Raw genomic sequence first — 109,902 nt, forward strand, 5'->3', positions numbered from 1 at the left:
CTCACTTTATTGCCCTTGGTAGAGTGTCGTGGCTTCACACAGCTCACAGCAATCTCCAACTCCTGGGTTTAGGTGATTCTCTTGCCTCAGGCTGCCTTGGATTCTTTAACTTTACTTCCAAGGTCCCTCATGGTCTATCTCCTGTTAACTCCTTTGGTTTTTGTCCCCACATTCCAGGCCAGGGGACATATGCAAACTTTCATGAGCCTGGCATGCAGTTTTAGGGGCTCTCCATAATTCCCCAAACCCAACTCCTTTTTTTTCCGAGATCAGGTCTTGCTCTGTTGCTCAGGCTGACGTAAAGTGGCATGTTTACAGCTCACTGCACCCTCAAACTGCGCTGAAACAGTTCTCCGGCCTCAGCCTACTGAGAAGCTGGGACTACAGGTGTCCAGCTAGTTTTTTAATTTTTATTTATTTTTTAGAGACAGTCTCACTTTGTCGCCCTCAGTAGAGTGCTGTAGTGTCACAGCTCACAGCAACCTCCAGCTCTCTTGGGCTTGGGCCATTCTCTTGCCTCAGTCTCCTAAGTAGCTGGGACTCCAGGTGCCCACCACAACGTCCGGCTATTTTTTTGCTGCAGTTAGGCTGGGTCCAGGTTCGAACTCGCCACCCTAGGTATATGGGGGCTGGCACCCTACTCACTGAGCCACAAGTGCCACCCCACTACACTGATTTTCTTTATTTTTTTGAGACGGAGCCTCAAACTGTCGCCCTGGGTAGAGTGCCATGGCATCACAGCTCACACAGCAACCTCCAAATCCTGGGCTCAAGCGAATCTCCTGCCTCTGCCTCCCAAGTAGCTGGGACTACAGGCACCCGCCACAATGCCCGGCTATTTTTTGGTTGTAGCCATTGTTTGGCGTGCCCAGGCTGGATTCGAACCTGCCAGCTCCGGTGTATGTGGCTGGCGCTTTAGCCGCTTGAGCCACAGGCACCGAGCCTACACTGATTTTCTAAAGTCATTCATGCCTTGCTCACCGAAACTAAAGAATGCAGTGCCTTGGGCGGTGCCTGTGGCTCAGTGAGTACGGCGCCGGCCTGAGGGTGGCGGGTTCAAACCCAGCCCCGGCCAAAGTGCAACAAAAAAATAGCCGGGCGTTGTGGCGGGTGCCTGTAGTCCCAGCTACTCGGGAGGCTGAGGCAAGAGAATCGCATAAGCCCAAGAGTTAGAGGTTACTGTGAGCCGTGTAACGCCACGGCACTCTACCGAAGGCGGTACAGTGAGACTCTGTCTCTACCAAAAAAAAAAAAAAAAAGAATGCAGCGCCTGTGTGACCATGACCTGGCTATATTTGGGGTTCTTATGGTTAAGTGCCAAGTGTGGGATGACCTCCGGGACCTTCCAACAGTACCTGGAATCCTTTAGTCTCAGCCTCACTTAGATCCAGGACAATTAATCTGGAGAAACTCACCTTTCTTCCTCTCCACCCACCTCAATCACATGCCTGGGTGAGGTGAAGATATAATACTTTATTCACTAATACAGCCCGAGGGAATGTAGGCGTGGTGTCCAGGGACCCTGGCAGGGGATTCTCCCAGTCTCCCAGTTCCAGAACAGCCAGGCCTGAAGTCCCACCATTTCCCAAGCTTGGGTGCCGGGGCGCAGTTGTCCAGCTTCGGCCAGGTCTTAAGTTCCAGCGCTTTTCTCCCCCAACAGGACACTCGCAGCACCGCGGCAACAGGAGCAGCAACTCAGCTGCCCTCACACTCCGGGCAACGCTCTGTGGCAGTGGCAGCCGTGGCACCTGCAGGTAGCTTGAAGTCACGACCACAGCCAACACAGATAAAGAGGCGACGCCGCATGTGCGCGCGACGGTGGCGAATGAAATGCGAACTAAGACGGAATCGGCGGCCACACTCCGCGCAAGGGTAGGGCCGCTCGCCTGTATGCGTGCGCGCATGCTCCGCCAGGTTGGAACGGTGGCCGAAGCGGCGGCCGCATATGGCGCAGCGGTGCGGCTTCTCGCCTGTGTGCACGCGCCGGTGTTTGGCCAACGCCGAGCTCTGCGCGAAGCGCGTGCCGCAGTCGGCGCATGCGTACGGCCGCTCACCCGTGTGCGTGCGTCGGTGGCGCGCCAGGCACGAACTGCCGCCAAAGGCGCGTCCGCAGTCCGGGCACGCGTACGGCTTCTCGCCCGTGTGCACGCGCAGGTGTTGCGCGTAGTTGGAGCTCTGAGCAAAGCGGCGGCCGCAGTGCGCGCATGCGTACGGCTTCTCGCCAGTGTGTCGCCGCCGATGCTGCCGCAGGTTTGAAGCAGCAGAGAAGCGCTTGTCGCACTCGGGGCATTCGTATGGCCTCTCGCCTGTGTGCGTGCGGCCGTGTTTGGTCAGCGCCGACTTCTGTGAGAAGCGCCGGCCACACACTGTGCACGCGAAGGGCCGTTCGCCTGTGTGCGTGCGTGCGTGCTTGGCCAACGTGGAGCGGCGCGCAAAGGCGCGGCCGCAGTCCGGGCACGCGTGAGGGCGTGCCGGGTCAGGGGGCGGCGCTGGCGCCTCGCTCGGGACCTGCGGGGAGAGAGGAGGAGAAGTCAGACCAGCCCCGGAGCCAGACCTTGGTCTCCATAAGCTGCCACTTCTCTGTGCTTCATTTCTCTATCTCCCCATCTGTGAAATAGAAAAAGCAATCCTGCCTCATAGGATGATTGTGTACATTAAATGAGATATTTATAACTCACAAAGCACAATGTTGGGGGGCATTCTAGCTATTTTTATTCAACAAATATTTTTTGAGAGTGTGCAAAGTGCTAGACTCGTTGTAGGCACTGGGGATTCAGCATTAAAAAGAAAGTACTGAGGCGGCACCTGTGGCTCAAGGAGTAGGGCGCTGGCCCCATATACTGGAGGTGGTGGGTTCAAACCCAGCCCCAGCCAAAAACTGAAAAAAAAAAAGTACTAAAATATTCCTAATTTCAGAAAGGATAAGTTATTCTGATTTGGGGGATCTCCAAAATTTAAATAGGGGTGTCAAGACACTTCATTGTAACATAAACACGTAAAAGAGGTGAGAATAGGCTAGTGGATATCTCTCAAAGGACCATTACAGAGGGAACAGCAAGCAACTCCACAAGCAGGAGTCTGCCTGCTGAGTTCCAAGAATGGCAAGAAAAACTGGCTAAAGCACAATGTATTCCGGTGAGAGTAATGGATAGGGTGGTGGTGGTGGAGGGGACGTCTTAGCTAGAACCTTGTAGGTCACAGGACTTTGGCTTTCAGTACAAATGAGACAGGATGTCAGAGGGTTGTAGGCAGGAAAATGACCAGATAAAACTTTTTTTTTTTTTCAGAGTCTCATTATGTCGCCCCCGGTACAGTTGCTGTGCTCACAGCAACTCTTGGGCTGAAGCGATTCTCTTGTCTCAGCTTCCCAGTAGCTGGGACTACAGGCGCCCGCCACAGCGCCTGGCTATTTTTTTGTTGTAGTTGTCGTTGTTTGGCAGGCCTCGGCCAGGTTGGAACCCGCCAGCCCGGTGTATATGGCCGGCTCCCTAGCCGCTGAGCTATGGGCACTGAGCCAGATCAAACATTTTCAAAGACTCCTTCAGGCTGCTGGGGTTGAAAACCAAATGAAAGAGAGAAGACAGATGCAGGGGCTCAGTGAAGTAGGCTATTGCAGTCATCCAGCAAGAGAAGACAGTGTCTCAGACCCAAGTGACACAAGTGGAAACTGGAGGTAGTGGGAATTGGTTGACATCTGGATCTATTTTGCAGTATGAGTCAACAGATTTAATAACATTAAATGTAGGATGCATAGAAAGAGAGGAGTCTAAATGACTCCAGTGCGTCTGAGCCTAGCAATTGCAAAGGAAGAGTTCCCATTTACAGAGATGAGGATGGTGGAGAACAAGATGAGAAGTGAGATCTGTTTCAGACTGTATTGTTAACATCTTGACATCTGGAGATCAGGTGATAGGCCTAGGTTGGAGATGTTAATCGAGAAGCTGTGGCTTGGTGCCCATAGCTCAGTGAGTCGGGTGCCAACCACATACACCGAAACCGAGGCTGGTGGGTTCGAGCCCGGCCTGGTCCTGCTAAAAACAATGACAACTGCAACCAAAAAATAGCCAGGCTAAAAAAAAAAAACAAAAGAAGCTGTCACCGGGCCAGGCATGCATATGCCTATAATCCGAGCACTCTGGGAGGCTGAGGCAGGTAGATTGCCTGAGCTCACAGGTTCAAAACCAGCCTGAGCAAAAGCAAGACCCCATCTCTAAAAATAGCTGGGCATTGTGGTGGGCACCTGTAGTCCCAGCTATTCTGGAGACTGAGGCAAGAGAATCACTTGAGCCCAAGAGTTTGAGGTTGCTGTGAGCTGTAATGCCACTGTGCTCTACTGAGGGCAACATTGTAAGACTGTCTCAAAAAAAGAAGCTGTCGGGCGGTGCCTGTGGCTCAAGGAGTAGGGCGCTGGTCACATATGCCGGAGGTGGTGGGTTCAAACCGGGCCCCAGCCAAAAAAGAAAAAAAAGAAGCTGTCTACCTACAGATGGTTTTTAAAGCCTTGAGATTTGATGAGATCACTCAGGGAATGGTTGAAATTTGGTGGCAAGATGAGTAGCCAGGATGTGAGGAAAGCCAAGAGAGTGGTGTCTTGGAAGCCAGACAAGGACTAAGTCCAAACTCTTCAATCAACTTTGAAGAGCAAGCACCTATCATTTTTTAAGCTATGAAGAAAAATGCAAGGGTAAAAGCTAAATGCTATTCTGAGGCCTGATACGAGAAAAAAAAAAATTGAAAATGAGCCAGTTTTATGAGGTCTGGGCTTCTAGAAATAAAATCAGAAAAAGGAAAGAACGGCTTTGTAACAAGCAGGTGAAGGGAAAGAATTTTGTACTAACAGAAAAGTAAAAAGAAATATTGAGGGCACATTGCTCCCTTCTTAGAAAAGAGAACACTCATCCCAGCAAACTGATGTCAAGTTTCTACTGTGAATTAATTAAGAAAATTAATTCATGACCAAATGAAATACTTGGCACATATTAAGGACATGACACTGTTTGCATCTTCCATACTTGATCTCTGCAAGGTAGTTACCACCTTCCCTATTTTACAGATGAGGAAACAGATTAAGAGAGGGTAAGTCACAACCAGTGAACAGTAGGGCCTTCTCTTTCTTAAGGGGCAGGCAGGCAACTTCAAGGCCTTCAAGACCCTTTGTCAAAAGGCATCAGCTTTTGGTAACCAACTCAGAAGTTGAAAAACAGGGCAAGTGGGAAATCAGCAACCAGCCAAGGGAACTCTGGTCTAAACAATATATGTAACAGTAACAATGACAACAGCAATAATCAATATCATGCCAGGCAAGATGGCTCACACCTGTAATCCTAGTACTCTAGGAGACCCATGTGGCTGGATTGCTTGAGTTCACGAGTTTGAGACCAGCCCCAGCAAAAGTGAGACCCTGTCTCTACTAAAAATAGAAACTCTGAGGCAAGAGAATTGCTTGAGCCCGAGTTGGAGGTTGCTGTGAACTATGACGCCATGGCACTCTACCCAGGGCAACATTGTGAGATTCTGTCTCAAAAAAAAAAAAAAATGGCAGCACCGTAGCTCAGTAGGGAGGGTGCCAGGCACATACACCAAGGCCGGTGGGTTCGAACCTGGCTGGGCCAGCTAAAACAATGACAACTGCAAGAAAAAAATAGCCAGACATTGTAGTGGGCTCCTGTATTCCCAGCTATTTAGGAGGCTGAGGCAAAAGAATCGCTTAAGCCCAAGAGTTTGAGGTTGCTGTGAGCTGTGACACCATGGCATTCTACCCAGGGTGACAACTTGAGACTCTTGTCTCAAAAAAAAAAAAAATTAGTATCAGTGTTAAGCTTTGATAACACTACTATACGTACATTATTAAGTCCTCCTGTTACCCCCTTGTGTCAGGTGTTATCTCTCTTGATAGCCAGTGGGAGTCAGCGTGCACTAAGAGCACCCGCCTTCCACCAACAGACTACATTCTTCCCTGAATTCACACAGCCAAGATGTGACAGAGACTGGACTCCAAGTCCCTGGCTCCCTCCAAGAAGGATTCAAGGTTAAAATACAACTTGATACTTCAAATCATGAAACTTCCCACAGCAGGTTTGGCAGTCTGAATTCAAGGTCACCCTTTCTGGTCTTACTCTGGTTTTGACATCTGTTGGTTATTTCAACAGATTAGCCATTGTGTTTTTTTTTATTATATTTACATTTTTCTGGTCTATTTTCCCTTATCACCCTTCCTTAACTTTGGACACCCTGAGGACTTCCTCATAATAGGTTCAATGACTTATGAAAAAGAAATTCTCTGCACAAACATCCTTGGTTTTCTAGCTTAGGGGTTTTGGGTGCCCAAAGAAAAAATCTTGGTAAGAAGGGCTGAGTCAAGCTCATTAAGACCTGGGCAAAGCACCACCACCACCCCCCTCCTTGCTTCAGTATCCTGAGAAAGGTCTGGTAGGCTAGGTGAGATTAAAATTTCCCAACTTGAGGTATGGGGGGTTATGTGGGCAAACTTTTATCTCATTATAATTGTGACATATTTTCATAAATATTAGAAAAACACTAGATCACATGAAACCTACAATTTCATCAATATTATTGTTTAGATGAAGGTAAATTTATTTAACAAAACAATGTAAATCTATTTAAAGAAAAGCATGAATAATGTAAGTACAACACAAGAGTAACATATGTGACTGAAACTTGGCAAATACCAGAGTAGGTGATCATTAATAGCTCTGACATATCTTAAATTCTACAACTATTAGATTTAAAAATTAGAATAAATGGTATTTGCACCGTAACAAGAGGGGACTGTGGAGATCTAGTGTATTGTAATAATATAATAATCCAGGTATTTGAAGTTAGTGATTTTGTTTTCCCACTTAAATTTTTTTTTAATGCAAGGCAAACACCTCAGTTTCCTACTCAGCCAGGATTTTTCTAATTAATAATAACAACAACTACCATTTATTGAGTACTCAGTCTGTGCCAACAACTGTGCTAAGTACTTTTTACACATGTTCTCATTTAAAATTCTCACAATCCTTTGGGCTAGATACCTTAGCTCTGTTTTATAAATAAGGAAATAAGACTCAGAAGTTAATTTCCCTTTAACAAATGAGGGAACTGAAGGCATAAAAAGGTTAAAAAATGAGCTCAGGGTCACACAGCTCATAAACACCAAACAGCTAATAAATGGCAGAATTAGAGGTTTGAACTAGAAGTTGGTGATTTTCCAAAATATCTATTCTCTGACCATGATGCAATTCGAATCTCATTGACTAGAGTCTGAGGTCACCTACATGGCTTGTCTCCCTTCCCTGGATCCTTTTGATGTTCAGAATCTTCTTCCTTTTGGGTACAAATTTTAAGACATGACCCCTGTCCTCTAGTTCCTTGCTATAAGAAATGTAGTCCACAGATCAACAATATCAGCATCGCTGGGAACTTTTTAGAAATGCAGAATCTTACACAATTATGAGAGGGACTTTACCTAACAAATGCATGCAGTGTAACCTGGTTTCTTGTACCCTCAATAAATCCCCAACAATAAAAAAAAAAAAAAATGCAGAATCTTGGCCAGTTATAATCCTAACACTCTGGGAGGCCTAGGCCGGTGGATCCCTTGAACTTAGGAGTTGGAGACCAGCCTGAGCAAGAGTCAGACCTCGTCTCTACTAAAAATAGAAAAACTACCCCAGCATTGCAGTGTAATTCCAGCTACTTGGGAGGCTGAGGTAAGAGGATCACTTAGGCTCAAGAGTTTGAGGTTGATGTGAGCTAAGATGAGGTTGATGTCAGGGCACTCTACCCAGGACCAGAGTGAGACTTTGTCACAGAAAAAAAAAGAAAAAAATACAGAATCTCAAGATTCACCCCAAATTTACTGAATCAAAATCATTTTTTTTTTTTGTAGAGACAGAGTCTCACTTTATGGCCCTTGGTAGAGTGCCGTGGCATCACACAGCTCACAGCAACCTCCAACTCCTGGGCTTAAGCGATTCTCCTGCCTCAGCCTCCCGAGTAGCTGGGACTACAGGCGCCCGCCACAACGCCCAGCTATTTTTTTTTTTTGGTTGCAGTTCAGCTGGGGCCAGGTTTGAACCCGCCACCCTCAGTATATGGGGCTGGCACCCTACCAACTGAGCCACAGGCGCCGCCCCTGAATCAAACTCATTTTAACGAGATTCCCAGGTGCTATGTATGCTTGTTAAAAAATTATGAAATCTGGCTTGGCACCTGGGGCCCGGGCCAGCTTAAACAACAATGACAACTGCAACAAAAAAAAAATAGCTGGGCGTTGTGGTGGGTGCCTGTTGTCCCCGTTACTTGGGAAGCTGAGGCAAGAGAATCTCTTAAGCCCAAGAGTTGACGCTACACCACTCTACAGAGAGCAACATAGTGAGACTCTGTATCAAAAAAAAAAAAAAAAAAAAAAATTAAGAAACCTGGACTATAAGGAAGAAGAACTACTTCTGGAACAAGCAAGTAGAAAAGGTGAAGAGGACTTTACAGGCTGAGAGCGCATGGGCAAGAGTCAGATTGTCTGCAGCTGGGGCATGAGGATAGGTCTTGCGTGGATGAAGCCAAAATGAACTGAGATTAGACAGTGAAAGATTTGAATACCAGACTTAGAAGCTGAGACTTCATCCTGAAGCAAACAGAAAATCACTCAAGGATTCAAGCCAAGGAAAGAAAGGTTTGGATGTGCATGGAGCCCTCTGAGAAAGTCTATTCTTAAACATAGGCTGGATTTTGATAGAAAATACTTAGCTTCAGAGTGCAGCTTAATTAAGGCCTATTCTGGACAATGAATGACTGGCTATAGAACTGAATGACAAGTAAAAGTCAATGAATGTCAGCATTTGAAGGGACTTTTTTTTTTTTTTTTTTGTAGAGACAGAGTCTCACCTTACTGCCCTCAATAGAGTGCCATGACGTCACATGGCTCACAGCAACCTCAAACTCTTGTGCTTAAGCGATTCTCTTGCCTCAGCCTCCCAAGCAGCTGGGACTACAGGCGCCCGCCACAACGCCCGGCTATGAAGGGACTTTTAAGATCACCATTTTATAGACAGAAATGAGGCTCAGAGAGGCCCATAGAAAATTAATGACCAGGGCAGCGCCTGTGGCTCAAAGGAGTCGGGCACTGGCCCCATATGCCAGAGGTGGCGAGTTCAAACCCAGCCCTGGCCAAAAACTGCAACAAAAAAAAAAAAAAAAAAAAAGAAAATTAATGAGCTATCCTGTGGGCATAATACTCAACAATGACAACTACAACAAAAAATAGCCAGGCACCTGTAGTCCCAGCTACTTGGGAGGCTAGGCAAGAGAATCAATTAAGCCCAAGAGTTTGAGATTGCTATGAGCTATGACACCACAACACTCTACCAAGGATGATATAGTGAGACTCTGTCTCAAAAAAAGAAAGAAAGAAAGCCAAAGCAAAGTTGGTAAATAGGGGAGTTAGGATGTGACTGCTATGTGATATAATTTATAGTCTGGGCCTACATACCTTTCATGGCTAACCCTACCTCACCTCAGCTCCAGCCAGTCCAATCTGATCCGTTCTGGGTTTCTAAGTATCTCCCTTCCCTCTATCACTGCTGCTACTACCTTAGAGCAGACTACTAGGCTACCTGGCCTGGTCTTATAGCAGCCAATGATTCTTCTAAATAGAAAATCTAGTTATGTCCCACCCAGACTTAAGGCTTGTAATGGTATCACATAACCTAACACAGTATGTCCTACCCTAGCTTTATTTTTTTTTCTTTTTCTTTTTCTTTTTTTTTTTCTTTTTTGAGATAGAGCCTCGAGCTGTCGTCTTGGGTAGAGTGCCATGGCATCACAGCTCACAACAATCTCCAACTCCTGGGCTTAAGCAATTCTCTTGCCTCAGCCTCCCAAGTAGCTGGGACTACAGGCGTCTGCCACAACACCTGGCTATTTTGGGGTGGTAGTTGTCATTGTTGTTTGGCAGGCCCGGGCTGAATTCGAACCTGCCAGCTCTGGTATATATGGCTGCGCCGTAAGCCACTTGAGCTACAGGTGCCGAACCACCTACCCTAGCTTTAAAGGCATTTTACTCTCTGGTTCCTCCTATCTTGCTAGCAGTCCCCTACCAATGGGAGGAACAGGTGAAAACAAAGGGTCTCTGACCCCAGCCCCATTGGTATGTGACGACTAGTCTCATCTCCCCTCAGCCTTTGCTTTTGCTGTTTCCTCCTCCTTCATTCACCAAACCTCCACTAAGCCCTCAAGGCCCAAGTCAAAAATCATCTCCATGAAGCCTTCTCCACTGCCTTGAGTTGTTTGTCCTCAGTCCTCCATGCCTCTGTGTAGGTTTCCCTATTCAATCCCAGTCCTCAAGGTTTAGTCCTCCCTCCCTGCAGGGTGTTGATAAAAATGACTTGAGGTCGGGAGTGGTGGCTCATGCCTGTAGTCCCAGCCCTGTGGGAGGCTGAGGCGGGTGGATTGCCTGAGCTCAGAGGTTTGAGAACTGTATGTAACAGCAGTGAGCCAGAGTATGACCCCATCTCTACTAACATCAAGAACATCGCCAGAGGAAGACAAAAAAGAGTACTTCAAATGAAGAAGAATGAACAAGGAAGTTGAAATTAAAAATTAAAAAAAAATAAAAAAAAAAAAATGACTTGAAAAATTCTCCAGAAGGATGACCTAGCTCAGAGTCCTATACTTTAGAAAGAATAAATAAAAACAGCAACTATTCACATAATGTTTATTATGTGCCAGACATTCTTTACACATACTAATTCATTCAATCCTCAACCTCAAGAAGTAGATGCTGGGCGGTGCCTGTGGCTCAGTGGGTAGGGCGCTGGCCCCATATACTGAGGGTGGCAGGTTCAAACCCGGCCCTGGCCAAACTGCAATAAAAAATAGCCAGGCGTTGTGGCAGGTGCCTGTAGTCCCAGCTACTTGGGAGGCTGAAGCAAGAGAATCACCTAAGCGCAGGAGTTGGAGGTTGCTGTGAACTGTGATGCCACAGCATTCTACTAAGGGCAATAAAGTGAGACTCTGTCTCTAAAAAAAAAAAAGAAGAAGATGCTGTTATAATTTCCTTTTAATGGGCGGCGCCTGTGGCTCAATGAGTAAGGTGCCAGCCCCACATACTGGAGGTGGTGGGTTCAAGCCTGGCCCTAGCCAAAAACTGAAAGAAAAAAAAAAGATTGTTAAAAAAATAATAATTTCCTTTTAACAAATAAGGAAACTGAAGGCATAAAAAGGTTAAAAAATGTGCTCAATGGCTCGGTGCCCATAGCTCAGTGGTTAGGGCACTGGCCACATACACCGGGGCTGGCAGGTTCGAACCTGGCCTGGGCCTGTTAAACAACAATGACAACTGCAACAAAAAATAGCCAGGCATTGTGGTGGGCACCTGTAGTCCCAGCTACTTGGGAGGCTGAGGCAAGAGAATCACTTAAGCCCAAGAATTTGAGGTTGCTGTGAGCTTTGACGCCACAGCACTCTACCAGCACTCTATGCCACAGCGTCATAGTGAGATTCTGTCTCAAAAATAAAAAAAATGTGCTCAAGGTCACCCAGCTAGAAAGTGATGCAGCTGGTAGACCACCTTAAGCTCTGGAGTCTTTGTTCTTAACTTATAGACCAAATGTGAAAACCAAGGGATCCACCAGGCCAGAAAAGGAAGGCTGAGCTAGTAGGATGGGCCAAAAAGGTCTGAGAAGAACAGAACCAGGTAATTATTTAGACTGGAAAAGGAGGCCTAAGGAGCTAGTCTCCTCTCCCTGGGCCCCACAACTACAAGGCAGCAGAACTTTTTCCCTCTGGAACTGGCCCCTGTGCAGAAAGAAATCAGCAGGAGCTGGCACCTTGAAAGCTGGCCCAGTAGGAACCAGCCCTATAGCAGGACCCAGGGCTCCTCAGGCTGGGGGCAGCCAGAGTCCTGGGGGGTTCTGGGAAATGGAAACATACCTGGTGGCAGTTAAGGTCTCCAATAGGAAAATCAAACTCATATTCTGATCTCAAAACCTTCAGGTACACTCAGGATAAAACCAGACTTCTTAGGTGGCCTGCCAATTGACCCAGCCTCAGCCACCAGCCTCATCCACATTACAGCAGACTGAGTACCTGCTGTCACTGCTGTAGTGCCTCAGTTACTCCTCTGAGCCTCCAGAAGGGCCATTTCCTCTGCCTAGAGCAGTCACCCCACTTCCGCCCTCACACTCCTACTGATCTCAGATAAGTCATCCCTTTACTAACTTTGAGACTCTAAGTCAGTTACCAAATTGTCCTGGGTCTCAGTTCCCTCATCCATAAAATAGAATGAATACTGCTTACATCATAGAAGTGAGGTGCTAAGAAGAGTCTGGCACACAACAAATGCTATAGGAGAGTTAGCTATTGTTACTGTTGCCTACCTGATCTCTCCCCTCCCATCTCTAATACCAGCTCAGGGCTTCACCACACCCCTGGGCCTGTACCCATCACACAGGATTGTTAACTGCTGGGTTACTCATCAGTCTGCCCCTGCTAGACATCAAGCTCCATGGGGATCCAAGGACAGAGGTTACTCTCCAGCACCCAGCAATAGGCGTGACTTTGGTATGATGAAAGACTGGGCAGTGGAGCAGAAGCTTGGCTAGGTCTGAGATTCGGGAGACAGTCGGGGTATGATTCCTGACTTCTGGGAAAGGCTCGGAATGGACCAGTTCTGCAAGCAATGGGCCCCGGGGTGCATGTGTGACACCTACCTCCTTGTTGTCCACGGGAATCTTGAGTTTCACCACCTCATACTTCTCCTCACCGTCATCCTCCTCACCCTTCACCAGCAGCACCATCTCCTCCTGCATCTCTTCCTCTTCCTCCTCTTCTGCCTGTTGTTCACCAGGCATCTTGGTGTCCTGAAGCGGGAGCTGGGTCAGAAGCTCAAGATCCGCACCCCCACCGTGGCCCTGGCCTTGGCCCAGGCAAGGCGGTGCAGCCATGGCTTCTCCCCTCACCGCCCCGGTGTCCGAGTCTGTCACTTTCCCGTCCACCCCTGCCCAGCTCCACGCTCCAGCACTGCCCTGGGACCAGCTCCTAAGACTCGCGTTCATCCCTCTCATCCCGGCATTCAAGGCCCTGAACAGTTCGAATCTCCAGTCCCCGCGAGTCACCACCCTCCCCGCGCTGAGTCACTCCCCAGCTTCTGGGCCGACGACCCGGAGCTCTAGGGCACGGACTAGAGGCGGGATCCGGACAGAAACCCTGGGGGGGAGGGGCAGGTGCGCACTCACCAGTGGTAGGATCCGCGCTCGAGCTGCCCCAGGCCTGGGTACCGGGCGGTTAGGCACTCTGGGAGGCCGCCGCTCCGGGGCCAGGGCAGGGGCGGGGCCCCAGGGACGGCCGGTCATTGGTCCAACCACCTGGTCCCGCCCATAGGGAGGAGCCTGAAGGACCCAGGAGTCCGGCACAAACTGCTAGAGGTGGGCGGTGAGCCTAGACCCTGCGCCCTTCGTGGTCCCCCGACTCCCAGGACCTGGGAGCCGCCCCAGTCCGGTGTTCAAGCCAGATTATAACTTACCTCACCACTCGTCTCCTGAGGCCAGCTCGGAAGTCTCCGCTGCGGCCAACGCGTCTGCTCCGCTCGAAATAGGCCACGTGCGCTCCCGCCCTGGCTAGGGCCTCTCGCTGGCGCCCCGCCTGGAGGGCGGACCCTGTTGCCTCCTCACTTCTTCCCTTACCTCTTTTTGCTTCCCCAGCTGTTTTTTCCTCCTTTCTTGGTGTCGCCTTACCTGTCTCTTGGCTTCTGAGATATCTTACTATTTGAATATATACTAACCAAACCAACAGTCACCCAAGCTACTCCCGCTGTTTAAAGTATGCTGTGCTTACTCTACACGAGAGTTTGGCTCAGTGTTTTACACACCTGGTCTCATTTGATCTGCTCAACGATGGGTCATGTGCCCATTTTCCAAATGAGCTAGTAGAAATTCAGTGAGGTGAACCGATTTGCCTAAATTATACCGTAAGGGTATCAGAGCATCCGGGACAACCAGAAGCCTAAGCTCGGCACCCGTAGCACAGCGGTTACGGCACCAGCCACATAACACCAAGGCTGCGGTTCGAACCCAGCCCGGGCCTAATAAACAACAACTACAACAACAACAAAAACAAAAATAGCCGGGCGTTGTGGTGGGCGCCTGTAGTCCCAGCTACTTGGGAGGCTGAGGCAAGAGAATCACTTAAGCCTAAGAATTTGAGATTCTGTGAGCTCTGACACCCCTGCACTCTACCCACTCTACCGAGGGCAACATTGTGAGACTCTGTCTGGAAGAAAAAAAAATTAGTAGCCCAGGGAAATCCAGTCCCCAGTTGTACTTTGTTTGGCCCTGGGGTATTTTTACTTAAACAAATTAGTTTCAAAACAAAAGAAGTCAGGGTTCGGTAGCTCAAGCCTGTAATCCTAGCACTCTAGGCGGCGGCGAAGGGTGAATTGCCTGAGCTCACAAGTTCCAGACCAGCCTGAGCCAGAGTGAGACTTCATCTCTAAAACATAGCCAGGCATCCTGGCAGGCACCTATAGTCCCAGCTACTTGGGAGGCTGGGGCAAGAGAATCACTTGAGCCCAAGAGTATAAGGTTGCTGTGAGCTGTGACATCAGAAACTCTACCGGCCGACAAAGTGAGACACTGTTTCAAAAAAATAATAAAAATAGGGCGGCTCCTGTGGCTCAAAGGGGTAGGACGCTGGCCCCGTATGCCAGAGGTGGTGGGTTCAAACCCAGTCCCGGCCAGAAACTGCAAAAAAAAAAAATAATAATTAATAAATAATAATAATAGCTGGGAATTAATAAATAATAATAATAATAGCTGGGCGTTGTGGCGGGTGCCTGTAGTCCCAGCTACATAGGAGGCTGAGGCAAGAGAATCACTTAAGCCCAGGAGTTTGAGGTTGCTATGAGCTGTGACGCTACAACACTCTACTGAGGGCAACATAGACTCTGTTTATAAAATAAAATAATAATAAATAAAATAAATCTGGCTTGGCACCCATAGCTCAGGGCGCCAGCCACATACACTGGGGCTAGGGGGTTCGAACCTGGCCCCGGCCTGCTAAACATGACAACTGCAACAACAAAAAAAAACAGCTGGGTGTTGTGGTGAGCACTTTGTAGTCCCAGCTACTTGGGAAGCTGAGGCAAGAGAATCGCTTAAGCCCAAGAGTTTGAGGTTGCTGTGAGCTGTGACAGGACAGCACTCTACCCAGGGTGACAATAGTGAGACTCTCTCTCAAAAACAAAATTTAAAAAAATCTTTTTGGGGCGGCGCCTGTGGCTCAGTCGGTAAGGCGCCGGCCCCATATACTGAGGGTGGCGGGTTCAAACCCGGCCCGGGCAAACTGCAAAAAAACCAAAAAAAATAGCCGGGCGTTGTGGCGGGCGCCTGTAGTCCCAGCTACTCGGGGGGGGCGCTGAGGCAAGAGAATAGCTTAAGCCCATGAGTTGGAGGTTGCTGTGAGCTGTGTGAGGCCACGGCACTCTACCGAGGGCCATAAAGTGAGACTCTGTCTCTACAAAAAAAAAAAAAAAAAAATCTTTTGGCTTGGCTCCTGTAGCTCAGGCACCTAAGGCATCAGCCACATACACCAGAGTTGGCAGGTTCGAATCCAGCCTGGGCCCGCCGAAGGACAATAACAACTGTAACCAAAAAATAGCCGAGGTGTGGCAGGCGCCTGTAGTGCCAGCTACTTGGGAGGCTGAGGCAAGAGAATGGCTTAAGCCCAGGAGTTGGAGGTTGCTGTGAGCTGTGATGCAACAGTACTCTACCCAGGGGGACAGCTTGAGGCTCTGTTTCAAAAAATATATATATATATATACATATATAAATATATAAAGAGATCTTTTAACGGGGTTAATTTCCATTCAAAAATTGGTATTTTTTTTAAGTTGTAATATACTATTTATTTATTTAGTTTTTGAGACAGAGCCTCAAGCTGTTGCCCTGGGTAGAGTGCTGTGGCATCACAGCTCACAGCAACTTCCACCTCCTGGGCTCAAGCAAGTCTCCTGCCTCCGCCTCCCAAGTAGCTGGGACTATAGGCGCCTGCCACAATGCCTGGCTATTTTTTGGTTGCAGCTGTCATTTTTGTTTGGTGGGCCCAGGCTGGATTTGAACCAGCCAGCTCAGGTGTACGTGGCTGGCGCCACAGGCGCTGAGCCATATTTATTTATTTATTAAAAATGATAGATGCCACGAAGTAAGTGGCAATGCCTTACCTGTATGCATGTTGTCAGGCCCGAGGGCCTCTTCCATCCTTGTCCAGGGGAGTGCTAACCTTCTCTCCTTTCATACAACACTAAAAATTGGTATATTTTGGGCTGTGCCTGTGGCTCAGTGAGTAGGGTGCCAGCCCCACATACCAAGGGTGGTGGGTTCAAACCTGGCCTCAGACAAACTGCAACCAAAAAAAAGCCAGGCCTTATGGCGGGCACCTATAGTTCCAGCTACTTGGGAGGCTGAGGCAAGAGAATTGCCTAAGCCCAGGAGCTGGAGGTTGCTGTAAGCTGTGTGACGCCATGGCACTCTGCTGAGGGTGGTAAAGTGAGACTCTGTCTCTATAAAAAAAAAAAAAATTGGGGGCCGTGTGTGTGGCTCAAGGAGTAGGGCACCTGCCCCATATACTGGAGGTGGCGGGTTCAAACCCGACCCCGGCCAAAAAAACTGCAAATAAATAAAATAAAAATGTAAAAAAAAAAAATTGGTGAATTTCATATACAAACCTGTATTTCCTACTTATTTTGAATAAGGAGATATCTAATTCTTTCATTTTATGAATGGGGCAACTAAGATTCAGAAATGATGAAGCAAAGTAGAAATAACATTCAGTAAGGGCTTACAATTCCTATATTATCTCCATTTGACAAATGAGGAAACTAAAGCCTAGAGAAATTAAATAATTTGCTCCGTCATGTAGCTGCCATGCAGCAGAGTTCAAGCTTGTGCTCATCACCAAATTATTTCTCAGGAATGAAGTTACATGAGGAAATTGGTAGCAGAGCCAGGACTCAAACCCAGACCTCAGTTGGGGAGAGCTCAGGGCATAATTTGGATGGTGAGATTACACTTACTCAAACCTTGACTCTTCCCCAGAGCCTGAGCTCACTGGTTTGAGACCAGTTTGAGCCAGAGGGAGACCCTGTTTCTGGCCAGGCTTGGGTCAGCTCACAGTGGTTACAGCGCCAGCCTCATGCACCGAGGCTGGCAGGTTCGAACCCAGCCCAGGCCAGCTAAGCAATAATGACAACTGCAACAAAAAATAGCCAGGCATTGTGGCAGGCGCCTGTATTCCCAGCTACTTGGGAGGTTGAGGCAAGAGAATTGCTTAAGCCCAAGAGTTTGAGGTTGTTGTGAGCTGTGACACCACAGCCCTCTACCGAGGGCAACATAGTGAGACTCTTATCTCAAAAAACATAAAGATAAAAAAATAAATAAAAATAGCTAGGCTTTGTGGTGGGCACCTGTAGTCCCAGCTACTTGGGAGGCTGAGGCAAGAGAATCACTTGAGCCCAAGTGTTTGAGGCTGCTGTGAGCTATGATGCCAGGGCCCTCTACCCAGGGTGACAAAGTGAAACTCTATCTCAAAAAAAGAAAAAAAAAGTGGGGCAGCGTCTGTGGCTCAGTGAGTAGGGCACCGGCCCCATATACGGACGGTGGCAGGTTCAAACCCGGCTCTGGCCAAACTACAACAAAAAATAGCCGGACATTGTGGCTGGTGCCTATGATCCCAGCTACTCAGGAGACTGAGGCAAGAGAATCGCCTAAGCCCAAGAGCTGGAGGTTGCTATGAGCTGTGATGCCACAGCACTCTACCAAGGGCGACAAAGTGAGACTCTGTCTCTTAAAAAAAAAAAGAGAGAGAGAAAAGGTGGCACCTGTGGCTCAAAGGAGTAGGGCGCCGACCCCATATGCTGGAGGTGGCAGGTTCAAACCCAACCTGGGCCAAAAACCACACACACACACACAAAATTCTTTGGTGGCACCTGTGGCTCAAAGGGGTAGGGAGCCGGTCCCATATGCCAAAGGTGGCAGGTTCAAACCCAGCCCTGGCCAGAAACTGCAAATAAATTAATAAAATTGTTTTTAAAAAGAGAAAAAAAGTAAACAAATAAGTAAATAAACAAGGTAATTTCAGGTTAATGATAGGTGCAATGACGAAAACAGGAAAGGATGATCCAATAGGGAGTAGCTGTATTTGGGAGGCTTCTTTAATGTCGACAGGGAAGGCAATTCTGAGGAAATAACGTTTGTGATGAACCTTGAATGACGAGGAGCTAGCCATTTGAAAATCTGGAAGACTGGGCGGTGCCTGTGGCTCAGTGGGTAGGGCGCCAGCCCCTTATACCAAAGGTAGCAGGTTCGAACCTGACCCCAGCCAAACTGCAACAAAAAAATAGCCAGGCATTGTGGTAGGCGCTGTAGTCCCAGCTACTTGGGAGGCTGAAGCATCTCGCCTGAGCCCAAGAGTTGGAGGTTGCTGTGAGCTATGACACCACCGCACTCTACCAAGGGCAAAAAGTGGGACTCTGTCTCTAAAAAAGAAAAAAAAAAGAAATGAAACACATGCAGCCAGTTAGCAACTGCTGTTTTACACACTCCAAAAAAAAAATAAATGGATCCATACAGTAGCAAAATATTTGTACAAAACCAATGGCTAAAATGTTCAGCACCTAGATAGCCTTTTAGGGAGGCCTTTTGGCTTTTTCACTCTGGGCCTGTAGGGTCTCACTCACCTGCTTCTGGAGGAGTTCCATTTTCTTCCTTCAAGAAGCACCTCCTCAATCTCTCTTTCCTTTCTGTTTTTTGTTTTTTGTTTTTTTGAGACAGCCTCAAGCTGTCACCCTGGGTAGAGTGCTCACAGCTCACAGCAACCTCAAACTCTAGGGCTTAAGCGATTCTCTTGCCTCAGCCTCTCAAGTAGCTGGGCTGCAGGCACCCGCCACAATTCCAGGTTATTTTTTTGTTGTTATTGCAGTTGTCCTTGTTGTTCATCTGGCCCAGGCTGGGCTGGAACCCACCAGCCTCCGTGTATGCCAAATGCCCTACTCACTGAACTACAGGCTCTGCCTGCCTCCTCAAACTCTTGCTGCAATTGCACAGGCACGTGACTGATGAACTTTTCTGCTGCCTGTCATCCCCGCCTTTCTCCTGGCTGCTTTCCTCATCCTATTCCTCCTAGGTGACAGCATAGATGTTCCTCCTCCTCTTCTTCTTCTTCCAGCCAGGCCTCTCTGCTTCCCACTTTTCTACTCACTTGGCTCTAAGTTTCTTTTCATTTTCCTGTCCCAAAGGCACAGTAACACCATCATGTTTATCTAGGTAATAGTACTCAAAATCAATTGCCTTCATGAGCATGTATTTTTCTGGGAGGATGAAAAGGTTCTTTTTTAAATAACTCTCTAACACCAGGAAAATCTTTTGCTGCTTTTTGGGACTTCTTTCCCTTCATTATCCAGCATTTTAGGGCCAATATTTTTTTTTAAAGAAATAGCTTTTTTTTTTTTTGAGACAGAGTCTCACTTTGTCACCCTCAGTAGAGTACTGTGGTACTGTGGTGTCACAGCTCACAGCAACCTCCAGCTCTTGGGCTAGGGCGATTCTCTTGCCTCAGCCTTCTGAGTACCTGGGACTACAGGCGCCCGCCATAATGCCCAGCTATTTTTGTTGCAGTTCCCACTGCTGTTTTAGCTGGCCAGGGTAGGGTTCGAACCTGTCACCCTCGTTATACCGGGGCGAGAGCCCTACCCACTGAGCCACAGGCACCACCCACAACGTTTCCATAATCAGGACCACCCAGCTCCTTTCTCCAGACTTCCCAGTATCCTTTCTCCCTTAGCAGCTTGTTAATTTAATCATTCAGGTCAGGAATTTGGAATTCACCTAAACCAGCATTCTGAATCTGAGGCACTTTTTTTTTTTTTTTTTTGAGACAGAGTCTCAAACTGTTGTCTTGCGTAGAGCACTATGGTGTCACAGCTCACAGCAACCTCAGACTCTTGGGCTTAAGCAATTCTCTTGTCTCAGCCTCCCAAGTAGCTAGGAGTACAGGCGCCGGCCACTACGCCCAGCTATTTTGTTGTTGTAGTTGTCATTGTTGTTTTAGCAGGCCTGGGCTAGATTTGAACCTGCCTGCCTCATTATATGCGGCCGGCGCCCTACCCACTGAGCTACAGGCGCCACCCTGAAGCACTTTTTTTTAGATATCTCTCCAATAATCTGTTGTCTCCACTTCTCAGCTGTAGGCAGCTCCTTATATTCTGAGGCAAGGAAGGATCTCTGTTCCTTCACTGTTCCCTCTTTCAGGTAAGCTTGGCAAAGTCTTGGTAAGGCCATCACGGCCTTTTTTGCATTTCGAGCCATGGCGTAGGTGAAGGCGCCGCGTTGCAGCCCCGTGTCCCCAGTCCAGAGTGTCGACCCTCATAAGAACTAAGGACTTCAATTGCTGCCTGTATTTTATTTCACCTTTTACTGTGATTTGGGAGGAGGAATAATAATAGAATCAGATTACTGACCCGCCCAGGTAGGACTGGAAGAAGCCAGTTGAGGGGGCGGCGCCTGTGGCTCAGTGGGTAGGGCGCCCGCCCCATATACTGAGGGTGGTGGGTTCAAACTCGGCCTCGGCCAAACTGCAACAGGCAAAAAAAAAAAAAAATAGCCGCACGTTGTGGCAGGCGCCTGCAGTTCCAGCTACCCGGGAGGCTGAAGCAAGAGAATCGCATAAGCCCAAGAGGTTCCTGTGAGCTGTGACTCCACCGTACTCTCCCAAGGACAACAAAGTGAGACTCTTGTCTCAAAAAAAAATTTTAAAAATTAAAAAAAAAATCCAGGGCGGCACTTGTGGCTCAAAGAAGTAGGGTGCCAGCCCCATATGCCAGAGGTGGCGGGTTCAAACCCAGCCCCAGCCAAAAAAAAAAAAAAACTGCAAAAAAAAAAAAAAATCCAGTGTATGTCCCTCCGAGGAAGCGGTGGAGGGATCAATCCCTGCCGCTCTAACCATTTAAATCCCCAACCGACATGACCCACGCGTGGAATTCCTTTCCTGAGTTCACCCACCTGCGCCAGGTGGAATTGTCCACATACACCGGGACTCCATTTTCTTTTTGTCTCGTGGGAAGACAGCTTCATTCAACTGGGTCCGATGGGATATACTTTGGCCCCTCAAAGGGGCTTCTCTCTGTCTGAGTCACGGCACCATATGACAAGTTATGGACCTAAAGATGAAAGATTATTCTGGGGCAGGAGAGGAAAGGAAAACGGAGTCCAGTTGTGTGTGGTCAAATGTGGCTTTTATTCTACCTGGATGCACGCGGGGTGAAATCAGGTAGGAATTCCACACGTGGGTTATGGCGGATGGGGATTTAAAGAACCAGGGAGGGGCGGCGCCTGTGGCTCAGTGAGTAGGACGCCGGCCCCATATGCCGAGGGTAGCGGGTTCAAACCCAGCCCCCGCCAAACTGCAACAAAAAATAGCCGGGCGTTGTGGCGGGCGCCTGTAGTCCCAGCTGCTTGGGAGGTTGAGGCAAGAGAATCGCGTAAGCCCAAGAGTTAGAGGTTGCTGTGAGCTGTGTGACGTCATGGCACTCTACCCGAGGGCAGTACAGTGAGACTCTGTCTCTACAAAAAAATAAAAATAAAAAAAATAAAGAACCAAGGAGACAAGGATTGAGGGAGACCGGGATTGGTCTGTTCAATAGTTCCTGGGAGGGACATATTTCCTGGTCTGGTTACTAATTACTGATTTCTGGGCGAATCAGTAATCTGATTCTATCACTGTGCTATTTGGAATCATTGCATTTCAGCCTTGGCAAAAGAGCAAGACCTTGTCTCTAAAAAAAAAAAAAATCAATTAAATCAAATAAATAAATTTTTTAATTTGGGGGTGGAGGGGTACAGAGCCTCAAGCTATCACCCTGGGTAGAGTACCATGGAGTCACAGCTCACAGCAACCTCAAACTCCTGGGCTTAACAGATTCTCTTGGCTCGGCACCTGTGGCTTAAGCCGCTAAGGCGCCAGCCACATACACCTGAGTTGGCGGGTTCAAATCCAGGCCGGGCCCAGCAAACAACAATGGCGGCTGCAACAACAATAATAACAACAACAAAAATAGCCTGGCGTTGTGGTGGGTGCCTGTAATCCCAACTACTTGGGAGGCGGAGGCAGGAGAATCTCTTGAGCCCAGGAGTTGGAAGTTGCTGTGAGCTGTGATGCTCGAGCACTCTACCCAGGGCGACAGCTTGAGGCTCTGTCTCAAAAAAAAAAAAAGAGAGAGAGAGAGATTCTCTAGCCTCAGCCTCTCCAGTAGCTCGGATTACAGGTGCCCACCACAACCCCCGGCTATTTTTTGGTTGTAGTTGTCATTGTTTGGCAGGCTCAGCCAGATTCAAACCTGCCAGTTCTGGTGTATGTGGCTGGTGCCTTAGCCGCTTGAGCTAGGGCGCCACCACAATTTTGTTTTTGTTTTTGTTTTTTTTTTGAGACAGAATCTCACTATGTCGCCCTGGGTAGAGTGCCATGGCTTCACAGCTTGCAACAACCTCAAACTTTTGAGCTTAGGGATTCTATTGCCTCAGCCTCCCTAGTAGATGGAACTACAGGGGCCTGCCACAACGCTCGGTTATTTTTTGGTCCTACTTGTCATTGTTGTTTGGCAGGCCCAGGCTGGGTTGGAAACCGACAGCTCCAGTGTATGTGGCTGGCGCTCTAGCCACTGAACTACAGGCGCAGAGCCCAAATAAATTTTTTAAAACTAAGCACACGACTTTGTCTTATCTCTCTATCCTCAGGGCCCTTGCAGTAAGTAGTTAATGCTGTTGAGTGAGGGACCAAGAAGCTCCATATGCTCCAGGTAAGGGTTGGTTGGAGAAGAGAATTCTAATACAGGCTGGAGAGTCAGGGAAGGGTTCTGGGAGAAAGTTACTGCTTGAAATGTTTTGACAAGAGAGGTTAACAAGGGGTGTGGTGGGGGTGGAGGAGCATTCCAGGGAAAGGAAACAATATTTAAGAAGCACAGATTGGCTCGGCGTCTATGGCTCAAGTGGCTATGGCGCCAGCCACATACACCTGACCTGGCAGGTTAGAATCCAGCCTGGGCCTGCCAAACAACAATAACAGCTGCAACCAAAAAATAGCCGGGCGTTGTGGCGGGCGCCTGTGGTCCCAGCTACTTGGGAGGCGGAGACAGGAGAATCGCTTGAGCCCAAAACTTGGAGGTTGCTGTGAGCTGTGATATTACAGCACTCTACCCAGGGTGAGAGCTTGAGGCTCTGTCTCAAAAAAAGAAAAAAAAAAGCACAGGACTGAAACTACACATAAGTTCTTTGTTTTGTTTTGTTTTGAGACAGAATCTCACTATGTAGAAGGCGTTGAATGCCAATGAAAGAATTATGTTTTACAGAGAGCATGTACAGAGATACGGCAGGGTTTTTAATAAGGGAGTGACATGACCAAATGTAATTTTACCAGCTTCACTGCGACTCAGCTTGGAGGTCAAACTGGTAGGGAAGAGAGGGAAACCGCGGGAGCATCTCCTAAACACCAAAGGGCGCTATCCAGGACGATAGGTTCCTGTGCAATAACGGAGGAAGGTGTCAAGGGACCCAATCCTGATCATAAAGTTCTACGAACTTGGAACTTGGAAAAGGTGGAGGATCAGGAGAAACTTCACAGTAGGAGACCTCAAGGGTTTCTGGGTAACAGGCCAATGATTAAGATCTCGCGAGAAAATTCTGTCCAGGGACTAAGTCCCTTACGGAAAACTGAGATGTCACAACTGGCGAATTTGCAAATCCATTGTGTGCTTCATTGCTTAGATCGGTGAATCGCCCTCGCTTTTTTGTCTTTGGCCAATCAGGCCAGTTCTTTCTCTCCTTCCTCCCCACTGGTGCTCTCAGAAAACGCTATGAATTGGATCCTGTTCCCAAAGACCCAAGAGTCGCAGAGAAATGTGATTGGCACGTTCTTTGCTCTTTCTTTGGGCTGTGCAGCCAAATGACAGGTTTCTCGATACATAAAAAAGGGTCTTAGGGAGCCGGTCTTCTCAGGATCGCTCAACTGTAGAAAGTGCATGAAGCATCGGGACTTTCTGTGCTCATCCCAGACTAGTCCGCTACATTTCGCAGGGTAGCCGTCGCCATAGCAACAGCGATCACTGAACAAGCTATCTCTCTTCCATGTCGCTTACGCTCCCTCCACCGCACATCACATTTTCCTTTTAAGGGTCGTGCTTGACGCTGTGGTGTGGGTGGTGCCTGTGGTCAGCCAGACCTTACGCCTGAGGAAATCAGTTAATGGAGCTGGCGGCTATCTTGGAACCAGATGTAGGCACCACAAAGCCAGCTATGTTAAAGACAACCTTTGTTTAATGGGCTCAGTGGACAAGGGACCCACACAAACTTACACGTGGCTTGAGGGCTTTGCCTATAGCAATCTGCTTTTCTCAACCCTTGCCATGCCTGCATACACACGTGTAACATGTATACTTACACACACACACCAGTGAAAGCCTCAGACACAAAGCAGTTTATTGGCAAGGAGATACGTTTTAATGTGGCGGTTGAGCCTTGGAGTTTCCCTTGCCTTTCAGCCCCCTTCTCACTCCATGCTTGTCCTTCTCCCAGCCAGCTGGTCTGTCTGTTGATGTCCACTAGGATCTGGGCTTGGCATCCAGTTTAGATACCATGAATGCTCCTTCTGTCTCTACCAGCGTTCAGGTGTCAGGGTGGGTTGGAATCTTTGAGGGAACATAAGTCTGGGATCTGTCCAAGAATGCCCTTCCTGGCTAAGGCCAGGTGTAGTGGCCTGAGGTTAGGGGTGAGTACTGCCTACCACACAGCAATACTTGCTTCAACAGAATTATCAAGATGCCCCTGCCTCATTCCATCACCTTAACCTTCAGAAGTTCCATTGCTGTAGCTCTTAAGGTCAAACCCTGCTTCAGGGTGTGGGTCTTCCAGGGCAAGGGTGGGAGAAATCTATTCTTAATAAATTAAAGAGGCAGCAAGAATTCAGTGTTAAGTCTTCAGACTAAGGCCAGTTTATTTATTCAATAAGTATTTACTGAGTACCTACTGTGTGCTAGGCAGTGATCTAGAAGCTGGGAGTACAGCCCATACTGGCAAGGTCCTGACTGAGCCCAGCCAGGACAATTTCCTGAGCTTCAAGGTTATTGTCTCCAATCCCTATTTCTATCTATTCACTCCTTTCTCCCATCTCTCCCCCTTCTCCCTCCCACCACCTGTCCCAGGCCCTTTCTTCTCTGCTTAAGCAGATGCCTTCCCTTTGGTCACCTGGGCCCCACCCTCCCCGACCCCATCATTCCAGTTCTGTTGGTTGTTCCTCCTTGAGGGGCCTTCCCCTACTATCCCCTATCCCAAAGGGCCTTAGGACTAGGTGCCCACGCTGGTGCTTTATACGAGCAGAACTGTCACCAAAACCCTTACCACACTCTGCACACTTGTATGGCTTCTCCCCAGTGTGTGTGCGCCTATGTTTGACCAGATCAGAGCTCCGGGGAAACTCTTTCCCACAGAAGCCACACACATGGGGCTGGCTAGGTCCAGAAGGCTGGGCCCGAACTCGAGGTCGAGGGGCCATGGGTGCTGGGCCAGGTGGGTTATGTGGCCGCAGGAGAGTGGACGGTGGTAGGGGCCGGGCCCGTTCACCACGGTGAGTGCGCAGGTGCTTGACTCGGGCCGAGCTGTCGGCAAACCCCTTGCCGCATTCAGGACAGAGGTAAGGTTTCTCCCCTGTGTGCACACGATGATGTTTCACCAGGTCAGAGCTTCGGCGGAAGCCCTTCCCACACTCAGGACACTTGTGGGGTTTGTCACCTGCCAATGGTGGTGGTGGCTCCCCAGCCTGGGGGCCCCCAGGCTCCGGCTCCAAACCAGGAAGGCCAAAGGGCCCATCACCTGAGTGTGAAGGGCTTCGAGGAGTCAGCGGGGGGCTTGTGCCAAGAGGAGGTGGGGGAGGGTTGGGGATTAGAGGAGCTAGGGAGTAGCCTGGGAAGCTGAAGTCCTGGGGCTCTATGTGCGTGAGGCGGTGGCGAAGAAGGGTGGAGCTGACACTGAAGGTGCGGTCACATTCTGGGCAAGCGTGAGGCCTCTCACCACTGTGGGTGCGGAGGTGCTTGACTCGGGCAGAACTGTCAGCAAAGCCCTTGCCACACTCAGGGCAGAGGTAGGGCTTCTCTCCTGTGTGCACCCGTAGGTGCTTCACCAGGTCTGAGCCCCGGGCAAACTCCTTTCCACACACATCACAGCCAAAGGGCTTGGGCCCCAGGTGACTGCGTTGGTGGCTCAGGAGGCTGCAGCTAAGCACAAACCTTTTGCCACAATCAGTGCAGATATATGGCTTGTCCTGGGCCTTGGGTCCCTGCACAGCTGCTGTGGCTGCCTGAGAGGGCTGCCGTCGGGGCACCACTGGCTGAGGGGGCTGTTCCCCTCGGTGTGTCCTCTGGTGCTTTATTCGGGCAGAACTATCACCAAAGCCCTTGCCACAGATGCCACACTTGTAGGGCTTCTCACCTGTGTGTGTCCGCTGGTGTTTTACCAGGTCCGAACTCTGTCGAAAGCTCTTGCCACATTCACCACAGATAGTGGGGCGCTCACCAGCAGGGATCCGGGGCCGAGGAATCTTTGGGGGGCCCTGGGCTGGTGGCCGGGTTCTGTAGGGCTTCTCACCACTATGAGTTCGCTGGTGTTTGATACGGGCAGAGCTATCCCCAAAGCCCTTGCCACAGACCCCGCACTTGTAGGGTTTCTCCCCTGTGTGGGTCCGCTGGTGTTTTACCAGATCTGACATCTGCCGGAAGCTCTTGCCACACTCACCACACACAGCAGCCCGATCACTACTAGCCTGGCCCCACCGTGGTTCTCCCAGGAGGCGGGGACCTTTATCCCGAGGCTGAGGCTTTCCTAGCCCCTCTCTCTGGACCCATAAGTCATCCCATGTGTGGATGCCATCGGGTTTGAGGGAAGCATTTCCCACTTCATGACCTGAGGCCAAATCTTCTTCTTTGAACCCCAAGTCATCCTCTTGTGATGTATGTTCATACTTATCCATTTGAGAAAGCTCCACATTCTTACTCCCTAGACCTGGGGAAAAAAGGGGGAGTTGTAGACCCTGCCCTTTGGCTTAGCCCTTGTCTTTGATAATATATACCCCAGGAAGACTTCTTTGACAATCTGTGGTCATGAGAATCTATCTTTCTCACTCTCTCTCCTCTAAAGTTCTAGAGCACTTATCTGTGTCTCTCAATAACAATTTCCTTTTACTATACCCTTAATACGTGTCAATCATTGAACTAAGCATTATTAGTCTTAGAGGCCTATGAAATTATACTATTACCATCCTTATTTTATTTTGAGACAGCGTCTCATTATATAACCCTAGGTAGAGTGCCATGGCATCACAGCTCATAGCAACCTCCAATTCTTGGGCTTAAGCGATTCTCTTGCCTCAGCCTCCCAAGTGGCTGGGACTACACAATGCCTGGCTGTTTTTTGATGCAGTTGTCATTGTTGCTTTAGCTGGCCTGGGCCAGGTTTGAACCCGCCATCGCTGGCGCCCTACCCACTGAGCTATGTGTACCGCCACCATCCTCATTTTACTTTTCTTCTTCTTTTTTTTTTTTTTGAGACACAGCCTCAAGCTGTCACTCTGGGTAGAGTGCCATGGCATCACAACTCACAGCAACCTCCAACTCCTGGACTCAAGCGATTCTCCTGCCTCCGCCTCCCAAGTAGCGGAGACTACAGGTGCCCGCCACAACGCCCGGCTGTTTTTTGGTTGCAGCCGTCATTGTTGTTTGGCAGGCCTGGGCTGGAGTCAAACCCACCAGCTCAGGTGTATGTGGTTAGCACCTTATCCGCATGAGCCACAGGCACTGAGCCTTCTTCTTTTTTTTTTTTAAGGCAGAGTCTCATTCTGTCACCCTGTATAGAGTGCCATGGCGTCACTAAAGCTCATGGCAACCTCAGACTCTTGGGCTCAATGATCCACCTGCCTCAGCCTCCCAAGTAGTTGGGACTTCAGGCACCTACCATGATGCTCAGCAAGGTTTTCTATTTTTAGTAGAGACAGGGTTTTCTTGCTCAAGCTTGTCTTGAACTCCTGAGCTCAAGCAATCCACCTGCCTCAGCCTCCCACAGTGATAGGAATGTAGGGGTAAGCAACTGTGCCTGGCCTCTTATTTTATTTTTATAGGCATAGAGACTCTGAGGATTTAAGTTACTTGCTGGAGATTATAAAGGTTAGAAAGTAACAAAGCCTAGTTTCTAACTCACTTTTGTCTGACACCTGTGTTAATCACTACATTGTTGTGTCTATATTTGGAAAATATAGGGTTTACTTTCTGTTGCACCTTGTTATATTAGTGCTCTAGGTAATTTATTACTTTAGTCACCTGTGTGTACCCTAAGAGGACCTAGACACTTATCCAAGATGCTTTAAATTGGCAGGAGAAATAAGGTAAAGTATCAATAATTATAATTGTGGGTTCAGAATAATCATATTATCACAAGAGAGATAAGAGATAAGGAGATGGGAACCAGCACCCAACAGCAGAGCAAAGAGAAATCAGGAAGAGGAATGGAAGGCAGGGCTGAGCATGTAAGGTTTGGACCTAACACTAGGACACTAGACAGAGAGGAGCTACAAAAAGCTTTTGAGAAGAGAGACAGGATGAGATCTGGACTTAGATCAATCTGGCTGCACGGTACATTATTGGAGTGAAAAGGACAGAAGGGAGGCTCTTGCAATTGCCAGGAGACAGAAAGAGTCCTGAAGTAGGACAGAGGCAGGGAGCATGGTGAAGACTGTGGGGGAGGGAGAGAGTCCCTGAGAAGATGCCCCTAAAGTCTAGCGCACAGTAGGTGCTCAGAAAAGCAGGCTCCTTCCCTCGGGTTTTGCTCCCCTCCTCCCCCAGCGGCATAGCTCCAGTCCGAATTTTCTTGGTCTCAGCGCTGCAAAACCCAGCACCGGAGACCCCACCCCACCATTACCTGTCCATCGTGGCGCGCGGCCGCGGCCCTCACCTGTGCGGACACCTCTCAGCTGCTGCCTCTCATCCGGGCCACGGAGATCCGGGTCCCAGGGCTCCGCCGCGCGCTCCATCGCCCGCACACCACCCTGAGAAAGAGGACAGCCACATAATCCTGCGGTCACACAGCCATGTGTGGCTCGTGACACTCTGCCGCTGCCCTCTGCCGGCCGGCCCCCGCACCGGGCAGCGTCGGGTTGTAGGCTCTAAGCGCGGGGCGCGGCTCCCGGTGACCCCTGCCCGCGCCGCCGGCCGCCCCTACACCCGCTCATCCCGGCTCGCAACCTCCCCTCTCACCTTGCCGGCCGCCTCTGGCGCCGCCACGCCGGCGCACTCCGGAGCCCCTCCGCGGGGTGCGGATGCCCAAGCCGCCAACAGCTCCGGGATGCGGGCTACGAGCCAAACCAGGAGGGGGTTCGGACCCAGGCGTCCCGGGGGCGGCTGCCGGGGGCGGGGACGGGAAGCGGAAGCGCTGGGCGCACAGAGCCGCTCTAGGACCTTGGAGGAGCTGCGCGCCTGTGGGGGCTGCCTGCCTTGGCGAGAGCTCGGTGGCCAGCGGGTGCCTGAGTGCGGCCGCAAGGGCTACTCTAAGCCGAGGACAGTGGCACGAACTCTGTGGTATTAACCGTGTGCCTCCTGGGCTGCAGGTGGGCAATGAGGGCCAAAGACTTTCAAATTGTTGCTGTGTCGCAGGCTATTCGCACTGACCTCCCAGGCTAGCTGATAGCGCCAGCCACTCGGGTCCGTGAGAGACAAAGAAAGAGGGATCCAAAGACTGACCCAGGGAAGGGGATGTGGGAGAGACCAAGGCAGACAAAGGACGGCGGAGACCCCAGATGGGGCGGGGCGGGGCGCCAAGACACTGGAAACAAAGCCCGGCTGGTCGTAGAGGCCGAGGGCCGGGGGTGGGGGCTGGGCTTGGGGAGACCGAGGCAGGAGCAGAGCTAGAGGCAGACACCTGGTAAATGCCGCGGAGGAGAGGCAGGCAGATGGAATCGCACCCACGACCTGGAACGGAGATTTGAGCCAGAGACAACAAAATCCTCACCTGAGAACCCTGAGTCAGAGAGGACGTAAGGCGAGGGAGAATGAGGGAACAGCGACCCACCAAAAATACCGGAGCATGAGATTGGCCGCTAGAAACAAAGAGATGTAGAAACAGATAAGAGATGTAAAGTCACTGAAGCAGAGTCTGAGGAGCAATGAGAAAAAGAGGCAGGGAGCCTGGAGAGGAACAGGCCCAGGGGCAGAAGAACAAAAGACTGCTGTCTGTGAAACGAGTAGCGACAAAGAGACAGAGACACAAAGAAAGAGGTTGTCAGAAAGACTAGAGACAGGTCAACAACCCTACAAAGGTCAAGCCTAGGAGAGACTAGAGAATTCCCATCCTAGTGGGGCCCTGGCTGGGGCTGTGTTCCAACAGACACAGGCCCCAAGACCATACACATTTGCAGTCATAGCTCAGACTTTGCGAAGACAAGCCTGAAGTTATTAGATGGGGACCTGAACTGGAGTCTAAAGGTAGAGTAACCTCTCCAGGAATACTGTCCCAGTATGGGTACTCTGGGCAGACTTGCCTTTGGGGATGGGAGAGCACCTGGAATTGTCTTCAGCCCTTCTGCCAAAGATAGGGAGGGTAACTGGTTTGTATAGTAATCCACATTTATTATCATCTTAATGCTAAGCTAAGATTTTGGGATGCAGAGTTGAAACGCCTGCAATATTTGTCCTTGTGGTGTTACCAGTTTAAAGGGATGAGCACACAAATCATTAAAAATAAGAGGACTTTATGGGGGCAAGACATGATTGCAAGAGGGACTTTACCTAACAATTGCAATCAGTGTAACCTGGCTTATTGTACCCTCAATGAATCCCCAACAATAAAATAAAAAATAAATAAATAAATAAAAAATAAGAGGACTAAGGTGGGCATGGAGGCTCAGACCTGTAATCCTCTTACTTTGGGAGGCCAATGCAGGTAGATTGCCTGATCTCAGGAGTTTGAGATCAGCCTGAGCAAGAGCAAGACCCGATCTCTAAAAATAGCCAGACATTGTGGCAGGTCCCAGCTACCTGGGAGGCTGAGGCAAGAGGATCGCTTCAGCCCAAGAGTTTGAGGTTGCTGTGAGCTATGACGTCAGAGCACTCTGCTGAGGGCAACAAAGTGAGACTCTATCACTAAATAAATAAATAGGATCTGGGGGCAAGACATGATTGCAAGAGGGACTTTACCTAACAATTACAATCAGTGTAACTGGCTTATTGTACCCTCAATGAATCCCCAACAATAAAATAAATAAATAAATAAATAGGATCAATGCCCATGGCTCAGTAACTAGGGCACCAGCCACTTACACCGTGGCTGGCAGGGTCGAACCTGGCCTGGGCCTGCTGAACAACAATCACAACTACAACAACAAAAAAAAGCTGGGTGTTGTGGCGAGCACCTGTAGTCCCAGCTACTTGGGAGGGTGAGGCAAGAGAATCACTTACACCCTTTGAGGTTGCTGTGAGCTATGATGCCACAGCGCTCTACCAAGGGTGACATAGTGAGACTCTCTCAAAAAATAAATAGGGCAGCGCCTGTGGCTCAGTGAGTAGGGTGCTGGCCCCATATACTGAGGGTGGCGGGTTCGAACCCGGCCCCAGTCAAACTGCAACAAAAAAATAGCCAGGCATTATGGCATGTGTCTGTAGTCCCAGCTACTCGGGAGGCTGAGGCAAAAGAATCGCCTAAGCCCAGGAGTTGGAGGTTGCTGTAAGCTGTGACCCCACGCCACTCTACCGAGGGTAATAAAGTAAGACTCTGTCTCTACAAAAAAAATAATAATAAAGAAAGAAAGAAAAATTAGAGAACTGGGGGGGCGGGGCGCCAAGACACTGGAAACGAAGCCCGGCTGGTCGTAGAGGCGGTGCCTCAGGCTCAGTGGGTAGGGCGCCAGCCCCATATATGAGGGTGGTGAGTTCGAACCCAGCCCCAGCCAAACCGCAACAAAAAATACCCAGGTGTTGTGGCGGGCACCTGTAGTCCCAGCTACTCGGGAGGCTAAGGCAAGAGAATTGCCTAAGCCCAGGAGTTGGAGGTTGCTGTGATCTGTGACGCCACGCCACTCTACTGAGGGTAATAAAGTGAGACTCTGTCTCTAAAAAACAAATAAGAGAACTATAAGGGCACAAAGGAGTTATAAGGACCCATTCAAAATAGTGTGGAAGAGCAGGAAAAGTTCTTGTTTGTAGGAATGTATCTATGTGTTCTGTGTGCCTGGTATGCATGGATGTTAGACACTGACAGAGACAGGGGCAACCTATCAATCAGCACATACTTACTGATTAGTCTAAAATCCACAAGGCATGGCTTGGCACCCGTAGCTCAGTGGTTAGGGTGCTGGCCACATGCACCAGGGCTGGTGGATTCCAACCCACCCTGGCCTGCAAAACAACAATGACAACAACAACAATAACAAAATATAGCCAAGCGTTGTGGCGAGCACCTGTAGTCCCAGCTACTTGGGAGGCTGAGGCAAGAGAATCACTTAAGCCCGAGAGTTTGAGGTTGCAGTGAGCTGTGACACTATGACACTCTACCGAGGGCGACATAGTGAGACTCTGTCTCAAAAAAAAAAAAAAAATAAGCTCGGCGCCTGTGGCTCAGGTGGCTAAGGCACCAGCCACATACACCTGAGCTGGTGGGTTCAAATCCAGTCCAGGCCCGCCACACAACAATGACGGCTGTAACTAAAAAATAGCCTGGCGTGTGGTAGGCACCTGTAGTCCCAGCTACTTGAGAGGTGGAGGCAGAAGAATCGCTTGAACCCAGGAGTTGGAGGTTGCTGTGAGCTGTGATGCCATAGCACTCTAACCAGGGTAACAGCTTGAGGCTCTGCCTCAAAAAAAAAAAAAAAAAAGAATTTGTGTATTTGGGCGGCACCTGTGGCTCAAAGGAGTAGGGTGCCAGTCCCATATGCCAGAGGTGGTGGGTTCAAAACCAGCCCCGGCCAAAACAACCCTGCAAAAATAAATAAATAAATAAATAAATAAATAAAAATAAAATTTACAGGGTAGGCCATCAGGAAAGGTAGGGTGGAACTACTTGAATTTGAATCAGCTGAAACTGCAGTCTACAAGCAGAATTTCTCTGTAGATGGCTGCTATTTTTTTTTGAGACAGAGTCTCACGTTGTCACCCTGGATAGAGTGCTGTGGGGTCAGCCTAACTCACAGCAACCTCAAACTCTTGGGCCCAAGCGATCCTCATGCCTCAGCTTCCCAAGTAGCTGGGACTACAAGCATCTGCCTCAACACTTGGCTAGTCTTTCTATTTTTAGTAGAGACGGGGCTCTCACTCTTGCTCAGGCTGGTCTTGAACTCCTGAGCTCAAGCAATCCTCCCACTTTGACCTCCCTGAGTGCTGGGATTACAAATGTGAGCCACTGTGAATACTGTCTTTAAGATCAGTCATATAGGGCGGCGCCTGTGGCTCAGTGAGTAGGGCACCGGCCCCATATACGGAGGGTGGTGGGTTCAAACCCAGCCCCGGCCAAACTGCAACAACAAAAAAAAGATCAGTCATGTAGGCTCGGCATCTGTAGCTCAAGCGACTAGGGCGGCAGCCACATACACTGGAGCTGGTGGGTTCCAATCCAGCTGGGCCTGCCAAACAACAATGACAACTACAACCAAAAAAAAATAGTCGGGTGTTGTGGGTGCCTGTGGTCCCAGCTACTTGGGACCCAGGAGTTGGGTCTTAAGCCCAAGAGTTGGAGGTTGTTGTGAGCTGTGATGCCACAGCACTCTACCCATGGTGACAGCTTGAGATTCTGTCTCAAAAAAAGATTAGTCATGTAGAGTTTGATTCTTGGCCTTGTCACTTAAGTGCTGTTTGATCTTAGGGAAGTTACTTAAGTTTTGTTTCCTGAACTGAAAAATAGGGATTGATAATATCTAATTTGGATGGTTGAAGATTAATATGTGTAAAGCACTTATCAAAACAATATTGGCTGTTGGGAGGTGGCTGTGGCTCAGTGAGTAGGGTGCTGGCCCCATATACCAAGGGTGGTGCATTTGAATCTGGCCTCATCCAAACTGCAACAAAAAAACAGCGGGGCAGGTGGCGTCTGTGGCTCAGTGAGTAGGGCGACAACCCCATATACCAAGTGTGGCGGGTTCAAACCCAGCCCCTGCTGAACTGCAACCAAAAAATAGCTCAGCATTGTGGCGGGCGCCTGTAGTCCCAGCTGCTCGGGAGGCTGAGGCAGGAGAATCGTGGAAGCCCAAGAGCTAGAGGTTGCTGTGAGTCCTGTGACATCATGGCACTCTACTGAAGGCAGTAAAGTGAGACTCTGTCTCTACAAAAAAAAACAAAACAAAAAACAGCCAGGCATTGTGGTGGCGCCTGTGGTCCCAGCTACTACTGGAGGCTGAGGCAAGAGAATCGCCTAAGCCTAAGAGCTGGAGGTTGCTGTGAGCTGTGACATCACTGCCCTCTACAAGGATGACAAAGTGAGACTCTTGTCTCTAGAAGAAAAAAAAAAACAATATCAGCTATTATTCTTTTATTTTCTTTTTTGAGTCAGATTCTCAAGCTGTCACCCCGGGTAGAGTGCCATGGTGTCATAGTTCACAGCAGCCTCCAACTCTTGGGCTCAAGCGAGGCTTTGCCTCAGTTTTTTTCTATTTATAATAGAGACGGGATCTCACTTTTTGCTCAGGCTGAGTTTGAACTCGTGAGCTCAGGCTATCCACCCACCTCAGTCTCCCAGAATGCTGGTATTATAGGTGTGAGCCATTATGCCCGGCCCCGGCCATTATTCTTGTAGTCTAGTAGAAATAATGAAGGAAGGAGAAGTTAGCGTTTGAGCTGATCCTTTTAGGATTGCTAGGACTTCAGCAAAGTCCTGGACCTGGCTGGGTTGGAGGCTGAATGAAGAACTCCAGGCAAAGGGAATAAAATGAACAGTGGGCCACACAGCAATTGAGAATCTACCATGTGCTAGAAACTTGAGATGCAAACATGATTAAGACCTAGTCGCAGAGAGGAAAGCAAAAAATAGACTTTTCTTTATTTTCTTTTTTTTTTTCCCACATTCATTTCTTTATTTTACAATTTTTGTTATAGGAGTAAAACATGTTAACTTACTGTAAGAATTAAAAGATAAAAACATGTGAAGAAAAACATCCCCTGCTTCCCACTCCCCAAATCAGCTCCCTAGAAGTCATCGCGACATACTATTTTCTTTTTTTTTTAATTTTAGAGACAAGAGTCTCACTTTATTGCCTTTGATAGAGTGCTGTGGCGTCACAGCTCACAGCAACCTGCAACTCTTGGGCTTAGGCGATTTTCTTGCCTCAGCCTCCTGAGTAGCTGGGACTACAGGCACCCACCATAATGCCCAGCTTTTTTTTGTTGTTGCAGATTAACAGGGTTTGAACCTGCCACCCTTGGTATATGGGGCTGGCACCCTACCCACTGAGCCATAGGCGCTGCCCTTGTTTTCTTAAAATTTTTTTCACCTTTTTTTTTTTTTTTGCAGTTTTTGGCTGGGGCTGGGTTTGAACCCGTCACCTCCAGCACATGGGGCTGGCGCTCTACTCATTTGAGCTACAGGCGCCACCTCACCTTTTTTTTCTTTTTTTTTTTTTTTTGAGACAGAGTCTCAAGCTGTCACCCTGGGTAGAGTGCCATCGCATCACAGCTCACAGCAACCTCTAACTCCTGGGCTTAAGCGATTCCCCTGCCTCTGCTTCCCAAGTGGCTGGGACTACAGGCACTCACCATAATGCCCGGCTATTTTTTGGTTGCAGCCGTCACTGTTGTTTGGCAGGCCCAGGCTGGATTCAAACCTGCCAGCTCAGGTGTATGTCGCTGGCGCCTTAGCCGCTTGAGCCACAGGCGCTGAGCCTCACCTTTTTATTTTTAAGAGATGGGGTCTTGCTATGTTGCCCAGACTGGAGTGCAGTGGCTATTCACAGGCTCCATCCCACTACTGATCAGCACAGGAGTTTTGACCTGTTTCCTACCTGGGCCGGTTCACCCCTCCTTAGGCAATCTGGAGGCCCCCAAATCCCGGGAGGTCACCATATTGATGCCAAACTTAGTGCAGACACCTGATTGGCATAGCGCACTACAGCCCAGAACTCCTGGACTCAAGCGATCCTCCTGTCTCAGCCACCCGAGTAGCTAGAACTATAGGCACACGCCATGGCGTCTGGCCCAATTTCTTTTGACTCAGTAATTCTTCTTACAGAAATTAAGCCCAAGGAAATGGTTGGACGAGCACACAATGATACCACCACAAACATGTTCATCCCAGCTCAGCATTGTTTATCATAGGGAAGATTACGAATCACCCTAAAATGTGGAATGTAAATGTCTTAGCACAATAACTAGGAAAATGCCAGGAAGGCTATGTTAACCAGTGTGATGGAAATGTGTCAAATGGTCTATGAAACTAGTTTATGGTGCCCTATGATCACATTAATGTACACGGCTATGATTTAATAAAAAAAAATGATAATGTACCAGAATGTAATGTAAAGAAGAAAAAATGAAAAAAAGGGGTGGCGCCTGTGGCTCAGTGAGCAGGGCGCCGGCCCCATATACCGAGGGTGGCGGGTTCAAACCCGGCCCCGGCCAAACTGCAACAAAAAAATAGCCGGGCATTGTGGCAGGTGCCTGTAGTCCCAGCTACTCGGGAGGCTGAGGCAGGAGAATCGCCTAGGCCCAGGAGTTGGAGGTTGCTGTGTGCTGTGTGACGCCACGGCACTCTACCGAGGGCGATGAGGTGAAACTCTGTCTCTACAAAAAAAAAAAAAAATGAAAAAAAGATAATGTCGATGTGCATTTATTATCATAGGTATACAGAATATATGAAGTGACACAAGCAGGTTTCCTAAGAAAGTTACAGTGTGACCTTGTTTGTTTGTTTTTTTTTTTTTGAGACAGAGCCTCAAGTTGTCGCCCTGGGTAGAGTGCCATGGCATCAGAGCTCACAGCAACCTCCAACTCCTGGGCTCAAGTGATTCTCCTGCTTCCATCTCCCAAGTAGCTGGGACTACAGGCACCTGCCACAATGCCCGGCTATTTTTTGGTTGCAGCCATTAATGTTGTTTGGCGGGCCCGGGCTGGATTTGAACCCATCAGCTCAGGTGTATGTGGCTGGCGCCTTAGCTGCTTGAGCCACAAGTGCCGAGCCAGTTTGACTTTATTTTTATAAGTATACATAGTATGTATACCTACGTGCATGCATAGAAGAAAATCTGGAAGGATAAAAACCAAAATGGGGTTATTTCAAGGTAGTAATATTACACTTAAATTTTTTTTTTTTTTTGAGACAGAGTCTTGTTTTGTCTCCCAGAATACCTTGGCCTCATAGCTCACAGCAACCTCAATGTCTTGGGCTCAGATGATTCTCTTGCCTCAGCCTCCTGAGTAGCTGAAACTACAGGTGCCCACCACACCTGGCTACTTTTAGAGATGGGGTCTGGCTCTTGCTCAGGCTGGTCTTGAACCCATGAGCTCAGGCAATCCATCTGCCTCAGCCTCTCAGAGTGCTAGGATTATAGGTGTGAGCCACTTTGCCTGGCGCCTTGACTTAAATTTATTTATTTATTTTGAGACAGAGCCTCAAGCTGTAGCCCTGCGTAGAGTGCTGTGGCATCACAGTTCGTAGCAACCTCCAACTCCTGGGCTTAAGCGATTTCTTTCCTTCCTTCCTTTCTTTCCTCCTTCCTTCCCTCCCTCCTTTTCTTTCTCCTTCTCTCCCTCCTTCCTTCCTTTCTTTTCTTTCTTTCTTTGCAAAAAGCTTTATTTCCATCTGGTCCAAGGCTTGGCCATTCTTCTTCTTCTTCTTTTTTTTTTTTTTTTTGTAGAGACAGAGTCTCACTTTATCGCCCTCAGTAGAGTGCTGTGGCATCACACAGCTCACAGCAACCTCCAACTCCTGGGCTTAGGCGATTCTCTTGCCTCAGCCTCCCGAGTAGCTGGGACTACAGGCGCCCGCCACAATGCCTGGCTATTTTTTTTGTTGCAGTTTGGCCAGGGCTGTGTTTGAACCCGCCACCCTTGGTATATGGGGCTGGCGCCCTACCCACTGAGCCACAGGCGCTGCCCTTCTTCTTTTTCTTTTTTTTTTTTTTTTTTTGACAGTCTCACTCTCTTGCCTAGGCTAGAGGGCCAGGGCCTCAGCCTAGCTCACAGCAACTTCAAACTCCTATGTTCAAGCCATCCTCCTCTCTCAGCCTCCCACGTAGCTGGAACAGGGGCCTACCATGACACCTGGTTAATTTTTCTATTTTTTTTTAGTAGAGGCAAGGTCTTGCTCTTGCTTAGGCTGGTCATGAACTCCTGAACTTTAGTGATCTTCCCACCTTGGCCGCCAAGAATGCTAGGGTTACAAACATGAGCCACTGTGCCCGGCCTAGATTTAAATTTTTCTAATTCATTTGCATTTAAATTTTTAAAGAGAACAAGCATTGGTGGCTTGGTGCCCGTAGCTCAATGAGTAGGGCGCTGGTCACATAGACTGAGAGTGGCAGGTTTAAGCCTGGCCCCCGTCTGCTAAACAACAATGACAACTGCAACCAAAATATAGCCAGGCGTTGTGGCAGACACCTGTAGTCCCAGCTACTTGGGAGGCTGAGGCAAGAGAATCACTTAAGCCCAAGAGTTGGAGGTTGCTGTGAGCTGTGACACCATGGCACTCTACCTCGGGTGACATAGTGAGACTCTGTCTAAAAGAACACGTGTTGGCTATATAATAAAAAGATGTATAAATATGTTGGGTTATTTTTTTTTTTTTTTTTTTGGCCGGGGCTGGGTTTGAACCCGCCACCTCCGGCATATGGGACTGGCGCCCTACTCACTGAGCCACAGGCGCCGCCCATGTTGGGTTATTTTTTAGGTTTTTGTTTTTTTTTGGCCAGGGCTTGGTTTGAACCCACCACTTCCGGCATATGGAGCCAGTGCCCTACTCCTTGAGCCACAGGCGCCACTCCAGGTTTTTCTTTTTGTTTTTTTTTTTAAGACAGAGTTGAGCTCTATCAACCAGGTTGGAACACAGTGGCCTGAGCATAGCTCACTGTAACCTCAAACTTGTGGGTGCAAATGATCTTCCTGCCTCAGCCTCCTGAGTATCTGTGAGTAAAAGCATGTATCACCACACCCAGCTAAATTAAAAAAATTGTTTTTGTAGAGATGGGGGACTCACGATGTTGCCCAGCTGGGTCTTGAACTCCTGGCCTCAGTGATCCTCCAGCATTTGCTTTCCAAAGTGCTGGTATTACAGGTATGAGCCAATGCATGTCCAGTCCAGAGTTTTTTTCTTTCTTTGTTTTTTTTTTTTTGTTTGTTTGTTTTTGAGACAGAGACTCACATCGCCCTCAGTGGAGTGCCATGGCCTATATCCCACAGCAACCTTTAACTAACTCTTGGGCTCAAGTGATCCTCTTGCCTTGGCCTCTTGAGTAGCTGAGTCTATAGGCGCCCACTACAACACCCGCTTTTTTTGTTTGTTTTTTTAGAGATGAGGCCTCGCTTTTGCTCAGGCTGGTCTGAAACTCTTTTTTTTTATAGGTTTTTTTTTTTTTTTTTGTAGAGACAGAGTCTCACTTTATGGCCCTCGGTAGAGTGCTGTGGCCTCACACAGCTCACAGCAACCTCCAACTCCTGGGCTTAAGCGATTCTCTTGCCTCAGCCTCCCGAGTAGCTGGGACTACAGGCGCCCGCCACAACGCCCGGCTATTTTTTGGTTTGCAGTTTGGCCGGGGCTGGGTCTGAACCCGCCACCCTCGGTATATGGGGCCGGCGCCCTACCAACTGAGCCACAGGCGCCGCCCTGGTCTGAAACTCTTATCTCAAGCAATTCACCCACCTCGGCCTCATGGGGTGTTAGGATTACAGGCATAAGCCACCACACCTAGACAGTTTTGTTTTTTGTTTTTGTTTTTTAGACAGACTCTCACTGTCACAAGGGCTAGTGTGCCATGGTATCCATGTGTCAGTGTAGCTCACAGCAACCTCAAACTCCTGGGTTCAAGTAATCCTCCTGCCTTAGCCTCCCCAGAGGCTACAGGTGCCTCTGTATAATTGCCCACCACAAGGCCTGGCTAAATTTTTCTATTTTTAGTAGAGATGGAATCTTGCTCTTGCTCAGGCTGGTCTGGAACCCCTGAGCTGTAGCAATCTTCTTGCTTTGGCCTCCCAGAGAGCCAGGATTACAGGCGTGAGCCACCATACCTGGCTTATATGGCTCTTAATGGCTATATATCTCTATAATCACATGTACTTTGCAAAACCTCTGTGAATTCAGTATGCCAGGAGTTTCCAATCCCATTTGATGTGCGAGGAAAGAAAGGCCCAAAGAGGCACCTCTTCTAAGGTTACCTGAGGGGGAACTATACTAGAAATGAAGCTGAAGGATATATATGTACACATGACAATATGGATGGATCTTACAAATTAATGCCAATTGAAGAAATTAACAGAATGACCATTTTTATAAACATATGCTGTTCATGTACATTAAAATGTATCTGCTAGGGATGGGCTCAGGGGTTCATGGTTGTAATCCTAGTACTTGGGGAGGCTGAAGTAGGTGGATTGTTTGAGTTCAGGAGTTTGAGACCAGCCTAAGCAAAAGAGAGACTCCATCTCTACTAAAAATAGAAAAAGTAGCCTAGAGTTATGGCTGATGCCTGTAATCCCAGCATGTGGAAGACTGAGGAAAGAGGATCATCTGAGCTCAGGAGACTGAGGTTGTTGTGAGCTATGATGATGCCATGGCACTCTACCCACTCTACTCTACTCTGTCTCAAAAGATAAAAAATAAGGCTCTGTTCCTGTGGCTCAAGTGGCTAAGGTGCCAACCACATACCCCTGAGCTGGCGGGTTCGAATCCAGCCCAGGCCTGCCAAACAACAATTACGGCTGCAACCAAAAAATAGCCGGGCGTTGTGGTGGGCACCTGTGGTCCCACCTACTTGGGAGGTAGAGGCAGGAGAATCGCTTGAGCCCAGGAGTTGGAGGTTGCTGTGAGCTGTGATGCGATTGTACTCTACCCAGGGTGACAGCTTGAGGCTTTGTCTCAAAAAAAAAAGAAAGAATAATAATAAATAAATACATAAATAAATAAAATAAAATATACCTCATATACACATTTTCAAAATGCATACAAACCAAAAAATTTACATGCATTAAAGTGGTTCCCTTAGGGTAGGAAGGGGAAAAGCACGAACTACCGGGTTGCATTAGCTGGTTTGGGGCTACCATAACAGAATACCATAGACTGGGTGCTTAAACAACAGACATTTATTTTTTCACAGTTCTGGAGACTGGAAGTCCAAGAGCAAGGTGCCTGCAGGGTTGGGATCTGGTGAGGCCCCTTTCCTTGGGTTGTGGGTTGTAGATGGCTACCTTCTTGCTGTGTCTTCACATGGCCTTTCTTGTGTTCGTGCACACACAGAAAGAAAGATAGTCTTTTCCGGGCGGCGCCTGTAGCTCAGTTAGTAGGGCGCCGGCCCCATATGCCTGAGGGTGGTGGGTTCGGACCCAGCCCCGGCCAAACTGCAACAGAAAAATAGCCGGGCGTTGTGGCGGGCGCCTGTAGTCCCAGCTACTTGGGAGGCTGAGACAAGAGAATCGCATAAGCCCAGGAGTTGGAGGTTGCTGTGAGCTGTGTGAGGCCACGGCACTCTACCGAGTGCCATAAAGTGAGACTCTGTCTCTACAAAAAAACAAACAAACAAAACAACAACAACAACAACAAAATAAAAATAAAAATAAATAAATAAATAAAGGGAAATAAATAAAACCAAAAGGGGTGGCAAAAGAAATGGGGTTGGGGTGGTGCCTGTAGCTTACTGGGGAGGGCACCGGCCACATACACCAAGGCTGACAGGTTTGAACCTGGCCTGGGCCTGTTAAACAACGACAACTGCAACAAAAAATAGCCTGGCATTGTGGTGGATGCCTGTAGTCCCAGCTACTTGGGAGGCTGAGGCAAGAGAATCACTTAAGCCCAAGAGTTTGAGGGTGCTGTGAGTTGTGATACTACGGCACTCTGCTGAGGGTGACAAAGTGAGACTCTGTCTCAAAAAAAAAAAAAAATAGCTGGGCATTGTGGCAGGCGTCTGTAGTCCCAGCTACTTGGGAGGCTGAGGCAAGAGAATTGCTTATGCCCAAGAGTTTGAGGTGATGTTGTTGTAAGCTGTGTAGCCACGGCACTCTACCCAGGGAGACAGCTTGAGACTCTTGTCTCAAAAAAAAAAAAAAAAAAAGGCTTGGCACCTCAGTGAGTTGGACGCCAGCCATGTACATTGAAGCTGGCTGGTTTGAGCCCGGCCCAGGCATGCTAAAAAACGACAATGATAACTGCAACCAAAAATAGCTGGGCGTTGTTGTGGGCTCCTGTTGTCCCAGCTACATGTGAGACTGAGGCAAGAGAATCATGTAAGCTCAAGAGTTTGAGGTTGCTGTGAGCTGTGACACCATGGTACTCTACCCAGGGCGACATAGTGTGACTCTGTCTCAAAAAAATAAAAAAGAAGGGCGGTGCCTATGGCTCAGTGAGTAGGGCGCTGGCCTCATATACCGAGGTACCCGGCCCCGGCCAAACTGCAACAAAAAAATAGCCTGGGTGCCTGTAGTCCCAGCTGCTCCGGAGGCTGAGGCAAGAGAATCGTGTAAGCCCAAGAGCTGGAGGTTGCTGAGAGCCATGTGAGGCCCCGGCATTCTACTGAGGGCAGTAAAGTGAGACTCTGTCTGTACAAAAAAAAAAGGAAAATGAGGTTGGAGAGGTGGGCAGGGCCCAGAGCAAGCAGGGACTTGTAGGCCATGGTAAGGAGGATCTGAGAGGTTAATTTGCATGCCCAAGGTTATCCAGCTAATAAATGCTAAAGTCAGGTTTGTGTATATGTATGTATATATATCCAGACCACTTTAAGTTCTGTTAACAAAGCTGAAATATATTCATTTCATTTTACCAGGAGGAAAGCAGAGCTCAGAGAGGTCAAATGACTTGCCCCAGGGCACACAGTAAGTGGTAGAGCTGAGGTTTGGTTATTTCTGACTCTCAAAGCTACATTATTTTTCATGTGTTCTGCACCTCTGACCCTTTGTCTCAACTTGATTTGTTTACTCATTCTTTCATGCACTGATGCATGTACCATATAATTTATTGGTACCTTCTTTGGGCCAGGACCTGTAGAAGACACTGGGGATACAGAAATTAAGAAGACATGGTGCTTGTCCTCACAGAGCTCAGCCAGAAATAGAAGACAGCCAGCTGAGCAAATGTGGGCATTGGAGGGACCTGCAAAAGGTGTTTTGGAGTCTAGAGGGAGAATGACTCTGCCTAGGGTAGTTGGGGAAGATTTCACAGAGGAAGCCCTTTGAATCAAACCCTCGAAGGATGAAGAGGAGGCACAGAAAACAAAAGCTCAACGTGGGCAAAGAGCTAAGGTTGTTTGGACCAGTGAGAGATGGAGTGATGAGGCCAACTGGGGGAAGCTTTGGCTGTCAGTCAAGAACTCAGAATTTGATTCTAAGTCACTAGGGAGTCTTTAAGGGTTTTGAGCAGGGGAGTTCCTTGGACAAGATTCTGTTTCTGGCAATGATTTCCAAAGACCTGGAGTCCTTTTAAGGATTCAGTGACAGGCTGGGCACAGTGGCTCATGCTTGTAATTCTAGCACTCTGGGAGATGAAAGCAGGTGGAGTGCTTGAGCTCAGGAATTAGAGACCAGCTTAAGCAAGAGCAAGACCCCGTCTCTACTAAAAATAGAAAAATTAGCTGGGCATTGTGGTGGACATCTGTAGTCTCAGCTACTTGGTAGGCTAAGGCAAGAGGATCTCTTTAGCCCAAGAGTTTGAAGTTGCTGTGAGTTATGACTCTATGGCACTCTACCCAGAGCACAGGGTAAGACTCTGTCTCAAAAAAAAAAAAAAAGTGAATTTCATTTTCCAGTGAATCCTTTGTATGAACTGGAAAATTGATGGCCCTTCCCACACCCAATCTCATTATGATATTTGGTCCATCAGACCGTAGGAACTTTTTTTTTTAACCATCTCATTAAAGCCTTTGTCTCACCTGCTAAAGAGAAAAGTCTGCTTCCTTCCTCTCTGTCCTTACTTCACTTCCCACCATGGCAATGGGCTACAGAGGGGCTTGGAATAGAGGTGTGTGGAGAATGATGGGATTGAAGCTATCTATGGGGATGGATGGGCAAAAGGATCCAGGAGATGGGAGCCGTATGTATTCTTAGTCTTGGCTTTCCCCACCGTTTCGTGCCTGTCTAGCATCTCAGCTTCCTATACTACCCACCCCCTTGTTTGCTGCACTCAACTTCCTGTCCCACCAGAGGAAGTGGGGCAGCATAGCAGGTGCAGCGACAGCTAGCGGAGCCATGGTAAGTCCTTACCCTCAGGAACCCAGGCATCTTGGCACCCAGACCCCTTAACCTGGGTCCCCAGGTCAACTCAAAGTAGGCTGACTTTTCCCATACCCTAAACTAGGAAAGGTGATGCTGGGGGCCCTGCCTGCCACTTCTAAAAATTTCATACTGTCTACCCCACACCAACAGGACAAGGAGTATGTGGGTTTTGCTGCCCTCCCCAATCAGCTCCACCGCAAGTCTGTCAAGAAGGGGTTTGACTTTACACTCATGGTGGCAGGTCTGGAAGTTTTGGAGAGGGAACTGGGGAAAGGGTATGTTCAACTGGCAGTCCTCTCACCTGACCTGTTGGAGTTGTTCTGTCCACAGGGGAGTCAGGCTTGGGGAAATCCACCCTCATCAACAGCCTGTTCCTCACCAACCTCTACGAAGATCGGCAGGTGCCAGAGGCCAGTGGTAAGACCCTCCCAACCCTCTTCAGGCAGTGCCCTCTGCCCCTCCCCATGTCCCCAGGCTGCACTAGTCCTTTCCATCTAGGGACTCAAAGGCAGCTCACTGCTTTTCTCTGGGACTGTTCCTCCCCTGAAACATGGGTGGGGGTAACTGTGATACTGAGAAAGGAAATTAGTCCTGTCTCAGACCCCTTCCCAGCTCCCTGACCTCTCTCCATCTCCATAGCTCGCTTGACACAAACGCTGACCATTGAGCGCCGAGGCGTGGAGATTGAGGAGGGGGGTATCAAGGTGAAGCTCACTCTGGTGGACACGCCTGGTTTTGGGGACTCAGTGGACTGCTCGGACTGGTGAGAATGGGAGGGGACGAAGGCTAAGTCTCTCAAAGTGGCTACTCTGTGGAGACCAAGGGTTAGTTACAGGGCTGGTCTGACTTGGCTCTCTGACCCAAAAGATGGTGTTCTGCTTCCAAGATACTCTGTGCTTCTTGATGTTTCACCTATGCCTCTATAAGTCTCCCTTGATGTCTTTGGTTGGGACCAAAGAAACTACAGTCCCACTCCCACAGTCCTGGCTAGCCTTGCCCCCTTCCCTGCAGCTCTCATCTCTGACTGCTCATCCTCTCTCCACACCCCAGCTGGCTACCTGTGGTTCACTTCATCGAGGAGCAATTTGAGCAGTACCTTAGGGATGAAAGTGGCTTGAACCGGAAGAACATCCAGGATTCCCGAGTCCACTGCTGCCTCTACTTCATCTCACCCTTTGGCCGGGGGTATGGGGTGGCTCCTGGGGATTGCAGCATTTGGGGAGGGTTGGGGGTCTCTGTACCCTGGGGCTAGGTGCTGACCAATCCCTGCTTGCAGGCTCCGGCCCCTAGATGTGGCCTTCCTCCGGGCAGTACATGAGAAAGTCAACATCATCCCAGTCATCGGCAAAGCGGATGCCCTGATGCCCAAGGAAACCCAAGCCCTCAAGCAGAAGGTGTGGGTGGTGACCTCTGACCTGTGATCCTAAATGAGGCCAAAAGTTCTGACCAAACTTGATTTCATCTTTGACTTCTTTGATCTTGGGGTGGCCTTTTGGAAGCATGATCTGCCAGGCTAACCTGTGGGAGAAAGCTTCTGCAGAAGGCAGGTAGTAAACTGCCAGAGGTAGCCATGTCCCTGAAGGCTCAGAATAGGATGCACATGCAGCCCCTGGGCTAGAATCTGTGCTGAGGCCTGTCTTAAGAGCAGGGCCATAGACATAAGAACATGATAGCCTGCCTCCCTTTGGCCCCAAGATACTGATGATCCTCCACTGCAGTGTCTTCAGAGCCCTCTCCCACTGTTTCTGCTGGTGTCTCTCCTGGTGTCATAATGCCTGCCCACCTTAGAATTCTGCCCCAGTTTTTTACCATCTATGTCTCTAAGATTTTGTTTTCAGTCACCCTTCATGTCTATCTTTCACTATCTGTCTTTCGTGTCTTCCTGTCTCTGACCACCAGTCTCTCTGTATCTCACTGTCTCTGGCCTTGTGTCTGTCTGTCATCATGGCCTCTGTGTTTCACACTGTCTCTGTATCTCTCTCCTCTGAGATCCGGGACCAGTTGAAAGAAGAGGAGATCAACATCTATCAGTTCCCCGAATGTGACTCTGATGAAGATGAAGACTTCAAGAGGCAGGATGCAGAGATGAAGGTGTGGAGGCAAAAGAGGAAGGGGCAAAGAAGCAGAGGAAGCAGATGTGGAGGATGAAGCTGAGGAAGAGGTTTGTCCATGAGGTGCCAACAAGTGACCACTGACCCCTGACTTCTAGGAAAGCATCCCTTTCGCAGTTGTCGGTTCCAGTGAGGTAGTGAGGGATGGTGGGACCCGACCGGTGAGGGGACGCTGCTACTCCTGGGGTACTGTGGAAGGTAAGACCAGCAAGGAGCTCAGGCCACCTCTAAGTCAACCAACCCCAGCATGTGACGTTGGGGTGGGCTCTCTAATACTGGGAGGGATCCGATAGAATGGCTGCAGGACTCCTCGCAGACCGGACTATGAGGGTGGGGTTGGACCCAAGCTCCCTGACGCTCGCTGGTCCGTCCCCCAGTGGAGAACCCACATCACTGCGATTTCCTGAACCTGCGACGGATGCTGGTGCAGACACACCTGCAGGACTTGAAAGAAGTGACGCATGATCTGCTCTACGAGGGCTACCGGGCTCGCTGCCTACAGAGTCTGGCTCTGCCTGGGGCTCGCGACCGAGCCAGCCGCAGGTGAGAATAGGAGCCAACTCTCTTGAGTGCTTCCAAGGCCCCGCCCTCACTGTGACCCCGCCTCCTGTGCCTCTGTCCTGACCCTCCGTGACCTCGTCTTCACCACCCAGACCTCTCTCCCAGACTCCCACTCGTTTTGTCTACGTCCCTAACATCAAGGCCATGGCTCCGCTTCCTAGACACCAACTTCGTCCCAGGCCCTGACTCTCGGCCCTAACCTACGACCCCAGGTCCCTTTCTTGATCCCTCTTCCCTTCCCACTACCTCCCAGTAAGCTTTCCCGCCAGAGCGCCACAGAGATCCCGCTGCCCATGCTGCCTCTGGCCGAGACGGAGAAGCTGATCCGCGAGAAAGACGAAGAGGTGAGCAACCTTCGCTTTCCCCCGACCAACGTCTCAGGTCCTTTTCGAGGTTCTTCTCTGGCCTCCCCCTGTCCCATCGTTTGCAATCTTGCCCCCCACAGCTGCGCCGCATGCAAGAGATGCTGGAGAAGATGCAGGCCCAGATGCAGCAGAGCCAGGCTCAGGGCGAGCAGTCGGAAGCTCTCTGAGGCCCCTGCCGGGTCCTGCCTCACCTCGGCTCCGCCCTCAGTCCATCTCCTGTCCAATCCCCGCATCTCAGACCGCCCAACGCTTAAGCCCGGAGTGCCGGCCACAGGGCCCACCTTTGCACTGGCTCTATGTGTGTTCTCCGCCCCGGCGGTTCTCCTAGTGGCCGGAGTTGTCGCCGGTCCCTGGCCCCGCCCCCAAACCGTCTTCCGCCCACTTCACGCGTGGGAGCCTCTGACCGCTCCTATCAGTCCTCGGGCGTCGATCCCTAAAACCCAAATCGTCAATAAAAACTGAGTTTCCTTGAAGCATCGCAAGGCTTTTCTTTCCTAGCGGGAACAAGCGGCGAGCATAAAGCGTGAAGCAGCCGCACACAGGCCCGCGGGCCGCTGTTTATTCACTTGCTGGGCCGCTGCGTGCCCGCAGTGTTTCAGCCCAGTCTCCCGCCTGAGGCCCTCTCACACAGACAGACTGCGGGCGCGCGTCCATAAGAAACAAAGACCAGCTGAGTTTTATTGGGGTAGGGGCGGACTGGCTGGAAGCATTGGCCAGTAGAGGTCTAAGAGGGCCCCCTATTCCTGGTCCTTGGCGTCGCCATGGGTGATAACGTAGCAGATGTTCTTGTAGTCTACGTTGCCGCCGACGTCGGGAGGGAAGGCCGCCCACATGTTCTTGATCTGAAGGTAGACACAGGGACTTTGCTTACTGGCCCTTAAGGTCTGCTCCCCATCCCTTCCCTTTCTGTTCTCTCAGGCCTTCCCCACTCACCTCCTCCTTGGTAAAACGATCGCACTGCGTGGTAAGCAGCTCCTCCAGGCTGGAGGGAGGAGACCGAGAGTGGGGAGTTGAGACTGGATTCATGATTCCTTTCCACTCCCTCCCGCCTCATCCCCATTGCTACTCTTAGTGTCCCCTAGAGACCAGGGCCATTCTAGAGCCCTCACTGGCTTTCTTCTGTTCTTTTTCTTTCTTTTGAGACAGAGTCTCACTTTGTCACCCTCTGTAGACTGCCCTGGCTTCATAGCTCACAGAAACCTCAAAACGCTTAGGCTTAAGAGATTCTCTTGCCTCAGCCTCCCCAGTAGCTGGGACTACAGACTCTCCCCACAACGCCCAGCTCTTTTTTAGAGATGGAGTCTCATTCTTTCTCAGGCTGGTCTCTAACCCATGAGCTCAGGCAATCCACCGCCGTGGCCTCCCAGAGTGCTTAGGATTACAGGCTTGAGCCATGTGCCAGGCCTGGCCTGGCTTTCTCTCTGGCTTCTCTGCATTTGCGCTTCCCCCACATAAGTGTGAAAATGCAATCCTACTCCTAGTTTCCTAACTTCTCTCTCACCTCTGGAAGTACCTAACTCTTGGTAGGAATTTAAAGAGGCTCCTGTGGAAGCAGCTGGTGGGACACTTACAACTGTTTCTTAATGGTGCCCTTCCCATCAGGGTCCAGGACCTTGAAGGCTCCAGTGATCACATCCTCAGGGTCAGCACCTAGGAGGTCAGAGGGCATGTGAGGTTAAAGGGTCCCTAAAGGATTTGGGAAGAGGCAGCTGAGGGCTTGGACCCAGGACACATGACTGACCCTTGAGCTTCTCCCCAAACATGGTCAGAAAGACAGTGAAGTTGATGGGACCACTAGCTTCCTTCATCATGGCATCTAGCTCCTCATTCTTCACATTGAGGCGACCTGGAGGGGGTTAGGAGAAGCATGGGCTGGAGCTGGCTCCTGGGCTAGGGCTGTGCTTCCCATAAATTCAAATCATACCATCTGTTTTTCAGGTGGGCAGACTGAGGCCTTGCAGTCTTTGCAGCCTTGAATATTTATAGATAGAGGTGGGGGGCTCACCCATGGCTGCGAAGGTGTCCCGAAGGTCCTCTTTGTCAATAATACCATCACGGTTCTGGTCAATTACTGTGAAGGCCTGTGGAGGGCAGGGGTGGGGAGGGGTTAGGTCCCCCATGGCCAGTCCTCAGCATCCCTACCCCAGGCAGATCAGATTCTGGCCCCCAGCCAGCTGTCCTCTTCTACCCTAGCAGGGAGAGGAGAAAGGAATTCTAAACCCTTTCCCTCCCTCTGAACAGGTGCACATTCCAGGGAGGGGGTTGGGAAGAGGGGCAGAGGGGGTGTCTTTGGTCAACCTTCAGTCTTCCCTCTCCCGGCACTCACCTCCTTGAACTCCTGGATCTGAGTCTGGTCAAACATGGAGAAGACATTGGAGCCTCCTCCCTCTGCTGCCCTTCTCTTGGCCCTCTTGGGTGCCTAGGAGTTGAGGGTTGAGCAAAGGGGTCCATGGACGAGTCCCTATACCTCTCTGGGGGCAATGGATTAGATTCAGCGTTCTGTAAGTCCCTTCTCCTTTCTTTATGAAATTTTATTTTTTTAGAGCCAGGGTCTTATTCTGTCACCAGGCTGTAGTACAGTGACCCAATCAGAGCTCACTGTAACCTCAAATTCCTGATTTTAAGCAATCCTCCTTCCCCAGCCTCCTGGGTAGCAGGGACTACAGCCCTGTGCCACCATGCCCAGCTAATTATTAAAGTTTTTTGTAGAGATAGGCGCTCATTTGTCCAGGCTTTTAAGTCCCTTCTAAAGCAACTTTCCCAGCCTGGGCCTCCTACTCCTTGGGACCTCTTTGCTGAGGGCAGGTGGTGTTTTGGCTGCATTTCCAAAATTCCTATCCTGTACCTCCTGTGTCCCTATTCCTTCATCTTATCCAATAAGTAGACACTTCCTTCCCTTTTTAGTGCTGTGGGCCTGCCTCTTTTGAGTCCTACACCTGCTGTGTGACCCTGACCTACTCATCTGCCCTCTTTGAACCTCTACTTTCTCTTTTATAAAATGGAGTGGGAATCCTTGTCTGTCTGGTCCCAGAGGACTTTAGAAAGTTGAAGTATAGGAAGGGATGAAGCAGGCTTTGAGAGAGACTGCCCTACTGTGAGTGGAGAGTCTAGGCAGATTATATTTTGTAGGGTCCTTTAGGACATCACTCTGTCACTATCCTGATTAAGTGATACCAAGAAAGTGAGGAGCCACATTTTTAGGTTTTGTTGTACTGGGAATCAGCTACTTTCTTTCAGAGGATAAAACTTCCCTGAGGTCTAAGGCATCTGGGCAGGGGTTGGAGGTGTCTCACTTACCATGTCTTCAGTCTCCTGGGGGCAAGGCAGTGGCTCCTGCTGGAAAGAAGCAAAGAGTCAACCTGGGGCAGTCCCTCTGGGGTTATATAGTCTTGCTCCAGGGAGCCCTTAACATACCAGGGTAACCTTAGCCTTGCAAGTGCCCACCCCAGATACCAAAATAGCCCAGCTCAGGGCCTCTCCTTTCTTGGAGGGCCCAAAGCAGCTGGAGTTGGGGTGGGGTGGGGGAGGGCATGGGTCTCCGGATGTGTATTTCACTAGGTCCTAGGCAGGAAGGGATATTCCTTCTCCCAAAAGAGGGCTGGAATATATCAGGATTCAGAGGGGACCCAAGCCAAGGCACAGTTCTGGAAGACAGATAAATGAGGCCCGTGTGCCCCTGAGTGGGGTAGGCCCAGATTTAAACCTAGTGAGCATTTATTAAGCACTTACAGTAAGCCAGATGCTGGGTTGGGCTTTGTGGGTACACTTTGGCAAACACATTCCCCTCACATGGTAGAGTTCACAGTCAAGTGTGTCTATGTGTAGAAGTGGTGGCAAAGTTCAAAGGTGGGAGAGAGCCATCTGTGGAAGCTGAGGGATCAGGAGGGTCTCTTATATCTTCTTGAAAGAGAGGGAGGATTTTGTGAGGAAAGATGCTCTGTGATCTCAGGCTTTATGTTTCAACCCCCTGAGCCTTGGTTTCCATTCTATAAAGTGGAGATGTAATTTCCATCCCACAGAACTTGCATTATAATTAATAATTATGCTTTGTCTTGGTGCAACTTACAGTCTAGCCATAGAGACATGAATGAATGCAAAAAATGACATACCAGTTGGTCAGAGCCAAGAAATAGAGGGCACAGCAGCCTTGTCTAGATATATGGCTTCATTAAGTCCAGTAGAAGTGAGTCAGTGAAGGCAGAGGAGGGGCAGCATGCTAATAGAGAAGGGCATGGCATGAGTAAAGGCCTGGAGAATGAAAGATTGGAAGTGTTCAGGTTGCCTGAACTGTGATGAGGCTGGAGCAGAGAATGCAAGTGGCTGGTGACCAGACTCTAGAAAGCCTTCAATGCCAGGCTGAGAGCACAGGCTCTGGGGAACTTTGTAAAGGTTTGAAGCAGGAGAAATTCATGGTATAGTATAACTCTAGAATAATTTTTCTGGGTATTGGCATGGAGGCTGGAACTCAGAGGAGGGGAGGCAAAGACAGCAGGAGGGAAGCTAGCTGCCCACCTCCTTTTAGGTGGCTGGGATGGCCAGTGACTTCTTTTTATTCTGGGAAAGAACCAACTTGGTTGACTGTGTGACTTTAAGGTGCTCTCCCCTATTCTCCTGGGCCCCTCAGTCCCCTCCATTCAGTAGAAGTCTGGGGAAGTAGTGGCTAAAGAAGGCCCAGGTTGGCAGTGACACCCTGCTCCCTCTAGGGCCTGATGTCCCAAGCAAGGTGCCTTCTCCTCCCTCCCTCCTCCATTCCCATGCCAATGCCTTTAAGACATTTTCCTTTCTGGGAAGGGTGGTGGCTAGCCACCTGTTGTCTCTAAGAAAAGAGAAGGAGCCACCCTAAACTTAGCAGCTGCCCTTGGCCTCCTGTACCGGCCCCTCCCTGCCTCACATGGCAGCTGCCTTTCCTTATATGGTTACCACGGGGGTCCAGGCCAGGGAGGAGCCCACTTATTACTGGGTTCTGAGAGGGCAAGAGGACTCCAAAAGGAGGAATAGGAGGAGTGCTCAGAAAGCTTGGGTCAAGTGGAAGATGAGAAGGAGATCAAATGCTGAATGGGAGTTTACAGGATTTGAGTCTGAGTTGGGAGTGAGGACCATCAGAGAAGTGAGAAACAAAGGAGGAACTGGGAAATTGGGAGCTAGATCTGACTGGATAGCAGATGCTATATGGAAATTGGGGCCCTCTAACTCTAGGACTCAGGAGAATGACAGTCAAGAGAGAGAAGGGGATGTTTAAAATAAAAGTTGGAAGGTTGGTGATTATGTCAGGTCTTCTGATTGTTTGTGATCTAAGGGCAACTCCAGAGCTTGTGAGAATGGGGTCTGTTTTAGCAGAAAGTGAGGAGCAGAGAGATGTGGCAATGAGGGGAGAGGAGTTGATGGGATTGGGGTCCTAAATCCCTGGTAGAATAGGAACACAGATACAGGGAGTTCATAGTATTGGGGTTTAATGAACTTGGGGCTGAGGAACCCCATTAAAATGGGGAGCACTCACAGGGATTAGAGTCTCGGTCTGGGGAGGAGTTCAGATAGATGGGAGCTGAGGAGAGACTTGGGGCTTGAGATTCTCGCAGGAAATGGGGGATCCAGAGAGATGGGTCACTTAGATGAGTTTGAAGCTCTGGCTCTAGTTGCCTGGGCTTGGACTGTTGGGATTAGCTGGGGGCCGGGATTGGATAATTATAGAGTGAAGGTTGAGAGTATTGGATCAGGGCACTGGATCTGTGGTGGAGCTTAGGGTTTCATAAACTTGTAGGGTGCAGAGGGCCTCGGAAGCTGCGTGGAGAGTGGGGCCCAGAAAGGACTCAAAAAGGGCAGCGCGGTGCTCTTATGGGCTAAGGGCTGCCCTAGTGCCCCCGCCCCTTCTCCGCGCTGTCCCCAACTGTCATTACCACCACCCACTGTGCGCGCTAGTCTCCGGCTGTCACCGACTATCCCTGGGCTGGCACAGTCTACTGGCAGCATCTCTGCCCTTTCAATGCTACCATTGGCTGAGACCGCTATCTACCTAAACAGGTGTGAAAGCGGGAGAACACAATCATTGGCTGACGGCAAGTTAATTGCCAGCTTGTCCCGTCTTTTCCCACCTGTCATTCCATTCTGACAATTTTGGGAGACTTAAAGAATTCCTGGGCTCTTTCCACTGACTGCGGACGCTGTCTGTCACCGCCCCTGTAGACAAATATCGTCAATTTGACCTCAGCCTATTACCATTTTCATTGGCTTCCTCTTCACCGCTCCTATTAGTCGGGGTGCCCCCAGGCCCCACCTCTTATTCGCCCAGTCCCTGCCTCTACTCCGCTCTTCAGCCATGCTTATTGGCCAGGAGGTTCAGGTTCCTGCTTTTCTATTAGCTATTTCCTTCATTCCGCCCCCTCCTGCCTTCATACCCCTTCTGATTGGTCATGTCTGCCTCCGCCCTTTCCATTTCCTCTTTCTAGATTATCCACACTCTTCCCTCTTCCAGGCCCACCCACCCTGCCAACGATTGGCAGAAACCCAGTTCCTTCTCGTTTTATTATTCGTCCAACTCCTCTGACGAGGCGGGAGAAAAAAAAGGAGCGCGATGGGCCGGCCCGCGCGCAGGCGTGGAACGCCGAAACGCTGGCCGCTTAGCCGGCTTTGCAGCGTTTGCGCAGGCGCAAGGTCGGCGGCTCGCCCGAAGTGGCAGGGTGGGGGCGGCGGCGAGCGCGCGAGCGAGACCCCTGCGCGAGGCGCCCCCAGACCCCTGCCCCACCTCCGCGCGCCCTGCGGCCTCCCGCCAGCTGCCCCGCCCCCGGCGTGCGCCGAGCCGCGCCCTTCGCCCTCTCCCCTGCCTGGGCTGGCTGCGCTAGGCGGCCTGAGGGGCGGCGTCTTTTGCGGCCTCCCCGGCAGGGGGATGTGAGGGGCGGCCCGCGGCCATGGAGACGGGCCCGGCGCCCCTGGTCGCCCCGCCGCGCCGTCATGGCGCCTCCGCGGCCCCCTCGCCGCCGCCTCGGGGCCCCAGGGCCGGGTCCACCCTGGTGGTGGTTTCCGCACCGCCAGTGACTACCGCCACTTCGGCACCGGTCAATCTGGTGCCTCCCGGGGAGGCGCAGCACGCCTGGGTCTTGGGGCCGGGCCAGACCTCGGCCTCGACCCCAGCCGTGACCCCGGCCGCCACGGTCAGCACTGTGGATGCTCTGACTCTGGAGGACTCACCCGAAACCCCGAAGACGCAAGTCTCCCCCGGCCAAGAGCCCTCCGTGCCCGCTTCAGTGACAGAAGCCGAGACGTCGATGGCTCTGACCTCAGGGGCAGACTCTCCGAAGACGGAGGAGGCTCAAGCCTCACCTGCCCCAGGACCAGGGACCCCCACCGGGACCCCCACCAGGACCCCTTCCAGAACAGCTCCTGGCGCCCTGACCGCCAAACCCCCGCTTGCTCCCAAGCCGGGAACCACAGTGGTCTCAGGAGTAATTGCACGGAGTGCAGCAGGACAGGTGACAAGTAGATATGGAGCTGCAACACCAGCATCAGCCGGACAGGCTCCTGAGGACCCTTCATGGCCTGGCACAGGCCCTTCAGGGACTTGCGAGGCTCCGGTAGCTGTTGTGACAGTCACCCCAGCCCCGGAGCCTGTCGAAAACTCTCAAGACCTGGGCTCCACGTCCAGCTTGGGACCGGGCATTTCTGGGCCTCGCGGGCAGGCCCCGGACACTCTGAGCTACTTGGACTCCGTGAGCCTCATGTCTGGGACCTTGGAGTCCTTGGCGGATGATGTGAGCTCCATGGGCTCAGACTCAGAGATAAATGGGCTGGCCCTGCGCAAGACCGACAAGTATGGCTTCCTTGGGGGCAGCCAGTACTCAGGCAGCCTGTGAGTATCTAGTGGGCACCCAGAGGGATAGCCTCAGGGAAGCAGAGTTTGGGGGAGGGGGCTACACCTTGCCCAGACTCCTGACAGTCCAGTATCCTCTGAAGATCAGGGGTGATTAGCAGGAGTTATCCTGCCTAGAGCGTCCTGAGGTTTCTGTGGCATTGGCATGTTAGTGAGGGTTTAAGGCCGGAGATCTGGGTTAAAGCCTAGACATGGTATTTGGTATCTTGTGTGCTCTTGAGCAAATGGCTTCCCCAGTTGCATGCCTCAGTTTCTTCTATTAAGTGAAAGATTGATTGAATGAGATGATACCTAAGGTCATCCCAGCTTCTTGATGTGAAACTGCAGCTATAGGCCAGATATTCTAGATTGTTGATTGGACAGGGGTTCTGGTAGAGACCATTGGTCCCTTAGGGGAAAGGAGTCTGGGAAGGATACAGACACCTCCCCTCTCCCTCAGCCCTAAGTCTGCTAGTTGAAGTGGTGAGGTGGGGAAGTCTGGTTGTTGGAAGGAAGACTTTGAAGACAGAACCCCTCTGTGAAACAGAGAGAGAGGGCACTTTTATTTTCACTGAAGGAAAGGGGGTGGAGGAGGCCTCTTCCCCATTTCCTCATCTCAGCTGGGCTTACTCTTTCCTAGTTCCTAGGGGGGATGGGGGCTGAGTCACTACTGAGGTGGGGTGTTACGATCTCTGACTTCTTCCTTCCCTCTCTCTGAATCCTGGCCATTATTCCTATGCCCCTTTAACCTGCCAGTCAATTCAGCCTGCAGCATTGCCTGAACCCCCAGGCCCTGTGCTGCATCCTTTGAAGGAGCTTATCATCTAGAGAGAGACAAATATTTCAACAGTTGGTTTCAATATAATAGGTTAATTTTAGCCTAGACAGCAAAGGGTTTTGTGAGCACCTAGGGAAGGGGTCTTTTGCTCAGTCTGGGAATTCTGATGAAGCTGATCTGAATCATAAAGGACAAAGATTTAGTCATGGCTATGTGTGTTGGGGTGGGGGAAGCCCTGTGGGAGGGTTTTACAGGCAGGGTTTATAAGCCAACAAAAATCAGAAAAGCTTTGATTGAGCACCAGCATTCCTGGTCTTATGTGGGGAAAGCAACCAAAGTTTGACCCTGGTGCTTTGCCATGCATGGGGATGCATTATTGTACTGAGTTTATAGATGAAGAATTGCCTCCTTCAAATAATCTGGATCTGTGTGACCAGTGGTTCTTTCCTCAATACCAGGCTGTCCTAAGGAACTTGGGATGAATTTGATTTTAGAGAGTCTCTCTTGTGTGCCAGGCTTTGTGCTGGGTGCCATTTCTCTGCTTCGTAGTTTTGTCCCTCTAAAATCCATCTTCCATGCCAGAGGAATCTACCTCTGAAGTTCCTTAAAAGCTCTTAGCGGTTCTCCACTGTCCACAGGATAAAATCCAAGTCCTTTGGCCAGAATACAGGTTCCCTATTCTCCAGCTCTGTCAGCCCTCATGGTCTTTTCCACTACCTCTTACCTTATTATGCGCTTTGTGCTGTGGTCCTGCTGAACTAGTTGTAATCTCTACCCCTTCCTCTTCAGGTTGTCCCACCAGCCAGCAATGCTTTTCTCCCCCTTCTTTGTTTGCTAAGTTCTATTCAATCCTTCATGGCTTACCTTAAATGTCCCTTCTTCCAGGAAGCCTTCCCTGATATCCACTACCCCTACTTCAATTAGGCACCTTTTCTGTGCATCTGTGTTACTGCATTTCCTATATTATATTGCAGTTAGCTCCCCTCATAGACTGTGACCTTCTTGAGGGGAAGAAAGGTATTTTACTCTTCCCAGCTCTTAGTAGAGCTTGGAACTGACTTGTGATAGAAATTAGTGAGAGATGGTTTCTCAGTTTAAGGAGCTTCTAGGATGAGAAAAATTAACATTTAGTGAGCCCTTTCTATTTAACAGTTCTTTTTATGCAGTTTTCAATAGTTCTCTCATAACATTGTGATGTAGGTGGTGGCATCTTTTTCTAGCTGAGGAAGAGATTCAGGTTATCACTTGGTAAGATGTACCAGTTTCTTAGGGATAGACTTGAGATTTGAGGTTAGGTCTGTCTGATTTCTTTTCTTTTCCATTTTTTTTGAGACAGTCTCATTTTATTGCCCTGGGGATGAGCGCCATGGTGTCATCATAACTCACAGCAACCTCTAACTCTTGGGCTCAAGCGATCCTCATGCCTCAGCTTCCCAAGTACCTGGGACTACAGGTACTCACCACAATGCCCAGCTAATTTTTCTATTTTAGTAGAGACGGGGTCTCACTCTTGCTCTTGATGGTCTTGAACTCCTGAGCTCAAGCAGGAGTTATTCCTGCCTGGGCTTCCCAGAGTACTAGTATTATAGGTGTGAGCCACCCTGGCCCTTTTCTTTTTTCTTTCTTTCTTTCTCTCTCACTCCTTCTCTGATTTCTTTCTTCCTTTTTTTTGAGACAAGAGTCTTACTCTGTTGCCCTCATGAGAGTGCCGTGGTGTCATAGCTCACAGCAGCCTCTAACTCGGGCTTAAGCCAGTGGTTCTCAACTTTCCTAATGCTATGGCATTCTGTGGGTTGTGACCCACAGGTTGAGAACTGCTGGCTTAAGCGATTCTCTTATCTCAGCCTCCCAAGTAGCTGAGACTACAGGTGCCCGTCACAACGCCTGGCTATTTTTTTGTTGTAGTTTGTCATTGTTCGTTAGCTGGCCCAGGCCAAACTTGAATCCGCCAGTCTCAGTGCATGTGGCTGGCATCACGACCACTGTGCTATGGGCACCGAGCTCTTTTTTTTTTTTTTTCCTTGAGACAGGATCTCACTCTGTTGCCCTGGCTAGAGCCCAGTGGCTTACCCTAGTCTCAAACTCCTGGGCTCAAGCGATCCTCCTGCCTCAGCCTCTCAAGTAGCTGGGACTACAGGTGTGTGCCACCATGTCTGGCTAATTTTCTATTTTTTGTAGAGACAAGTCTTGCCCTTGCTCAGGCTGGTCTCAAATTCTTGACCTCAAGCTCTCCTCCCTTCTGGGCCTCCCAGAGTGCTAGGATTATAGGTTACGATGCTCAGCCATTTTTTTTCTTTTTTCTTTTCTTTTTTTTTGAGACAGCATGCAGTGGCATCATAGCTTACTATAATCTCAAACTCCTGGGCTCAAGCGATCCTTCTGCCCCAGCCTCCCAAAGTGCTAGGGTTACAGTCATCAGCCACCATGTCCAGCCAGGATTATCTGATTTCTAAGACCCAAGCTTGCTCTTCCATTCCACCTTCCAATACTGGCTTCTCCAAGTAACTGTTTCAAGACTGATGGGGCATGTTGAGTGGGAAGTTTTGGCAGAATACTGGGCAAATGAGACAAGGAGAACTTCTGGGGAGTTCAGGGAGGAGGAGCTAGAGGAAGTTGCAAATGGCCCAGGGGATTTCAAGTCTTTGATAGGGCAGAACTCAAGACATTTGCTTCTAAGGAGACAGAGAAGTACATTTATTCTGTATTTTATGATTGGTAATTGCTATTACTTACTGGGCCCCCTGCTATGTGCTATCTCATATCACCTAACAACTAACTCTGCAGGTAGATACTTCTAATCTTGCCACCTCACAAATGAGGAAACTGAGGCTTAGAAAAATTAAGTGACTTTCCCAAGATCACCAATGAATAAATGGTAAAGTTAGGACTTAGCTACAGGTCTAATGTAAAATATGGGTCCTGAAATTTGGATGTGTCTGAAGTGGGATTTAAATATGACCTCTGTATAGCCATTTAACAGGGAAGGAAGCTTTTTCAGGATGGTGAACTAAGAGGTGGCACCTCTGGCTCAGTTCAAACCTGGCCTCCGTCAAAAACTTCCAGAAAAAAAAGGTGGGGGATGGTGAACTAAGGCCTTAGATGGCCATGTGGCCCAGTAATCCTGATGTTTGGTAGCTCACAAAATATTTACTTTCTCCTTTGAGCCTGGTGAGGTGGCTTGCCTCAGTTGTCTCAGCAGTCCACATTTTAGACTATAGCTACTGACCCCTTCCATGCTCCCCTCATCCTACAGAGAGAGCTCCATTCCTGTGGATGTGGCTCGGCAGCGGGAGCTCAAATGGCTGGAGATGTTCAGTAACTGGGATAAGTGGCTGTCTCGGCGTTTCCAGAAGGTTTGAGAGGGCTGAATGGTGGGCAGGGCAATGCACAAAGGGGGAAGGGCAGCAGGTGCTCCCGGAAAAGCCCAGGAAACTGATAATATCTGCCCTCTGGGCCACATTGGGGGTAACTGGTACTTGGGCCCTGAGGGGGTAGGAGTAGCTTTAAAGATGGAAGGCCAGGCCAGGTCCAGTGGAGTCAAGCCTATGGCATGTGGGAGGAGTGGCTGGGGGAGCCTGCAGATTGCTGGAGGAAGCTTGGATGCTGTGTCAGCCTGTGAAGCTGTCCCTCTAACTGCCACTTTGCCTTAGGTGAAGCTGCGCTGCCGGAAGGGAATACCTTCCTCCCTCAGAGCGAAGGCCTGGCAGTACCTGTCTAATAGCAAGGAACTCCTGGAGCAGAACCCGGGCAAGTTTGAGGTGCGTGCAGCTTCAGGATGTGGGGACATGTGGCCCTGTCTATGTGAGGGTTGTCAGTTACCCCAGATCCTGAGGTAATCCCCGCTGTCCCACTGCAGGAGCTGGAACGGGCTCCTGGGGACCCCAAGTGGCTGGATGTGATTGAGAAGGATCTGCACCGCCAGTTCCCTTTCCACGAGATGTTTGCTGCTCGAGGGGGGCATGGGTAAGGTGGCCTGATCATGTGGGTCAGTCAGCAAACATTTTCGAAAGCTCCAGGTGGACACAAGACTGGTTGAAAGTAATTCTTGCCCTCTAGGACTTCTTGAAGAGTGATGTATAATGGATTGAGTGTTCAGTCATGTCAAAGGAACTGTCTTGGGAGAGAGTCTTTGGGGTTGTGTGTGGGGCACATCAAGGGCTCATTAAAGAGGCTGCCTTGGCCTGGGTTCTGAATGGTAGAGAAGAGCAGCATGTAGGTTTCTCTTGCCTGGGGGGTTATGTGAGCTCCGTCTGGGCTGTGGGCTTGGGTGGAGCGGAGTCTGGAATAGAAGTTTAGGGCCAGATCACCAAGGGCCCTTAAACACTGTGTCAGAGCTCTTGGATATATGTTCTGTAGGCCAAGGTTCCTCAAGATAACACACACACACACACACACACACAAATATACATACATACTCTTCCCTAGTAGTATGCAGGATGATCTTAGGTAGTTATCAGATGGACATTTTTCTTTTCTTTCTTTCTTTTTTTTTTTTCGTAGAGACTGAGGCTCACTTTATTGCCCTCGGTAGAGTGCCGTGGCATCACACAGCTCACAGCAACCTCCAACTCCTGAGCTCAGGGCGATTCTCTTGCCTCAGCCTCCCAAGTAATTTGGACCACAGGTGCCCACCACAATGCCCGGCTGTTTTTTTGTTGCAATTTGGCCGGGGCTGGGTTTGAACCCACCACCCTCGGTATATGGGGCTGGCACCTGACCCACTGAGCCACAGGTGCCACCCAGATGGACATTTTTCATCAGCAAGTTCATCCTTTAGCAGATATTTATTGAACAGGCACTGTTCTGTCACAAAAACTTCTGCCCTTCTGGGTTATTATATTTTAGTAGGGATAAACAATAAACCAGATAAGGAAAGACTGTTGTATGAGAAATGGTGGTAAGTTTTAAAGAGGAGTTTAAAGCAGGAAAGGGGAATAGAATGTGAGTGGGGATAGGTTTTAAGTGACCTGATATGACTTATATGTAGAGTGCCATGGTATTATAGCTCACAGCAACCTCAAACTTAGGGCTCAAGAGATCTTCTTGCCTCAGTTTTTCTATTTTTATTTTTTTCTTAATAAATTTTAATACAGAGACCTGCTCAAGTTTCACGGGGTCCGGTGGGAGAAAAGCAGCTAAGTTATGGAATGTGTAGTTTTTCTATTTTTAGTAGAGACAGGATCTCACTCTTGTTCAGGTTGGTTTCCAACTCCTGAGCTCACACGATCACCTGCCTTGGCCTCCCTGAGTGCTAGAATTATAGGTGTGAGCCACCATGCCCGGCCTTTTTTTTTTTTTTTTTGAGATACTCTTACTTTGTTGCCCTTAATAGAGTGCCATCACATCATAGCTCACAGCAACCTCAAACTCTTGGGCTCAAGTGATTCTCTTACCTCAGCCTCTCTAGTAGTTGGGACTACAGGCACTCACCACAAAGCCCAGCTATTTTTATTTTATTATTTATTTATTTATTTATTTAAAGAGTCTCATTTTGTTGCCTTTGGTAGAGTACCATGGCGTCACAGCTCACAGCAACCTCCAGCTCTTGGGCTTAGGCGATTCCCTTGCCTCAGCCTCCCGAGTAGCTGGGACCACAGGCGCCTGCCACAACACCCGGCTATTTTTTGTTGCAGTTTGGCCGGGGCCAGGTTTGAACCTGCCACCCTTGGTGTATGGGGCCAGTGCCCTACTCACTGACCCACATGCACCGTCCTATTTATTTATTTATTTTTTGAGACAGAGTCTCAAGCTGTCGCCCTGGGTAGAATGCCGTCGTGTCATAGCTCCCAGCAACCTCAAACTCTTGGGCTTAAGTGATTCTCTTGCCTCGGCTTCCCAAGTAGCTGGGACTACAGGCACCTGCCACATCGCTCAGCTATTTTTTGTTGGAGTGGTCATTGTTATTTAGCTGGCCTGGGCTAGGTTCGAAGGGGCCAGCCTTGGTGTATTTGACTGGCACCGAGCCTGCCTAACTATTTTTAGAGATGGAGTCTTGCTCTTGCTCAGGCCGGTCTCGAACCCGTGAGCTCAGGCAATCCACCTGCCTTGGCTTCTTAGAGTGCTAGGATTACAGGTGTAAGCCACCACACCTGGCCTGCCCTGACTTATGTTATAAAAGGATCATTCTGGTTGCTGTGGTGAGAACAGAGTATAGGGACAAGGGCAGAAACACAGAAACAATTAGGAGACTTTTCCATTATCCAAGAGCAAGATAGTGATTGATAGACCAGCGTGATAGCAGTGGAAACAAGGGGAGAAATTGGGTTCTGGATAGATTTTGAAGTTTGAGTCAAAGGGATTTGCTAATGGATTAGACCTAGAATGTGAGAGAAGACAGAGAGAGGAGTTAAGGATGACTTGTAAGGTTTTTGGCTTGAGGAACTAGAATGGAATTGCTGTTTACTGATATAAATGGAAGAAATGGGGAAAGGTAGGTTTAGGGACATATCAGGAACTTGCTGTTTTGGAATGTTAAGTTTAAAATGCATATTGGACATCCAGATAGAGATGTAAGTTGGGTGTACAGGGACACAATTAAATGAAATAAACTGGAAATTGAGATGTCAGCTTATGGAGTTATAAGAGTTAAAGGTTCTATATAACCTGAATAAATCTCATCCATGGGACTGGATGAGGTCACCAAGTCAACAGATGTAGACCTAAAAGCAAGCTGTACAAGGATTCAGCTTGAAGCTCTAACATTTTGAGAATGGTAAGATGAGAAAGAACTGGTGGAAGAGAATGGAATGAGAAGCTAGAGGTAGCAACAGGAGAGTATGATCCTGGAAATAAAGTGAAGAGGGGTTTCAAGGAGCTCCTGTGTGAAATGCTGCACATGGGTTAAGTAGAGCCAAGTCTGAACACTGAGCTCTAACCTTAATACTGTGGAGGTCCTGGGCAGCGCCTGTGGCTCAGTTGGTAAGGCTCCGGCCCCATATACTAAGGGTGGCGGGTTCAAACCCGGCCCCGGCTGAACTGCAACCAAAAAATAGCTGGGCGTTGTGGCGGGCGCCTGTAGTCCCAGCTACTTGGGAGGCTGAGGCAGGAGAATTGTTTAAGCCCAGGAGTTGGAGGTTGCTGTGAGCTGTGTGAGGCCATGGCACTCTACCGAGGGCCATAAAGTGAGACTCTGTCTCTACAAAAAAAAAAAAAAAAAAAATATTGTGGAGGTCCTTAGTGACTTTGTTAAAAGTAGTTTTGTATGGAAAAGTGGATGAAAGTGACTGGAAAATGGGAAGAAGGAAATTAAAGGCAGTGAGTTTGTGCTCTGGTGGAGTTTTGCTGAATAGGTGAGGAAAGAAATGGTGTAATATTTGGAAGGGAGAAACTTAGAAGAGTGAGCAGTATGTGAATATGATAGGAATGATCTAGGAGAGAGAGAGAGAACTGATGGTACAGGAGGGATGAGAGGATTGCTATAGTGATAGCCTGTGTAGGCCAGAGGGGATGGGATCCAGGGCCCAAGCGAAGGGCTGTGCTTGACTAGGATCACAGACACAAGCAGGTAAGTGGATGCAGCATGGGAATTTGTGGAAGTTGCATGTTTATTTTTTTAGAGACAGTTTCACTTTGTTACCCTTGGTAGAGTGCCTTGGCGTCACAGCTCACAGAAACCTCCAGCTCTTGGGTTTAGGCGATTCTCTTGCCTTAGTCTCCCGAGTAGCTGGGACTATAGGTGCCTGCCACAACGCCTGGCTGTTTTTTTGTTGCCGTTTGGCCGGGGCCAGGTTTGAACCCTCCACACTCAGTATATGGGGCTGGCACCCTACTCACTGAGCCACAGGTGCCGCCCATTTATTTTAATATGTATTAGGTAAAATCATGAGCATATCAAACCTGTCATTTTATGGGTTTTGCAAGATGGAGGAAAAATATTAAGTAGATAATAGTAAGGGTAGTATGTAAAATACAAAGGAAGATCACACTTGAGTGACTGGATTTGGGGAAAAGCACTAGTGGTAGTCAGGAGGAAGATGTAAGAGACTGGAGGCACCTAGAGGATCTAGAAGGTCATTACTTTTCTGTGGGCAGGGTATGGAGTCTGAGCTATGAAGTGGCTGTGGAAGTGGATAGAGGGAACAGAAGTGAGTGCAATTCAAGATGCAGCATTGTCTGGGCTTGGGGTGAGGAAGGTGCTCTTCTGATGTGGGGCCTCAAGGAAGAGGGACAGGGATAGAGATTTTGTTCTTTTGGATGTAAAGACAGGAGAAAGCTCTGAGGCACAGCTGGTGTATTGGTTTCTTCTTCACCAAGAAGCAGAACTTTCTGGACATGCTGGGGAGAACTCACTCAATCCAGTGAGAGAGATAAGGCAGGCCTTATTTGGGGAGAGTTTCTGCCCTGGGGTGATAAAAACATTCAGTGTCAGAGGAAGGCTGATGCTTCTGCTGTAGAAAGCTTCCTGGAGAAAATGACCTGAAGGTTTACGGAATGGTGGCAGATGAAGGAGAGAAAGAGAGCATAGGCTTTGCTGGGAATGAATGGTAAGAGTGTGCATGGGGTGTGCACCCAAGGGTGGGAGGCCTGAGCCTGGAATGCCCTGACTGGGCTGAACTTCTGTCTGAAGCTTGAAAGGCAGTTTAGGAAGTTGGATAGAGGAGTGTGGTGGTAAAATCCTGAGGTTAACCTGGCACTGGAGTGGGAAAGGAGAGGTCTGGGCAGGTTTGATTTGAGGCAGAGAGGACCCAGCTCCTGTGGTTCCCCTCACAGTCTTCTGCAATCCCCACAGGCAACAGGACCTGTATCGAATCCTGAAGGCCTACACCATCTACCGGCCTGACGAGGGCTACTGTCAGGCCCAGGCCCCAGTGGCCGCAGTGCTGCTCATGCACATGCCTGCTGAGGTCAGCATATGAGGTTATGGTTGGGGTGGGATGTAAGCTAGAACTAATAGCAGTGGGTATGCTGATGGGAATGATTCCTGCAGTGGTGAGGGCAGCTCCCTGCTTCTCAGGACCCACCCCTCCCTCTTCATTCTTGTCCTTCTCAGCAAGCCTTTTGGTGCCTGGTACAGATCTGCGACAAGTACCTCCCAGGTTACTACAGTGCAGGGCTGGTGAGTGTTTAAGAGGTTGGGTGCATCTGGGTCTGTGACTTTTCCCTAAGGCTGCAGAGAGGTCCCTGCCCTGCCCTATACTGGCCATTCTGTCTCTTTCCTCTGGGCCTTTCCTGTTGAGGTAAAGATCCCCTACCAGAGATGCCTAAACCTGAGGAGCCACAGTGGGCTGAGCCCTCCTCTCATGGCTTGTTCCACCTGCAGGAGGCCATTCAGCTGGATGGAGAAATCTTTTTTGCGCTCTTGCGCCGGGCCTCCCCACTGGCACATCGGCACCTGAGGCGGCAGCGCATTGACCCTGTGCTCTACATGACAGAATGGTTCATGTGCATCTTTGCCCGCACCCTTCCCTGGGCTTCAGTGCTGCGTGTCTGGGACATGTTTTTCTGTGAAGGTATTTCTGTGGGCATCCAAGCCATGAATGGCTAGAGTTTTCATGTTGGCTGCCAGAGGGTCCTGTTCTATTTCTGGTGGCTCTTGGACAAAAGATATTTGTTGGGCTGTGGCATCACTGTAAATGGCCTAGGGGCTGGAGAAACTGAGGACTAGTTTTATTCTGCCACTAACTTAGAGCCTGCTCTCCCTCCCAGGAACCTGTGACTCACAGCAATTCATTTCCCTTCTTGGTGCCTCAGTTTCCTCAACTGTAAGGTTGGCGGCAGATAGGGATGGGGGCTGTGAGTCCATCCTAAATGGGACAGGCTGAGATTATGCGCCTGGTCACCCCATTCTTTTTTCTCTCCTACCCTGCAGGAGTTAAGATCATCTTCCGGGTGGCCCTGGTGCTGCTGCGACATACGCTTGGCTCAGTTGAGAAGCTGCGCTCCTGCCAAGGCATGTATGAGACCATGGAGCAGCTGCGCAACCTGCCCCAACAGTGCATGCAGGAGGATTTCCTGGTGCATGAGGTAGGCCTTGGACCTCAGCATACCCCCTCTCTGCCTCAGCCCACTCCCATCATCATCTACATTCTGGTACAAATTTCCTCTGTCTAGGTGACCAATCTCCCAGTGACAGAAGCACTGATTGAGCGGGAAAATGCAGCCCAGCTCAAGAAGTGGCAGGAAACTAGGGGGGAGCTGCAGTATCGGCCCTCACGGCGACTACATGGCTCCCGGGCCATTCATGAGGAGCGGCGGAGGCAGCAGCCACCTCTGGGCCCCTCCTCCAGCCTCCTCAGCCTCCCTGGCCTCAAGAGCCGAGGCTCCCGGGCAGCTGGAGGGGCCCCCTCCCCACCCCTTCTGGCCCGCAGGGCCAGTGCTGGGCCTGCCCCAGGGCCTGTAGTCACTGCTGAGGGACTGCACCCATCCCTTCCCTCGCCTACTGGAAACAGCACCCCCTTGGCTCCCAGCAAGGAAGCCCGGAGGCAGGAGAAGGAAAGGCAGAAACAGGAAAAGGAACGTGAGAAAGAGCGGCAGAAACAGGAAAAGGAACGGGAGAAGGAGCGGCTGAAACAGGAGAAAGAGCGAGAGAAGCAGGAGAAGGAGCGGGAGAAGCAGGAGAAAGAACAACAGAAGCAGGAGAAGGAGCGGCAGAAGCAGGAGAAGAAGGCTCAAGGCCGGAAGCTTTCACTGCGTCGAAAGGCAGATGGGCCTCCAGGCCCGCATGATGGTGGGGACAGTTCCTCGGCAGCTGAGGCCCGACAGGACGCTTATTTCTGACCTCTGCCCTGGGGCTGGACTGCATGGCCCTCCTCTTTTTCCCTTAGTCAAGAGCAGGCCTGGCTTGGGGTGCTGTCCCTAGCTCTCCTTGGCAGGCTGTCCCTCCTTTTGAGGAAAGTGGCTGTCTCCATCTCCTTGCCAGCTGCTGATGCCTTCACAGCCAGGCCAGCCAGTGTGCAAGGCAGCTGTGAATGAGTCTGGAGCCTCTCACTTCCAATTAGGCCCAGCTGGGGTCTCTGTCACTCCTCCAGTTTCCTCTGGGGTCCCCTCCCAGGTGCTGTCCTGGTTGGTCTCTAGTCACCACAGGGGTGACTCTTGGCGACAGGAGTCAGCAGTTCTCAGATTCCTATGCTCCAACAGCTCCCTTACCTGTGAGATGGAGCTGGGTTCCTTTTCTCTTCTTCAGCCTTCCCCGACTTCTGGCTGGAGCCTAAGGCTCTCCTCGCTCTACTTCTGGACATCTCTGTGTTGTAATTATGTACAGAGGACCGGGTTGGCCCGGGATGGGGGTGCTCGCTCTGTCTTCTGTCCTTTGGTTCTCCTTCCATAATGCTCCTGTGCTCTGGTTTATTTAAGGGGACATGCATTTGAATAGGAAATGTCCCCCACTTCCCTTCCCACTGTCCTCCCTTTGTCCTTCATCCTCACCCACCTTGCTCTGTATTCTCAGGCTTCTCCTGCCTTGTCTCACCGGGATCCCCACCTTTCACTTTGTTCTCTTCCAACCCTCCAGCCCCCATCTGAGTAAGGGGTCTTCCCTTGAGCTCCAGGGGGTGGAACCCAATGTTTACATTCTCTTCTGTCTCTTGTCCTACTCCATGTGGCGCTTTGAGGAATTGGAAAAGAACCTACTGTTGTACCCTTTGTCTCCTGCCTTGTTATTTGATGAGAGGGGTTAGAATAAGGATTAGGGAGCGAAGGAGAGAGCCAGAGCCTGGGTTTGTATTAAAGAGCATAGTGGCTCACGCCTATAAAACTAGCACTCTGGGGCAAAGTAGATTGCTTGCGCTCAAGAGTTTTGAGACCAACCTGAGTAAGATCAAGACCCCCCTTTGCAAAAAAAAACAAAAAACAGTCTGCTGATGTCGGTGAGTAGGCACCTCTTGACCTTTGGTCCATCTCTCAGTCACTCATCAACACTGGTTGAGCTTCTGCGTATCACCTGTAGCACCTGGATCTCTTTCCCAAGGAAGCTGAAGGGAGCACTGAGGCTTGAGGCCATAGTCCTCTTGGGGCGAGCTGGGCTCTTGGTCTGCTGCCTGGCATAGCTCTCGGTACTGGGTCTGGGGGTGGGGGTAGCAGCACAGCCAGCTACCTCCAGCTTACCCCATCCAGCACCCAGTTCCTCCTGGTTTACTGCAGCCAGTTTACGCCCTTCACTGCAGGTGTCAGGATGGCAAAGGCATAGGGTTCTGTGCCCTTAAAGTGTGGCTCTATCTGGAAGTTCAACAAGATGAGGCCCAGGGGTGTGTGTGGTTTGCTTGGTGCTTCAGGTGGAAGAGGTTCTCCAGAAGATGAATCAGTAGTGCTGGTGTTTCAGAATCCCTCTTTTTTTTTTTTTTGAGTCAGAGTCTCACTCTTATCACCCTGGGTAGAATGTCAGTGGCATCATAGCTGGCAGCAACTCCAAACTCTTGGGCTTAAGCAATACTCTCACCTCAGCCTCCCAAGTAGTTGGGACTATAGGTGTCCAACTACGCCTGGCTAGTTCATTTCCCATTCCTACCCACCCACCCACCCCGCCCACTTTTCTTAGTAGACCTAGGGTCTTACTTTTGCTCAGGCTAGTCTCGAACTCCTGAGCTCTTGAAAGATGCCCCTCTGGTCTGGGCCCTATCTTCTTACAGAAGAAACTGTGTATAGGTGCAGTTTAATGGTGGTCCAATATGGGAGGAAACCCTGGGTGGGTGGAGGGGAGAAGTGGTCAACTTAAGTTTCCTGGAGGGACTCCCATGCTGGCTCCCTCTTCCAGCTCCAGCCGTCTCTGCCTGGGCACAGTCTTGACCTAGGGGGATTCGGGCTTAAGGTGTGTTTAAGAGCTAGAGGTCTGTCTAGTCCTCACAACACATGACTGACTCTTCACATCCCAACCCACCTCTGCTTGGGCCAAATTCCATCACCCAGGCAGGGGTTGCTTTTGCTAAACGGGGGCTTCATCCTGTAGCTGTTGTTTGAGAGAAGCACCACTGCCCTTTCCCAGGCCTACCTGGCAGCAAGGCACAAAGGGCTTTTGGCCTGAGTACTGAGCACAGATACCAATGCCACTGCTCTTGTAATGGCTCCCTTAACTCTCGCCCAGGGGAGTGGGGCACATGACCTCTCCCGGGTCCTAAAGGAAGCTTGGTTCTGAAAGCGCCTCAAAGCCTTCTAGGGCCTTAGGCGGGTCCTCTCAGACTGGTAGCGCAGACAACTAGACTTTAGAAACAAGAAGGAAGGATTTCTACAGAGATGGTAGGGGCGCAGAGCCCTTGGCCAATCCTGGGGAAAGGGCTAACTCAGACCCAAGAAAGGTAAATTTGAGCAGAAGCCACTGGCCCTGCTCGGACTTTACCCCTCCATTTAGATCCCGGACGCCCCTTTAAGTAGAGGGCGCTCCACTTTTTCCCTTGAGACTAGCGGTGTATGAGGGAATCCAAAATACAGCCCGCCAATCCTCAGGCCTCATCAGAGTCTAAGCGTTAATACGTCACCTCTCCGCTCCATTGTCGCCCCACGCTGCCGACGTCACTTATGGCGGGAGCGAGGGTGGGGGCGTCTTCCCTTGCCCTCCGTATACTTCCGCCCGCTCATCCAGTTAGTGCTCCAACCCGAGTGAAGCCACTTCCGGCTTTCTCTGGCGTCTTCCGCAGTTGTCTTCCGGGTGACAGTGACTGGGTGCCCCGGATGTAGCCCCAGCAAAAGCCTTACCTTCCTCTGCCTGGTCTGGTTCCCCAGGTGAGCGCGCGCTGTTGGGGGACTGGCCGAATCCCCGTCGCTCTATCGCCCTTTATATGTACACAGCTGGGACAGTTGGGGGTCACCACGCGGAATTGGGAATTCGGAGCAGGGAAGAGAGGAGCGGCCAGGGAGCCAGCTTTTGGGTCCGCCTGGACCCCGCGGGCTCAAAGGGAGCTAGCGGGTGGGAACGGGTGTCAACCCACCGAGCCCCGACGCGCCTAGACCGCGGGGGCTGAGTATGGGGATGATCACGTGGGGGAGTCTCTCCTTCGTTTTGGGTAGGGGTAATCTTAGCGTCCACAGCTGTGGGATACTCCGCGCGCCCACTCCTTCAGTACTCGGATGCCAAAACAAGTTCCGGGCTACCTGGCTGCCAGTTCCCATTTCGGCCCCTGCTTCTGTGCTCTCCTCTCAAACTGTACCTGGCACTTACCAGGAAAAATGTTTGTTGTGCAGGAGGTCTTCGGACGGCGAATCCTCTCTTCACCCCACTCCCTTTTTCTGCGTCCTTTTCCTGGGCTCAGCTGGCAGAAGGGTTCTCTGTCCCATCATGCCAAAGAGGAAAGTGACCTTCCAAGGCGTGGGGGATGAGGATGATGAGGATGAAATTAGTGTCCCCAAGAAGAAGGTGAGGGGACCCAATTCTGGCGTCCTGGGGAAGGATTAGGGGGGAGGAGAGGACCTACATGCTTGAAGAAGAAAGCTGGCTCGGCGCCTGTAGCTCAGCGGTTAGGTCGCCGGCCACATGCACCGGGGCTGGTGGGTTCGAACCCGGCCAGGGCCTGCTAAACAACTAGACAACAATAACAACAACAACAAAAAAAAAAACAGCTGGGTATTGTGGCAGGCGCCTATGGTCCCAGCTACTTGGGAGGTTGAGGCAAGAGAATCATTTAAGCCCAGGAGTTTGAGGTTGCTGTGAGCTGTGACGCTAAGGCACTCTACCTGGGGTGACGTAGTGAGACTTTTTTTTTTTTTTTTTTTTTTGAGACAAAAGAGAAAGCTGTGGGGACAAAGAAAGGGATTAGTTTTTCCACATTCTCTGACAAATGGGTTTGGAGGATTTTCACTTTGGGTCCGGATTCTGGAATATTTGGGGAAGTAGCCAATAACCTTCATTTTTTGACTGTCTGGTTCCTGCTCATAGCTAGTGGACCCTGTTGCTGGGGCAGGAGGTCCTGGAAGTCGCTTCAAAGGCAAACACTCTTTGGACAGTGATGAGGAGGATGATGAGGAGGAGGGGTCTAGCAAATATGACATCCTGGCCTCAGAGGATGTAGAAGGTGAGTTATACCCAAGAATTGACTCTGCTGGAGGGATAAATAGGGGCTTTTGGGGTGTGGAGCAAGGAAGACCCCTGTCTCTTGCATGCCTAGAATGGGACAACTGTGTCTTTGGTGCAGGTCAAGAAGCAGCCACACTCCCTAGTGAGGGGGGTGTACGGATCACACCTTTCAACCTGCAAGAAGAGATGGAGGAGGGCCACTTTGATGCTGATGGCAACTACTTCCTGAACAGGGATGCTCAGATCCGAGATAGCTGGCTGGACAACATTGACTGGGTTCGGCTTAGGGACTGGCGTGACTGGGGGTGGGGGATGGCAAATGCTGGGCTTAGGCACCCATGGCAATTTGTAGGAAATAACTTCCTATCTTCCCATTATAGGTGAAGATCAGGGAGCGGCCACCTGATCAGCGTCAGGTCTCAGACTTGGAAGAAGAGGACAGCTTGGGCCAGACACCAATGAGTGCCCAAGCCTTACTGGAAGGACTTCTGGAGCTCCTGTTGCCTCGGGAGACAGTGGCTGGGGCATTGAGGCGTCTCGGGGCCCGAGGAGGCAGCAAAGAGGGTAGCAAGGGGCCTGGACGGCCTAGTTCCCCCCAACGCCTGGACCGGCTGTCTGGGTTGGCTGACCAGATGGTGGCCCGGGGCAACCTTGGCGTATACCAGGAAACAAGAGAACGGTTAGCCATGCAGCTGAAGGGTTTGGGGTGCCGGACCCAGGGACCCCAAGACCCCACCCCTCCACCCTCCCTGGACATGTTTGCTGAAGAAGTGGCAGAAGGAGAGCTGGAGACCCCAACCCCTGCCCAGAGAGGAGGTGAGCTTGGAGGGCAGGGGAGGAGTGTAGTGGGTAGGAGGCAGAGCACTTGAGGCCCAGGTGGCTTTGTTATTTTAGAAGCAGAGACACCGGGAGATGGACTAGCAGATGTGATGTGGGAATATAAGTGGGAGAACACAAGGGATGCTGAGTTGTATGGACCTTTTACCAGCACACAGATGCAGGTAAGCTGCTTCCTTCTCTTGCCTAGTCCCTCCCTTCCCCCTGCTTCTATCACTTTACTCAATTCTGCCCTCTCTTCCTCCAGACCTGGGTTAGTGAAGGCTACTTCCCTGATGGTGTTTATTGCCGGAAGCTGGATCCTCCTGGTGGTCAGTTCTACAACTCCAAACGCATTGACTTTGACCTCTACACTTGAGCCTGCTGAAGGCCCAATTTGGTGGCCTCTTCTTTCTGGACTTTGTGGAGAGGCCCCAGCTGCCTCACACAGTGAGGATCTTGGAGATCAATTTCCCTTTCCCAATAAAAGCCTTTAGTTGCGTGTTAGGGCCAGAAACCGAGGGCCTTCTCCACTGCCCCTTTGGACTTGCCTTGGTCCTTGAGTGTTTTCTCCCATAAAGTTCCTCCTTGAGAGTGTCTGTCTAGCATCTTGAACCACTCCACTTTTGTTCACCACCTGTCAGGTGTCCTGTGGCCTTGCCACCTGGACTCAGTTCATGTAACATCCTTTCACTCATACATATTCTCCAGTCTTCTCTGGAGAGCCTTTTGCAGTTCTCAGGTCTTTAGTTTTCAGGACCACAGATTCTTTGTCCTTGCAGCCACTACGGTATAGAGCCCCAGAAGTGGAGATTTTAGGTCTGGAAGGGCTGGAACATGTAGAAGACTTTGGGACTGTGTTGGGGATCAGCAGGAAGCCCCTTACTCAGTGGCTCCTCACCTTGTCCCAAGCTCCCTAGACGTTGGACAGAAAGGGGGCGGGTGGACCAAGATCATCTACAGTCTCCTAAGATTCTGAGAACCAGTTTAGGTAAAGTGCCAACCAAGCATAGAGATGGGCATTGACTCTGGAAGTCACACAGTGAATCAGAGGGCTGGCCCAGACCTGATGGGCTTCTTTCCTAGACCTTTCTTGGCACAAAGCTTTTTTTGCCTGGCCATCGAGGCCTTGTAGCTGACATTTCCTGGGCTTTCACAGTGTGCCTGGCACAGGGCTAGTGCCTTGAGGAAACTGAGGTAACTAGGCTGGGCTTCTTCCAGGAATATAGGGTCTGGTGGAGGGGGCATGGGAGACAGTAGGTGTAGTTTTATGATCTGGGCCTAGCACCCACCACCAGTGCTGCCTTGTCTTCACTTGCACTGAGTTAGATTGTTTCTTCCCTTTTGGCTCTTTGGAATTTCTTGGGAGCTGTAAAATCTCAGAGATAGTGATTGAGTTGGTCTAGGTTGTGGCCTGGGCACTGAGTCCTTTCACAGGCTCTCTTGCTGTTTACCTAATATGCAACCAGCCTGAGAACCACTGGGCCTGATTCCCAAGACTGCAGCGTGCCTGGGAAGAAGGGTAGTCCTGGGCCCTGCTGTGGTCACAGCTGAGCATGTTTGTGGTTCTGATGGAGTCCATTAGTTACAGGGGATCTGAGTTTCAAAGCCTCAAGACACATGGGGTCCTCAGGCTAGGAAGTAGGAAAAGTAGGAGGGCTGGACCCAGGTGGTGATACCTGGTGTTCTGGTGAGGTCCACTCTAGTGCCATCCCAGACTGGAATTTCATTGACTGCAAGAAGCATGAGTGGTAAGACACCTTGCTTTATGTGTCACTAAGAATGAAGACGTCTGCCAGTTACGTTTGTATGATGCCACTGATGTTCAGTGAAACCTTTATGTCCCTGTGACTGTCTCTTGGGAAGTGCTTAGCAAGTAGTAAAGGACAGATCAAGGGCCAGTTCCCCGGACTGTTCTACAGGCACCTTAGGCTCCTCTTATCCAAAACTGACCTCACTTCTACTCCCAGCCTCCTCCTCAGTGCCCCTCACTGATGACCCTGTTGTGGGCAGAATAACAGACCCCAAAGATGTCTACATCTTGAACCCCAGAACCTATGAATGTGTTTCCTTACATGGTTATAGGCACTGTACCTGTGATTAAGAATTTCAGGTGGTAGATTACCCTGGATTATTGAGGTGGGCCCAGTGTAGTTACAACGGCCCTTACCAGTCATACAAGGAGTTGGGAGGGTCAGAGGGAGAGGTGAGAGTGCCACACTGCTGTCCGTACAGATGGAAGAAAGGGCCCAGTGCCTAGGGAGGCAGTGGCCCATAGAAGCTGGAAATGGCAATAGGCTATTTCCCCAGAGCCTCCACTGAGTAAAGCAGCCCCACTGATAACGACTTTTGCCCAGTGACAACTATTTTGGACTTCTGACCTCTATAACTAAGATAAGACAATAAATTTGTGTGGTTTTAAACCTCTTAAGTTTGTGGTAATTCATTATAGAGTCCCAGTAGAAAACTAACACCCATCTAGTCTCACCTTCACAAACCCTGTGGTCATGTTCCTATTTCAAGTCCCTATTAGGACTTGTGATTGTGACAACCTCTTGCTAAGGTGGTTTTTATAGCACATGTGAACACATAGCAATCTTTTGTTTTTTTAACTGTCTATACTCGTGTATTATATATACACACGTGTATATACAAACATACAGTTTATGTATAACTTTTTTTTTTGAGACAGAGCCTCAAGCTGTTGCCCTGGGTGGAGTGCTGTGGTGTTACAGCTCACAGCATCCTTCAACTCCTGGTCTCAAGGGATTCTCCTGCCTCTGCCTCCCAAGTAGCTGGGACTACAGGCACCTGCCACAACGCCCGGCTATTTTTTTTTTTTTTTTGGTTGCAGCTGTCACTGTTTGGTGGGCCTGGGCTGGATTCGAACCTGCCAGCTCAGGTGTCTGTGGCTGGCGCCTTAGCCGCTTGAGCCACAGGTGCCAAGCCGGTATAACATAATTTTTGAGTAAGCTTTTTATATTTTAGGAAAATTTACAAAAACAGAGTTCACCCAGTTTTTCTTAACATCTTACAGTGGCTCATTTGTCAGGATTCACAAACTTTTTAATTTTTTGTCACAGGGTCTTGCTCTGTCACTTGGGCTGAAGTACAGTGGCACAATCCTAGCACTGTAGCCTGGAACCCCTCAGCCTCCTTAGTAGCTGGGACTACAGGTGCATGCCACCATGCCTGGCTAACGAAGCAGATGTTTTTCCCAAAGGTGGCAATCACACAGTGTAGACTTGGTAGCCATTTCTGGACTGCTTGTGGAGGCCAGGCTGCTTTTTGCTCCTTTTTGACCATCCATAGTCTCTTTTTGTTTTTGGAGACAAGTCCACATGGGAGAATCACTTGGGCCTAGGAGTTCGAGACCAGCCTGGGCAACATAGCAAGACCCTCTCTTTAAGGAAAAAAACTCCATAAAACTGGTGCCATTTGAGATTGGCTTGAGTAGTCTCTGGTCTTCCTGTTTTGATGCCATTATACTTATTCTCACTTTCCTGGTTCTACACCACTACGGGCCCCACAAATCTCTGTCCTTTGGCTCTCAGTGGCTTCAGGCCCTACAGCTCCAGCACCTTGTTTTATACATATTTCTCTATCTTGACCACTTTGCCCTTCCTTGATACAATGTGGACATCTGTCCTCGGATACGGCAGCATCTTATCTGGCCCAGCTCTCCCAGGCTTAGACTCCAAACTTGCCTCTATTTCACAATGGAGAAGGAGGGTATCTGGCGTTTATTAAGCATCTAAATAAGTTCAGAATATTATGTTTAATCTCCCTGGCTACCTATTTAGTCACATATTTTCCCCATTTTGCTGATGAGAAATATGAGGCACACAGAGGTGAGGCCCAATATCACTGCCTGAAAACAGCAGAGCCAGGATTTTAACCCAGGTCTATGTGACTCTAGAGTCCAGCCAGAATTTTGATGAAGTGTGTGTTCATATTTTTTGCCTATTTTAAAAATTGGGTTGTCTTCTTTTTTTTTTTTTTTGCAGTTTTTGGCCGGGACTGGGTTTGAACCTGCCACCTCCGGCATATGGGGCCGGTGCCCTACTCCTTTGAGCCACAGGCGACGCCCTGGGTTGTCTTCTTAATGAGTTGTAAGAGACCAGATATGAGTCCTTTGTCAGATGCCATCAGTCCATGGCTTTTCATTTTTCATCAGTGTCTTTTGGAGAGCAAAAGTTTTCCATTTTGTTAAAATTCAATTTGTTGATTTTTTTCTCATATATTTTGTGCTTTTTGTGCCTATTTAAGAAATCTTTGTCAAACTCAGAGTCACCCAAATTTTTGACGTTTTCTTCTAGAAATGTTATAATTTTCACTCTAATATTTAGGTCTATATTCCATTTTAGTTCATTTTAGTTAACTTTCGAGTATGATTTACTTTTTTTGCCTATGACTATCCAATTGTTCAGCACTATTTTTTAAGAAGATTATTCTTTCTCCATCAAATTGCCTTGGCACTTTTGCCAAACATCAATTGACTGTATATATGTCTTTATCTATTTTTGCCTTATTTGTCTTGTTCCATTGACTTGTATGTATGTATCTATACTACTACCATACTGTCTTGATCTTTTTTTTTAGAGACAGAGTTTTACTTTGTCGCCCTTGGTAGAGTTCTGTGGCGTCGCAATTCACAGCAACCTCCAGCTCTTGGGCTTAGGTGATTCTCTTGCCTCAGCCTCCTGAGTAGCTGGGACTACAGGCGCTCGCCCCAACGCCCAGCTTTTTTGGTTGTTTTTGTTGTTGTTGTTGTTGTTGTTGCAGTTTGGCTAGGGCTGGGATCAAACCCGCCACTCTCGGTATATGGGGCCGGTGCTCTACTCACTGAGCCACAGGTGCCACCCTCAGTGAATCTTCACATCAGATGGTGGACATCTTCTATCTTTCTTCTTTCTTCTTCCTCCTCCATTTCCTCCCCCTCTTTCTCTTCATCCTCTTCTTCTTCTTGCTCTCCTCCTCCCCCTCCTTACTTTCCTCCCCCCCTCCTCCTCTTCTTTTTTTTTTTTTTTTGAGACAGAGCCTCACTTCGTCACCTGGGTAGAGCACCACGGCATCATAGCTCACAGCAACCTCAAATTCCTGGGCTCAAGTGATCCTTCTGCCTCAGCCTCCCCAGTAGCTGGGACTACAGGTGCCTGCCACAACAACTGGCTAGTTTTTTCTATTTTTAGTACAGATGGCATCTTGCTTTTGCTCGGGCTGGTCTTCAACTCCTGAGCTCAAGCAATCCACCCATCTCAGCCTCCCAGAGTGCTAGTATTACAGGCATGAGCCCCAGCCAAACATTTTTCTTCTTTTAAAAAATTGTTTCAGCTGGCTCAGAGCCTGTAGCATAGTGGTTAGGGCGCTGGCCACATACACCAAGGCTGGCAGGTTTGCACCTGGCCCAGGCCTGCTAACCAATGGCAACTGCAACAACAATAAAATAGCCGACATTGTGGTGGGTGCCTGTAGTCTGAGCTACTTGAGAGGTCGAGGCAAGAGAATTGCTTAAGCCTAAGAGGTTGCTGTGAGCTGTGACACCACAGCACTCTACCAAGGGCAACATAATGACACTCTGTCTCAAAAAAAAAAAAAAAAAAAAAACGAAAGAAAGAAAGAAAATGCAGTAGTGGGCAGGTATGGTGGCTGGGAGCCTGGGGGCAGTGGCTGCTGCTGCTGTTGGTGTATCTGTTAGAAGTGCCGCTGTCAAGCCCCCGGCTCTGCATACTTAAGAGCGGGAGCAAGAAACACTGGGGTATCAGAGGCAGCGGCTCCTGGCTGCTGGACAAGCCTTCCACAACAATAACAATTACCACCAAAAAAAAAAAACCTGGGCATTGTGGCAGGCGCCTGTAGTCCCAGCTACCTGGGAGGCTGAGGCAAGAGAAATGCTTAATTGTTATTGTTGTGGAAGGCTTGTCCGGCAGCCAGGAACTGCTGCCTCTGATACCCCAGTGTTTCTCGCTCCCGCTTCATGATTGTCTCCAGCTCCTCAAAGTGCCAGAGTTTGATCTCCAACTTTTTTTTTGAGACAGAGTCTCACTATGTCACCCTCGGTAGAGTGCTGTGGCATCACAGCTCACAGCAACCTCAAACTCTTGGGCCCACGTGATTCTCTTGCCTCAGCCTCCAAAGTAGCTGGAACTACAGGTGTCCGCCACAATGCTTGCTATTTTTTGTTGCAGCTGTCACTGTTGCTTAACTGGCCTGGGCCACGTTCAAACCCACCAGCCTCGGTGTATGTGGTCGGCTCCCTAACCACTGTGCTACGGGCGCTGAGCCTGATCTCCAACTTTTTCATCTGGGTCTCTACCAGTTATGCCACCAAAGATTTGATCTTCCTCTCCTCGATGGCAGCCAAGTGCTTGGCCTTCACTGTGATAGCAGCCTGGGTGGTGGCAGCAGTGGTGGAGAGGCTGCCCTCACCAACGTCCTGCTCCACCTTTGTCTTCCTTTCCCCTCCAACTCAACCCTTCCTTCAGCACTTCCTCCTGCCCTTCTTTGGCTCTTTCTCCTTCTTGGGATCAACTATTGGGTCCCCATCACTCTTCTCTGACTCCTTGCTGTCACCTTCCTTCCCTTTCTCTTCATCCTTCTTGAGGGCCCCTCTCCTTTGCTTCCTCCTCTACATTGCCCCTTCTTCTCTGGGTTCCTTCTCCTCCACGGCCAGGCCTTCTGCCTGTGTCTCATCGTTCCCTTTCTCCCTGATCCATTCAGGCTCATGGAGGTGGTTCCCCAATGCCGCTGCTTTCCGGACTCATGGCCAGGTCTGCTCCTTGTCTGTCACTTTGGCTGCTTCTTTCACTTTCCCAACACAGGCCTCCAGTAAGGCTGTGTGTACCTCTTCCTTCATTTTGGAGAATTCCTCTAAGGCTGACTTTGGAGAAGCAGAGACAACTCAGGGATCAATGACAGGTAACAGTGCTTCCTGGGTTAACAGGCTAACAGGGTTACCTGACTGACTGAAGGGGATGTGCTAGTAGGCCAGAGGGCCCAGGGAATCCTCTAGGTACAGATCTTTCATGGGAAGTTAAAGAAAATGCAAGATGCACTCATCTGTGTGCATTTTCCCACATGTTTGGATACTTTGTTCCAGTCATCTTTGTACATTTCTAGTGTCTCAAGGAGCAGCAGGGTCTCCTGTCCTGTCCACTGTTTTTTGGGGTTTTTTTTGAGACAAAGTCTCACTATGTCGCCCTCCTCGGTAAAGTGCGGTGGCATCACAGCTCACAGCAACCTCCAACTCTTGGGCTTAAGTGATTCTCTTGCCTCAGCCTCCCATGTAGCAGGGACTATAGGCGCCTGCCACAACGCCCGGCTAATTTTTGTTACAGTTGTCAGTGTTGTTTAGCTGGCCCAGGCCGGGCTCAAACCTGCCAGCCTCAGTGCATGTGGCTGGCGCTGTAACCACTGTGCCACTGATGCTGAGCCTCACTTTCTTTGGAGTCTAAATAATAAACATGTTTTTTTTAGTCCTATGAACCTTTTTTTTTTTTTTTTTGAGACAGAGTCTCAAGCTGTTGTCCTGGGTAGAGTGCCATGGCATCACAGCTCATAGCAACCTCAAACTCTTGGACTTAAGCGATTCTCTTGCCTCAGCCTCCCAGGTAGCTGGGACTATAGGCGCCCGCCACAATGCCCAGGTTTTTTTTTTTTTTTTTTTTGGGGTGGTAATTGTTATTGTCGTTTGGCAGGCCCAGGCTAGGTTCTAACCTGCCAGCTCTGGTATATATGGCTGGCACCCTAGCCACTGAGTCACAGGCACTGACTGAGCATATGCACATTTTTTTATATGGATTTTAAACTAATTTTATTTTGTTTTGTTTTTCAGGTTGTGAGTGTACAAACAACTAGGTTACAATATTTGCATTTGCTAGGTAAAGTCCCTCTTGTAGTCATTAGTGTTCTGTACCCAAAAGGTGTGCCATATACCCTCACATTGTGCCCATTTAGTGAGCACCCCAATCTCCTCCCCTCCTCCCCTCTCCCCCTCACTCATTCCCCTTGCCCCCAACTTGAATTGAATTGAATTTTTCTCTTTTTTTTTTTTTTTTTGTAGAGACAGAGTCTCACTTTATGGCCCTCAGTAGAGTGCTATGGCCTCACACAGCTCACAGCAACCTCCAACTCCTGGGCTTAAGCGATTCTCTTGCCTCAGCCTCCCGAGTAGCTGGGACTACAGGCGCCCGCCACAACGCCCGGCTATTTTTTGGTTGCAGTTTGGCCGGGGCCGGGTTTGAACCCGCCACCCTTGGTATATGGGGCCGGCGCCTTACCGACTGAGCCACAGGCGCCGCCCTGAATTTTTCTCTTATGTGGATGTGTATTAGATTGTCTACTGGCTTTGTATTAGTATTGAATACATTGGATATTTACTTTTCCTTGAGCCACATTTTTTTTTTTTTTTTTGGCCGGGGCTGGGTTTGAACCCCCCACCTCTGGCATATGGGACCAGCGCCCTACTCCTTGAGCCACAGGTGCTGCCCTGGATATTTACTTTTCCATTCTTGTGATACTTTACTAAGAAGAATGTGTTTCAACTCCATCCAAGTTAATACATGAGATGTAAAGTGCCCATCTTTTTTTATGGTTGAATACATGGTACAGATATACCACAGTTTGTTAATCCATTCCTGATGGGCATTTAGGTTGTTTCCACATCTTGGCAATTATAAATTGAGCTATGATAAACAATCTAGTGCAAATGTCCTTAAAATAAAATAATTTTTTTTCTTCTAGGTATATGCCTAGTAATGGGATTGTGGAATCAAATGGAAGGTTTAATTTGAGTGCTTTGAAGATTCTCAGTACTTCTTTCCAAACAGGCTGTATTAATTTGCAGTTCCTTTTTTTTTTGAGATGGACTTCCAATCTGTTGCCCTGGATCAAGTGCAGTGGTGTCATCATAGCTCACTGCAGCCTCAGACTCCTGGACTCAAGTGATCTTCCTGCTTCAGCCTCTCAGAGTGCTAGGATTACAGGTATGAGCCACTGTGCCCAGCCAACATATTTTTGATAGCTGCTTCAAAATATTGCTCTGTTAGAAACAACATTTGGGGATGATCAGAGCCCAGAGACAGTTTCTACTGATTACTTTTATTCTCTTGAATTTGGACTGGATTCTCATGCCTGCAAAGGTGGTTGTTACCCTTACTTTGTGTTGGTTTACTAGTTTGCCATGGTGTGTTGCCACTAATGTCTCTGTTCATTTAGAAAAAATTATTGGTTTTATTTTTAAGTTTCCGAGGAGTGCCCCTTTTTCTGTGTAGCGTTAGGTTAGCCAGTTATTGGATGGAGGTTGTGCTCAGTCACCTTGAACCAGTGAGATCAGTCCTCTGCCAGTGGTTTTGTGTGCTGGAAGGAGAGCACGAAGCACAGGCCGTTTTCAAGTCTGGCGAGCTTTACTTTCCACTGTGCCCTCTGGGGTACACTCTGTGTAGGCAGTCTCAGAGTCAGCCATGAGTGTGGTTTTGGTCAGCCATGAGATCTGGGCTCTCTCTGCTTTTTGCTGCAAATGCATACAGCCTGAGCTGGGAATATGCTTTCCTCAATCGACTACATCAGGCTTGTAGAGCCATTGATCTTTGTACTCACTTGCCACTAAGATTGTCATTTCCACTGATATTGCTGGACATGGGCATTTGCTTCTCTAACTCAAATGAGCACCCTTCAGCAGTGAAGCTGTTGGTCCTCAGGGACTGCTCTGCCTTGGCAGAACCTCTGCTCCCACTCAGCTGGGAGAGGGAAGATGGAGCAGACCCAGGCAGGGACACCACACACTCCCACTGCTCCTACTCAGAGTCCAGCAGCTTTGAAGCACGTTTCTCAGGTTGCTGCATCACTTTGGTAAATTTTCAGAGCACTGAAATAGTTTGTCTTTTTTGCTTCAGAGATGCTTTTGGGATGCTTTTTCAGGATTTGTTGACCTCCTCACTCAACCATAGCCTGTTTCCCCAGGTGTGCTCCCAAAGATGCGCTAGGTCTTATTTTCAGGGGACGTCTTATCTTTCCTGTAAGTAGGTCTTATTTTCGGAGGATGTCTTATTTTCGGGGAAACAGGGTAGATGGTAGTCTCCTTCTTTAAGTATTTTTAAAAAATTATTTTATTTTATTATTATTTCTTCTTCTTCTTCTTCTTTTTTTTTTTTTTTAGCGGTTTTTGGCCAGGGCTAGGTTTGAACCCACCACCTCTGGCATGTGGGCCGGCCCTCTACCCCTTTGAGCCACAGGCGCCGCCCATTTCATTATTATTTCTTTGAGACAGAGTCTCACAATGTTGCCCTGGGTAGAGTGCTGTAGCGTCCGTCTATTTTTTGTTGCAGTTGTCATTGTTGTTTAGCTGGCCCGCCTCGGGCTGGAACCCACCAGCCTTGGTGTATGTGACTGGTGCAGTAACCACCGTACTACAGGCGCAGAGTCTTCTTTAAGTATTTTTTTTTTTTTTTTGTAGAGACAGAGTCTCACTGTACCGCCCTCAGATAGAGTGCCGTGGCGTCCGTCACACGTCTCACAGCAACCTCTACTCTTGGGCTTACGCGATTCTCTTGCCTCAGCCTCCCCGGCAGCTGGGACTACAGGCACCCGCCACAACGCCCAGCTATTTTTTGGTTGCAGTTTGGCTGGGGCTGGGTTTGAACCCGCCACCCTCAGGCATATGGGGCAGGCGCCCTACTCACTGAGCCACAGGCGCCGCCCTTCCTTAAGTATTTTTGAGCTTTATTTTGGGAAGTGGTTTAGTTACTTCGCTAAAGAGTTTCGGGGGAACTTAATGCCTTGGAAATAGTTTGATATTTTCAGGGCTTCCTTTAAACTTTGTTAGGCAGGACCAGAAGCAGCTTCAGTGTTAATTTGGCCCCATCCTGAGCAGCAGTTGCTATATGTTCTGTGGACTGTCCACTCTGGCTGTTGGGATTTCCAAGCTGGTCTCGCCTGTATGGACCCTGGGGGTTGTTCTGCCTGCTCTCTGGTCGTTCTTTCCCGGCCTCACACCTGCGCCGATCAGTACTCAGCCAAAGACTGTGGCATTCTCCGCAGATGTCTAGAGTTCTCTGTGCATTTCCCATGACTCTGGGCTGCGAATCCTACCTGCCTTGACCTTGCTGAAATCTGACCTCTGTCTCTTCAACTCAGGGAGACTATAAGGCTCTGTTTGAGTTCCCTCTTCCTGTGCCATGGCCTGGACATTCTCTCCAGGCAATAAGCTAGGCAGTTTGGGGGCTCATGTCATTTATTTCTCTCTTCTCAGCAGGGCTCACTGTCCTGTGCTACTGGTGTCCATTGCCGGAAAGGCTTAGATTTTGCGTGGCTTTTTAGTTGTTTACGATAGATGGGTGTATCTAGCCGCTGTTACTCCATTCTGGTTGGAAGTCCCAATTAGATTTTTGATTACCTCATGCTATGTCCCAATCCAGCCCCACTTCCAGCCCCAGTATGCCCAGCACGTCTGTTTTTTATTTTTCCCCAAATCTTTCTGAAGTTCCCCATAACAATCAGCAGGGGGCGCCTTCCTCCGTGTTCATGAGCATGCCTGCAACGTGGGCCAGCGGCAAGCATGGAGAAGGTCATCCATTGTCCTGGTCTTGAAACTCATGGCCATGGGCTCCCTGTGACCCCAATGCCACCAACTAATCTAGTGTCCACAATGAGACAGGATATATGACATCTTCCTGAAGCCCCTGGAGGTTTGTCTTCTAGGGAATGTGCTTTGGTTTGATTGTTCCTGAGGTTACCATGGGGATAATAATAATATCTAACATTTATTAAATGCCAATAATGTGCATGTAGGCACTAGGTTAAGTTTTCTATACCTTAGTCCTTGTGATAACATGAGGGTACTACTGTTATGCAGGTGTGAACCCTTTAGGAGCTGGTCTGTGAAGGAGTGTCTAGAGCAGGCATCCTCAAACTTTTTAAACAGGGGGCCAATTCACTGTCTCTCAGACTGTTGGAGGGCCAGACTATAGTTTTAAAAAAAAACAAACTATGAACAAATTCCTATGCACACTGCACATACCTTATTTGAAGTAAAAAACAAAACGGGAACAAATACAATTCACACTGCTTCATGTGGCCCGCCGGCCACAGCTTGAGGACGCCTGGGCTAGAGTGATTGGGGAAAGGCTGGAGGGTTCCTTGGGGTGTGGAACTATTTCAGTATTTGAACCACTGGGACTACTGCCCTCGCCTGTACCCACTGAGCTGGATGCCTGTGGGGCCATCACAAATGTGCTCTAATATGGGTGAGACAGAGTAGAAAGCTTGGCAGGTTTGTAATCTTTTTTCTTTGAGACGGAGTCTCGCTTTATCACCCTTGGTAGAGTTCTGTGGTGTCATAGCTCACAGCAACCTCAAACTCTTGGGCTTAAGCCATTCTCTTGCCTCAGTCTCCCAAGTAGCAGGAACTACAGGCCTGCCACAATGCCGGCTATTTTTTGGTTGTAGTTGTCATTGTTGTTTGGCAGGCCTGCGCTAGGTTCAAACCTGCCAGCTCCAGTGTATGTGGCTGGCATCTTAGCCGTTGAGCTACAGCCAGCATTATTACTACTATTATTATTATTTTATTTATGTTTTTGAGACAGAATTTCACTAGGTCGCCCTCGGTAAGAGTGCTGTGGTGTTACAGCTCACAGCAACCTCAAACTCTTGGGCTTAAGCAATTCTCTTGCCTCAGCCTCCCAAGTAACTGGGACTACAGGCACCCACCACAATGCCCAGCTATTTTTGGAGATGGGGGGTCTTCCTCTGGTTCAGGCTGGTCTCGAAACTGTGAGCTCAGGCAATTCACCTGCCTCAGCTTCCAAAGTGCTGGGATTATAGGTGTGAGCCACCTCACCCGGCCCAGCGATCTCCTTTCTTTCTTTCTTTCTTTCTTTTTTTTTTTCTTTGAGACAGAGCCTCAAGCTGTTGCCTGGGTAGAGTACCTTGGCATCACAGCTCACAGCAACCCCTAACTCCTGGGCTTAAGTGATTCTCTTGCCTCAGCCTCCCAAGTAGCTGGGACTACCGGCGCCCGCCACAATGCTCAGCTATTTTTTGGTTGTAGTTGTCATTGTTGTTTGGCAGGCCGGGACTGGATTCGAACCCACCAGCTCTGGTGTATATGGCTGGTGCCTTAGCCATTTAAGCTACAGGCGCTGAGCCACATCTCCTTTCTTAACGAGAGTTTACAGGCCTGAGTTCATTCTCTGGCCATGTCCCAGCACCCCTCACTTCAGCCACATTGAGCCTTTCAGCAACTTCTTCCTACCAGGCTCTTGGCCGCCTCCAGGTGTTGGCTGCCCTTTTGCCTCCTCCTGAGTTGTTTTCCAGCTTCTCTCTGCCTAACTTCTACTATTCATTCACACAGGTATCATTTCCTCCAGGAACCCCTTCCTGCCCCTCAGTCTTAGGTAGGGGCTCCTGCTTCCAGACTCCTCCACCGAGCCCTCCCAGATCCCCTTCTGTTCCCTCTCCTGAAGATTTATGTGATCCTTAGGCTCATGACTGGGGTTTTCTGATTTTTGTTTTTTTTTTGTTTTGTTTTGTTTGAAGTCTCACTCTGTTGCTCCAGGCTAGAATGCTGTGGCCTCCAAGCTCAGAGCAACCTCAAACTCCTGGGCTCAAGTGATCCTCTTGCCTTAGCTTCCCAAGTATCTGGGACTACAGACACCCACCACCACGCAGGGCTAATTTTTCTGTTTTTAGTTGAGACGGTGTCTTGCTTTGCTCACTCCTGAGCTTAGGCTATCCACCTGCCTTGGTCTCCCAGAATGCTAGGATTATAGGCGTGAGCCACTATACCTGGCATCGTGGAGCACTGTTTTTTGTGCCTCAATGGAAATGAGATAGACCTTAATGTGAGTCACATTAGGTTGTTTATATGAAAATTGTACTTTGCTTAATGACTTGTGATAGAGAAAAAATAATTTAAAAAAGAAAAATAAATTTATTGTATTGAGTTACACAGATCTCTAAACTCAAGCAGTTAATGCTAAGTACCATTTTTTTCTCTATTTTTTAGAGACGGGGTCTCACTTTACCACTGAGGCTGGAGTAAAGTGACCTACTCATGTCTTTCCATAGCCTCAAACTTCTGGGCTCAAGCAGTGCTCCTACCTCAGTTTCTGGAGTGTTTGGTCTACAGGCATGTGTGCACCATTATGCCCAGTTAATTTTTCTTACTTTTTGTAAACAGAGTCCTTGGTATGTTGCCTAGGCTGGTTTCCAGTTTCTGGCCTCAAGCGATCCTCCTGCCCAGGACTCCCAAAGTGTTGAGATAATGGGCGTAAGCTAGAGTACCCCAGTCCCAGCCCCAGTTCTCCTTCTTAGATAACTCTAAATCATTGTTACAAGTTTCTACTGGTATTTACTTCCATGTTGCTAATAACATATTGCTCTTTAAAAATGCATCACTTTCGGCCATTCGCTTTGCCTCAAGCCTACGCAGCATTCTCTGCTGCACTGAAGAGAAGGCAGGGAACTGAACTCTCTTCCTGCCGAGATGTCTATTGGTGTGCCAATTAAAGTCCTGCAGGAGGCCGAAGACCGCATTGTAACATGTGAGACAAACACTGGCGAGGTAGTCCAGGTATATGGGGGAAGCTCATTGAATCTGAAGACAACATGAACTGCCAGATGTCCAACATCACAGTCACATACAGAGATGGTCGTGTGGCACAGCTGGAGCAAGTGTACATGTGTGGCAGCAAGATCCGTTTTCTGATTTTGCCTGACATGCTGAAAAATACGCCCATGTTAAAGAGCATGAAAAATAAAAATCAAGGTTCAGGGGCCGGCCAGGGAAAAGCTGCTATTCTGAAGGCCCAAGTGGCTGTGAGGGGAAGGACGTGGAATGGGACGTGGAAACATATTCCAGAAGTGAAAATAATTTTCTCTGTTGGACAGAACTTTGCCCTTTTTTCTTTAGGTTATCTGGGTTCATGGCGTGGGTGTTTGTGCGTATGTCCTAGGTTTTAACATCTTTTTATTTAGATCAGGGGTAATGTTAAACTAAACTAAAAAAAAAAAAATTACTTTTGGTGGCACCTGTGGCCCAGTGGGTAGGACGCTGGCCCCATATACCGAGGGTGGCAGGTTCAAACCCGGCCCCCGCCAAACTGCAACAAAAAATAGCTGGACGGTGTGGTGGGCACCTGTAGTCCCAGCTACTCGGGAGGCTGAGGCAAGAAAATTGCCTAAGCCCAGGAGTTGGAGATTGCTGTGAGCTGTGACGCTACGGTACTCTACCAAGGACAATAAAGTGAGACTCTGTCTCTAAACAAACAACAACAAAAAAGGCATCTCTTTCAAATATTGTCTTTTTTGAGACAGAGTCTCATTATGTTGCCCTCAGTAGAGTGCTGTGGAGTCACAGCTCACAGCAATTTCCAACGCTTAGGCTTAAGCGATTCTCTTGCCTCAGCCTCCCATGTAGCTAGGACTATAGGCCCCTGCAATGCCCGGCTATTTTTTGGTTGCAGTTGTCATTGTTGTTTAGCAGGCCCTGGCTGGGCTTGGTGTATGTGGCTGGCGCCCTACTCAAGCTATAGGCACCAAGCCAAATATTATCTTTTTTAACAACAACTTTATTAAGTTATAATTTACATACCATATTCATACATTCATTCATTCATAATTCATACATTCTAGGTGTACAATCCAATGATTTTTAGTATATTCACAAGAGTCATGCAAACATCACCACAATCAATTTTAGAATTTTTTTTTTTTTATAGCCCAAGTTTCATTTTATCACTCTTGGTAGAGTGCAATGGCATCACAGCTCACAGCAACCTCCAACTCCTGGGCTTAGGTGATTCTCTTGCCTCAGCCTCCCAAATAGCTGGGACTAGAGGCTCCTACCACAATGCCCAGCTATTTTTTTGTTGCAGTTTGACCGGGCCGGGTTCAAACCCGCCACCCTTGGGATATGGGGCTGGCACCCTACCCACTGAGCCATAGGTGCTGCTTAATTTTAGAACACTTTTTTGTTTTATTTTGTTTTGCAGTTTTTGGCTGGGGCTGGGTTTGAATCCGCCACCTCCAGCATATGGGGCTGGTGCCCTACTGCTTTTAGCCACAGGCGCCGCCCCAATTTTACAACATTTTTGTCACCACAATGAGAGAACCTATGTCCATTTCTCCTTTAATCTCCCTCCACAAACCCTGGAAAAATGACTCATCTATCTCCATTTCTATGAATTTGCTTTTTTTCTGGACATTATATATATATGTTATAAACATATGTGGTCCCACATTATAAACATATGTTGGTCCCTTGTGACTTGCTTCTTTTATTACCATAATAATTTCTTTCCTGGTCTGATCGTGTATCTTAGCACAATACTTTCCAGCTTCATCCATGCTATAACATTCAGTATTTCATTCCTTTTGATAGCTGAATAATATCTGTAGTATGGATGTACCACATTTTGTTTCTTCATCAATTGATGTACACATGGATTGTATCTACTTTTGTCAGTTAAAAATAATGCTGCTGGATTGGCGCCCATAGCACAGTGGTTATGGCGCCAGCCACATACACTGAGGGTGGCCGGTTTGAGCTCTGCCTGGGCCAGCTAAACAACAGTGACAACTGCAACAGAAAATAGCTGGACATTGTGGCGGGTACCTGTAGTCCCTGCTACTTGGGAGGCTGAAGCAAGAGAATAGCTTAAGCCCAAGAGTTGCTGTGAGCTGTGATACAAGAGCACTCTACCAAGGGTGACATAGTGAGACTTTGTCTCAAGAAAAAAAAAACGCTGCTATCATGTACAAAGCTTTGTGTTTTTAATTCTCTTGGGCAGCTACCTAGAAGTGAAATTTGGTCATATGGTAACTTTATGTATAGCATTTTAAGGAACTACCAAATTGTTTTCCAAAGTGGTTACACCATTTCATATTCCCATCATCAATGTATAAGAGTTAGACATTATGTCTTGAATACCTGTTAGAATGGTTGAGGATCAGCTGGGCATGGTGGTGGCTCACACCTATAATCCTAGCACTCTGGGAGTCCAAAGCGTGAGGATCCCTTGAGCTCAGGAGTTCAAGACCAGCCTGAGTATGAACGAGACCCTGTCTCTACTAAAAATAGACAAAATTAGCCAGGTGTTCTGGTAGCCTCTTATAGTCCCAGCTACTCAGGTGGCTGAGGCAGAAAGATCTCTTGAATCTGAGAGTTAGAGGTTGCTGTGAGGAAGGCTGATGTCATGGCACTCTAGCCTGGGCAACAGAGTGAGACTATCTCAAAAAAATGAAATAAAAGAACAAAAGAAAAAAAAGTTGAGGATTCATGACAAATTAGACTCTGAAATATGTAAGGCAGATAAAAGTACCTTGGTTCTAATAGATGTGGGAACACGTACCATCAGTCCTAGCAGGAAAAGGAATCCAATCCGGATGGTTCTAGAGTAGTTCTGTTTAATAGAACCTTCCAAAATGATGGAAATTTCTAAGCTGTGCTGTTCAAAAGAGTAGCCACAAGCCACCTTGGGTACTGAACATTTCAAATGTGGCTAGTGCAACTGAGGAGCTGCATTTTAAATTGCATTTAATTTTACTATTTGTTTATTTAGTTTTTAGAGATAGGGGTCTCTCTGATTATATTGTCCAGGCTGGTCTTGAACTCCTGGTCTCAGGTGATCCTTCTGCCTCCATCTCCAGAGTTTTAATTCATTTAAATTAAAATACTCATGTGTGGCTAGTGGTTGTCTATTGGAAAGTATAGTTCCAGAGGCTTTAATATAAGAATTCCTTGTAGAGATATGGGTATGGTTAAAAGAAGGAATGTTGAAGCACCAAGAAGCTGGCAACCATGGGGAGCTGTTAACTGCCTGTGGGAATAAAAGTGTAAGGGGAAGAAATTATGTTGCTGAAACTCAGCAAAGCTGGAGATGCAGAGGAGGGGGCCACCTGACAGGTACTGCAGATGGGGCGGGGGAGGATGAAGCCAGTGCCAGACACGTGACCCAAAGTAGGAAGGGAGCAGGGAAGAAAGGTCCTGACTCCTTGAAACCAAACTGAACAGATAGATACAGGGGCGAGTGGGATCCCCAAAGGTCCCTTTTGAGGGCTCTTTGCTGAGTTCTTAAAGGCTGAGGCAGGAAAAGAAAAAATATAAACTCTGTGCCAAACCTTTTTGTGAGCTGGGTAATTGCACTGATATTTTCTCATTTAACTTTACAGCTATCCTGGAGGGGGCAGCACCATTACCTTCAATTGAGAGCTGAGACAAGGACCAAGAGTCAGTGACACCTATCTTGGCACTGGAGGACTGAAGGGAGGCTGCTGAGGTATGGTGCTGAGTGCTCCATCAGTTGGTCAGGGGCTGGGACAGACCTTAAATCATGTCTTCACTGGCTCATACCAGGGCGGCCAGGGGGCCAGCTTTGGAAATCTGTGATGACTGTTCCTACCTCAGGCTCCACCAAGCACACAGATCTCCTCTTACTCCAGATGTCAGAATGCCATCACACCTCCAGGGGCACATCTTCTCAAAAGCACAGCTAAGAAACAGTCTCGAGCTTCAAGGCTGAATAATCCCTAGTTAAGTCCTTTAACCATTCTAAATTATATCCATGGATTGAATTAGATCAACAGAAACTTAAATACAATAGAAAGGGGTATTTCCTCTTCCCCCTTTCCTGCCTATATTTCTCCATAATACCTGCATCACATGTTTGTTTAGAGTCTGCCCACTCTGGAGAAGGTCCACCTCTTAGAGGATAGATGACTAAGACTTTATTTGGTTAATTATGCCTAACACATGGTTGGTGTTCAATAAATACAGTAGAACCTCTGAAGTTGACCACTGGTCAACATAAGGAACTAGGCCTAGTACTGATATGTACATACAATGTACATGTCCTATCTATGAAAATTAGGTCAACGTAAGGAGGTGGTCAATGTAGGGAAGTGGTTAACCATGGAGGTTACTGTATTTGTGGAATAAATGAGCACATAATTTTGTGAGGTAGATAAATCTATTTTTATTTTATTTTTAAAATTTATTTCATGGGCGGCGCCTGTGGCTCAGTGAGTAGGGCACCGGCCCCATATGCCGAGGGTGGCTGGTTCAAACCCAGCCCCGGCCAAACTGCAACAAAAAATAGCCGGGCGTTGTGGCGGGCGCCTGTAGTCCCAGCTGCTTGGGAGGCTGAGGCAAGAGAATCCCGTAAGCCCAAGAATTAGAGGTTGCTGTGAGCCGTGTGACGCCACGGCACTCTACCCGAGGGCAGTATAGTGAGACTCTGTCTCTACAAAAAAATAAATAAATAAAATAAAATAAAATAAAATTTATTTCATTTATCTATTCATTTTGAGAAAGAGTCTCACTTTGTCACCTTCAGTAGAGTGCTGTGGCGTCACAGTTCACAGCAACCTCCAACTCTTGAGTTTAAGTGATTCTCTTGCCTCACCCTCTCGAGTAGCTGGGACTATAGGTGCCTGCCACAACACCTGGCTGTTTTTAGAGATGGGGTCTCTCTCTAGTTCCGGCTGGTCTGGAACTCGTGAGCTCAGGGAATCCACCTGACTCGGCCTTCCAAAGTGCTAGGATTACAGGCGTGAGCCAACGTGTCCGGCCTCTATTTTTATATTAAAGGTGAGGAAAACTGAGATTCAAAAATGTTCCTAAGGTAGGCAAGGTAGACTAGGCAAGATAATTTGTAATCCTAGCACTCTGGGAAATTGAGGCAGGATTATTTGAGCTCAGGGGTTGGAGACCAGCCTGAGCAAGAGTAAAACCTTGTCTCTACTAAAAAAATAGAAAAACTAGCCAGATGTTGTGGCGGGCATTTGTAATCCCAGCTACTCGGGAGGCTGAGGCAAGAGATTCTCTTGAGCCCAAGAGTTGAGGTTGCTGTGATATGACACCACGGCGTGCTATTTAGGGTGACAGAGTGGGACTCTGTGAAAAAAACAAACAAAATGCACAAGTGCACATAGTTAATGAGTGGTGGCCACCATTCATTACCAACCAGGCGCCCTCAAACTTTTTAAACAGGGGGCCATTTCACTGTCCCTCAGACCATTGGAGGGCTGGACTATAGTTTAAAAAAAAACAACTATGAACAAATTCCTATGCACACTGCACATATCTTATTTTGAATTAAAAAAATAAAATGGGAACAAATGCAATCACACTGCCTCATGTGGCCCATGGGCCGCAATTTGAGGACCCCTGGATCTGACTGCAATGTCTAGGCTCTTACCCATGACTGATGGCTTGCCCCTCAGCCACCATATCCATGATATCAACTGTCAAGAGGTATGTTCTCATGTAAAAATTCATTTTATTTTTTTACATTATTATCATTTTTTTTAGAGACAGAGTTTCACTCTGTTGCCCTTGGTAGAGTGCTGTGGTGTCACTGCTCACAGCAACCTTCAGCTCTTGGGCTTAGGTGATTCTCTTGCCTCAGCCTCCCAAGTAGCTTGGACTATAGGTGCCTGCCACAATGTCCGGCTATTTGAAAATTAATTTTAGAAGTAAGTGCCAGGGACAGAGAGCAAGATGGCGACCGAGTAACAGCTTCCTTGCAACTGGGCACCATGAATCTGGGGAGACAAGACTCCAGGCATCTCTGGCCGGTGGGATCTGCCTATAATCATCCCTTTGAGGACACAGGGAGTCAGCGAGAGACTTCTGGACCCCAGGAGGAGGACAAAAGCAGTGGAAAACTGGCAAGTGGTTGCGTGTGTTCGTTAGGTCTAAATCCTGCCAGCAACTGTAAGTACAGCAGTAGTGATACTGCAAACGGAAAGGCCTTGCCTGTGAGCTGTTTTGGTGTTTTTGGACTTGGCACGCAGTTGAACTGCCTTGGGGAGAGCTTAGGCAGGAGTGTGGAGAACTTTGGGTATTTTCTAGGGCCCCAGACTGAGCCTCTGAGCCAGATGGAGCTAATAGTATTTGGCTGTGGGCTGCTGGGAGCCATTGTGAGAGAACTGCCCCCAGCAAGCTCTGCCCTCAGGGTCACAGAGCAAGGATCATGTGTGAGCTAGTAATCTAGTGACTGAGCAGCCTAACGGTGGGGACTGAGATGCCTTACTGCCTTAGCCCTCAGGGGCAGAGTGAGACCGGTTTTGGCACACTGGGTAAGTGGATAGCCACTTGAGCAGTGATCCCAGTGACAAGCACTTTCCTGGGAAAGCTTCTGCTTAGCCAAGTTTACAAGTTTAAAGTGCCTATTAAGAGGGCTGAGGAGAGATTTAGGGTCTCCACCCTGTGGGGTTTGAGAAATCAGCAGAGGCCTCCAGTCGTGTCAGCATTATGATTAACATCTCATACCCCAGAAGATCCCCTGTTGCCCAGACAATATTCAACAAGATATATATACTGCTTCTTTTTTTTTTTTTTTTTTGGCCGGGGCTGGGTTTCAACCTGCCACCTCTGGCATATGGGACCAGCGCCCTACCCCTTTGAGCCACAGACTTTGAGCCACAGACTGCCCTATTTGTTTGTTTTTGTTCATTTTTTTTGTTGTTGTTGTTTTGTTTTGTTTTTTAATTTCAACCTTTTCCCTATAGATTTTTCTTTTCTTTTTTTCTTTCTTTTCTTTCTCCGTTTATCTAGTTTAAATACAATTTCTCATTGTTGCCTTTTTCAATAATTAGAACTTCATTTTTGCTGGTGTTTCTACCTCTATTATGTGGTTTTTCACCCAATTTTATCCAGTAAAGTTTTCTGTTTGCTTGTTTTGGTTTCATTTATAGCATTTTTGTCTTTCTTCTCTAATTGGTGGAGGTGGGATACTGTGTCCGATCAGGCTAGCAAAATGCTGCTGACTTCAAGGGAACCACCCAACCCGGCACCCCCAGAGGTTGGGTTTTTTTTTTAAGGTTGTGTCAAAGTACCCTACTGTACACCTATATTGCTCTGTCTCCCTCTTTCTGTGCCTCTTTTCTTTTTGTCAATATTCCCTTTCACCCACCCCCTCTCCTTTCTCTTTTTTCTTTTCTTTCTTTCTTTCTTTTTTCTTTCTTTTATCCCTTCTTGCTCTTCAACCTTCTCATCTTTCTGGTCCTGTACCAAAAGGACTCATCGAAACTCTAGTCCACAGGCATGGCAACTTAAAGAGCAAGAGGAAGTGAAAAGAAAATTAGGGCAAGGAAACAGATAAAAGAAATCACTCACGAGGAAGAATCAGCAGAAAACTCCTGGCAACATGAAGAACCAGTCCAGAGCAACCCTTCCAAGGGACCATGAGGTAGCTACTGCAGAGGATTCCACCTATAAAGAAATGTTAGGAATGACAGAAAGGGAATTTAGAATACACCTGATGAAAACAATGAAGGAAATGATGGAAACAATGAAGGAAACTGCTAATAAAGTGGAAAATAACCAAAAGGAAATCCAAAAACAGAATCAAATAAGAGATGAATGATATGAAGAATATAGAAAGGATAGAGCAGAGCTGAAGGAACTGAAGCAGTCAGTTAGGGAACTTAAAGATGAAATAGAAAGTATCAGCAACAGGTTAGACCATGCATAAGGAAGAATTTCTGAGGTAGAGGACAAAGTTCTTGAGGTAACTCAGATAGTTAAAGAGGCAGAAAAGAAGAGAGAGAAAGCAGAACATTCACTGACAGAATTATGGGACTTCATGAAGCATTCCAACATACAAGTTATAGGAATCCCAAAAGGGGAAGAAGAATGCCCCAGAGGAATGGAAGCCATACTAGAGAACATTATAAATGAAAATCTCCCAAATATCACCAAAGATTCTGACACACTCCTTTCAGAGGGATATCAGACCTCAGGTCACCTCAACTCTAACCAAGCTTCTCCAAGACGCATTGTGATGAACCTGTCCAAAGTCAAGACAAAAGAAAAGATTCTTCAAGCTGCCAGGAGTAAGCACCAGTTGACCTACAGGGGCAAATCCATCAGAGTGACTGCAGACTTCTCTAATGAAACTTTCCAAGCAAGAGGACAGTGGTCATCTACCTTTGATCTACTTAAACAGAACAATTTCCAGCCCAGAATTCTATATCCTGCTAAGCTAAGCTTTAAAATTGACAGAGAAATCAAATCATTTACTGATATACAATCATTGAGGAAATTCACCACAACAAGACCAGCTCTACAGGAAATACTTCAACCTGTTCTACACATTGACCATCACAATGGATCAGCAACAAAGTAAGAACTCAGAAATTAAAGAACAGAACCTAACTTCCACACTGATGCAAAAGATAAAACTAAGCAATGGACTCTCACAAAATAAAATGAATAGAATACTACCACACTTATCAATGATCTCAATAAATGTTAATGGCTTGAATTCCCCCACTGAAGCAACATAGATTGGCCGACTGGATTAAAAAACACAAGCCATCCCTTGTTTGCTGTCTGCAAACACACCTGGCTTCAAAAGACAAATTAAAACTTCAAGTAAAGGGTTGGAAGACAATTTTTCAGCCAAATGGAATTCAGAAGAAAAGAGGAGTTGTGATCTTATTTTCAGATACATGTGGATTTAAAGCAACTAAAGTCAAAAAAGACAAAGATGGTCAAGGGAAAAACACAACAAGAAGACGTTTCAATTCTAAATATTTATGCACCCAATTTAAATGCTCCCAGATTCTTGAAACAGACCTTACTCGGTCTGAGCAATATGATATCTGATAATACCATAATAACAAGGGACTTTAACACTCCTCTCTCAGAGTGGACAGATCCTCTAAACAGAAATTAAACAAAGATATAAGAGATTTAAATGAGACCCTAGAACAACTGTGCTTGATAGACACATATAAAACACTCCATCCCAGAGATAAAAAATATACATTCTTTTCATCACCCCATGGAACATTCTCCAAAATTGATCATATCCTAGGACACAAAACAAACCTCAACAGAATCCAAAGAATTGAAATTTTACCTTGTATCTTCTCAGACCATAAGGCACTAAAGGTGGAACTCAACTCTAACAAAAATGTTCAACCCCACGCAAAGGCCTGGAAATTAAACAACCTTCTATTGAATGACAGATGGGTGCAGGAAGAAATAAAAGAGGAAATCATTAACTTCCTGAGCATAACAACAATGAAGACACATGCTACCAAAACCTGTGGGATACTGCAAAAGCAGTTTTGAGAGGAAAATGTATCACTTTAGATGCCTACATTTGAAAAACAGAAAGAGGGTGCATCAACAAACTCATAAGCCATCTTATGGAATTGGAAAAAGAAGAACAATCTAAGCCTAAACCCAGTAGAAGAAAAGAAATATCCAAAATCAAATCAGAGATCAATGAAATTGAAAACAAAAGAATCATTCAGAAAATTAATGAAACAAGGAGTTGGTTTCTTTGAAAAAATAAATAAAATAGATAAACCTTTGGCCATACTAACTAGATATAGAAAAGTAAAATCTCTAGTAACCTCAATCAGAAATGATAAAGAGGAAATTGATCCCACAGAGATATAAGAGATCATCTCTGAATACTACCAGAAACTCTATGCCCAGAAATTTGACAATGTGAAGGAAATGGATCAATATTTGGGGTCACACCCTCTCCCTAGACTTAGCCAGGAAGAAATAGAGCTCCTAAACAGACCAATTTCAAGCACTGAGATTAAAGAAACAATAAAAAAGCTTCCAACAACAAAATGCCCTGGTCCAAATGGCTTCACACCAGAATTCTATCAAACCTTCAAGGAAGAGCTATTCCTGTACTATAGAAATTATTCCAGGGCGGCGCCTGTGGCTCAGTGAGTAGGGCGCCAGCCCCATATGCCGAGGGTGGCGGGTTCAAACCCAGCCCCAGCCAAACTGCAACCAAAAAATAGCCGGGCGTTGTGGTGGGCGCCTGTAGTCCCAGCTGCTCGGGAGGCTGAGGCAAGAGAATCACGTAAGCCCAAGGGTTAAGAGGTTGCTGTGAGCCGTGTGATGCCACGGCACTCTACCCGAGGGCGGTAAAGTGAGACTCTGTCTCTACAAAAAAAAAAAAGAAATTATTCCAAAAAAGTTGAGGAGGAAGAAATCTTCCCCAACACATTCTACGAAGCAAACATCACCCTGATACCAAAACCAGGAAAAGACCCAACTAAAAAGGAGAATTTCAGACCAATTTTACTAATGAATATAAATGCAAAAATTTTCAACAAAATCCTAGCCAATAGATTACAGCTTATCATCAAAAAAGTCATACATCATGATCAAGTGGGTTTCATCCCAAGGATGCAAGGCTGATTTAACATACGCAAGTCTATAAATGTTATTCACCATATTAAGAGAGGCAAAAATAAAGACCATATGATCCTCTCAATAGATGCAGAAAAAGCATTCAATAAAATCCAGCATCCTTTTCTAATTAGAACACTGAAGAGTATAGGCATAGGTGGCACATTTCTGAAACTGATTGAAGCTATCTATGACAAACCCACAGCTAATATTTTACTGAATGGAGTAAAACTGAAAGCTTTTCCTCTTACAACTGGAACCAGACTAGGTTGTCCTCTGTCACTTCTACTATTCAACTTAGTGCTGGAAGTTCTAGCCAATACAATTAGGCAAGACAAGGAAATAAAAGGAATCCAAATGGGAGCAGAGGAAGTCAAACTCTCCCTCTTTGCTGATGACATGATCTTATACTTAGAGAATCCCAAAGACTCAATCACAAGACTCCTGGAAGTCATCCAAAAATACAGTAATGTCTCAGGATATAAAATCAATGTCCACAAGTCAGTAGCCTTTGTATACGCCAATAACAGTCAAGATGAGAAGCTAACTAAGGACACAACTTCCTTCACATAGTTTCAAAGAAAATGAAATATCTAGGAATATATCTAACAAAGGAGGTAAAGGACCTCTATAAAGAAAATTATGAAATCCTCAGAAAGGAAATAGCAGAGGATATTAACAAATGGAAGAACGTACCATGCTCATGGATGGGAAGAATCAACATTGTTAAAATGTCTATACTTCCCAAAGCAATCTACCTATTCAATGCCATTCCCATTAATATACCAACATCATACTTTCAAGATTTGGAAAAAGTGATTCTGCGTTTTGTATGAAATCAGAAAAACCCCGTATAGCTAAGGCAGTTCTTAGTAATAAAAATATATCAGGGGGCATCAGCATACCAGATTTTAGGCTGTACTACAAAGCCATAGTGGTCTAGACAGCATGGTACTGGCACAAAAATAGAGACATAGACACTTGGAATCAAATAGAAAACCAGGAAATGAAACTAACATCTTACAACCACCTAATCTTTGATAAACCAAACAAGAACATACCTTGGGGGAAAGACTCCCTATTCAATAAATGGTGCTGGGAGAACTGGATGTCTACATGTAAAAGACTGAAACTGGACCCACACCTTTCCTCACTCACAAAAATTGATTCAAGATGGATAAAGGACTTAAATTTAAGGCATGAAACAATAAAAATCCTCAAAGAAAGCATAGGAAAAACACTGGAAGATATCGGCCTGGGGAAAGACTTCATGAAGAAGACTGCTGTGGCAATTGCAACAACAAAAATAAACAAATGGGACTTCATTAAACTGAAAAGCTTCTGTATAGGTGAGGAGACAACAACCAAAGCAAAGAGACAACCTACAATGGGAAAGGATATTTGCATATTTTCAATCAGACAAAAGCTTGATAACTAGGATCTGTAGAGAACACAAATTAATCCACATGAAAAAAACCAAAAATCTCATATCTCAATGGGCAAGAAACATGAATAGAACCTTCTCTAAAGAAGACAGACAAATGGCTAACAAACATATGAAAAAATGTTCATCATCCCTATCTAGTAGAGAAATGCAAATCAAAACCACCCTGAGATACCATCTAACCCCAGCAAGAAGGCCCACATCACAAAATCTCAAAACTGCAGATGCTGGCGTGGATGTGGAGAGAAGGGAACACTTTTACACTGCTGGTGGGACTGCAAACTAGTACAATCTTTTTGAAAGGAAGTATGGAGAAACTTCAAAGCACTCAAGCTAGACCTCCCATTTGATCCTGCAATCCCATTACTGGGCATCTACCCCTTTATCATAAAGACACTTGCACTAGACTGTTTATTGCAGCTCAATTTACAATCGCCAAAATGTGGAAACAGCCTAAATGCCCATCAACCCAGGAATGGATTAACAAGCTGTGGTATATGTATACCATGGAATACTATTCAGCCATTAAAAAAAATGGAGACTTTACATCCTTCGTATTAACCTGGATGGACGTGCAAGACATTATTCTTAATAAAGCATCACAAGAATGGAGAAGCATGAATCCTATGTACTCAATTTTGATATGAGGACAATTAAGGTCACAGAGGTGGGGGAGAAGAGAGCAGAGAGAGAAAGAAGGAGGGAGGTGTGTGGAAAGGAAGAACAGAGAGAGGGAAGGAGGGAAGGGGTGGGGCCTTGGTGTGTGCTACACCTTTTGAGGGCAAGACACGATTGCAAGAGGTACTTTACCTAACAAATCCAATCAGTGTAACCTGGTTTATTGTATGCTCAATGAATGCCCAACAATAAAAAAAATAAAATAGAAAAAAGAAGTAAGTGCCAGGAAAACACCGGACTTCTCTGAGGAACTACTACGTTTTTTCCTTTTGGACTGTAAGAATTCATGCAAATTTTTGCTTTTGGGGCCAGCCCCAAGAAACTCAGAGCTAAATGTGGAGTTGGTGACTCAATTAATCCCTTCTTAGGTTTAGAATTTTATACCTTCACTTATGTTAACCTCATCATCAGCTGATTCCTGTTCCTTAGGAAAGAGATAAGTCATAACAAACATCTTTGGGGTTCTGATTTGCCTGGGCATTGGCTTTCTTTCATTGGGTGGGCACTAGGCGGGCTTTTCAGCTAGAAAGGGCATGTTTTTCATCTGAGTGAGGTTGTTTTATAATATTTCTCTGATCATTCTTCTATTTTCTTGGTTCTCTTTTCTGACATTCTTTTGTTTTGCTTTTTAAATTTATTTAAAAGATAATATCATAATAACTTTTCCTCTCCTTTCCTTTTTCTTTTTTTTTTTGAGACAGAGTCTCACTTTATCACCCTTGGTAGAGTGCTGTGGCATCACAGCTCACAGCAACTTCCAGCTCTTGGGCTTAGGCGAGTCTCAGCCTCAGCCTCCCGAGCAGTTGCAACCACAAGCGTCTGCCACAACGCCTGGCTTTTTTTTCTTGCAGTTTGGCAGGGGCCAGGTTTGAACCCGCCAACCCTGGGTGGCACCCTACTCACTGAGCCACAGGCGCCTCCTTTTTTTAATTTAAGGAAGTAATATCTTCTTTAAGGAGATATTACTTTTTTTAAAAGGAAGATATTACTTTCTTCCTTCTTTTTTTAGACAGAGTCTCACTCTGTTGCTCCTATACTGAAGTGATCCTCCCACCTCAGGCTCCCAGAGTGCTAGGATTACAGTTATGAGTTACTGCACTGGGTCCTTCCTGACTTTCTTTTTTTTGTAGAGACAGAGTCTCACTTTATCGCCCTTGGTAGAGTGCTGTGGCATCACACAGCTCACACCAATCTCTAACTCCTGGGCTTAGGTGATTCTCTTGCTTCAGCCTCCCAAGTAGCTGGGACTACAGGTGCCCGCCACAACGCCAGGCTATTTTTTTGTTGCAGTTTGGCCAGGGCCGGGTTTGAACCCACCGCCCTCAGAATATGAGGCCAGCATCCTACCCACTTTTTTTTTTTTTTTTTTTGAGACAGAGTCTCACTATGTCGCCCTCAGTAGCATGCTGTGGCATCACAACTCACAACAACCTCTAACTCTTGGGCGTAAGTGATTCTCTTGCCTCAACCTCCCAAGTAGCTGGGATTACAGATGCCTGCCACAATGCCTGTTTATTTTTTTGTTGCAGTTGTCATTGTTGTTTAGCAGGCCCGGCAGGATTCGAACCTGTCTGCCTGGGTGTATGTGGCCGGCACTCTAACCACTGCGCTACGGGTGTCAAGCCTCCTTCCTGACTTTTAAAAGAGAAACAGGGGCAATCACTTCTCCCTCCCACCAGCCATGGTTAAGGAGACATCCTACAACTCTGAGAGGAACTGGCCCAAGGACAATGACAACAATGCAGGGTGACAGGAGAGCAGGGGTGAAGAGCACACATGAGATTATTGAGGCCTTACAAAAGGTAGATGGACAGTCTGTGAACCCCATCTACCACATTCTGTGGGCTTCCTATAGGTTGAATTTTTAGTTATAGAAGCATATATGTAGGTAAAACATGAAAAATAATCCTGGAAGAAACAGAATTTATATAAAGAAAAAGAAATAAAAATCTAGGGTGGCACCAGTGGCTCAAAGGAGTAGGGCGCTGGCCCCGTATACTGGAGGTGGTGGGTTCAAACCTGGGCCTGGCCAAAAACTGCAAAAAAAAAAAAAAAGAAAAGAAAAACAATCTGATATACTTAGAGAAATTTGAGAAGATTTTGCTTCCTTCAAATAAAAAGAGCATTAGGAAAAAGAAATAATTAGAGCACAAGACCAAATTCTTAGAAATTAAAACTATGATACTGTATTAGTAACATTGGAATAAAGAGCTATTGTTTCTATTGGTGAAAACTTAGTCATATGACCCCACCAACTGCAAAGGAGGCTGGGAAATTCAATGCAGCCATGTTCCTGGAGGAGAAGGTATCACTGGGGGACTGGGCATTGGCCTAGTCCATCATCCTGGAGGACTACAATGAGTAGTCCTCACCAGAGAGATCCAGTGGATCAATCCAAGAGGCCTAAAAGCCAACCAATAAGAATGTCAAGAAGGGGCAGTGCCTGTGGCTCAGTGGGTAGGGTGCCAGCCCCATATACTGAGGGTGGCGGGTTCGAACAGGGTCCTGGCCAAACTGCAACAAAAAAATAGCTGGGTGTTGTGGTGAGCACCTGTAGTCCTAGCTACTCGGGAGGCTGAGGCAAGAGAATTGCCTAAGCCCAGGAGTTGGAGGTTGCTGTGAGCTGTGTGATGCCATGGCACTCTACTGAGGGCGATAAAGTGAGACTCTGTCTCTATAAAAAAAAAAAAAAAATGTCAAGAGGAGGCTGGGTGCAGTGGCTTACACCTATGATTCTAGCACTCTGGGAGGCTGAGGCAGGTGAATTGCTTGAGCTCCGGAGTTGGAGACCAGCCTGAGCAAGAGAAAGATGTCGACTCTACTAAAAATAGAAAAATTAGCTAGGCGTGGTGCCACACACCTGTAGTCCCAGCCACTTGAGCCACTTGGGAGGCTAAGATAAGAGGATTGCTTGAGCCCAGGAGTTTGAGGTTGCAGTGAGCTAGGATGACACCACTGGACTCTGGCCAAGGCAACAGAGCAAGACTCTATCCCTAAAAATATAAAATAAAATTAAGGGCTCGGTGGTTGTAGCTCAGTGGTTAGGGTGCAAGCCACAAACACCAGGGCTGGTGGGTTCAAACCCAGTCCGGGTCTGCTAAATAACAATGACAATTACAACAACAACAAATAGTTTGGCATTGTGGCGGGCACCTATAGTCCCGGCTATTTGGGAGGCTGAGGTAAGAGAATCACTTAAGCCCAGGAGTTGGAGGTTGCTGTGAGCTGTGATAACACGGCACTCTACCAAGGGCAACATAGTGAGCCTCTGTCTCAAAAAAAAAAAAGTAATGAAAACAACTTCTTAAGAAGTCTCCCTTCTGGGCATCTCAGTGACTAGCCTTGGGCCTGGGCCCTTTCCTGATACAGTCATGGGCAGGGGGCAGACTTTCTCCTGAAGCTGCAGGAGGGGTCAGAGTCCCCAATGTGTCTGGTTCAAGGGCAGCACCTCCATGAATTGAGCTTCTATTGGGAAGGAGGGAGGCAGCATGGACGATGTGGTTGGGTTATCTGGGTGATTTCCTCTCACGCTGCAGGCCTTCTCCGAGTGTGTGGTGTTTCCTTAAAGTCTGTTCATGTAATACTTCAGAGTGAGCCAATGCAAGGCTAATAGGGGAGTTCAGCGCTGGAGTGGACTTTCTGACTTGCAGGCTGGACTTTTGTATCAAGTGTGAGAATAAAATAAAGACATATTTAGGCATAAGATTACTTAGAAAATTTACCTTCTTCTTAGGGAGGTCACTGTCTTAGGGAGTGATTTGAGCACATGCTCCAGCAAAATTGAAAGGACAAGCCATGAAAGAGGATGTTGGGTACAGGAAACAGGCCATCCGTCCCCAGCAGAGAAATATTATAAACCTCGTTGCAGTTTGAACCACATTACTTTAGTAAATAAAATGCGAATAAACTTTAGGCCCTAGAACCATTTTTTTTTTTTTGAGACAGAGTTTCACTTTGTCACCCTCGGTAGAGTGTGTGGTGTCATAGCTCACAGCAGCCTCAAACTTTTGGGTTCAAGTGATCCCCTTGCCTCAGCCTCCCAAGTAGCTGGGACTACAGGCACCTGCCACAACGCCCAACTATTTTTTTGTTGCAGTTTGGCTGGGGCCAGGTTTGAACCCGCCACCCTCAGTATATGAGGCTGGCGCCCTACCCACTGAGCAACAAGGGCCGTCCAGCAATGTGTAAATTTTAAAGCTATAAAAATGTTTTCTGTAAAACCTGATATAAAAGTATAGGAGTTCCTACATATGAGTATGCATAAATTGTGTGTTTGCATATTTGTGTGCGATTTCTCTTTAAATGCTCCAGTAAAATGTTTTTAAAAAGTGAAAGTATGCTTTAGGAGAATTACTTTCAACAGATACATACCAATGGGGGGTGGTCAGTTACTGTAACGGTACATGAAGTACATGAAGTAAAGTACATTAGTGGTTAAAAGCTTGAGCTTGAACTTTCATGTCAAACAGATCCAGATTGAAATCCTGGCTGTAATCACCAGTGTGATCTTCAGCAGGTTAATGAATCCCTTGAATCTCAGTTTTTTCATCTGTAAAGTGCTATGGTAGGGGAATGCCTCCTGTTTGGCTAAAATGAAATATTAGGCTTGAATCAATGTATATAATGTCTGACCTACCAGTAGTGATTGTTAAGTATGCACTCCATATTTTTTTTTTTTTTTTTTTTTGTAGAGACAGAGTCTCACTGTACCGCCCTCGGGTAGAGTGCCGTGGCGTCACACGGCTCACAGCAACCTCCAACTCCTGGGCTGAAGCGATTCTCTTGCCTCAGCCTCCGGAGTAGCTGGGACTACAGGCGCCCGCCACAACGCCCGGCTATTTTTTGGTTGCAGTTTGGCCGGGGCTGGGTTTGAACCCGCCACCCTCGGCATATGGGGCCGGCGCTCTACTCACTGAGCCACAGGCGCCGCCCTATTTTTAATATATATATATATTTTTTTTTTCTTGTAGAGACAGAGTCTCACTTTACTGCCCTTGGTAGAGTGATGAGGCGTCACAGCTCACAGCAACCTCCAACTCCTGGGCTTAGGCAATTCTCCTGCCTCAGCCTCCCGAGCAGCTGGGACTACAGGCACCTACCACAACGCCTGGCTATTTTTTGTTGCAGTTTGGCCAGGGCCAGGTTTGAACCCGCCACCCTCGGTATATGGGGCCAGTGCCCTACCCACTGAGACACAGGCGCTGCCCCATATTTTTAATATTTTAATCATGGTAAACATAACATAAAATGTCTTTTTAGATACTTGAGGACAAAGAAAGTAAACATACTGTTTTCCTAAACCAAAGGGAAATTTGTAAGGAAATGTCCTGGGTAGATGGTTGAAAATATTGGGAAAATATACAGGACTAATATATCTGCTGTGTAGCAGGGCAGGAGACAGACCATCCCAGAGCAAGGAATTAGGAAATGGTTAAAAACTCTAGGAAAGGCTGGGTACGGTGGCTCACACCTGTAATCCCAGCACTTGGGAGGACGAGGCCAGTGGATTGCCTGAGCTCAGAAGTTGGAGATGAGCCTGAGCCAGAGTGAGACACTGTCGCTAAAAAACAAAACAAATAAAAAAAAAACATAGCTGGGCATCATGGTGAGCACCTGTAGTCCCAGCTACTTGGGAGGCTGAGGCAAGAGAATCACTTAAGCCTGATAGGATCAAACCCCACCAAATAGGGTGGACCCAACTAAAAGAATCAACCCCCTATCCTCTCCCATGAATGTCCCACCTAAGAAAGGTGAATGGGTCAACCTCCTACCCTGCCTCACCGGATGTCTCACCTGGGAAAGGTAAATGGGCCAACCCCCATTCTTCCAACAGATGACCAACCCAGGAAAGGGAATGTCCCAACCCACACCTTCCTGACCTTTAAAACCCCCATTCACCATTACCCACATGTGGATTTCTTCCTGGCTGAGTTGGAAATCATACTCCACCTGCACCCAGGTGGAATAAAGCCATTTTAATTGCACAAACTGGGCCTCTGTTTTCCTTGTCTCATGCCTCAGAATAATCTTTCATCTTTGGCTCTGTAACCTTTCAAAGCCCAGGAGTTTGAGGTTGCTGAGAGCTATGGGCACTCTACCAAGGGTGACAAAGTGAGACTCCATCTCAAAAAATAAAAAAGAAATAAAACTCTAGGAAAAATTAAAAGATATATAACAAAGGATAGGTAATGTAAATTCCAGACTCAGCTCTGAGTAATGTTTACATGTTTTTTTTTGTTTGTTTGTTTTCTTTGTCGCCTTCAGTAGAGTGCTGTAGCATCACAGCTCACAGCAACCTCCAGCTCTTGGGCTTAGCAATTCTCTTGTCTCAGCCTCCCAAGTAGCTGGGACTACAGGCACCCGCCACAATGCCTGGCTATTTTTTGTTGCAGTTTGGCCGGGGCTAGATTCAAACCTGCCACCCTCAGTATATAGGGCCAGGGCCCTACCCACTGACCCACTGAGCCACAGGCACCACCCTACATACTTTTATTTATGTATTTTTTCTGACACAAAATCTCACTTATTTGCTGGGCTAGAGTGCAGTGGAGTCATAGCTCATTGCATCCTACATTCCTGGGCTCACTTGATTCTCCTGCCTCAGCCTTTTGAGTAGCTGGGACTACCAATATCCACCACCATGCCCATCTAATTTTTCTATTTTTTGTATGGATGGGGTCTTGCTCCTGCTCAAGCTGGTCTGCAACTCCTGAGCTCAAGCTATCCTCCCACCTGAGGCTTTCAGAGTGCTAAGATTATCAGCATGAGCCATTATACCAAACCCTATTTACATACTTTTTTTTTTGAGACAGAGCCTCAAGCTGTCACCCTGGTAGAGTGTGGTGGCGTCACAGCTCACAGTAACCTCCAACTCCTGGGCTCAAGCAATTCTCCTGCCTCTGCCTCCCAAGTAGCTGGGATTAACCTGCCACAAGGCCCGGCTATTTTTTGGTTGTAGCTGTCATTGTTGTTTGACAGGCCTGGGCTGGATTCGAACCCACCAGCTCAGGTGTACGTGGCTGGCGCCTTAGCCACTTGAGTCACAGGCGCCGAGCCATAAATCTTATTTAATTTTAATTAATGTAAATGAAAGTAGCCTCCTATGGCCAGTGACTGCTATATTGGATAGTGTAGTTCTAGACAATATGAGCAAGAGAATGCCAATATCTACCATTAGTAACATAAAAGTAAATGTACGGATAACAAAAATTGGACAGAAGAGAGATAAGGGAAGGGAAACTGCTATCTTTATGTCACAAAAAGACAAAAATTTATTAAGGCAATATTTATCTGGCTCTTAGGAGTGTTAGGCACTGTTCCAAGGCCTCTGCATGTCCTATCTCATTTAATCCCCACAGCAGCTCCAGGCAGGGACTGTTATCCTAATCCCATTTTCACAGATGAGCCAACTGATGGCACAGAAAACTTACTTTGTTGCCCAAGGTCATACAGACACAGTCAAGTCACTGAGCCTGGGCCTGGCCCCTCGCTACAGCCTGAGCCTGTAGTCTGGCCTAAGTCCACTCACTTAACTACTGTACCCGCTGTCTTTTGGGGGGACAGTCCTGTTCTGTTGCTCGGGTTAGAGTGAGTGCCATGGCCTCAGCCTAGCTCACAGCAACCTCAAACTCCTGGACTCAAGCAATCCTCCTACCTCAGCCTCCAGAGCAGCGGGGACTACGGGCGCCCTGCCACAGTGCTTGACTAATTTTTCTCTTTTTAGTAGAGATGGGGTCTTGCTTTTGCTCAGGCTAGTCTCAAACGCCTGAGCTCCAGCAATCCTCCTGCCTCGACCTCCCAGAGTGGAGCTAGGATTTCAAGTGTTGAGCCACCACTACCGACCAGAGAGGTATTATTATTATTATTTTTGAGACAAAGTCTTGCTACGTTGCCCTCGGTAGAGCGTTGTCACAGCTCACAGCAACCTCAAATTCTTGGGCTTAAGTGATTAATCTTGTTTCAGCTCCCAAGTAGCTGGAACTACAGGCGCCCGCTATAATGCCCAGCTATTTTTTTTTTTTTTTTTGTAGAGACGGAGTTTCACTTTATGGCCCTCGGTAGAGTGCCATGGCATCACACAGCTCACAGCAACCTCCAACTCCTGGGCCTAAGCGATTCTTTTGCCTCAGCCTCCGGAGTAGCTGGGATTACAGGCGCCCACCACAACACCCGGCTATTTTTTTGTTGCAGTTCAGCCAGGGCCGGGTTTGAACCCGCCACCCTCGGTATATGGGGCTGGAGCCTTACCGACTGAGCCACAGGTGCGGCCCCAATGCCCAGCTATTTTTGTTGTTGTTGTTGCAGTTATCATTGTTGTTTAGCAGGCCTGGGCTGGGTTTGAACCGGCCAGACTTGGTGTATGTGGCCGGCGCCCTACACACTGAACTACAGGCGCCACCATTATTTTCAGTTACAAAGGGCCTGAAGAGAGTGATTTAACTGACCTAGGAGGTGGGGTGGGAATAGGACAGGGCCAGAAGTTCAAATGTTCATCGGAGATTAGGGCAGGCAAAATGGATACTCGGGGAAAAAGCAGAATTAGCATATTGCTTAGGAATGTGGACCTATCAGAACTGAGATTAGAAAAAAGTTAACAGGCCAAAAACTGCAAAAAAAAAAAAAAGAGAAAAAAGAAAAAGTTAACAGCATTAAAAATAGTTCCTTTCATTTTTAATGGCTTGTGACTTGAGGGGAAGGGATAGGATTATTACTATTTATTTATAATACGCATTACTTTGATAAAAACTAAGAAACAATGCTTTTCCTTTCTTAAAGTTTAATTTTTAATTTTTTTTAGAGGCAAGATCTTGTGAACATAACCAACAACAATAATATCCTTTGGTGGGGGCTAGGTGCCATGGCTCACACCTATAATCCCAGCACTCGGCAGGTTCGAGAACAGCCTGAGCCAGAGCAAGACCTCGTCTCTAAAAATAGCCGGGTGTTGTGGCAGGTGCTTGTAGTCCCAGCTACTTGGGAGGCTAAGGTGAGAGAATCTCTAGAGCCCAACCTCTAGACCTAGAGGTTGCTGTGAGCTATGATGCCACAGCACTCTACTGAGGGTGACAAAGTGAGACTCTGTCTCAAAAAACCAGTATCTTTTGGTGGGGGTTTGTTAGTTTGTTTTTTAAGAGATAGGGCCTCCCTGTCACCCCAGCTAGAATGCAAGGATGTCATCGTAGGCCACTGCAGCCTCAAATTCCTGGTCTCCATGACCCTCCTAACTCAACCTCCTGAGCAGATGGGACTACAGGCTCACACCACCACGTTGGCTAACAGTACTTTTCAATGAATAAGTTCATATCTAAACATCTCCTTTCTGACCAGATAGATACTCCCCCAAAGACAGGACTGTGTGACTTGACAGGACTGTGTGACTTGTCAGTCCTATTGCTTGAGAGGATTGCAGATGAAAAGAAAGGGCCCCAGGCCCTGGAGGATCAGAATGGGAATTAACAGCATCAAAGGTGGCAGCACCCATGGCTCAGTGGGTAGGGCGCCAGCCACATACACCAACGCTGGTGGGTTCGAACCTGGCCCAGGGCCAGCAAAACAACAATGACAACGGCAACAAAAAAAATAGCTGGGCGTTATGGTAGGCGCCTGTAGTCCCAGCTACTTGGGAGGCTGAGGCAAGAGAATCACTTAAGCCCAAGAGTTTAAGGTTGCTGTGAGCTGTGACAGCACAGCATTCTACCAAGGGCAAGATATTGAAACTCTGTCTCAAAAAAATAAAACCAGTGTCAAAGGTGAACACAGCCAGACGTAGTTAAAGTGGAAAACAGATTTTATTCAGTAACTACTGATGGTGGGGAAAGAGCTGAGCTCCTTTCTGGTTTATGCTACAGTTTGAGCCTTTTCAAGGAAGCATGAGGGAGCAGGGGTGGGGGTGGGGTGGGAGAGTAGAGCTGAGAAGGGTGGGAGAAGTGAAAAAGAGACAAGTGTCGCTCAGTGTGCAACTGTGTGTGGCGAGGCCACTGCTCCCTGGCAATGAGGGAAGTTAGGGTTCTCTCTCCAACCCCACCAATAGGCAACTCTGAAGACAAGGCCTTCCTGACGCTTGCAATTCAGAGGAATGGCTCTTGCCCTGCAAAGAGCTGTTGGTTTCAAAACATACATATGTACATTTTTGTAAGGCCTTTGTAGTAAGTGCTCTAGGAAAGGGGTCTGCTGTATGTTGGCTAGAACAAATACAGTAGAATCTCTGTAAGTTGACCAGCTGAGGGACTGTAACAAACTGGTTAATACACAGGGGTGGTCAACATAAGGAACTAGGCAGAAGTCCTGATACGTACATGTGGTGCACGTCCGGTCTATGAAAACTAGGTCAACTTAAGCAGGTGGTCAGTAGAGGGAGGTGGTCATCTATGGCGGTTCCACTGTACATTCTGTTGGCGCTGAGCTTCCCAGGCCGGCTTTCTAACAGGGGCTTGGACAGTAGTCACGCTTCACAGCAGCCCCTCTCTCTGGGAACAGCAACCAGGACTTTCTATCAGGCTCTTACTGAGGACCCTCACACAGTTTAATACACCCAAGAACTTTGAAAAATAGTATTATTATTATGCCTATTTTACAGATGGAAAAACTGGCAGAGGCAGAGAGAGTTAAGGCCACCCAGACAGTAGGTGATGTCCTCAGGAGTCAAGCTCTGTTGCCCTGACCTATCTTCTGTTGCGTTCCTGGCCCCAGGTTTCTTCCAGCTCCTGTCTACTTTGGTATCTGGCTAGGAACAGCCT

General features: G+C 48.3%; 6 protein-coding genes, 1 non-coding gene and 2 pseudogenes across 9 annotated transcripts; 4 read left to right on the top strand and 5 right to left on the bottom strand.

Annotated features, from left to right (window-relative positions):
• Positions 1-1,453: 1,453 nt before the first annotated feature.
• Positions 1,454-13,646, bottom strand: ZNF771 (zinc finger protein 771). Of its 2 annotated transcripts, none has more exons than XM_053555124.1 (3): positions 13,526-13,646; positions 12,714-12,863; positions 1,454-2,508 (listed from the first exon to the last, which is right to left on the bottom strand). In XM_053555124.1, the coding sequence occupies exons 2-3, from the start codon at positions 12,852-12,854 to the stop codon at positions 1,696-1,698; spliced, it is 954 nt and encodes a 317-aa protein (XP_053411099.1). In that variant the 5' UTR covers positions 12,855-12,863; positions 13,526-13,646; the 3' UTR covers positions 1,454-1,695. The 2 variants fall into 2 exon arrangements, with proteins under 2 accessions (XP_053411099.1, XP_053411098.1); XM_053555123.1 differs by having other exon boundaries at positions 13,239-13,589.
• A 2,531-nt stretch (positions 13,647-16,177) lies between these two features.
• LOC128563036 (U6atac minor spliceosomal RNA) lies at positions 16,178-16,300 on the bottom strand. Its single transcript, XR_008373706.1, has one exon. It is a non-coding gene; the product is annotated as a U6atac minor spliceosomal RNA (small nuclear RNA).
• Positions 16,301-18,682: 2,382 nt separating this feature from the next.
• LOC128562012 (pre-mRNA-splicing factor ISY1 homolog) lies at positions 18,683-20,360 on the bottom strand (annotated as a pseudogene).
• Positions 20,361-25,025: 4,665 nt separating this feature from the next.
• On the bottom strand, positions 25,026-29,470 carry ZNF48 (zinc finger protein 48). The gene is made up of 3 exons (XM_053555055.1): positions 29,339-29,470; positions 29,037-29,130; positions 25,026-27,095 (listed from the first exon to the last, which is right to left on the bottom strand). The coding sequence occupies exons 2-3, from the start codon at positions 29,113-29,115 to the stop codon at positions 25,312-25,314; spliced, it is 1,863 nt and encodes a 620-aa protein (XP_053411030.1). The 5' UTR covers positions 29,116-29,130; positions 29,339-29,470; the 3' UTR covers positions 25,026-25,311.
• A 12,374-nt stretch (positions 29,471-41,844) lies between these two features.
• SEPTIN1 (septin 1) lies at positions 41,845-47,972 on the top strand. 2 transcript variants are annotated; one of them, XM_053555113.1, is made up of 11 exons: positions 41,845-44,440; positions 44,615-44,705; positions 44,795-44,881; positions 45,104-45,227; positions 45,515-45,649; positions 45,741-45,858; positions 46,454-46,555; positions 46,674-46,773; positions 46,953-47,118; positions 47,390-47,480; positions 47,582-47,972. In XM_053555113.1, exons 1-11 carry the CDS (start codon positions 44,438-44,440, stop codon positions 47,666-47,668), a joined length of 1,104 nt encoding a protein of 367 aa, XP_053411088.1. In that variant the 5' UTR covers positions 41,845-44,437; the 3' UTR covers positions 47,669-47,972. The 2 variants fall into 2 exon arrangements, with proteins under 2 accessions (XP_053411088.1, XP_053411087.1); XM_053555112.1 differs by lacking the exon at positions 41,845-44,440 and having other exon boundaries at positions 44,447-44,705.
• Positions 47,973-48,150: 178 nt separating this feature from the next.
• Positions 48,151-50,879, bottom strand: MYL11 (myosin light chain 11). The gene is made up of 7 exons (XM_053555182.1): positions 50,799-50,879; positions 49,828-49,920; positions 49,507-49,582; positions 49,243-49,347; positions 49,073-49,151; positions 48,435-48,483; positions 48,151-48,343 (listed from the first exon to the last, which is right to left on the bottom strand). The coding sequence occupies exons 1-7, from the start codon at positions 50,799-50,801 to the stop codon at positions 48,239-48,241; spliced, it is 510 nt and encodes a 169-aa protein (XP_053411157.1). The 5' UTR covers positions 50,802-50,879; the 3' UTR covers positions 48,151-48,238.
• A 3,208-nt stretch (positions 50,880-54,087) lies between these two features.
• TBC1D10B (TBC1 domain family member 10B) lies at positions 54,088-67,696 on the top strand. The gene is made up of 9 exons (XM_053555038.1): positions 54,088-55,341; positions 59,373-59,472; positions 59,770-59,877; positions 59,976-60,082; positions 64,848-64,962; positions 65,109-65,174; positions 65,379-65,568; positions 65,928-66,082; positions 66,170-67,696. The coding sequence occupies exons 1-9, from the start codon at positions 54,404-54,406 to the stop codon at positions 66,833-66,835; spliced, it is 2,445 nt and encodes an 814-aa protein (XP_053411013.1). The 5' UTR covers positions 54,088-54,403; the 3' UTR covers positions 66,836-67,696.
• Positions 67,697-69,654: 1,958 nt separating this feature from the next.
• On the top strand, positions 69,655-72,376 carry CD2BP2 (CD2 cytoplasmic tail binding protein 2). The gene is made up of 7 exons (XM_053555126.1): positions 69,655-69,769; positions 70,229-70,400; positions 70,920-71,055; positions 71,176-71,333; positions 71,438-71,873; positions 71,952-72,058; positions 72,142-72,376. The coding sequence occupies exons 2-7, from the start codon at positions 70,323-70,325 to the stop codon at positions 72,250-72,252; spliced, it is 1,026 nt and encodes a 341-aa protein (XP_053411101.1). The 5' UTR covers positions 69,655-69,769; positions 70,229-70,322; the 3' UTR covers positions 72,253-72,376.
• Positions 72,377-86,355: 13,979 nt separating this feature from the next.
• LOC128561251 (small nuclear ribonucleoprotein Sm D3-like) lies at positions 86,356-86,833 on the top strand (annotated as a pseudogene).
• Positions 86,834-109,902: the final 23,069 nt, after the last annotated feature.

Source organism: Nycticebus coucang, chromosome 12 (assembly GCF_027406575.1).
Source record: "Nycticebus coucang isolate mNycCou1 chromosome 12, mNycCou1.pri, whole genome shotgun sequence".
NCBI classification, from domain to species: domain Eukaryota; kingdom Metazoa; phylum Chordata; class Mammalia; order Primates; family Lorisidae; genus Nycticebus; species Nycticebus coucang.

Coding starts and splice junctions, on each gene's coding strand:
- TBC1D10B (XM_053555038.1), top strand. CDS start 54,404: ATGGAGACGGGCCCGGCGCCCCTGGTCGCCCCGCCGCGCCGTCATGGC. Junction 55,342..59,372: donor AGCCAGTACTCAGGCAGCCT/GTGAGTATCTAG, acceptor CTCATCCTACAG/AGAGAGCTCCATTCCTGTGG. Junction 64,963..65,108: donor TCATGCACATGCCTGCTGAG/GTCAGCATATGA, acceptor TGTCCTTCTCAG/CAAGCCTTTTGGTGCCTGGT.
- MYL11 (XM_053555182.1), bottom strand. Junction 49,152..49,242: donor GTTTGGGGAGAAGCTCAAGG/GTCAGTCATGTG, acceptor CTGACCTCCTAG/GTGCTGACCCTGAGGATGTG. Junction 48,484..49,072: donor GGCACCATTAAGAAACAGTT/GTAAGTGTCCCA, acceptor TCCTCCCTCCAG/CCTGGAGGAGCTGCTTACCA.
- ZNF771 (XM_053555123.1), bottom strand. CDS start 13,355: ATGACCGGCCGTCCCTGGGGCCCCGCCCCTGCCCTGGCCCCGGAGCGG. Junction 12,864..13,238: donor GAGCGCGGATCCTACCACTG/GTGAGTGCGCAC, acceptor CTCCCGCTTCAG/GACACCAAGATGCCTGGTGA. Junction 2,509..12,713: donor TTCCCGTGGACAACAAGGAG/GTAGGTGTCACA, acceptor CTCTCCCCGCAG/GTCCCGAGCGAGGCGCCAGC.
- ZNF48 (XM_053555055.1), bottom strand. CDS start 29,115: ATGGAGCGCGCGGCGGAGCCCTGGGACCCGGATCTCCGTGGCCCGGAT. Junction 27,096..29,036: donor GCTGAGAGGTGTCCGCACAG/GTGAGGGCCGCG, acceptor TTTTTTCCCCAG/GTCTAGGGAGTAAGAATGTG.
- SEPTIN1 (XM_053555112.1), top strand. CDS start 44,555: ATGCTGGGGGCCCTGCCTGCCACTTCTAAAAATTTCATACTGTCTACC. Junction 45,228..45,514: donor TCAGTGGACTGCTCGGACTG/GTGAGAATGGGA, acceptor TCCACACCCCAG/CTGGCTACCTGTGGTTCACT. Junction 47,481..47,581: donor TCCGCGAGAAAGACGAAGAG/GTGAGCAACCTT, acceptor TGCCCCCCACAG/CTGCGCCGCATGCAAGAGAT.
- CD2BP2 (XM_053555126.1), top strand. CDS start 70,323: ATGCCAAAGAGGAAAGTGACCTTCCAAGGCGTGGGGGATGAGGATGAT. Junction 70,401..70,919: donor TTAGTGTCCCCAAGAAGAAG/GTGAGGGGACCC, acceptor TCCTGCTCATAG/CTAGTGGACCCTGTTGCTGG. Junction 71,874..71,951: donor AACCCCTGCCCAGAGAGGAG/GTGAGCTTGGAG, acceptor TTGTTATTTTAG/AAGCAGAGACACCGGGAGAT.